Source organism: Lytechinus variegatus, chromosome 19, assembly GCF_018143015.1.
Source record: "Lytechinus variegatus isolate NC3 chromosome 19, Lvar_3.0, whole genome shotgun sequence".
NCBI classification, from domain to species: Eukaryota; Metazoa; Echinodermata; class Echinoidea; order Temnopleuroida; family Toxopneustidae; genus Lytechinus; species Lytechinus variegatus.
The window spans coordinates 10,031,813-10,133,249 of NC_054758.1; the positions used below are offsets into that span (position 1 = coordinate 10,031,813).

General features: G+C 37.2%; 5 protein-coding genes and 1 long non-coding RNA gene across 6 annotated transcripts; 4 read left to right on the top strand and 2 right to left on the bottom strand.

The window, feature by feature from the left end:
- The first annotated feature begins 850 nt into the window (after positions 1 to 850).
- Positions 851 to 22,074, top strand: LOC121405725 (apoptotic chromatin condensation inducer in the nucleus-like). The gene is made up of 18 exons (XM_041596666.1): positions 851 to 1,885; positions 2,620 to 3,198; positions 4,179 to 4,327; positions 5,020 to 5,346; positions 5,748 to 6,255; positions 6,818 to 7,072; positions 7,410 to 7,542; positions 9,187 to 9,243; positions 10,438 to 10,739; positions 11,509 to 11,679; positions 13,752 to 13,821; positions 14,190 to 14,350; positions 15,359 to 15,454; positions 16,671 to 16,859; positions 17,054 to 17,254; positions 18,268 to 18,380; positions 19,106 to 19,208; positions 20,425 to 22,074. The coding sequence occupies exons 1-18, from the start codon at positions 1,802 to 1,804 to the stop codon at positions 20,743 to 20,745; spliced, it is 3,819 nt and encodes a 1,272-aa protein (XP_041452600.1). The 5' UTR covers positions 851 to 1,801; the 3' UTR covers positions 20,746 to 22,074.
- A 4,625-nt stretch (positions 22,075 to 26,699) lies between these two features.
- On the top strand, positions 26,700 to 44,511 carry LOC121405657 (scavenger receptor cysteine-rich domain superfamily protein-like). The gene is made up of 9 exons (XM_041596553.1): positions 26,700 to 27,106; positions 28,468 to 28,839; positions 36,484 to 36,807; positions 37,337 to 37,651; positions 38,086 to 38,439; positions 38,836 to 39,204; positions 41,395 to 41,478; positions 42,360 to 42,441; positions 44,060 to 44,511. Exons 1-9 carry the CDS (start codon positions 27,022 to 27,024, stop codon positions 44,115 to 44,117), a joined length of 2,043 nt encoding a protein of 680 aa, XP_041452487.1. The 5' UTR covers positions 26,700 to 27,021; the 3' UTR covers positions 44,118 to 44,511.
- An 8,532-nt stretch (positions 44,512 to 53,043) lies between these two features.
- Positions 53,044 to 61,718, top strand: LOC121406270 (deleted in malignant brain tumors 1 protein-like). The gene is made up of 8 exons (XM_041597287.1): positions 53,044 to 53,420; positions 54,979 to 55,344; positions 56,546 to 56,869; positions 57,414 to 57,728; positions 58,151 to 58,504; positions 58,902 to 59,270; positions 61,260 to 61,343; positions 61,672 to 61,718. Exons 1-8 carry the CDS (start codon positions 53,204 to 53,206, stop codon positions 61,716 to 61,718), a joined length of 2,076 nt encoding a protein of 691 aa, XP_041453221.1. The 5' UTR covers positions 53,044 to 53,203.
- A 644-nt stretch (positions 61,719 to 62,362) lies between these two features.
- LOC121406095 lies at positions 62,363 to 64,696 on the top strand. The gene is made up of 2 exons (XR_005968753.1): positions 62,363 to 62,445; positions 64,649 to 64,696. It is a non-coding gene; the product is annotated as an uncharacterized LOC121406095 (long non-coding RNA).
- Positions 64,697 to 72,397: 7,701 nt separating this feature from the next.
- On the bottom strand, positions 72,398 to 81,077 carry LOC121406151. Its single transcript, XM_041597166.1, has 5 exons — positions 80,815 to 81,077; positions 78,366 to 78,560; positions 76,972 to 77,070; positions 74,593 to 74,765; positions 72,398 to 72,975 (listed from the first exon to the last, which is right to left on the bottom strand). Exons 3-5 carry the CDS (start codon positions 76,974 to 76,976, stop codon positions 72,686 to 72,688), a joined length of 468 nt encoding a protein of 155 aa, XP_041453100.1. The 5' UTR covers positions 76,977 to 77,070; positions 78,366 to 78,560; positions 80,815 to 81,077; the 3' UTR covers positions 72,398 to 72,685.
- A 4,334-nt stretch (positions 81,078 to 85,411) lies between these two features.
- LOC121406271 (excitatory amino acid transporter 2-like) lies at positions 85,412 to 91,534 on the bottom strand. Its single transcript, XM_041597288.1, has 5 exons — positions 91,455 to 91,534; positions 88,550 to 88,780; positions 87,247 to 87,441; positions 86,209 to 86,343; positions 85,412 to 85,544 (listed from the first exon to the last, which is right to left on the bottom strand). Exons 1-5 carry the CDS (start codon positions 91,532 to 91,534, stop codon positions 85,412 to 85,414), a joined length of 774 nt encoding a protein of 257 aa, XP_041453222.1.
- Positions 91,535 to 101,437: the final 9,903 nt, after the last annotated feature.

Sequence of the window (101,437 nt, forward strand, 5' to 3'; positions counted from 1 at the left end):
TGGATCCGCCCTTGTGACACATACATACACACTGGGAAAATGGCCGGTGCCCCCCCCCCCTGAAAAAGCAAGGACCCCCAGTGACCCCCAGGAAAAAAAATCCTAGCTACGCCACTGAAAAGTGGTATATATATGTGACAACATATATTCATGGATATTTTTTCATATGTACTGCTATAGGTTAAAAAAATGGCATTCGATTGCCCTTTTTAACTTGAATATGAAAAAAGACAATTCAATATGCCTTTAATGGCATCTTTCTGTTTGCCTAGCAGGAGGGGGGAGGGGAGCCATATTTCACAAGTTGCAGGCGGGGGCCAAAATTAGGTTAATGGCGGGGAGTTAAAATTGATTTTTGTTTATATGTTATTCTTGCTTCCGCATCCTTTCTTTTCGCTTTTTCCTTTCCTCCTTTCCCCTTGTTTTCACCAGGATTTGAAAAAATAAGGGAGGAAGGGGGGGGGGGGGGGACCTTCCCAGTTTTAAAAGTAGCCTACGCAGCCTAGCCGTAAGGAACACGAAATAAAGTATAAAAAAAAAATTCCGCTGTTTTCACGACCTTTCTTTAATGGTCGCTACAAACTAGGTGATTGAAGAATGGACTCGTACATTATTAAAAAGGGGCGTTCATTTTTTTTTAAACAAGCGACTTCGCATTTCCCATTTTTCTATATTAAAAATAAATATATGAGACAAAACAAATAAATAAAAAATGTTAAGAGGATTACAAAAGGTAATCATACTACTTTCTACCGTCTTCATACATCTTCAAGTATTTTGCTTCCCCCCTATTTGCAGATCATTCGAAAGTGCTTGATTGAGCAATAAGCAATCGCAATATCTAGATGCTGCTGTACCGGTAGTCATGGAGGGCTGTATACAATTCTGTGGACCGATCGACTTCCTTCATTCAAAGCGTTTCATGCTGAACATCATTGTACCAATATGCAGAACAATGAAGTAATCGATAAATAGGAGAATGTTCCTCTTTATAATCTTTTTTATGACTGAATAGGCATATTCAGCTCAGACTCGGCATCGTCTGGTTTGTGTTGGTGTCGAATCAGATTCGCCTCATTGACGTTAACCGGGTGGAGCTGTGCCATTTTTAAGCCAAGCCTCTCCGCCGCCCCTCCGGCGTTCGCCCGTGCAGGAGGTCGATATGGATGACCAAGGTCCAAGATGACCAAGCATGACCAGAGTCTTTGAAAGAAGTTCTGTTTTCATAATCTTGGACTAATTCTAATGGCATGACACTGCTAGTGAGCATTGGTAGTGTACATGTATGTGATGTTATTCTGGCTTTCCTTCGCTATAAACAAAGGACTCTTTTTATTTTGAAATTCAAGTGAAATAATTTCAAGTCACTCGACATGCGCATGCTCGACTCAAGTCAAGATAAATCATTAAATTCTGCCCTGGCGTGAGTTTTAAGACAATAAATAGCTAGTAGGTCTAGACCTAGGATCTTTGGATTGCCACGTTCATTATTGAACGGAAACAGTTGGATGTGAAAAAGCAACAGCAACTGAGCAAGCAACAACAGCTCAGCAGGACTGGATTCTAAACTAAAACTTTAAAAGAGACAAACAGTCAACAACAAGAACAATATTTTCCAAGATGAAAAGTCTTATTTGGTATGGAGGAAGTCTCCATGTCCTTTACATCAGAAAACTGAAAGCTGAGCCAAGGCCAAGCTGAGTCAAGAGTGAAGTGCCGTGGAACTGGTTGAAAATTAATTTGAGTGCAGTCCTCAATTTATTAAAAGTGCAATAATATTCATCCAGATTTTAACTTCAGGATGGCTAAACAAACGGTCTTTAGTAATTTGGCTCAGGGATGTGGATCGTGGGATGGTGATTTGCAGAAAGAACTTGGAAAAAAGGTGAGCAAGAAAAAGAAATATTTTCCAGCTGGGGGAATCATCCAGATCAAGACAAATGACCTTGGTTTGATTTATGTTAAGATATTTTTTGTTTAAAACACTGGCACTGATATTTCACTTAAGTTACACAGCCAGGGGCTCAGGGCAATTTTGAAATACTCAGACTAATGGGCATTGCAAGAAACTTGCGATCAATTGCAAGTCTATTTTCGGTCCATAAAACAATCATGTCTTGCAGTTAATTGCAAATTAGTGATCGATTGCTAATCTAATCCTTGAATCAAGAAGTTTAATCTGGTTTGCTATAACTAACGTTGATCTATCTGTTGTAAAATTGCAACAGAATTTTTGCAATTGATCGCAAATATTTTCTTGCAACACCCCCTTAGTATTAGTATTAGAGCCCCAGACAACCTCCATTTAATGGAATGTTGCAGATTTAGGCAATATGTTGATTTCGTTATGAAAAGTACATGTGCCTCACAATCTTAAAAATAATACTTTTACTGTAAATATGGATTGTTTTTTTTTTCAAACTGAATCATGTATTAAATTAGATCTAATGCCCTTTGAATTTAGAATTTCTGACCATGAAATTTAAAATATAGTAACAGGAATCATAACCAAACAGTCATGAATGAAAATAATTGATTAGATTTTATTCATATGTTACTCTTTGAATCATACTGTAAAACTGAAAGATATTGAAAACATTTCTTCATTTTTCCCCACAGTCGAAGCTACTTCCACACCGATCTTTGGACGGCGAGTCCTATGACCACCTTGATAAAAGGGTCCACATTCCAATCCGCATCAAATCACAACTCTCTCAGATCAAAAGCATCCTTCGAGAAGCATCGAAGAGGTACCCGCAACACTCAAAGGCGGCAGAGCAAAGCTTGGCCGATGTCATCAAGCAGAAGACGGAAGGCACCGAGTACTCTCGTCCGCTTGGCTCGGTGAAGAACCGTCCTCGGACGGGCGTGATCCGCCCCCACAAGCAGCAGCACCGGCCCAGCTTGGGCAGCGGACGCCCGCATCGCCTTCACCAGCGAGCGAAGAGCGCTCCTCTCTCTCGCCCGACCTCCCAGAGTCAGACCTCGTCAAAGAGGATAGACACAGCCTTGCCAAAAACGCTGACGACAAGGAAGGGCGCCCTCATGATATTCACATCGCCCAAGAATGTGGCGTACTCTGTGCCGGAGCAGAGGTGTTATTACGTTGACCCAGAGGCCGTGAACCTGGATGACTGGGCCTCTGACTTGCAGTCTTTCAAAAGATTAACCCATAGCGTGATGCAATATGGATCAGAGGTAAACACACATGCCTGGGCCCCATTCCATAAAGCTTAGCGATGGATCATGGGGGCTCATTTTGTGTAACTGATGGCATTGATTACTGTGTACAATCAATCTTAAAATGGAACCCCATGGTAAATCGCTAAGCTTATGTTACAGCGCCCAGATCCGCAAAGGTGAAATGACTTTACCCTTTGGTTAAAGCATGCATCACTTACATACGTATGATTGATTCTAACCCGTGATATGATTTAACACCTCGAGTCATAACACATTTTCTGAATTCAATTTTCTTTCTACCAGAATCATTTGTCATATGTTGCATATCTTTCCATTTTGGTGGATTTTGTGTGAATTTAGTTTTTGATCATTGCTACAGCTGTGTTTAACGACCTTTGATACTATTTTTCCTGGGCTAATTAGAAGTACAGCCTAAGGTATGTATTCGGTATCCCTGCTTTTAACCTGCGTTTGAATGATAAGCAACAATAATGAAGCATTTCATTGATTTTGAAGGAGGCCCAAGTGTGTCATGCCAGAACATCAGAATCTGAATGTAAAAAGACGTCATCAGATTCCTTAATATACAAAATTTTGACATGACTCCACATGGTTTTGAAGAGCTAATAATTTACATGTTAGTAGGGCCTACATGTTTCCAGCACTGTCTTTACTTACTTTATACATGTATTAATAGGATTTACTTGATGTTCAGATGTAAAGCAACTAGTTACATTCCCCCTTGTTGATTTTTCTTCTCTTGCGAAGGTCTGTACTTCAGAGGATGGTTGTGCCAAAAATTTTCAAGTCTTGATTCGAGCTGATTCAGACTAGTTGCACTAACTGTTTCAACTGAATCAGGGAGATATTTCCAGTTGTTACAGCTCCCCAATTAAAAAGAATGTTGGTGAACCTTAGCCTTCATCTTTTCTTCCTCGGTTTCTTCCTCACTAAACATATATTGCTCAGACACCTATTTTTATTGTTGTGTTCAGATCGGTGATGACTTTGAGTCTCTGGCATCTGACTACGACACATCTTGCTTCAGATTTCTACGCAAAGAAGATGACACTGGTGTGGATTACAGAATACAGCCTGGTGGTGATTTTGTCTTCTACCTCAAAGATTTAAAGACCAAAGCAGCGTATGTGATATTATTGTTGTTGTCATTGTTATTATTATTGTCATTATTATTTTTATCATTATTATTATAATTAGGATTATTATTATTATTACTATTATTATTGTTATTATTTTGTTATTATTGATATTTTTATTATTATGATTAGGATTATTGTTTTTAATGCTATTATTATTATTATTAGGCATACTATTGTTATCATTATTGTTGTTATTGTTTATTATTATTATTACTACATTTGACATGTTCACAAATAGCAATTTACATGAGAACATACAAATTGGAAGGAACAGATGACCTTTATTATGCTTAATTTACTATCACTTAATATTTGAATCAGCCCAATTCAGTTGTAATAATATTTTGATATTTCCCACTCTATTCTTTATTGCATTTAAATAGTGCATGATAATTTAATTCACTTTGTTTGTGATCTGATTTTTTAAATTTGATTTGACCGGAATATTTAATTTAATTTCATCACTTCCTTATACCTTTGTACCTTCTTTAATGTTCATTTCATCTCTTGACTGCTAGTCGTGTCCATTCTAGGTCAAATTTTTCTTGAACTACATGTATTATAAACCTTGCAAATCAGAATTTACTACATGTAAACTTAGTTCTGAGACATTTGACTTCGGCAAGCATGGATGACTTTGTAATTTACATTATTTACGTTTCCATTATTTTTATAGTGTAAGGAGTGTTGTATCATCGCTCTCTTACGGCTCCACACCAATACTCAATGAGGAGGATGAACCCGATGAAGCACTTCAAAGACTAGATGAAGCTGAAGCTGATAGTGGAGCGCAGGACGAAGATGGCCCCGCCCCTAATGTGGAATCGCTTCGCCAATCAGGGATGGAACACAGGAATGAAGCGTGGGCGAGTCGAGCAGACACGCCCATGAACTCAACCGTTGCCGCTGAGGGAAGCATAAGTGGGGATATGCGTCCTGCACCAAGGAGTCCTACTGCGCAATCGGTTGAATCAAATTTGATGACCAGACCGGACACTGCGAGGTTAGTGCATGTTTTAACGTAAATACTGTAGTTGATATGGTGGTTCAGTTGTATAGTGCAAACCTAGTGAACTGGAGGTTGTTCTGATCCCTAGCTGAGTCATACAAAAGACTATGATAATGGGACCTTCTGCCTTTTTGTCAGTCACTCCAGGTATAAAATGGAGTAGGATTATAATATGTAACATTATGTCATGCAGGGTGCACCGAGGAAACAGTTCTGTACCTGGCTAAAGTAGTATCATTTTTTTACTGTTCTAAACATGCACTGCCACTCTTGCTATCAACATGTTGAACAAATATTTGACAATATAAAGGATTATTAACCTGGGCTATAACTTTGATGTTTCATTCTTTAATCATGTGAAGTGCACTTGTGTCCCTTGTCATTTGTGTCTACAGGTCAACCAGGTCAGTTACAAGTCTCAGATCAGGAACCCCACTGTCTCTCAAGGATCTGACAGCATCTCTGAAGTCCGGTGGCTACCTTGGTCGTCCAGTGAGTGCCCCGTTCCCACCCTACTCCCCGCATCCTCGGACCGCATCACTACCACCAGAAGAAGAGGAGGAGGAGATGGAGGATGAGGGGGAGGTGGAGGAAGGGGCTAGGTCCTTGAGCTCTCATTCCCGGCAGTCCTCCAGGCCACGCTCCAGCCGTCCAAGTTCCAGGAGAACCCAAGGAAGCGTGGCACTTGCAGATGAAGCCATTGATTCAGCTAGTGTTATGAGTGACGGGAGGAGTTCAAGGGGGGCTGCTAGGAGCAGGATGTCGTCAGCAGGGGTGCGCTCCCAGCAAGGGATGGGGGAGGATGGTGTTGTGGAGGAAGGGGAAGATGATGACTGGATGTCTGAAGATCTACCGGAGTTTGGGGTCGAGGACCTAGAACCTGAGGCTGGCTTGCAACCGTTGGTAAGCTAAACTGTAGAACTATTAGACTGATGATCTGTTTTTTAGAATAATTAGCCAGTGTTCTGGTTAACCTTAGAAGGCCCAGGAAGTGAGGGGGGGGGGATGAAAGGAATAATTCCTTCTAAATTTCTTGTATGATATTTCTGCAGTGCTCAAGACAGCCAATCCAGATTCCAGGACTTTTAAGATAACATGTTTGCTCATCTTTTGTGATTCATTTCATCTTGGCAAGCAGCTCCAAAGTTTATTTTGTACATCAGTCCATAAATAAGCAAATTACAAACTGGTAAAAAAAAATACATTGCCACCCCTTTCTATTATGGTATAAATGGAATGTACTTTAATGCTGGAGCATTATCAATTTGTAATTTATTGAAATGATAACTGATTATTTTCCATTGAAATTTGATCATGGATATTGATATGCAGATTAGAAAATTGTTGATGGTCTAATGTGGTGTTGAGGCTTAGAGATTAGTGCCAGATTCTACTGAGTTGAAATTCATAGGAAAAGCACAATGTAATAACATTATTTTTCTTCATACTTCTTTTTATAAACTAGAGTGATGATGGTGGTGGAGAAGTGGTTGAAGGGGGGCAAGCTAACGCCCCTGCTGGTCCTAGAAGCCAGTCAAGGGCATCCTCGGTGCCCCCCAGGATATACACCCCTCAGACCAGGTCCTCTAGAAGATCAACCCCACCCCCTGAGGGTGACGAGTGGCCAGGATTGGGAGACATTGGTGGAGGAGATGCAGAGGTGGCCAGGAGTAGACCGCCCTCGGGGGTGGCACGGACGAGCTCGGCCAAGTCGAGACAGGTGAGTGTTTGCCTGTTCCATTCTCTTGTCTCCATTTCTCCCTTCTCATCCCCATAAGAACAAGGAGTATGCTGCATAGGCACTAGACGGGCTCTATTATGACGTCGTAGTCCCCAAATAGAAACATACATGTCCTCTTCTCTGTCCTCGCTTCCTGAAGTGATAAATCTACAGACTGTCAAGATTCCTGTTTCCCCTTTTTATCTATTCCTTCTGAAACTCAGTATGCAACAAATTCTCCCCAGTCCTTTCTTCTTATACTTTATGACTTTGCATACATAGTTGCTTCTTTTTCCTATTTTGCTACATCCACCTATTCACCTTGTTCTCCTTATAGTCAAGCCGTGGTAGACCTGGAACATCCGGTTCAGCAAGGACTGTTGGCCTAGGTGAAAAAGACATTCAGGAGGAGATGATTCCTTCAGAAGAATCCCAAGAACAGCCTCCTCAAGGGCAAGCTCAAGGACAAGGTATGGAACTGATCATGAAGTCAAAAGATTGATTGTAGCTCACATTTGATCACATGTGACAACCCTGCTCAAAACCCTTAATGAGTCTCCCCAAAATGTAATTGTGAGGTTTTTGTACAGAGTTCTTGAAAAGAAGGCTGTTTCAAATTTAGAATAATTACTCATGAACTACAATCAGATATGTTGGACCCATTCTCTGGAAGAGTTTACCCAATGATCTTAAACCTTGCCCTTCACTCAGCTCCTTTAAACTAGTATATAGAAATTTCCTTATAAACTTGTGAATCGTTTCTTAATTAAGCTGTTCGTTTTTTTTGGCTTTTTTGTGTTTTGCGTAGATTAGTTCTGTTAGTAACACTTTTATCTGTTTACAACCGTTTGGGATTTGCCTTTGATAGGCTGTTAGCCTTTGTTAAATTCCACTCGTTTGTATTTATTTTCTCTGTATTTTGTGGGATTATATGTATTATATGCCTATTTTATCACTGCAATTGCATGTATTGTCTTTTTATGCAAATGTGAAATAAATTGAAGTGAAATTGAATTGAACTGTTGCTTTTAGATTTTATGTTAAGTATATTCCAGGGCCCCGTCTTAGAAAGAGTTATGATTGATCCTATCAACCACAACTATGGAAAGCCAGCAACGTCAGCATCTAATATGCATGTTCAAATATTTTCAAATATTTTCCAGATATGATGTAATCATACATGTATCATATACTGGACAATTCAGTGTGCTTCTCTTTGTCTAGAAAGAACATTGTGCAAATTTCATCCATCAACTATGATATGAATGGATATCCATATAGTTGAGGTTGATTGGATCATTCACAACTCTGTGAGGTGGGACCCTGGTTTCATAATTAAAGGGGAATGAAACCTTTGGAACAGGTAGGCTTGTGTACGAACAGAAAAAATCAAAGAATAAGAATATAGAAAATTTAAGAAAAATCGGACAAATAATGAGAAAGTTATGAGCATTTGAATATTGCAATCACTAATGCTATGGAGATCCTCCCATTGGCAATGCGACAAGGATGTGTGATGTCACTGATGAACAACTTTCCCTGTGGTGGACTATAAAATACCCTCAAAATGTGTCTTTTTGCTTTTTCTTATGATGATACAAACTCTTTATCCATGATGTATTCTTAAAAAATATGTATTACATGCCCTCATGTAGAAAGAACACATGATCTATGGATAGATGTGATAAAAGAGGCAATTCAAGTGAAATATATACTAAAGTAATGGGGAGAGTTGTTCACAAGTGACATCACACATCTTTGTCGCATTGCCAATTTGCTATCTCCATAGCAATAGTGATCGCAATATTCAAATGCTCATAACTTTCTCATTATTTGTCCGATTTTTCTCAAACTTTTGTTGATCTGTTTCTTTGATTTTTCTGTTTTCACACACGCTATCTTGTTCCAATGGTTTCATTCTCCTTTAATTGATTTGATCTTTATGTGGAACCATAATAGAAATCAGTTGTACATTCGCTCCGTTTTGTGTTACCGGGCCCAGATTCCCGCACAGCTGTAGTGGTAGCATTTATTTTTTTTCCAAATGGATAGAGCCAAGGTGTCCTACCAGGTTTCATTCTCTGGAAACTATTTTTCTTTCTTTTCTTTTTAAGGTGACGGAGACACTTTACAACTTTTTGGTGAAGGAGTCGGTATAGCACAAGAATCAGGTGAGATCTTCCTGTATTTGCAGAAAGGCCACCGCACACCTTACGTTTGGTCTGCGAGCCAATTTTTGAATCATAGTATACAAATAATGCATGCAGCCAAGTGCCTTAATGGAAATGCAGAGCACGCGAGGATTCTTTAGATAGATGCCGAACTGTGCACGAGCCGCTTGCGGCGAGTGCCCAGTGTGCATCATCTGAAGAAACTGAGCTTTCTCTGCATTTACTTTAACACACGACAGAGCGAGTGCATTATTTGTTTTATAAAATAGCAAGACAAACAAATTTCTAAAAAGTTACTGTACAGTTTTGTTGGACTTCTCCCAGGACTTATACCGCACTGGTTTGCTCGAGCGTGCAATATCAATTTTCGTTGCGCACCTTTTGCGCTGCCATGCAGTGCACCAAAAAAGTTGGATGTCATGTGACGCGTATTGGCCAATCAGGATGCTTAAAAATACAGAGCTATTTTATAATAGAATAGAAGCGCCGTGGTGTAGCGGTTCTGACTCTCGCCTTGTAATCAGAGGGTCGTGTGTTCGAATCCCACCATGGCCTAGCGCCCTTTGGCAAGGCGTCAATCCGCACTTTGCCACTCTCACCCAGGTGCTAATTGGGTACCGGTAGGAAACAACCGTCATTGTGGTTGGTTTAGCAAGTTTGCGCCTAACAGGCTGCTTGGAATGCTATGAATCCAGTGACCGGGTAATAATAATTGTAAAGCGCTTTGAACAGTCGTAGATTGATAAAGCGCTATATAAATGCCAATTATTATTATTATTATTATTATTAATTTGATGCTAACATTTAGAATGGAATATCTTACTTCATAATTTTCCAAATCATCATACAAATACCTATGTTCAAATCTGTGACTACATGCTATTATATAAAAGCTAATGCATTATCTAGTCAGTATGGCTATGATTTCAAACTAATTTGGCCTTTACTCCCAAATAAAGGCTTGCAATCATCCAAAATTGTCATAGTAGTATTCTTTCAGTTAATTTGAACCTCAAATAAAAAAATACCTTTCATTCACATTTGAAATTTTTTATTTCTACATTATGCTAAACATCACCTGTGATGTAATGTTTTGGTAGTTGGTAATATATAAAAGATTAGTCAGTATTTAAGATAGCCACAATAATGTTAACATTGTATTCAACTTGTGCTTGACTGTTCCATTCCTTACAGAAGAAATCGTCAAGTCCCCTTCCATCCCTTCACGCCCTTCCACCAGCCATAGTAAAACTGCACCTCAGCCGCTCATCGAAGACCCACCCAAGCCCCCTACCCCACAACCCGTGATCATCACCCCCAAAGTTCCCCCACCAGTCGTGCCTCAGATTCCCACCCCGCCGGTGACCAGAGTGAAGTCTGCTGTAGGGAAGGTCAAGGTTGAAGCAAAGGCTGAGGAGAAGAAGACGGCCAAGGTTGATCTGAGTGGTTTGCAGAGCATGGTGTCCAAGAAGCCTACTGGGTCTTCGATTCCCAAGGTAAGGAGGAGATATCGTCATCATAGTACCACAGTAGGAAAAATATGTGAGGAAAAAAAAAATTACGATGGTGATGATTTAATGAAATTAATGATATCGTTGTGTCGATGCAAGGACGGTCTTAACACCACACTTTCGCGCATTGCATGCATGCAAAAAATGCCCTTAGCAGCATGCATAGGTGCATTGCATGTGGGCATTTCTGCACCGATGCATTAGTTTCACATCAATGTACATACACTGTTAGAAAATTTATCCTTAAAATAAAAGAAGTTCCTGCAGCAGAGTCTGGAGAACACCTGTAATCTTACCAGATTGCGTTATCTTACAGGAAATTGGTATTTGGTGTATGGAATCTTACAAATTTCCTAGAATAAAACACCCTTTTCCCCTTTTTAAACAGACCTGTTCTGTTAAATTGCAGAAAAATTCCTATTTTATGAATTTACAGAATGATTTTGTTATAGCTTTCTGCAAAATCTCCTTTTTTCTCCTGTAAAATCATGTTGTTTTTTTACAGTGTAGGAAATGCAAGCTTATGTGAAAAATCCCCTTTTTTCATACCTGATTAGATGCCAAGTGACACCCAAAGGAAAAGAAAGCTCAAATGAAAAAAAAACTGTGTAATTAAGTAATTTTTAATAACAGTTTGAATCTATATGAAAAATTAAGATTTATAATTTACAAATATTTATTGTCAATTTTGATTACATAACATGTTTTTTTTAATTATGATTTAAACCACACCTAATTTCTTCATTTTCTGTAGCCTGAGAAGAGAAGTCCAAGCCCCAAGGCCAAGAAAGGAAGACGAGGGAAGAAGGGCGGGGGTTCAAGCCCCAGTAGGAAGTTTGCCGGTGTAGAATTCATGGATAACCCTAAAGGGAGCGCATATGATGGACCATCAGAAGATGAGATTGCTAAGATGATACAAGAAGAGGTACGAGATTGGGTATTAACCAGGGGCTTGTATCACAAAGATTTAATTACGACTTATGGGGCATTGCAAGAAACTTGCAATCGATTGCAAGTCTATTTTCATTCCCGAAATCAAGCATATGCTTTGCAATCAATTGTAAATTCGCGATTGATTCCTAATCTGCTCCTTGAAACAAGGAGTGTAATTTGATTTGCTATAGGTAAAATTGATCTATGAAGAAACTTGCGATCAATTGCAAGGCTATTTTCGTTCCCGAAATCAAGCATATGCCATGCAACCAATTGTAAATTTACGATTGTTTGCTAATCTGCTCCATGAAACAAGGAGTGTAATCTGATTTGCTATAGTTTAAATTGATCTATCAAGAAACTTGGGATCAATTGCAAGTCTATTTTAGTTCCCGAAATCAAGCATATGCCGTGCAATCGATTATAAATTTACGATTGATTGCTAATCTGCTCCTTGAAATAAGGAGTGTAATCTGATTTGCTATAGGTAAAATTGATCTATGAAGAAACTTGCGATCAATTGCAAGGCTATTTTCGTACCCGAAATCAAGCATATGCCGTGCAATCAATTGTAAATTTGCGATTGATTGCTAATCTGCTCCTTGAAACAAGGAGTGTAATCTGATTTGCTATAGTTTAAATTGATCTATCAAGAAACTTGCGATCAATTGCAAGTCTATTTTAGTTCCCGAAATCAAGCATATGCCGTGCAATCGATTATAAATTTACGATTGATTGCTAATCTGCTCCTTGAAATAAGGAGTGTAATCTGATTTTCTATAGTTGAATGTGATCAATCAATTGTGAAATTGCATCAGAATATTTGCGATTGATTGCAAATATTTTCTTGCAACACCCCTTGAGTCACACTTACATGCTGATCAATACACAGAAGTGTGGTCCTCTGAGCATGACCTGACAAATGCGTTCATTTATAATGCACGCAACTGGGCATTTAAGTGCGACTATAAGTCATCTTAAATCTTTGTGAAACACCTCCAGGGCTTAAATTAATCCAAAGCTATTGAAGGCCACGACTAGATGCTATGTTGATTGGACTTCATGAGAGCTGCCAAGTAGTTGGATTTTCTGTATTTAGTACTAAAAAATGAGAAGAATACTGATGGTTTCATGCAATATACTGATTTCTGAAGTTTCAGTTTTATGTGTTGTCCTTTGGTATTTTTCTTTAAATTACAGATTTCCTCACCAAAAAACTGTTTTTTGGCTTGTAAAATACCTGAAATGTTCTTGTTCAGTTTAGCAGCTCTGCTTCATGTCTCTCTCACGACCATTGGATGTTTATTAGTGTCCATTTTTCTTCAGTGTGCTGTAATGTTCAAATGTGCCCTATGGATAAGTAAAGCAGTGAGGTTAACTCGTCAAAATTGAGCTCTTTGTCAGAATGTCTCATCCTCCATGACACAATCCATTAACGTCCGAGGCCGAGATGAAACACAAGACCACAATCACTGTCTCGAGACATGTATAAAGAAATCCAAAACTGAAATTAACAACACAATATTGTGTTGTTTCAAGCATTACATTTAGATCCTTAGAAAGATAGTGTTAAGATTGTAGTCTATTGTAATATATTTATAATGTATAAAGAAACAGTTTGGCCCAAATTCCTATAGGTGGTTTTGAAAACCATCGGTTGAACCCATGGTTTATGCAGATTTCCCACTTGTTTATCGCGTATGTTAGAAAACTGTCCAATGCTGATATGCAATGTTGTCACAGTGATCCAAAATGAAGCCTGTTGCCATGGTTTAGTATGCTATTTTATTCACGAGTCCACTGTTTTTAATTAATGAGTCTACTCTTCAAAGCAGTGGATACATGAATAAACTAGCGTAATCAACCATGGCAACAGGCATTTGTTTACCACACTGTGACAAAAGCGGGCATCAGTATTAGACATTTTTAAAGTATACACAGTAAATTAAGCATAATTGATACAAGAATTTTGCATTAACCATGGGTTCAATCCATGGTTTTCAAAACTATCTTTTGGAAATCAGGCCTTTATATTCTTGTATGCTTTAAATGCCCTTTTTTTAGCTTGCTGAACAACTTGCCGAAGCTAACATTAACCTCGAAGCTGAAGAAGAGCCCAAGGAAGAAGAAAAAGGTAAAATATAAAACTTTTTTTTTAAGTTTTGATGAAATCGTTTGAAGCAAAGTTCCATTTACTCATTGTATTAACACAAGACTCACATATCCTTAGACCTGGGCCCAGTCTTACAAAGAATTATGATTGATCCGATCGATTGCAAAGAGACTAACCAAACAAAATGAAACAAAGATGTGCACCTCCATATAGACCAACCCCGAACTGATAGAGTGTATATAGCTAGACATTAAAATGATGGGTCTTTAGCAAGTTCTTAAATTGATAGAAGAAGTTGGCATTTGAATAAGGGGTTCAGTTGCTCTAAAAAATATTAAAGGAAATACTAATACACTGTATTAACATTGACACACTTTTCCCTTCATCAGATCCAAATGACACTGATCGCTTGTCTGTTGCAACCGATGACGAGGCTATCGAAAAAGAGATTAAACAACAAAGCAAAGCGGAAAAGGGAAATAAGAAGTCCAAGAAACAGCTGGCCAAGGAAAAGGCTGCCCTCAAAGAAGCCCGAAGACAGGAAAAACAGGTTTGTCAAAACTGTTCAATGCAAATAGAGAAGCTTTACCAGTACAATACCGATAGGCACACCAATACAAGCTCTGCTTTATAATCTCGTCCCTCGTTTCATTTAATTATATGTTAGTTATTTGTGATTTGTCTGATTATCAAAATGAATATTGAAACAATTTATTTATTCACTGATCATTTTGATGCAAATATTATTTGTAATTGGAGTAATTCTAATGACGTTTATTCTCTTTTGTATTTCATGTATCATTTTTTATGCTCCTTATTTGAAAATCGAAGTAGATAAATTGGAACTTGAAATAAATAAATGGAAATAATATGTTGAAATGAAAATTTAGATACTGTGAGAGGGAAATTTATGTTACTTCAGTAAATTTTCTAAATTGCGTGGCCTCATTTAGTATCATGATGTGATTATTGTTTAAAAGAATGTTTGGAAAATTAAGAACAAAGGCTTATCATGGGATGAGATTCTTGTAATTGCATGTGTACTGGTGGGTGTTTCATAAAGTTGCTTGTAAGTTACCAGCGACTTTGTGAACAACTGGTGATCCTTTCTTGTGGTAAATGGTTTTCCATTGATGTTGATTAAGTTCCTAAGAAAGGATCACCAATCATTTCATAATGTCATTCATATCTTATGAACAGCCTTATGAAACACCCACCTGGACTTGTCCTTTATCATAGATGTATATGATACGTCGTGGTCGAGTGGCTATGACTCTTGTCTTTCAATCTGAGGCACATGGGTTAGATTCCCAGCCATGGCCTGTTTTCCTTCAGCAAGAAATTTACCCACATTGTGCTGCACTCAACCCATGTTAGGTGAATGGGTACCCGGCAGGAAGAAATTCCTCGAATGCCAGGATGCCTGTAGATAGCACAGCTATAGCCAGGGTAATAATGATAATAACATTATTGTAATGTGTAGTTGAGTATATACATATAGAAATTGCATTATTATTATTATTATTTTCATATTTTTTCTGAATGTTTTCCTTTTTAGCGAAGAGAAGAAGAGAGGAAAGCACTGGCTGAGAAGAAGAGGGCAGCAGAGGAGGAAAAGAGAAGAAAAGAATATGAAGAACAAAGACAGAAAATGGTATGTACATGAATGTACATTACATATGCCAGCTGTCCCTTTTTCTTTTGGAGTATTTCATAACTTTTTATAGAAAAAGAATACTTCAAGTTTCATGAAAAATATTTTTTTCTCAAAATTATTTTTAATATACACATGCATATTCTAAGGAAATGTTGAAAAATAGTAGTATGGGGGAATAAATAATTGGAATCTTTCATACATTGCTGTTTGGTAATGCCATAAATTGTCAAACTTTTGTATGTCTGATCCTGTTTTTCTCTAGTCTTGCTTCACTTCATGAATTGGCCAGTTCAAGACAGATTGACAGAATTACACATTTTCACATAAACTAGAAAATAGGGACAAATTATTTTAGGAAAGTACCCCATGTAGGGATTGGACGTACATATTTGATGGAAATATCCAGTGTGGAATATTTTGTTTCTTACATCTTTCTTTGTAGATGTTTGCTCACATGGTCTGATTTTCACTTTTTCTACTAATCATTTTGCTCTTTTAAAGCTAAATGAAAGTAGTTGCAGCAAAACACTGAGTTTGTAAGAAGGTCTGTACAACCATGGTTAAGTATTACTGTAGAGTCATGGATCTAGATCTTAAAATCTAAGCTGCAAAACGATCACACTGAAGATTGCCAACACAGATAGGCACACGTGGGACTGTGTATATCATTATTGCTGGAATAAAGATAAAAGGTAGTTTTCCCATCAATCATCACTCACAGTGATGGAACTTTTGTGTTTCACTTATCTGTACAGCCCAGAGGGTCATAACACATTTAGCCTTTTTTATATAAATTAATTTGAGTACGCACAAAATGTCATTGCCACTCAAATATTTTGTTCCATCATTCTCCATCACATGCAGTGACGCACGAGCATTAAAACAGGCATAATCTGGATGGATTTTTTTTAAGGGAACCTTGTTTTTTTTAAACTTCTTTTTGTGAATGGGTATGAATATTGGTTTCTTTGTTGTAGTGGTAAACAATTTGGAATATAGAGCATATAATCAACTCTTGATGTCAAGTGACGAGGCAAGATATCACTTCCTCGGAAAGCTGAATTTACTCATTGGATATTCTTTGCTTAGCTTCGCTTCAGAAAGATGGCTAAATCCAGCTTGCCTCGAAAGCGATTATAGTTTGCCCATCATCTTCACCAACGGTGATTATTTGCTTAATATCTGTTTTTTTGTTATTTTCCGTGATATGTAGGAGGCTGAAGAACAGCTTCGGGAGGCTGAAGAAGAGGCCAGGAGAGCGGAAGAAGAGGAAGAGGAAGCAAGGTTGATGCTCCAAGAATCTCGGAGAGCCGCCAGGGAAGAACGAGAAAGAAAGAGGAAGGAGGAGATGGAAAAGAAGAAATTGGAGAGGGAAAGACAGCGTGAGGAGAGAAGGAAAATGGTCAGTGTTGAATTTTTATGAGATTTCTCTCAGGCAGTGATCTTTTTGTGTTACAGATTTATCTTGAAAAATGTCAGGGAGGGGACTAAAAAGCCTCCCCCCCCTTACCCGGCTAAAAAGGGTCAATATTTCCACAAATGATCATTTTTTACAAATGAATAATGATTTACTCATATTTTTTCCAAATTTAACAGGAGGATGCTGCTCGACAGAGAGAACGTGAGATGGCGGAACGCTTGGCGGACGCTGCAGAGAGGAGGCGCATGAGGGAAGAGGCCGAGTGGGAGGCCGAGGAACGAGAGAGGGAAGAACGAGAAAGACGAGAACAGGAAGAAGAGGAAGAACAGAGGAGGATGGAGCAGGAAGAAGAAAGGATTAGGGAGTTGGAAAGACAGGTCAGAATTTCTTCTAAGTCTGATTTTTCAAATTCAATAGGATTTTTTTTTCCTGTAATGATTAAATTAGGGTTGAGTCGAAGCGGACCAATTATGCCATTCACTTGCCATGGCGGATCTGGGGGGTTTGAGGGGTTAAACCCCCATCTTAGGCTCCCTAAAAATGATTAAAGGCGGAATGTGGGATCAAACTCCAACACCCCTTTCCTGCTAACGAGAGTCACGCAAGCAGAACAGTGGTGGAACTATGGGGGGTGGGAGTTAGGACGCATTACGTCGTAGATCTTTGTTATAAGGTCAACCACCCTGTCAACTCCCCCCCCTCTTGAAAGCTAAATATGCCACTGACCTGTTCCATTTCTTCCAGACAGATGGTTTGAAATATAGTATCATGTGAAAGGTTTGATATCTCGATCTCGATAAGAAATTATAGGTGGTTGATATACATGGTCTTGGTGACAATGAATTTTTTTAAACACATTTCCTTACTTCAGCAGTCTACCAGTCTTACGGTATCAACACAAGAATGACAACCAAAGTTAACTTTTTGAAATGTCTTTATGACTCCAAAAGTATCTTTACCTATTCCATTAAACTTGGAGATAAGAGCAATCACATATCACTGATCAGTTTGAGGTAACATGGTCAAGGTCAAGGTCAAAGGTCCTTTAGGGTTAATGAATTCAGCATTCTATATATAAAGTGTTGTTGTTATGAATTTATACTTAGAGTTATTACAAGGCTTGTTTCTTTCTTTTTCCCTCTCATCCAATGTACATTGTTGTTGTTTTCAATGTTTTATAAATTTTTCATTTAGTATTTATTTATTTTATTCTAAGTATACCTGTATTAGACTTAATTACCTCTTTTGTAAAGTGTGTAGAAATTCTGTTGAATATTATGCGCTATATAATCATCTATTATTATTATTAGTACTCATTAATTGAAGTTGTACTGTATTTTATGGTTTTTATTAGTAAATATAAATCTAAATTGAAATTGAATTTTTGCAGGCTGAGCAAGAGGCTCTGGAGAGATTGTCCCGTGAGCGACGGGAAGCCGAAGAAAGAAGAAGACTTGCAAGAGAAGAGGCAGAGAGACAGAAAGAACTAGAGGAATTAAGGATGTAAGTTAATTCAATTATTCAAAACCACTAGACCATGACGCCCCCACATGCATATTGTGTAACTCTGGAAGATCATCGCTTCTTCAACTTTTTATTAGAGGAAAATGAAAGATTTTATTAAGATTATGCTTATAGACTTAACTGTAAATTGTGCTATATAAAAATTGATTATAATTTACCAATCTTTCTATTTTCCTCTTGGGCCTATAACTCACAAGCTATGCTATCAACTTAAGCCCCTGGTTTAAATTCTTATTGTGTATTAACTCTTTTTTTTCTCTCAAGAACCATTTATTTCATTTCGTGATATGTTTTACCCGTGTCAATGTAAAATGTTTTTATATACATGTATGTGAATTATGGAAATAAACTGAAACTAAAGCTAAAACTGAATTTCAGTGAAAGATACAAGATTGTCTATTTTGTCTCTGTAAACATGTACACAAAATTTTTGTGTATCAATTCGCTCTGAACTCTCATCGCATATGTTGTGAAAAAAGAGATCTAGAAAATGGTTGTGGAAAGAAAATAGGAGGTTCATGTGAAATGTCTAAATCAGTGTAGTTTCTTCTCATTTGAGCATAAGATAACTTCTCATCATAAAAGCAATACAAGTAGCAAAGTACAGTATGTGCTGGTTAAAGTGTTTTGTAGATTAAAACAAAGACAATTTTGTTTCTGTAATGGCTTAATCCTTTCTTTTGGTTGTTTTCTTTTATTTGCAGGAAGGAAGAACTGAAGAGACTAGCAGAGGAGGAGGAGAAAGAGAGACAGCGTCAGATACTCGCTGAGAAGAAGAGACAGGAGGAACTTGAGAAAATAAGAAAAGTAAATTAACTTTTATCTCTAATACTTTGGTCACATTTGCTCTACGGCGACCGTACGGCAATTTATTTATTTTTATTCAAACCACCTATATGTAGCTGGTACAAAAAATGTTAAAACGGCCGTTTTCGACTAGCTGTACGGCCGCCGTAGAGGAAATATGACCAAGGTATTGTATTAGTTTACACGAAAAATCCACCCGAACAAAAAGTATCTTTAAATAAAAGGAGAAAAACCCAACAATCATATCAATGAAAATATCATTCAAAATTGGTTGTGAAATAAGAAAGTTATGACATTTTTAAGTTTCGCCTAATTTCAAATGAGGGGACTGATGACATCACCCACTCACTATTTCTTCATTATACAAAATATGAAGTACTGTAATTCTCTCCTCATCGTCATGTGAAACAATTTTTTTTTGAAGGACTGAACCTTGTAGAGATGGTGTGGATTGAGTTTCTGGCTAAGACCTGACCCCAACAAAAATTATTCCTCAATCAACATGTGGGATGACCATTGTTTTGAGATTTTGGGGTTCAATCAAGTTGTTCATTATTGTCAAATCTGTTAAAATTGTAAAATTGTATAATTCAAACAATATATGAAATATTCTCATTTTCTCATCGTAATATTGACTGATAAGGGACATAATCATATCAAAGAGTTGTGTATATAACCGTTTTGTGCAAAATAAGCCAAAGTTTGAAATGTCATAACTTTATTCTTTACATCTGATTTCACTGAAATTCTCAGCATAACGCTTATTTTTTTTTCTCTATTGATTCAAATCAACATTTTTCCAGGGAGGACTTGACCTTTGATAAAAGGGGTCCAATAATGGAATGATTTGTGTACTTTGCTCTAAAAAAAATTAGTTTCTCTATATGAATATAATTGTAGGCTTATTCTCTTCTGTAATTATTGAATATTATCTCCAAATGTAATGTTTAAAAGACTACATGTAGTTATTGGTTATTTTTGTTATCATCATTACTAATACAATTACTCATGGTATCATCATTATTTCTATAGTTATTGTTGCATTGTTTTATCATTATTCCTTTTATTAGTATTATTATAATCATCATAATTATTAGAATTGGTTTAGTTATTGTTGCATTGTTATATCATTATTCTTCTTCCTTTTATTATTAGTATAATCATCATAATTATTAGAATTGGTTTAGTCATTATATATGTTATTATGTATTTCTAGATTCAAGCGATGGAGGAAGAGGCCCGTGCACGTGTCCAGAAGAAGCTCGAGAGCCGTCGTCTGTGGGCTTTGAGGCGTCGGGAACGCAATAACGAACAGCGGAGCCATCTGAACGGAATGCGCTCCACCCAAGGCATGACCAGACCTTGGGTTTTTAGTTACTATGTACTCTGGCCGCGGGAGACTTACGAAAGGCGACTTCCTTCCAAGGAGAAGAAGAGAGGGTTCCGACCCCGCCCGAAGCCCCCTTCGGCGCCACCGCCGGCCGGGTCAGGAAATGCAGCAGGACCAGTTTCTGGTCAGGTAACGACTGGGTCTTGAAAGGTCTGGAAGTCAAGAGAATTTTGAGAAATCCATCTCTGTATCCCCCGGAGAAGGCTTTCAGACTTACATCAGGGAATAAGTGCACTATATTGTTTTTGATTAGCATTTCTAGATATAAGAGAAAAGCTTTCAACTGTATTCTGTACAGTCCTATGAATCAAAATTGCTTTATAAATGGAAATTTTGTGTAGCAGTGACATAAAAAAAGGTGTGCAGCAAATTGTGATTTTTTTAAAGAAAATGTCCTCTGTTGAAAGAAATGTATAGCTTTGCCAAAATGTATGACAATCATGCATGTCGAGTGAAAATATTTTTGTATTAGGGCATATGCAGGTAGGATACATGAGGAAATTTGTTCATTTTGTTCAATCTTTCTGGTGACAATTGTGTTATTTGGTCTTATGTATATCTATAGTTGTGAAATGAGGTAAAATATTTGGCACTTGTTGGCACATATATAATGGTTAGATTAATCTGTACAATAAGATGTTTATTAAAAACAGTCTAACTTTGTCCAGAATTAAAAAAAATCCTGATTCAGCGGGTAGTCTATCATAATTGCAATCCTTTAGGTCAAACAGGAATGACCAAAGCAGTCGTTTTTATGTGTTATGATGTCGCTACATATGGTGATAAGGAAGAGGTATAGTTTTATACAGTACCCCTTGATCAAAACCAAGTTTTTCGAATTTTGAAAAAATCGATTAATCCCTTTTATAGCATGTGTGTATATATTTATAATGTGTGTATATGGGTCCAAATGTCTTGCTGTGTCTTCACACACTTTGCTCTTGTTAGCTGTATTTTTGTAAAAAGAGATGATTAAGAATTAGACAAAAATCATGCATTCATTTTCTTGAAGGATGTGAAAACTTCTGTCTATGATTACCATGATCAAATATGATTGTTTATTCATTTACAAATGTATAATAAAAGTTGGTCTAAGGACGGTGTATTGTATTTTTCATTTTTAAGACCAATTTTAAGTTGCAATATATTTTTAATAGATATTGTTAAGTATTCCACTGTGTCACACATTTATATATTTTTTAAGATCAAACTTTTAGACGATCAATTTAAAGCCATTTATTCTTCGATATCTAGAATATATTTTTTTTAATTTGGAATGTTTATTTTGTTTACTAAGTTTTGCACCAATAAGATCACAACACCGCACTACTGTTATGTATGTACATGCTATATTACACTACAGCCTGAGTGCCTGAATGCATTGAAGTCACTTTCATAACTTTTCCAAGTTTGAATTCTGGAAATCTAATAGGAAATGGTTGGAGCAATCCTAAAGTGTTGGTCATATGCCAGATTCCATATGTAGAACAACAAAGTTCAATCTAAATAATTCAGGCATGTTTGAAATTATATTCATTTCATTATTACCACATGCTTTTCCTAACTGTTTAGCAAACACATGAAGCAACATATGGGACTACACTATAAATGGACCAGCATTTTTGAGGTAATTTTACTGATCTTCATGTGCTCATTACTCCATAAATATGCATTTTCCTAAAAAAGACAAAAAAAAAACATTTGGCAGATAAGATTTTTAAAATATTCTTTGTAAGTTTTGTTAAATTCTGTGAAAATTTAATTTTCTGTTATCAGTACCACAGTTGTTTCTTTAACCATAGTTGAAATTTGGTAAGTTAGTATTGAGTCTTTTTTGCAGCTGGCTCAGAGTTTTATAACAATCCATTGAGATATATATATATATCTGGTGCTGTCACTTTTATGAACACATCACTTGTGCCTTTTATTGTAAATGGTGCCTGCTGTTAGTAAAGCAGTATTTCTTTTGGAAATTCAATTTATTTTCTGTATATTGAAAACACCCGCACTTGATATACGACATGTAAATCATTACTCCTGCCTCTTTTAAGACGATTTTGTCAACAGGCTAGTTGCTTGTTTCACAAAGGCCTATGATTAACACCAGTGTGTTGGCTCAGTTTGTAGATTGTCCGTCTCACAACCGGGAGTTCAGGGGTTCAAACCCCGGCCGCGTCAGACCAAAAAACGTTAAAAGATGGGAGTTGCTGCTACCCTGTTTGGTGTTCAGTGATTAAAGGGATAGAGCCTCGTCGATCTGGCGCTGCACAGCGGCTGCCGGGCCCATGATCAATTGGGCAAAGCAAATTTTCGGAGTATTTCATTTCATGTCTATTTTGAACAATAAAATATGGATTTTTTTATGGTCACTTTACTATTGTGAAAACTACCATTGAAATCTTGATTTCTACTGGGTCTATGTTTGTACTTTGTATGATCTTTATGTTTTAAATTATGTGCAAATCAGCAGCAGAACATGCATTAGTATTCTGAAGTGCCTTTCATGTATTTTCATGCTTCTTGACTATTAGGGTAAACTATACACAATGTTTCAGGGTTTTTTAAGAAAAGAGCCATTTTGAAAATATGCAATGAATTGGCTCTAAACAATAATTTGATGATTTCAAGTTTGGTGTTGACCTTTAGGTTTTGAACCGTTTGTGGAAACAAGGTTTATGATGCTGACGATGAAGAAGATGAAGAACTTGAAGCTTGAACTTGAAATCAGAAGTTGATTAAAAAATGACTAAATCTCATAAGCAGCATTTAGCATTATTTCTGCATATTTGATGTTTACATGTAAATACATAATTTTGTTGTTGTTTTTCTTGTCTTGAAGCCATATTCGTGTGCAAGTTTGAGCTTTCATAGCCCTTCTGTGTAAATTTCATTCATTGAATCTTAAATGTACAGTAAGTTATTTTGGTGAGTATGTGTGATAGAATAAATACCAAGTGTATTTTTTGAACAGTTAGCTCATTCGAATTAATTGGCCCGGAAGAAATCTCAAAATTTTGAGCTTTTCATAGCCCACCGAATTGTCATTCGGTTAGCAGAAATCTTATCGTGATGCTGATATAATTATAATAGTGTTTTTATTACAGATATCTCATTTTAGCTTCATTGCTAGCAGTTATCAGGATCATTTCAGCATGATACAAGGAACTCGTAAAGAGTGTGCTATCATTCCAATTTCTTATGAAACAAGAAATATCTCATTGGATGAACCTTGTTCACAATGATTTTGTGATCAATAACAAATTTCAAACAATTGTGATTGGTACTAAGAATGTTACGATCATTCCAATCTGGTGGGTGTGTCATAAAGATCTTCGTAAGTTAAGAGCGACTTTAAGGACGACTGATGATCCTTATGGTAAATGATATTCACCATTAATATTCATTAGTGATTATTTAGCACGTAAGAAAGGTTCACTAGTCATTCTTAAAGTCACTCTTAACTTACGAACAGCTCTATGAAACGGCCCCCAGGTATGAAACAAAATAGAAACCTATTTATATGCCTTTGCTTGTAGCTCAACGATTTGTGATCAGTTATGTTCTTCAAACACGAATAGTGTTTGGCATTGTGGTGGGTGCATGAATGTACAACAGTCTGTGTAACCAACATTAATCTTGAGTGTCACGTTGCAATCAAATGCAAAACTTTGTGTTACTCGTCCATATAGTGATTGAGTGCACTTACTTGCATGTATACATTGTATGACTCTATCTACATGAGCGACAGTGTTGAAATGTGCAACATCTCTGCTACGTGTGTGTGATAGTTGGGTATTGATAAATTATTTTCATTTTGTGGTTGTAGTATAGTTTGACAAATGTACAATAGTTCCTTTTGTGTTAATTTGATGTTAATAGTCTTGCCTAATTGCTGTGTTTTGTACTTGGGGAATTGCCAATCCATAAAATATATTGTCTAATTGTATGTTGGTTTCACTAGAAATGCTATGAAAATGTACCACACATTATGATGAAATGTTTAACCCCAAGTATGTTGTGTTCTATTTAAGCCTATTTTTTCATATAGAACAACCAATAAGAAAAAAATTATCACAAAAATCTCACTTAAATATTTTTATTTAAACTTTCTGAATGGATTAATTTTCATATTTAGTTTGCAGGAGTCCCTCTTTTCTTTGTGACAAATAACTGAAAGGATTTTTTTGTACACCTTTGAAAACTACATTCAATTTGTATCACACGTATACATGTAGATAGCTAAAGCAAGTGTAAACATAATAATTGTTGAAGGAAGTACTTTCCATATGTCCGTCCATCACTGTCCATTATTAATGAGGTATATATATATTTCATATGCCTTTTTTGTTTTGTGTAGAGGCCATCAATGAAAAATAAATTTTGCACATTTTCACAAAATAATGCCTTGTTTGTTTATTTTCTGAAGTATTCTTTATTACTGTCCTGCTATGTTTGAAAAGAAAATGTAAGATGGAAGTGTTATCAGTAGTCATTTTGTTTGTTAGTTTAATGTTTACCTCATCTGTAACAAATGAACTATCATAAGCAATAGAGTAATTTTACCCTTCAGAAATGATCCTTCTTGTCACAGAAGAGATTTAAGATTTTTTTTTACAAAAGAAAGGTGTGTAGGTAATTATTTGTGGAAAAAAAGCTCTGGGTTAAATGAGTGTAACTCCTGGCTCAAAATATATATATTTTGTTTATTACATAGATTGAAATTTATTGAGAAAATTTCAAAATTTGATAAGAGAAGATGAAGTTATTGAATTTTCAAATTCAAAGCAATATTTTGTTTAAACAATTATATGCATGTCGTCATGAATATTCATTAGGTAGGCTGATAGTTAAGGACTTGATGTGGTGCTATATAGCACCAATTCCTCGACTACTCAAATCTTATTGAATCTTATTGGGTGTCAATATTTCAAGACCATAGAAAAAGGGGGAGGAGAGTTTGGAAGGAAGAAATAAGAGGGGAAAAATGAATGAAACAAAGGAGGGTAATGATCGAAAAAAAAACTTTCAGGTCTGCATTCATGATTATAAAACGAAAAAATCGCTCGCTCAATTCGCGCTCATATTGCCTTGAATAACCTTGAATCAGATACTGGTATGCTCAAGAGGATAACTTTTGACTTTAGAAATCACTTCTTCTTGTCAATGTACAAATTACCGTATTCTGCTCACTATTCCAGTTTCATTACTTTGTTTCAGCAAAACAAGCTCCCCTTGGTTTAATGGAGATACATGTACGAACGTATCCGGTCCACACGGTAACATAAAACGTTGCTTTAAAGGACAAGTCCACCCCAAAACACAAAGTTGATTTGAATAAAAAGAGTAAAATCCAACAAGCATAACACTGAAAATTTCATCAAAATCGGATGTAAAAAAGAAAGTTATGATATTTTAAAGTTTTGCTTCATTTCACAAAACAGTTATAGGCACATCCTGGTCGGTATGCAAATGAGGAGACTGATGACGTCATTAACTCACTATTTCTTTTCTTCTAATTATTTGAAATATAATATTTTCTTGTTTTCTCCTCATTGTCAAGTGAAAACGATCAATTCCTCCCTGAATATGCTGAGCATGTGGAATTAGCAAATGAAATATTGTATTATTCAAACACTAAAAAACAGAAGAAATGGTGAGTAAAGGACATCATCGTCTGTCTCATTTGCATGTGACTGAGTTGTGCATATCACTGTTTTGTGAAATAAGCAAAATTTCAAAATGTCACTACCTTATTTTACATCCGATTTTGAAGAAATTTTCAGCGTTATGCTAGTTTGATTTTTCCATATTTATTCAAATCAACATCTGGGTGGACTTGTCCTTTAATTTGTCTGGCCAAGTGGAAACATCAAATACGCAGGTCTGCAAGTGATCACATCCTCTCGATGAGGCTACCGGATTTCAAAACAAAAATAAACCATTTCCTCTTTCCATCCACCCATTATTAATGATTTCAAGAAGCTTTCGACACTGAAAGCTGTTTTGGAACTTTTAACCCAAACTGAAAACATGCTTTAAATTGTTTTATGCTAGCTCTATAATTGGAAGTTCGTCTCTCTTTTTTTTTTGGGGGGGCGTCAACTCATGCAAGGGATGTGCTGTGGCTTGTGTCATGCAAATTTCTACTCTATTTTCAGGCTGCTGTGTGCTATAGCTCCACCACTTTGCCGAAATTTAGGATGTAAGGACTATTTTTGATGGTAATGATGGTAAACACACAAAGACATAACGCATAGGTCTATAGAACCAATGGATTATGACGAGATAAATTTCGTTTCGACCAAATTAAGAACCAAATGTTGGTAGCATCGGATGTCGTAGTATTCTTTGATTGGCTGATAGGTAGACCTTTTACGTCACCGGTTCGTCATTTGATTTGCCGTATAGAGATAGGGCTATTTTATGACAGAATTGTCTTGCAATATGGAGCGTTTTGTCGTTGGATGTATAGGCCTTCTGTATCTTCTTCCACTTGCCCATGGCACAGGTAAGAATAGGGTTCATTCCACAAATTGGCGAATCCATACGTGTCGTACGGGACATTTCGACAACAATTTCTAATCTCTTAGCTGATTACTTGAGTGATAAAATTTTCTGTTTTTTGTCGATGATGAAGTTATAGTGGGAAGTCATGTGTAAAATTGATATCCAATAAAACTCAAGACTCAGATATGCCCCCCACGACACGCAACATTTTCACCACTAATTCACCCATGGACATTTTAATGTTGGTTGTCATTTTTTACATGACAACCCAGTAGCACAATATACAAATTAAAGTTTCTTGTTTGTTTGGACAGTAGGTTGATTTTTTTTGGAAAATGGCTGGTTTTCTAGCATGCTGCACCCTCCAAATGGTAGTGAATGTAAATTTGGAACAATACTTCCGGATGGCCACCTTTCAGTTCAAGTGTACTCTTTTTTTTTATTTTTATGATTGACATACTTTGTTATATATTGGGCTTTTTAATGTTATTTTTAATGCAGAAATGATCAGATTACGAGATCCGAAATCTCACCATGCCGACATCCTTTAAAAGAGACAATGAGATCCGGATCTCATCCTTTCCACACTTTTTAGCAGAGATAATTGGATGACGAGATCCTGAATCTCACCATGCTGACATCCTTTAAAAGAGACAATGGGATCCGGATCTCATCCTTTCCACATCTTTTAGCAGAAATGATCAGATGACAAGATCCGAAATCTCACCATGCCGACATCTTTTAAAAGAGACAATGGGATCCGGATCTCATCCTTTCCACATCTTTTGGCAGAGATGATCAGATGACTAGATCTCGGATCTCATCATGTCTACATCCTTTAACAGAGATGATCAGATGACGAGATCTCGGATCTCATCATGTCTACATCCTTTAACAGAGATGATCAGATGACGAGATCTCGGATCTCATCATGCATACATCCTTTAGCAAAAATGATCAGATGACGACCTTTATGTCTACATCCTTCAGCATAGATGATCAGATGACGAAATCTCGGATCTCATCCTTTATACATCTTCTAGCAGAGATGATCAAATGACGAGTTTCTTCGTCATTTGATCATGTTTTTCATCACAATGGTCATAGATTCTTTTGATGAATTATTTATTGAAGTGATGACGTCACACTATCTTTTTCAATTCACTGTTTTGCCCGAGCTGAATAATATATGGTTATATATTACATGTTTATTTTCTATTTTCAAAAGGAACTGCCCAGACCAGTTTCCTCATTTCAATTTTCCTATTCATTAGCATAAACCAAGTAAGTGTACCAATTCGTTGGTGAAGGCTGTAGTTGGCCAATCAATTACTTTCATTATTTGCTTCGATCCTCGTGCAGGAACCGCTCGGAACAACCCCCATGACATTCGACTAGTTGGTGGTGCAACTCCATTCGAGGGGCGGGTTGAGATTTACTACGAGGACGCTTGGACGACGGTATGCGACAAAGGAATCCGCAATGAAGAAGCCAACGTCCTTTGTCGGATGTTGGGACACATCGCGGCGAGCAGCTTCCGCTGCTGCGGGGCATTCGGTCGAGGGACTTCGGAAAAAACGATACGTGATGTGCGATGTGAAGGGAATGAAGCGAATATCACGGATTGCACATTTGACCATGGTGTGGAACAAGAGGGTTTTTCTTCTTCGGATTATCACTATAGAGGGGTTTTCTGTGATCATTCTGATGATCTAGGAATAGCATGTATACCAGGTGAGCCGTTTTTCATGAAGGTCTTCGTATGTTACAAGTGACTTTAAAGGTCAAGAACGACAGGGGATCCTCTCCTGTGGTAAATGATATTAACACCCAATTTTCATTGATGTTGATTAAGAGCTTAAGGAAATTCAAATTCAAATATATTTATTCCACTTCCATCAAACAAAAACAAATTGTATACCATATGTAAACATAAATATTTGCATCCGTTGCAAACAAGATAATGATACATATGTTGTGAAAAACACTTCGACAATTTGGGCAACATATTGTAGGTTTAAAATATGTCTACAGTTTTTCAATAGAAATTAAATTAAGATGGAAATGGAGGGATCCACTAAAAAGCAATGCTTGTACAATGTGGGCCCCTCAAAATATAAATAACACGACAAATAACAAAATAAAAAGTATAAATACAAATGAATCAAATGAGAAACAAATAAATAAGTGAGAGGGAAATACTCACAAAATAAATACAAAATGATCAAAAATATGTAGTTTGATAAAGGACAAAACAACCCGCCCTAAAAATATCCACCCTTCCCCACCCCCCCCCCCCCAGAAAAAGAAAAGAAAAGATGGATGGGTGCTGCTGTACGTAGATAGAACACATACCGTTGTGGACTCAAGCAAACTGGTTTCAATGATGTGTATAAAAGGAGAAAAAATATATAAAATAACCTGGAAAGAATATAATGCACGAAAAATGTGATTGATGCCGTAAACAAATAACCGGTAGGAAGGCGGATAAGCGGACAGGAGAGGAGAAAAAAGATGAGAGGATAGACACAATAATGAGCACATCTGAGGACTTGTGTCAGATTTTTTTTTAATAAAAAAGGATAATTATTTTATGTTTTAATTGTAGTCTTTAAAGTAATAATGATGACTTGACAGAGATGATGAATTAAACTTAATTTGGGAGTATATTATAAGGTTTTAATAGAGATAATTTGAATTTATTCTTAAAAGAGTTCAAATATTTTGCATTTGTTATATCATTATGAAGTGAGTTCCATAACTTCGGTCCATCATATATAAATGTGTTCTGAGCCCGCAAAGTTCTTAAAAGTGGTAAATGAAATTCACCCAATCGCCTTGTTGGATAGTTGTGAATGGATTGATTTTTTGGAAACATTGAATTAAATACATTTGGGAGGTTGTTGTTGTTGTTGTTATAGTTATACATAAACTGACCGAGATTAAACAAATATAAGTCATCAATTTTCAATATTTCATGTTCCAAAAAATAATGGGTCAGTATGAGACAAATATGCCGTGTGACCATGGACCTACCACTCTGACAGAGTGGTAGGTCCATGATGTGACATATAATACGTAGAGACTTCTTTTGTAATAGGAGTGATTTGTCTAAGAGTGTTTGTTGTGTATTACCCCACGCTAAAATTCCATAATTTAAATAGGGCAATATAAGGGATGAATATAATGTAAGCAGGGACGATAATGGTAAACAAAATTTAAGCTTGTTAATTATACCAATGTTGCGTGAAATAGTTTTACATATGTTATTTATGTGAAATTTTCATGAGAGCTTATTATCGACTGTTATTCCAAGAAACTTAATATGGGATACATTTTCCAAGGGAGTTCCATCCAAAACAATATCAACACGAAGTGTATTTATAGAGTTGCTGAACAACATATATTTTGTTTTTTGAAGATTTAGTGACAATTTATTTGCTCTTATCCATTCGGTGACATTTTCTAGTTCAGAGTTGATTATATTAGCAAGGTGAAGAGGATTTTTATGTGAAAAAATAAGTTAGAGTCGTCCGCAAAGAGAATGAAAGAAAGAACATCTGATGATCTACAAAAATCATTAATATAAACTATAAACAAAATCGGGCCTAAAAGACTACCCTGGGGATCTCGACAATTAATTTTTTTTTCATAAGAGAATTGCAACCGTTTAAAAAGACACATTGCTTCCTATTCAAGAGGTAGCTCCTGAAACACTCCAAGGCCTTCCCACGCACTCCATAATGATGTAATTTGTTAAGTAAAATATCATGATTAATGGTGTCGAAGGCCTTGGAGAAGTCCAGGAACAAACCAATTAAATGAGAAGATTTATCGATTGAATGTGCCGCCTTTTCAATGAAACTCAATAAAGCATGTGTGGTGCTATGCTTTTCCCTAAATCCAAATTGGGAATTTGAAAGAATATTATTTGATTTGAAAAAAATTTACAGTTCTTTTATATATAATCTTTTCAAGTATTTTCGACAATGTAGATAACAAAGAAATAGGGCGGTAATTATTAACATCTAATTTATCACCCTTTTTAAACAAGGGAATGACTTTCGCAATTTTCATGCTCTCGGGGACAATGCCATTAAGAAGTGACAGATATTGACGATATTACCCCCTTAAGAAGAAAATTATTGATGTCATCATGTCCTGTACTTTTTTTAGAACTAAAATCAGAAACAATATTAATTATCTCCTGATTATAAGTTGGAGCGAGAAACATTGAACTAGAATTTGGTGGGCCTAAAAATTCAGAAAAGTGTTTTGTTGCGGGAGGAATATTACTTGCAAGATTTTCCCCAATTGAAGAAAAGTGATTATTCAGGATACTACAAATTTGGTGGGAATCTTCAAAAATAACATCGTCAGATCTAATTTTGGTAATATTAGACGGTTATTTGACATATTCATTGCTTGTTTTAAAACTTTCCACGTATTTTGCATATTACGCTTGTAAATTTGTAACTGATTAGTAAAATATCTTTTCTTTTCTAAACGTGTAATTTTTTTCAATATTAGATAGCCAAGACAGATAGCCAAGCGCGATTGGTCAATTGCGCGTCACGTGGTATGATCGAAATACATGTATTTTCCCAGCCGGTCCACCTCCGATGAATATATTGACCAACCGGTCCGTGAATATATTTTTCTACGTGTATGGCGCCCTCTTGTGGATTAGCTGTTACCAACTACACGGAAATAAAATATGTGGGACTAAAGTATCTGGACTGGACTCTAACTTAGATCTATGGCTAGGCCTAAAACAAACTTGATTTGATTAGAAAAGGGCCATTCACTGCATTAGAGTAGTAGTAGACTAAAGTTACATCTAGATCTATACCAGTTCCATCAATCACTGTGACTATCGTAAACAACGGGCTGCACGCATCGTTAGGCCATTTTTATCTACATGTACATCATTAAAGGCTATCTAATATAACAGATATTGACTGATGGGATGTGTAAAAAAAATTCTTTGGACCGCCTAAAGCATTAATATTTTCCCTCGTGATCATAAATCCGGCGGTCCAAAGAATGTTTGTATTACACACCCCATTAGTCAATATCTGTATAATGTATTTTTGTAACAAGTATATTAAGTTTGGATTGCTCAGAGCGCTTCATTTTGTATTTATTATATAAATTATTCTTCCTATTTATCGAATGCAAGAGCGATTTGGAAATCCATGGGAGCTTCGGTGATTTTTTGTAGTTAGATGTCTTATCTCTAAATTTTGGAATATGAGTGTCAAAGTGTAAATTAAAAATGTTCATAAAATTTTCAAACGACAAGTATACGTCATTATCAAATACACAAGACCAATTAACATCGTCTAAACTAGCACCCAGACGAGCTCTATGTTCGTGTATTACTCTTCGTTTAATGGACGGCTATATATGTTACTGAATCTGTCTTTAAAGAGAAATTAGTTTTTATTTAATTAGTAGAAATTAGAAGTGATCAGTAATATCGGAGAGTAATATGAAGGAGTCGGGTGGGGGAAGAACGTTACAGAAAATATTATCAATAAGAGAAGCGGATTCATTGACTTTGCGTGTGGGTTTAGATATTAAAGGTAAGTAAGAAGCGGATAAAAATATTTCCAAAAAATCTTGTGTGACATTATTTGGTTTTAATAAATCAATATTAAAATCGCCCATTTTAAAGAAAATTTTACTATCAAAAATTTGATTTTTAACCAAGTCTGAGAGATGATCTAGAAATGATTTGATATTCGAACTCAGAGGCCTGTATATAACACCTATGATAATGTTTTTGCTGTTAGGGATAGTAATTTCAATAAAAAGAGATTCAATTGTATCAGTCATGCTGTTAAGCTCGTCTCGAACTACATAGGCCTAATCATAAGATTGTGAAACATATAACGCAACGCCCCCACCCACCCTATTTTGCCTGTTGGTAACTAAAAGATCATATCCATCGAGAGCAATTGGAAGGCTTGAATCATGAGAAAGCCATGTTTCGGTTAAAGCTACTACTGAAAATGTTTGCATGGTGGGATTATTCAAAAGTAACCGTAATTCACCAAAGTGTTTGTTAATACTCCTAATATTAAGGTGTATAAGAGAAAAAGAGGACATATCAAATTCTTTAACAACATTATTAAACTGGTTATGGGTGACTTATTCAGAGCATGGACTTTGAAATTGGTTTTCAGTGTCAAAATCATAATTCAACTCTTGTGACGATGTAACATGATTTTCAAAGGAAGTAACATACGGATTTATGTTCGATTCACTTTCTACTAATGGTGGTCTAAACAGGTCAAGAAAGTCATCATCGTTAATTGAATTGAATGGTGTATCTACCGAATTTGCCATATTAAAGAAAAATCAGAAAACGCATTTTTTTTAGATGACATTAAAATGTCTAAAACAGGAACAGTGAAATCTGAAATACAAGTCCTGGTCAGGAACAGAAAAACAACAGTCACGTGCATGAATGAGAAGAGGTACTGAAGCAAAAACGAAAAGAAAGGGAACTTACAACATACAAAGCATGATACACAAAGGCGGTTCAAGGAACCTATGAGCATGATGAGAGAAGAGGCAAAAGGAGTCCGCTTATTGTGTATTGAAGGGTGAACAAGCCGCAGTTTTGAGCATGTGCATTGTCCGTTGCTTGAGCCCACGAAGGCACCTGTAGAGGGCAGTAGAGAACAAAATAATGGTAAACGAAAATGACGTATCATGTAAGGGGGGTTCAAGCGAGAACCCGATTTCACAAAACGAAAATGTATACTTTTTTGAAATTACACCCTGTCAGAAGTATGGAGCAGAAATCGATTAATATAAATCATACGCATTTAATAGCAAAGTGTTTAATCATATCTTAAGAAAATGGAAAAATAAGAACTCTGACTTTGATAACAAAGTTAAGGTCAGATGTAAATGGATAAAGTGGAAAAAAATTTGCATCTAAATAATAAAGATGTATCTCCTTAAAATTAAAGTAACATTTGTGTATATTTTGTTCTAGCATTACTTATACAAAGTATTGAATCATGTGTGAATAGGCTTACCCACACTGAAAAGATGCTGTTTTGATGGGTACTGTGTATACATAAACGGGTGTGAGCGGAGGCCGTAATAGTTCCAACTGGATGAGCGATTTGTATAATTGTTGAAGACTTCATTGAGAAGGAATTAGCAGATTTGATAGAACAATAAACTACATCTTGTAAATTGTAAATCTTGTAAAATTATATATTTGTAATATCCTAAAGATTTTTCCACATTTACATTGTACAGATTCATTTAAGCATATTACGATATAACTGTCGAAAAAAAAATCTGCTTGAGTGAGCACCACTTACTTTTGAAAAGTTAGTGAAAAATGATTTGCGCAGAACTTGGAAATAGTTATGCGAATAAAAGTAGACCTTAATCATGAAGAACATGTGGAATTTAGCTAGTAAATTGATTTGATGATATCTTTTACCTTTTTAACTTGTTTCCTTGCCCAAGACACTTCGAAGGGTGCATTGCGCCCCATCCCACTCTCCCACACACCGAGGCCATCTTGACGATATTTGCTTTACACTGAGCTGTGATTTACATGAAATGCCTAAGGCTTCATTTTCATTTTTTTAATCATTGTAAAGCTTGGGAAAAGTGTGGAGGAAACAAGTATCAAATTAAAAATCAAATGTAAACCCACTTTGATGACACAAACTTAGTGAAAAATGCTGGAGATGTCTGATATAAGCTCTTGTTCAGATTCAGTTATATCCTCAGATCCAGCTGGCACACAAAAGGGTAAAGGTTGTGCTTACTAAGTGTTGAAATTTCAATTTGGGCGGCAAAATTGTTACAAGATGCTGGAATGTATCCGTTTTATTTCAATCGACTAAAAGTGCAAGGGAAATGTATGAGAAATGTTTCGCAGGGTAAGTTTGATTTCGCCCTTTCCCCTTGACACAGCGTGAAAACAAGCATTTCTGCGAGCTTTACAAAAATGGACAGTGCTCACTGGAGTGTAAAATTCTGTCAAAACTTTTACTTTCATTAGATAGATGAGACGCAAACCCAAGATTGTATGTGCAAAAATTACCCACATGTTGTATATTTTTTAATTCCCAGGGCTTTTTCAAATTATAAACTTTTTTTTGATACGCACTGTAAAGGTCACGACCCAACAGGGTCGGCTAGTTCTCAATATCTAAATTATTTTAGAACCAAACGACCATGATGGTTCATGACCCAGAGTGAATGTATGAAGTACTATGCGTAATAACAAGGTTGCAGTGATGAGAGGGATCGTATGGAGGCTACCCTCTATTATTATTAAGGAGGATTAAAAGTTCACCAGTCGCTCGTATGTCTATAACGAACAGCCCTATAAAACACCTACCAGGTGGGCGTTTCATAAAGCTTTTCGAAAACTTACAACTTCACGCAAGACTGGAACATGTTCTTAGATGCTCAGTCAGCTACATAGGGGTATATCCTTTATTAGCATAAGAAAGTGTCACCAGTCGAGCGCAAAAACTTACAGCTTTATGAAACACCCGACTGATGGGTCTTTCATGAAGCCCTTCGTTGGTTGACTTTACTCACGACTGATCGATGGCCCTTTCTTGCACTAAACGATATATACCTTATGTAGCCGACGCAGCACGTAAGAACATGTTCCAGTCGCGCGAATAATTAGTAGCTCTATGAACAGCCTTATGAAACACTCATGAGGCAAAGAAGGCTAGACTGCATGCTCAAGAGTAATATGCTATCGAATCCCAATGAGAGCTCACAACTGAATCCAAATTTGGTATTCAACTGGGAGCACGTGGCAACAGTAGGTAGGCCCACGTGAAGTCGACCCATTGAAAACTGATTGGTCTCAATTTGGGGGCCCAATTGCCAATGGCAGGAAATTTGTTTTTTAATAGGTCAAATTCTATTTCTATAATTGAATTGACTTTTCAATTGGTATTTTAATTGATAATTTGGTTCAATTAAAATATCTGAAACCATTTGAAATTTTCAAAATATTCATTACCTGGGAATCGTATCCCCCAACCGTCGAGTTGACTAGCTCAGGTACAGGTGTTCCATAAAGCTCTTCCAAAATTATTTTTTTCATACGACTGATGACCCTTTTTTGTGGTACTTCATATATCCCTACAAAGTATAAAATTATACAAGAATATGTTCCAGTCGTCGTAACTTTACGAAGAGCTGCATGATGCACCATCCAGGTGTTGTTGCAGAATATTTTCCATCGACGGAACCATCATATACCAATGAAAAGAATCACCTCTTCTAATGATCAATGTTCTATGATTACCGGTGTTATTTCTTTTATTCATTGTATCGGATATCTATTGGTTTTCCATAAACATGCAGCTGATATTCGTATTCACGATGGACCAAAGCGTCCTGGTCACCAAAAGGGCAGAGTGGAACTGGCACAGAACCTCCAATGGAAGGCTTTCTGTGCCGAATCAATGGACTTAAACCTTGCCATCGTCCTTTGCCGGATGCTTGGAGAACATACAGCTAAATCCTTCTATGATATCGAGTTGTTGGACCATGAAGAGGGCGCTGTCCTGAATGTCACTTATTCTTGTCAGGGGACAGAAGACAACGTCGCTGACTGTGAGCAACAGAACAGGACCACTCTTAATTGCAGTCTGGAACGATGGGTGTCAGGGATCACGTGCGTCAGTTGTAAGTATGTTTCCGAAGTCCTCAAAATTTATTTTGACTGCCAGTTTATACATGTAGGTAGATCAGTCATAAGGGTGGTTTGGGGTGAATCACTCATTCGAGGTTCTAATTCAATACCGCAGCCTACGTGGGAGAGGATGTCTCGCACCCCTTTCCAACCCCCTCAAACAACCTCTTAAAAACGCCGTGAATGAGAACAGTTATTTTGATATGGCCTGCTCAGGAAGTCCAGGTTATTCATTTATTGCATTCTGATAAGTGTGTTCAAAACACATTTCCTATTTGATGTGGAGAATCAAAGCACTGGCTGATTCAGGAAAGGGCTCATCCGGCCCGTGACCCCCACCTTTGAGAAACACAAAAACGTTTTATGCCATGCATACGCAAGTGAGGACCGTTTTTTTCTTGTCATCTTTCTCCTGAAAATGATCTCCATGTTGTAGGGAAAACCCTTTTTTTGCCCCCGCCTTTTGTAAAGTCCTGGTTCCGCCCCTGAATCAAACCCATTGAAAAATTCTTATCATTACAGTGCCAGTCCGCCTAGTCTCCAGAAAGGATGATGAGGGAAGAGTTGAGGTCTATCATGGAATATCTTGGTCTGCTATCTCCTATTCCTCCTGGAACTCCCGCGCTGCTGATGTTGTCTGTCGCATGCTCGGCTACGTAGGCGCTTCTGCAGCGTACCGGGATGAAGAACTGTATGAAGCGCCCTCTGTGAATGTCCTGTTGGAGAGAGTCATCTGTAACGGAACAGAAAGAAACATTGCCCACTGCAACATGTCGGAGTTTCACAGGCTGACTTACAGCCCAGACGGATATGCAGCCGCAAGGTGTCAAGGAGAGAGTATGTACATAGATCATTTTGGAATGGCAAGAAAAATGATATATCTCCTACGAAGTAGAGTATTGTGTGCAGTGTGATTCAGATAATTCGACTAAGATATTGTTCTCTCAAGCTGCCAGGTCCCATAAACTCCTACACCCACATTTTTAATAGGGACTATGTTTATGCTTTTCTTAATCTTAAATCTTCTTGTGTTGTTTACCAGAAACGATCAGTCAAACAAAATCATTCACTGCAATTAAATCTTAAATATACTCTTTTGTTTCCTCATAACCGTGCATAAAGTTAATTAGAATTTCATATTTGGCAGAGTGACGATGTATAGACCTCATAGCAATATCGTCCATTTAGGCTTCTAATTAGGCGTTAGTATGTATACGTATATCTCGATACTAAGCCTATGTTACTGTCAACAAATTACCCTTTCACTTCAGTGGATGTCCCAATCAGACTACAAGGAAGCGAAGACACAAATTCGGGAAGGGTCGAAATATTCCACTACGGGTCTTGGGGTACAATCTGCGCAACTGGCGACATAATCAGGACGACCGGAAATGAGCACTACGCCATGAACATCGCAAACGTCCTTTGTAGGATGCTTGGGTTCCCGAGGGCGTTGTCCTACGAGTGCTGCGGTCAGTACGGACATGGGACCGGAGGAATCTACCTAGACACCCTTAAGTGCAGTGGCAAGGAAGCCAACGTTCTGGAATGCCCAAAGAGCGACCAGGGATTGCACAGGAGATGCAACCACTTTATGGACCTCGGAGTCATTTGCCAGCCAAAAGGTTCGTCTTCTTTGATGCATAGATCCAACAAACATAAAACGTGAAACAGGACCGTGTCTGAAGATGAATATTAGGAATGTAACGCTTTTCGTGTGCATGTATTTTAAAGACCTATACAATCTGTAATGATATGTTGAATATATTAAATTCTATATGAATGGAACAATTATAGTTCGTATGAAAATGGGCATAAAACGTTCAATATAATGAACTTATAAAAAATAAATCAAACTAAAAAATTCAAACCCTATTCAAAGGGCAGCCTAATAATGGAAAACTGTTGCTCTGTATTTGTCCCAAGACATTTCTTTTAACCCGTCGGAGACTGTGGCAGCACATATAGTCTCTTGGAAACGCTTGTCAAATTTTTCAGTTTTTAACTCTGCCTGCTTACAGTTGACTATCGCATCCGGCTTCTTGGTGGACCATCCCCACTGGAGGGCAGGGTTGAAGTGAAGTCAGACGCCTCTGGCACTTGGGGGACAGTGTGCGACGACAACTGGGATTTGACAGACTCCAACGTAGTCTGCAGGATGCTCGGCTACGAGCGGGCGGAAAGCTACTCCCGCGGTCTGTATGAGAAGACGTCCAAACGTAGACCTATCCTCCTTGACGAGGTCGAATGCGATGGAACTGAGACGAACATCGGACATTGTCGAGTTCATCATCGGCATGACTGCTCACACGACGAGGATGTGGAAGTGAAATGTGTCGACTGGACTACATCTGCGTCGTCAACCCCAAGTAACACAAAGAAAATAACAGGTAAAGGTATTTTCTCTTACCATTTTCCAAAGAATGGACCCTTCCACAACTGTACCTTTAAAACCACTGAACTAGAAACACATATGCATCAAAGGCAGTATTAAAATGGGATATGCGTCTTTCACAGTTCATCTTTCCTGCATTTCTGATTGATTTGCCTATGATAGACGATGGAAATACTCTTGCAAATTTCCTGTACAGAAAAGACACGGCCCTTACTTTTGGGAACAGCCCTTGTTTTTTGACAGTGGCAACCTACTTTGAGTTCTTATTAATGTTGGACATACATTTCCTACATTATTCTGTAACACGTGCGCTTTAAAAGGGATTTGTCAAAAATCCAATGTTCTGGTGAGTTTGCGTCCGACCAGATGACCTCTCGGTTAGAACCAACAGATATGTAGTGCTTTGACCTATCTTTTTTAAGAGTGTTTCGGTTTCTGTTTATGGTAACTCCCGCAGGAACTCGGCAGGACCGCATTTTTTTTCAGGTAAACGCCAAGCTGGTATATAACCAAGTACCTATAGGTAACACTTTACGTCTGGCTAATCAGTCATACACTGTTAGAAAAAATAAAAGAAGTTCCTGCAGCAGAGTCTCGAGAATATTTGTGATCTTACCGAATTGCGTAATCTTACAGAAAATTGGTACTTGATGTATGGAATCTTACAAATTTCCTTGAATAAAACACCCTTTTCCCCTTTTTAAACAGACCTGTTCTGTTAAGTTGCAGAAAAATTCTTGTTTTATGAATTTACAGAATGATTCTGTTATTGCTTTCTACAAAATCTTCTGTTTATTTTCTGTAAAATCACGGTTTTTTTTAACAGTGTAGCGGCTGACCTTGTTGACGACAGATATTTCTCTCGGGTCTCTTTATCCAAGTGGAAACAATGGGAGAGTGGGGATTCGAACTCATAGCCTTGCGATTATGAGTCCGATGCTCTAACCACTGGACCACACGACCCCTTGTTGTTACATCTCTTCTTGGTAATGTGTTCCTTTCAAACAAGGCGGAACTGAATGATCTACTATGCAACGGCCAGTTGTTGCCAGAGAATAATAATAATAAACAGTTCTTGTATAGCGCATACCACAATTGTCACTATGCACTTCCAAAGGACTTGGATATTATTACCCCAGCTGTAGCTTGGCAGCCGTAATTACAAAGATTACAGCGCACACGCATTTCAAGGAATAAATTCCTGCCAGGTACCCATTCACCTCACCTGGGTTGAGTGCAGCACAATGTGGATAAATTTCTTGCGAAGGAAATTACGCCATGGCTGGGATCCGAACCCACGACCCTCTGTTTCAAAGTCCGGAGACTAATCCACTGGGCCGGCTCCACAGAGAAGCCGTCAATAATTATTGTTATTCTAGGACTTTTCTTCATTGGCACTTCTAAGTGGTTTTAAACAGTAAATGTATGGACGTTTTCATATCTAGGCCACTATTTTCACACATACGTTATGGGATTTTACGATCAATGACGTTGAATGTTTCTGAGCAGACAATGCTTTTGGTATAGGACTCTTCGGGGGGGGGGGGGGAGGGAGGAATCCAACCTCGGTAATAAAATGTTGTGTGAGATAAGTAAAATAAGTAATAAGGAAAGCATAATGATGAAAGTTGAGAGAAATCAGATAAGCAATGAGAAAACTATGGCCGTTTTAATTGAATCTCTAAGACAGTAAATTCCAAATTGGCAACTGGGTAAGTAAATTCTGACCAATGGCAAGGACAACTTTCACATAGGCCTTGTACTTGATTAACAGGGACTGTGGTATTCTAAGTTACTAGTACCCTTGGGCAATGATATATAAGCAAGGTAGCATATTTTATTTTATGTCCTCTTGACAGAAAAGCATTATTTTAAGTAATACTTCTGAATTTGAATTGTCGATGTGTATAGTGATTAACATTTATTTATTTTTATATATATATTTTTTACAAATTTTGTAAATCATAACCTTTTATTTTTTCTCCGATGTCGTTCAAACTTTCATCTATTAGTCTGATCCCCCCTTTTCCTCTAAAAAAGACATGTTATTGGGTAGGATTCCCTTAAACGCAAAATAACATGCTCCAGGACCTCGTCCCCCACCCAAAGCTTTGTTTTGGCTAGAACGTTATTCGCCACTAGAAGTGGTCAATATGACATTGATTATTGATATTGTAATATGCAGATACTGGCGAGAATTTGGCAAGGAACAGTGAAGTCACGAGTAGTGCGATGCCGCCTTGGACCGTGCCAACAAGAAGAACATTCGGTAGGTATTTCTATTTTATGAGAATGATTGACATGTAATTTTTAAAACGACCCACTTTTGAGAATCAGGAGTAGGCCCCTCACACAGAAGAACATGCCATCATTTTTGCAGCTATATTTCGGTAGAGAATGACGAAATACCTCGACAACCCAAATCTTGTGGAATCCAGCAAAAGAGGCAACTATTTGAGTTATCTTATAACTGGAGTCTCTTATTTCTTCTACTTTTAAAAGAAAGACATACCACTAATCCTATAGACTAGCGAAACTGTCCAGGTTGAATAAATGCAAAACAATGTATAATTATCTTGATTTTTGTCATTAATAGGGCGTTTACATTCGTTTCGTATTGGACAGTTTGAGACTCTTCACTGAATGCTTGACCTTTATTTTTTTTTGCCAATGATAAATTTAAAGCGGGTATAGTGATGTCAGAAATTGAACACCGGGTAAATTAAAGGTGAAAATGCTATGTGTCGTTTGGGACGTTTGTTTGGACAGCAGGTTAAATAAAAAGTGTTGTGAGAATGGCCGATATTTTTGTATCTGTAAATCACCCAATATTGATCATTATATTTTCCCATATATCTTCATTTCTCTCCATACAATTTGTTTATGAATTATTCATAAAAGCAAAATAACAATTTATACTTGTACACTCACTACATCAGTGGATAAACAGTGCAACCAAATGCAATTCTAATTTGGTAGCACTATTCTGATTAGTTCTTGGTCAGTTTACTGAGAAGAATACGCATAGGATGATGACCTTAATAAGCCTTTTCATTTACCCATTAATCACTAGCTTCAGCGTTACGGTGCCCTGATTTGCGTTATGCTATCAGCAGATTTATTTATGTCAAACTTATTTTCACTTTTCAGCTTTAATCATTGCACAGGCGGTGTACATTGTCGTTGCCCTGATTGTCATTGTCTTATTGACAATACGAATGCAGCACTATAGGTATTGTATGGTGTTTTTTTCTTTAATTCATTTTAATATTTTGGCCAGTAAACGGGGTAGAAAGAGAGGAAACTGAAGGTTTCTCTCAGAGCAAAATAGGACAGTTTAGCAATCACTTCTCAGATGCTTTACGTAACGCAGCTAATCTCTTGTCAAAAGCTTTTCATAACAAAGCAGACTTTGTCGAAAATCGGTGAATTAAATCCCCAGTGTCGTCCTGGACTCTTGGCAAACGACATGCTTGCAATTGTTTGTCCAGTCCGTATTATAAGACGATGTGCTGGTCCGGTCCAAAAACTCTCGACAATGACTTTTAATTTGTCCATTGGGTTTGGGAGGCAATCTCAATAGATTATCAACGTTGCAGAAAGCATCTGTGATGTGATGCTAAAATACGCTATTGACAAAGAAATCAAACGACGACAACAATAGCTGATGTCTCAATTTTATTTTGAAATAAATGTATGAATATAGGTTTGATCTTTATCACTTTTTAAGCTTCATTATTTGTTAGTAGTTATAATTTTATAAAACAACCTCTTCTAAACGAATACTAATTGTATAAATCAGTGGTCATTAAAGTAAATATTGAATTGTCGCAGTAGTACATTTCAAAATGCGTAATGCAACACCAGAAAACTAAAACAACACCGGTCCCGAACACTTTTACACCAGACATGGCTGAAAAGTGTTGACAAACACCAGTTGAGAATCAACCCAGTTTTCTTTACCAGCCAGTGTTGTTTCAACACACATCTAGCTTAATTCAAACCAAAAGACAATAGTTTTCAGGCCGTTTTTTGGTTAGAATATTACAAAGGAAATGTGATGTTGACCGGCAAAGAGAGGTCCAAACCAGACATTTTACTCTAGTGTTAGGTTTACGGTGATCACGTCATATAGGTGTTAATACAGCACCATTTATGTTCAATCTCTATAGGGTGTAGTCTTAACACCTTAGGATGTGGTACTCTAGTACACCGATAGTATTACCGATTTGTTTCACTTTTAACACGCCAGTTTTAACAGTGAGTCAACATCTACTGTAGATATATGTATGTGTGTGTGTGTGTGTGTCTGGGTGTGTGTGTGTTTACAATGATTAAAACGATACAAGAGGATAACCATCATCTACAACATCATAATAGATTTATACACACACACACATATATATGTGTACATACATATATATATAGAGAGAGAGAGAAAGAGAGGATGCCTGTGTGGGTGGGTGATGGTGTGTGTGTGTAAATCTATTACGATGTTACAAGTGGTAATCCTGATATTTTTTTAATTTTGAGCATCAATAATTAAATATTTTAAAACTATGTTATTTATGATAGAGCACAATTATTTAGACCGTCTTGAAACAAAACATTTCGGGACATCAAATCTCTTTGAATATAAACGGTAGATGACGTATTACATAAAGTTGTTCGTAAGTTCCCATGGTTACGTACGACCGGCATAAGAACACGTCATCAGTCTGTGTAACGTACCAACACCTAGCTCTGTAAAACACCCCCATTGTTTTCGTGCACTGTTCTCGTGGTCAAGTGCATTAATATTTGAGTGGTCTGTTTTTACAATTTTTACCGTTTTTTCCTTTTTATTACAGGCGAAGAGCAAGAGCATCTAATATAACAGAGATTCCTTTAACGGGAGATGTCAAATGAAAATTTTACTCATCGGCCGGGCTAGACCTTCCCAAACATTTCGATGGAACACTGGCGTACAGAGAGAGAGAGAGAGAGGGGGGGGGGGTGGCTTGGTAGCCACATGGACCCCAAACTTTCCGTGACCAAGAAAAGAAGTAGGAAGGGGAAGTAAATGAAGGTAAAAGGGAGAATCTGATATTACTTTCTGAATATTACGTCAAAATCTAACGAAAAAATAACATTTCTATAGTATCATGTAGGATTTTTTTTCGCTTGCAGCTTTTCAAAATATCGTAAATAATTGGTCTCAAATTCGTGAATGGTGTCAAAAATAATACTACTTTACAGTATAATCAGGGATCGCGGAACGTGATAAGGCCTCCAGCCCCGAGCCCCACTTATTTTCAATAAATGTGTACCCCCCCCGTAAACTAAGCATCTCATTTTTACTTTTTTAACATGATCATTCCCCACTCTCTGGCCCGTATTCTGAAGTCGGGTTTAACCTAAACTCAGATCTAAAGTTGTGGTTTTAGTATGGAAAGCCAATAGTGTCAAAATTTTTATCAAGTTGTATGTTTCTTACGTTTACTATGCTCTTTCCTGATTCATCGATGGTGAAGACAATCATCTATTTATACTTCCTAGGCAGTTATGAATGATTTAAGATGAGCTGAAGTATGATATCTCTTCTGTATAGTGATTTATGTGACAATTGGCCATCCGTATTTAAACCACAACTTTAAACCTTGGTTTAAGTTAAACCCGACTCAGAATACGGGCCTCTGGCTCATTCCCCCCCACCCTCCCCACCATTTCATCACCGTTCATCGTAATAATGGTGATTCATAGAGCCTTAAATTAACTTATAACCCGTCCTCGACTCGGTTTGTATAGTGTTTACGATTATTATATTGATGATAATCGTTTCACAAGCATGAGTAGTTGATTTTACGACAGTTGCTCCGTCGATGATTATTGCTCCGATGGAAAACATGCACGTTAGTCCAAACATAACACCTAACCTTCAACACCCAATAAACCCCAATCCTAGTCTTAACCTTTCTTTCAACAAAAACTCTATTACAATTCTAAACCTATGCCCTCTGAGATATCAAAACAACAGCAAATGTCGTGTCACCGAGCAGTTGTATCATGTTTATTTAACAATACGAAATATAAACTTGAAAATCAATAATACGATATATTAAACTTTAAAATCAAACAAAAGCACTTTTGGATACCGAGGAACTTGGGTGAAAGAATATGTATCTGCTGATTTCAATACGAATGCCATAGTTGGAGACATTTCACTTTCGTTTCAGTAATTGGTATACGCTTTCACATTTCAAATAAACTATACAAAATGTTAGTAGTTGTAAACTGATAGAGTAACAGAAATGTATAATGCATTGTGCAATATATTATACATGACGACAACTTGAAATAATTCAAATTGTGAGTATGATGGAAGTTGTTAAATAAAGAAAACTATCGTATTTTGTTGATTAGTAGGTGCATATGATTTTTTATTGTATTTATTGTTGGGACTAAAACATAAGAGGTGAAACGAGATAATCTCCTGAAGGTCGTAAATCCCTGTAGCTGCGCCAAGTTCCTCTGTGCGATTCTTCTGGAGACTGTCTCGTAGTCAGTCATGCATGCAAAGATCCATATGAAAATGGTACCAAAATAAGAAGAGTTGGTTTGAAATAGGAGTTAGAACCACTTTAGACCATTCCGAGAAAATCTAGTTTATTTTATTCTATATTACAATATTTCTATGCTAAACGAAATTGTCATGAACATAAAATTGGGTATAAAAGAAATTTGCCTCTTCATATATTTAAAATAATATTGTTTAATTACCTTTGTGGATCTAGCTCCTTTTGCAAACAAACTTAAATGGATCTCGCCCCTTTTGAATGAAAATGAGTTGCCAAAAGCTGTTGTACATGTATAACTTTGCACATTTGTATTTCTTCTCCCATACATGTACTGTATCGAAGCAATAGCTTTGATCCAGCTGAGGCATGGCGGCTTGTCATTGTTCTAAACCCACCTTCACCCGACAAAGGGAAATCATCATTGGTATAGTGTCGAAAATCTGTCTATCTGACGGTCAATCGGATTGGGTTCGCCCTAGCCATTAACCCGTCTCTGTGGTCTAGTGGTTAAGGCACCGGCGTTCAAAGCTGGGGGCTCGGGTTCGATTCCCGGCAGAGACATTTTTTCGGCATCACCAATTTTTCCAAAGGGTAGATAGCTCTGGGGAACCTTGATTTAAGCTACGCCTACAAGCTACGCCTACAATTGTTCTCTTCATCCATTTCTTTAATATATATATATAAACCTGTGTAGGGCCTTAATGCTTTGTCTCCTTTATATTAAAATAAGTTCCAGCAATGAATATCTAACGTGCATTAAACCAGCTGTCATTTTTCGCAATTTCTCAGAGGACAAAATAAAAGAGAAAGTGTAGAGGACTCACGTCACGACATCAGATTGCCCATTGAATATTCATGAAAACATGCATAGAGCTGTTTACAGAAAAATTACAAATCTTCAAGATGTCATAGCTTCATTATTCCTTGTCCGATTATGATGAAATTTCCAATGTTTATGTTTTCTTTACGACCTTTCACACGGTAAAAAAATCGTCATTTGAATGACGATTCCAGTAAAAAAAAGATAAGGCTTATGACGAACATTTAACACGTGTGAAACCCGAACTAGAACATGATTAGAATCACGAACGCTAATCACGCAATCATTATTACAAGGATTCAAGATTCACGTGTGAAAAGGCCTCAAATCTCTTCATATCATTTTCAACCGGGAGTATTCCTTTAAGAAAGGCAAATGAATATGATAGATCATAACAGGAAGAAAGGGCAGGAGAGAGGGGAGAGAGAAGGGGGGGGGCTGGAGATATAAATAGGGATGAACTGGCCTTTATTGAATGTTATAAGATTTCGGATCGTTGCTGTAGCTAGGCTTTTAACCTATGATTGCTTCCTCCCCCCACCCGAGAATCGTTAAAATCTATATATACATTTCCAAAGGCTGAATTCGTATTTTGATACTTTGTGGTAGTGATATGATTCGAAATATAATGTATGATAATTATGTAATATCAAATTTCCTTCTGGTGATAAAGCAGATCTTCACGTATTCATGATAAACTGGAAAACAATGACCTAACATAATATGTGCCATAGAGAATCAAATTGATTTTAATATTCATTGGAGGAAAACTTTAAATTCATAATAATAATAATAATAATAATAATATAGGATATTTATATTGCGCACATTTCCACCTTGTTAGGTGCTCAAGGCGCTCCTATATTACCCGGCTAAGTTAGGCGTTCATAGCGCACACAGCTTCTTAAGGAATTACTTCCTACCGGTACCCATTTACCTCACCTGGGTCGAGTGCAGCACATCGTGGATCAGTTTCTTGCTGAAGGAAATTACGCCATGGCTGGGATTCGAACCCACGACCCTCTGTTTCAAAGTCCGAAGACTAATCCACTGGGCCACAACGCTCCACATTTCATGCATATGATATTTAGATGATGGGGTGTCTTAAAACACTACGCAGACGCTTTTAGGAACATGGATAATCTATTGTCAATATCCATTCATGACAAAGGTTTCTTTGTCGAAAATCGAATAATCAAAACGTCATTGTCGTCGATGACTCTGGACAAACGACATATTTGCAAGAATCCGACGACGATCAGCTCTCCCGGTTCACGAACTGTCGACAAAACCAAACATAAACTCTCAGCTGTGCATCGTTCACTCGCTCGGCCACTAGTATTACTCTAGTTGGGCCTCGTACTACTAAGCAAATTGGTGATAGGGCCTTTTCTACCGTTACCCCCGAAACATGGAACTCATTGCCTTCCCTAAAGACTTCCCCCAACACCTTCCTCATTTAAGAAATGTCTAAAAAACTTTCCAATTCTAATTTTCTGTACGGTTTCTTTATAAAATGTTCATAATTTTGTAGTTATTACTCTTATATTTTATTCTCCCGCTTTTTGTGTTTCTGTTACTTAATGCGCTTTGTATGTTATAAAATGCGCTGTATAAATGACGTGCATTAATTATTAACGTGATCTGACAGGCATTTTCAATAAATTTACTATATTGCAGAATCCGTCCCCGTTGCAAGACTAAAAAAAACTCGCGAATAATTATTATGATTATTTATTCATATATTATTTATTTTCTGGGAGGGGGGGGGGGGCAAGGGCACTATCATAGAATGCACAATGATTCAATTTTCTTAACCTTTTATTGAATTAAAATCGATTCGAACCCTGCAAATTTCTAGAATGCACAGTTATTCCATTTTCTGAGCCTTTTATTGATTTAAAAACGAATCGAGCCATGTAAGGGACTAATATAGCACCACATCAAGTGGTAAATATCAAGGCGTAAATATTCATATCTGAATTATACGCGCCTGAAAACCCAAGATAACAACAAGTCCTCAACTTCTCAAATTTGGCCACATTTCTAACCCACAATGCAACTTTCCGAGTTGCATAGTCTTTTAATTTCACAAAATAATAAAGGCCCACTGGAATAATGACAGACAAGTATTTCTATTCAGTACATGCATTCACATCGCAATAAATAACGTTACCAAGTATATCTAATTATCATATAGAGATCATTATGTTAAACAAGTACTTTTCCTCTCACGTTTCAGCTTCTCTCTAGAAATAGACAAGTTCGTAGTCATGGAAAAATTTGGTCAAATGACCTTTCATTTCTGTTATTAAAATAGACAGATTTCAAAACATGATATCGCGTAAGCATGCCTTACATAGCATTATGAAGAAATTGAATAGACCAGGTGACTAGAATAGCACACCAATGAACACGTGAAGGTATTTTTTTTGCATTTCTACTTTGAATGCATTCTATAGCATGTTGTACAATGTACTTGGCAAACTGTAAAATACCAGTCGTTCGTGGACACATTGTTGTTTTGTATATACATGAAAAAAAGTGCAAAAGGATATATATGAATAATCGAGACATCAAAGTTGGGGCTTATCTGAATAGATTTTAAACCACTTTGTCACATTCGTACCAATGGCCCTCTGATCATGCGCAGAGTGAAATACGAACCGACTAATTACTGATGGTCAATATTTCAAGACCATAAAAAAGGGGGAGGAGAGGTTGGAAGAAAGAAATAAGAAAAGAGAGGGGGGAAATAGATGAAACAAGGGAGGGCAATGATCGAAAAAAAAACTTTTAAGCATTCAACGAAAAACATCGCTCGCAGTATTCGCGCTCATATTGCCTTGAATCGCCTTGAATAAGATAATAATTTGATAACTTATGACTTAAGAAACCCCGTTGTTTTCATGTCAATATGTACAAATTACCGTATTCTGCTCACTATCCGAGTTTCATCGTTTTGTTTCAGCAAAACAAGCTCCCCTTGGTTTAATGGAGATACATGTACGTACGTATCCGGTCCACACGGTAACAAAGAACGTTGCTTTAAAAGAAAAGTCCATTCAAAACACAAAGTTGATTTGAATAAAAAGAGTAAAACCAACAAGCATAACACTGAAAAATTCATTAAAAGCGGATGTAAAACAAGAAAGTTATGAAGTCTTGCTTACTTTCACAAAACAGTTATCCTGGTCGGCATGCAATTGAGGAGACTAGTGACGTCATCAACTCACTGTCTATTTTTTTTATTTAATTATATGAACTAAGAAATATTCTAGTTTTCTCGTTATTATCAAGTGAAACAACGATTAATTTCCTCCCTGAACCTGTGGAATTGGCATTGTCTAACACTATATGTTTCAGTCAAGCGTGGTCCTTATTGTCAAATCAGTGAAAAGAAATGAAATGTTATATCATTCAATCATTAAAAAACAACAGAAATACTGCGGAAATCATCGTCTGTCTCGTTTGTATGTCACTGAGTTGTGCATATCACTGATTTGTGAAAATTAAGCGAAACATTGAAATGTCACTTTTTAATTTTACATCCGATTTTGAAGGAATTTTCAGCGTTCTCCTTGTTTGATTTTTCTTTATTTATTCAAATAAACATTTTTTTTATTCTGGGATGGATTTGACCTTTAATTTGTCTGGCCAAGTGGAAACATCAATACGCAGGGCTGGAAGTGATCACATCCTTCCGATGTGGCTACCCGATTTTAAAACAAAAATAAACAATTTCCTCTTTCCATCCACCCATTATTAATGATTTCAAGGAGCTTTCGACACTGAATACTGTTTTGGAACTTTGAACACAAACGAAAACATGCTTTAAAATTGCTCTATAATTGGAAGTTCGTCTTTTTGGGCGTCAATTCATGGAAAGGGATGTGTGCTGTGACTTGTGTCATGACAATTTGACGAGCTGCTTTGTGCTATAGTTCCACCACTTTGCCGAAATTTAGGATATAATTGCTATTTTTAATAGTAATGATGGTAAACTTGCAAAGACATAACGCATAGGTCTGTAGGTCCAATGAATTGTGAGGAGATAAATTCAGTTCCGACCACATTAGAAACCAATTGTTGGTAGCATCGGATGCTATAGTCTTCTTTGATTGGCTGATAGTTAGACCTATTACGTCACCGGTTCGTCATTTGATTGGCCGTATAAAAGTAGGGCTATCTCATCACAGAGATGTCTTTCAACATGGAGCGTTTTGTTGTTGGATGTATAGGCTTCTTTATCTTCTTGCACTTGACCATGGCACAGGTAAGGTATATGACTATACAGGGTCCATTCCACAGTTTGGCGATTTCATATTGTCGTACATGACATTTCGAAAACAATTTATAGTCTCTGTAGCTGAATGCTTGAGTGACAAAAATTGTCCTTTTGTGTCCATGATGAAGTTATAGTGGGAGGTCATGTTTAAAATTGATACCCATAATAATGTTTGATTATGGGTGAATTAATGCTGGCAATGTTGTGTGTCGTACGGGACTCAGATATGCCCCTCACGACACGCAACATTTTTACCACTAATTCACCCATGGACATTTTAATGTTGGTTGTCATTTTTTTACATGACAACCCAGTAGCACGTTATTATTGCCGCAATGCAAATTCAAGTTTCTCGTTTGTTTGGAAAGTAGGATGAAAATGTTTTGAAAATGGATGGTTTTCTAGCATGCTTTAATCGCCCAAATGGCAGTTGGTGAATGTAAATTTGAAACCACGCTTCCGGATGGCCACCTTCCAGTCTTTAGAATATTGTGCAGTGTGCACATGCAACACTTTCTAATGGGTCTCTTTGCAAGTTTTGCGATTGGTTTAGGTGTACGTAACCACCAACCGTTTTCCTCTTTCGGTTGTTTTGTATGCTTAAAATAGCGGGTTTTTTTTCTTTTAAAAACTAATCTTATTATTCTAAATTGATACCTAGCTGTACAAGATTTTGTAAATTAAGCATGAATATGTCTTACATTCCAATCGTTAAAAAATGCAACTATATGGACCATTGATAGTTTATCAATTTTGCATGCCGGTTTTCATTTTGAATAATACGCCTATTTTACGTATTCTATTTAGCGAAGTTCAAGTGTACCCTTCCTTTTATTTTCATGATTGACATACTTTGTGATATATTGGGCATTTAATGTTATTTATATTTTGTGAACAGAAAATTAGAATACAATACACACATTTCATAATCCCTTTTGCAAATTCGTAAAAAAAAATCACCTCAAATTGAACATATAGCCACCAAGAATGCATATGGCATTTTAATTTATTTATATGTAAGATGAAAAAAACATTTTTGTCTAAAAATCAAATTGTAATAAAAGGGCCACCCAGATGTTGAGATAATTGTAAAGTCGACATCTTATCAGCTAAAGATTATGTGTCGAGATCTTGGATGTTATTTTCGACATTCTCTAGCAGAAATGATCAGATGACGAGATCCCAAATCTTATCATGCCGACATCCAACAGACAATGAGATGATTGAGATCCGAATCTCATCATTTCGACATCCTTTAGCAGAGATGACTAGATGACGAGATCTCAGATCTCAGCATGTCTACATCCTTTAGCAGAGATGATTAGATGACGAGATCTCGGTTTACATCATGTCTACATCCTTTGGCAGAGATGATCAGATGACGAGATCTCGGATCTCAGCATGTCTACATCCTTTAACAGAGATGATCAGATGACGAGATCTCGGATCTCATCATGTCTACACCCTTTAGCAGAGATGATCAGATGACAAGATCTCGGATCTCATCATGTCTACATCCTTAACAGAGATGATCAGATGACGAGATCTCGGATCTCATCATGTCTACATCCTTTAGCAGAGATGATCAGATGACGAGATCTCGGATCTCATCATGTCTACATCCTTTAGCAGAGATGATCAGATGACGAGATCTCGGATCTCATCATGTCTACATCCTTTAGCAGAGATGATCAGATGACGAAATCTCGGATCTCATTATGTCTACATCCTTTAACAGAGATGATCAGATGACGAGATCTCGGATCTCATCATGTCTACATCCTTTAGCAGAGGTGATCAGATGACGAAATCTCGGATCTCATCATGTCTACATCCTTTAACAGAGATGATCAGATGACTAGATCTCGGATCTCATCATGTCTATATCCTTTAACAGAGATGATCAGATGACGAGATCTCGGATCTCATCATGTCTACATCCTTTAACAGAGATGATCAGATGACGAGATCTCGGATCTCATCATGCCCACATCCTTTAACAGAGATGATCAGATGATGAAATTCTTCGCCATGCATGTTTTCCATGTTTTCATCACAATGGTCATAAATATGTTTAAACGAATTAATCAATGAACGTCACACTATCTTTTTCAATTCACTGTTTTGCCCGAGCTGAATAATATATGGTTATATATTACATGTTTATTTTCTATTTTCAAAAGGAACTGCCCAGACCAATGGTAAAAATATTCGTCTGGTGGGTGGACGCAACCAATATGAAGGGCGAGTCGAGATCTTTCTGGAAGATGTGTGGTCGACTGTGTGTGACGATTACTTTAATGCCGGAACAGCAAATGTACTGTGTAGAATGCTTGGATTCGCCTCGGCCACTACGCATTACTGTTGCGCAAAATTCGGCGAAGGATCGTCAGAACGAAAATTAAAGGTATACTGTGAGGGGAATGAGGCTAATATCACGGACTGTGACCATTACTTTGCATCGGAGCCAGTTGACCCGGTTTATTCTTCCGACTCGAGGTACTATTGTGAGCATAATGAAGACGTTGGTCTGGAGTGCGACCCGGGTGAGTACTTTAGCTGGGGGCTATGTCTAGATCTACGTTAAACTAACTCGAAGGCGCCATGAGGAGCGCTAGCGTCCATGTATGGTAAGATCTAGATATGATGTAAACTCATCAAAGGGCAATAAATAAATGTGCGTTTATTATGATTGATAATCTTTCAATAAATTCGTTTTGATAATAAATATCCTAAAACCTACGAGAAGAACTTGACGTCTGCACACGTCCCCTGAATTTCAAGCGGAGTATTAAGTGGCAAGAAGGTCTGACGTGAAATAACTTAATGAAAATAGTTTTTGTCTCACCTGCGAAGCAAAGTGAGACTATAGGCGCCGCTTTTCCGACGGCGACGGCGACGGCGGCGGCGGCGGCGATGGCGGCGGCGGCGGCGGCGTCAACATCAAATCTTAACCTGAGGTTAAGTTTTTGAAATGACGTCATAACTTAGAAAGTATATGGACCTAGTTAATAAAACTTGGCGATAAGGTTAATCAAGTATTACTGAACATCCTATCAGAGTTTCATGTCACATGACCAAGGTCAAAGGTCATTTAGGGTCAATGAACTTAGACCATGTTGGAGGAATCAACATCGAAATCTTAACCTGAGGTTAAGTTTTTGAAATGTCATCATAACTTAGAAAATATATGGACCTAGTTCATGAAACTTGGACATAAGCTTAATACATCCTGCATGAGTTTCACGTCACATGACCAAGGTCAAAGGTCATTTAGGGTCAATGAACTTTGGCCGAATTGGGATATCTGTTGAATTCCCATTATAACTTTGAAAGTTTATGGATCTGATTCATGAAACTTGGACATAATAGTAATCATGCATCACTGAAAATTTTGTGCAAGTTTCAGGTCTCATGATTAAGGTCAAAGGTCATTTAGGGTCAATGAACTTTGGCCGAATCGGGGTTTCTGTTGAATTACCATCATAACTTTGAAAGTTTATTGGTCTAGTTCATTAAACTTGGACATTAGAGTAATCAAGTATCACTGAACATCCTGTGCGCGTTTCAGGTCACATGACCAAGGTCAAAGGTCAATGAACTTTGGCCGAATAGGGTATATCTGTTGAATTACCATCATAACTTTGAAAGTTTATGGATCTGATTCATGAAACTTGTACATAAGAGTAATCAAGTATCACTGAACATCCTGTTCGAGTTTCAGGTCACATTATCAAGGTCAAAGGTCATGTAAGGTCAATGAACTTTGGCCATGTTGGGTTTTTTTGTTGAATAACCATCATATCTCTGTAAGTTTATTGGTCTAGTTCATAAAAAGTGGACATAAGAGTAACCATGTATCACTGAACATCTTGTGCGAGTTAGAGTAGTGTTCAAAGTCAGTACTGCTGCTATATTGAACCGCGTGATGCAGGTGAGACGGCCAGAGGCATTCCCCTTGTTCAAACTATCTACTTCTAAAGTTATTATAAAATTTATTTATATAATAATTATTATATAAAACAAGTAACTGTACTAATTCGTAGATGAAGACTGTAGTTGGCCAATCAATTACTTTCAATATTTTTTTCGATCCTCGTGCAGGAACCGCTTGGAACAACCCTCATGACATTCGACTAGTTGGTGGTGCAACTCCATTCGAGGGGCGGGTTGAGATTTACTACGAGGACGCTTGGACGACGGTATGCGACGAAGGGATCCGCAATGAAGAGGCCAACGTCCTTTGTCAGATGCTGGGGCACATAGGGGCCAGCAGCTTCCACTGCTGCGGGGCATTTGGTCGAGGGGCTTCGGAAAATATGATACGGGATGTGCGATGTGAAGGGAATGAAGCGAATATCACGGATTGCAAATTTGACCATGGTGTGGAACAACCGGGTTACTCCTCTTCAGATTATAGAGGGGTTTACTGTGATCATTCTGATGATCTGGGACTAGTGTGCATACCAGGTGATCCGTGTTTCATTAATCTCTTCGTATGTTACAAGTGACTTTAAAGGTCAATACCGACAGGTGATCCTTTCCTGTGGAAAGGATATTAACACCGAATTTTCATTGATGTTGATCCAGAGCTTAAAGAAAGGATCACCAGTCGTTCATAACTTACGAACAGCTCTATGAAACACCTACTAGGTGGATGTTTCATAAAGCATTTTGAAAAGTTACTCACAACTTCACGCACGACTGGAACATGTTTGTAAATGCTCAGTCTGCTACATTGGAATGTATCATTTAGCACAACAAAGGCTCATTAGTCGAGCGTAAAAACTTTCAGCTTTATGAAATATCCGCCTGATGGGTCTTTCAGAAAGCCCTTCATTGGTTGACATTACTCACGACTGATGACCCTTTCTTGCACTAAATGATATATACCTTATGTAGCAGACGCAGCACGTAAGAACATGTTCCAGTCGTGCATATAATTTGTAACTTTATGAACAGCCTTATGAAACACTCACGAGGCAAAGAAGGCTAGACTGCATGCTCAAGACGAATCTGCTTTCAAATCCCAATGGGAGCTCAGAACTAAATCCAAATTTGGTATTCGATTGGGAGCACGTGGAACGGGCAACAGTAGGTATAGGCCCACGTGAAGTCAACCCATTGAAAAATGATTGGTCCCAATTAATGTAGGCAATGGGGGACCAATTGCCAATTGCTTTGAATTGGCGATTTAGTTTTTTTAATAGGTAAAATTATATTTCTATTATTGAATAAATGTTTCAATTGGTATTTTTATTGAAAATTTGGTTCAGTTGAAATATCTGAAACCATTTTAAATTTTTAAATTATTCAATATTTTACCTGGGGATTCGTATCCTCTTACCGTCGAGTTGACTAGCTCAGGTATAGGTGTTCCATAAAGCTGTTCCGAAATGATTTCTTGCGTAAGACTGATGGCCCTTGCGATTTTATTTCAGAATATCGCTAGAGAGTATATATAAGAATAATTATGTTCCAGTCGTCGTAACTTTACAAAGAGGTTCATTAAGCATCATCCAGGTACAATTGCGGAATATTTTCCATCGACGGAATCATCATATAGCAATGAAAAGAATCACCTCTTCTAAATGATCAATGTTCTATGATTACCGGTGTTATCTTTTTATTTATTGTATGGGATATTTATTGATTTTCCATAAACATGCAGCTGATATTCGTATTCATGATGGATCAAAGCGTCCTGGTCACCAAAAGGGCAGAGTGGAACTGGCACAGAACCTCCAATGGAAGGCTTTCTGTGCCGAATCCATGGACTTTAACCTTGCCATCGTCCTTTGCCGGATGCTTGGAGAACATACAGCTAAATCCTTCTATGATATCGAGTTGTTGGACCATGAAGAGGCCGCTGTCCTTAACATCACTTATTCGTGCCAGGGAACAGAAAACAACGTCGGTGACTGCGAGCAACAGAACAGGACCATTCTTAATTGCAGTCGGGAACGATGGGTGTCAGGGATCACGTGCGTCAGTTGTAAGTATGTTCCCGCTTTCCTCAAACTTTCTTTTACTGCCAGTTTATATTTGTAGATAGATTAGTGATGGGGGAGGGGGTGGTGTGGGGATGAATCACTCCTTCGAGGTTCTAATTCAATACCGCAGCCTACATGGGAGAGGAATGTCTCGCACCCCCTTCTAACTCCCACAAATCCCTTTTAAATCGCTATGCATGAGCACAGTTATGTTGATATGGAAAACACGGGAAGTAAGGTTATCCATTCGTTGTATTTTCTGAGAAGTGTGTCCGTTCCTATTTTTGAAGAGAATCAAACCACTGGCTGATCCAGAGAGGGGCACATTCGGCCCATGCTCCTCTCTCTCTTGAGAAACACAAACACATTTATAGGAGTATATATTATGCATACGCAAGCGAGGACCTTTTTTCTTGCAATTTTTTCCTGGATGCAAATGATCTCCATTTTTCTAGTGAACACCCTTTTTTGCTTCCCATCCCCTACTTTGTAAAGTCCTGGTCCCTTCCTTGAATCAAACCCAATGAAAAATTCTCATCATTACAGTGCCAGTCCGCCTCGTCTCTAGAAATAATGATGAGGGAAGAGTTGAAGTATACCATGGAATATCTTGGTCTGCTATCTCCTATTCCTCCTGGAACTCCCGCGCTGCCGATGTTGTCTGTCGCATGCTCGGCTACGCCGGCGCTACTGCAGCGTACCGGGATGAAGAACTGTATGAAGCGCCCTCTGTGAATGTTCTGTTGGAGAGAGTCATCTGTAACGGAACAGAAATAAATATTGCCCATTGCAACATGTCGGAGTTTGGGAGGTTGACTTACAGCCCAGACGGATATGCAGCCGCAAGGTGTCAAGGAGAGAGTATGTACATAGATCATGTAGGTCTCACAACAGCCTACTAAAGATCAGCAATTACACACACACCAATGAATAGATATTGATTACCACATTACATGAAACATAATCCATTTTGGAATGGCAAGAAACAAATGATATACATGTATATCCTAAGAGGTAGAGTATTTTGTGCAGTGTGATTCAGATAATTCGACTGAGATATATTGTTCTCTCTAGCTGTCAAAGCCAATAAGCACGTACAACCACATTTTACTATGTTTTATGCTTTTGTTGATTTTAAATCCTGTGTTGCTTCCCATAAACGACCAGTAAACCAAAATCGTTCACTGCAATTACTTCTTAAATGTAGTTCTTTTGTCTCCTCATAACCGTATATCTCGATACTAAGCCTATGCTACTTTCCATATGTTACCCTTTCACTTCAGTGGATGTCCCAATCAGACTACAAGGAAGCGAAGACACAAATTCGGGAAGGGTCGAAATATTCTACTACGGATCTTGGGGTACAATCTGCGCAACTGGCGACCTAATTAGGACGACCGGAAATGAGCACTACGCCATGAACATCGCAAACGTCCTTTGTAGGATGCTTGGGTTCCCGAGGGCGTTGTCCTACGAGTGCTGCGGTCAGTACGGACATGGGACCGGAGGAATCTACCTGGACACCCTTAAATGCAGTGGCAAGGAAGCCAACGTTCTGGAATGCCCAAAGAGCGACCAAGGATTGCACAGGAGATGCAACCACTTTATGGACCTCGGAGTCACTTGCCAGCCAAAAGGTTCGTCTTCTTTGATGTATAGATCCAACAAACGAAAAACGTGAAACCAGAATGTGTCTGAAGATGAATATTAGTACCTCTTTTCGTGTGCATGTATTTTAAAGACCTATACAATCTGTAATGATATGTTGAATATATTGAATTCTATTATGAATGGAACAATTATAGTTCGTGTGAAAATGGGCATAAAACGTTCACTATAATGAACTTATACAAGTAAATCAAACCAAAAATTTCAAACCCCATTCAAAGAGTAGCCTAATAATGGAAAACTGTTGCTCTGTATTTGTCCCAAGACATTTCTTTTAACCCGTCGGAGACTGTGGCAGCACATATAGTCTGTTGGAAAAACATGTCATAGCCAAATTATTCATTTTGTAACTCTGCCCGCTTACAGTTGACTATCGCATCCGGCTTCTTGGTGGACCATCCCCACTGGAGGGCAGGGTTGAAGTGAAGTCAGACGCCTCTGGCACTTGGGGGACAGTGTGCGACGACAACTGGGATTTGACAGACTCCAACGTAGTCTGCAGGATGCTCGGCTATGAGCGGGCGGAAAGCTACTCCTGCGGTCTGTATGAGAAGACGTCCAAACGTAGACCTATCCTCCTTGACGAGGTCGAATGTGATGGGACAGAGACGAACATCGGACATTGCAGAGTTCATTATCGGCATGATTGCTCACATGACGAGGACGTCGAAGTGAAATGTGTCGACTGGACTACATCCGCGTCTTCAACCCAAAGTAACACAAAGAAAATAACAGGTAAAGGTACTTTCTCTTACCACTTTCAAAAGAATGGGCCCCACAACGGTACGGTTAAAAACAAAAGACAGAGTCTTGTCTTTCATCAGGTAAGCGTTTCATGAAAAGACTTGTCGGACGTTTTATCCGACAGTTACCATAATAACAGTGCCTCTTGGCCAATGAAAATCAGGGAAAGATGTTAGATCTGACAACTTGTCGGACATAAATGTTGATAAAACGCTCCTCTGGAAAACTTTTTTTGGTCCGATGAGTTGTGAGATAAAACGCCTTTCCTTGACTTTGATTAGCGGAATAGGGTTGTCGGATAAAACATCCGAACGTCCTTTCATGAAAAATGCCCATAGAATGGTGTAAGCCTCTTTTCGGTAATCCTTATATTCACCATAGACAGGATGACTGAGGATGCATGAAAGTCGCGGTGAAAGCACTGAGCTAGAAACACATATATCCCAAAGGCAGGATTCAAATGGAATATGTGTCGTTCACTTATCGTCTTTCATGCATTTTCGATTTCCCTATATTGTGAATGTGCTATGGATCAACGATAGAAAGGCTATTGCAGGATTTCTACACAAAAGACGGGGCCCTGACATTTGGTAACGGCCCTTGTTTTTTTACAGTGGCAACCTAATTTCAGGTAGCATTAATGTTAGACATACATTTCCTCCATTATTCTGTAATACGTACGCTTTGAAAAGGATTGTCAAAAAGCCAATGTGCTGGTGAGGATGCGTCCGACCAACTGACTTCCCGGTTAGAACCAACATTACATAAAGATCTTTCACCTATCCTCTTTCAGAGTGTTTCTGTTTCTGTTTATCATAACTCCCGTAGGAACTCCACAGGACCGATTTTTTACAGGTAAACGCCAAGCTAAAATATAACCAATTACATATAGGCAACATTTATACGTCTAAGTTATTCAGTCATAGTGACTGACCTTATCGACGACAGATATTACTCTCGGGGATTTTCATCAAAATGAAGACATTGGCAGAGTGGGGATTCGAACTCACAACCTGGCGATTATGAGTCCGATGCTCTAATCACTGGATCACACGACCCCTTGTTGTTACATCGCTTCTTGGTCATGTGTTCCTTTCAAGCAAGGTCGAATTGAATGATCTAGTAAGGAATAGCCAGTTGTTGCCAGAGAAGCCGTCAATGATTATTGTTATTTTGGGACCTTTCTTCATTGGCACTTCTTAGTAGTTTTAAACAGTAAATATATGTACGTTTCCATAACTAGGCCACTATTTTCACACATACGTAATGGCCTATTACGACAAATGACGTTGGATATTTCACAGCGACATTGTTTTTGGCGTTTGACCCTTCTTAGGGGGGAATCCAACCTCGGTCGTAAAATGTGTGAGAGAGGAGAAAATAAGTTAAACAGAATTATAAAAGATTAGAAAAATCGAATAAGCAATGAAAAAAAAAATATGGCTGTTTTAATTGAAATCTCTAAGACTGCAAATTCCAAATTTGGCATCTGGTAAGTAAATTCTGACCAATGGTAGAGACAACTTTCACATAGACCTTGTACTCGATTAACAGGGACTGTGGTATTCTAAGTTACTGCTACCCGGGGGCAATGATATATAAGCAAGGTAGCATATTTTATTTTATGTCCTCTTGACAGAAAAACATAATTTTAAGTAATACTTCTGAATTAGAATTGTCGATGGGTATAGTGATTAACATTTATTTTTTTAAATTTTATTTGATTTTTTACAAATTTTCAAAATCATAACCTTTTTTTTTTTCTCCGACATGTCCGATGTCGTTCAAACTTTCATCTATTAGTCTGATTTTCCCCCTTTTCCTCTAGAAAAGACATGTTATTTGGGTAGGATTCCCCTTAAACGCAAAATAACATGCTCCAGGACCTCCTCCCCCACCCAAAGCTTTGTTTTGGCTAGAACGTTATTCGCCACTAGAAGTGGTCAATATGACATTGATTATTGATATTGTAATATGCAGATACTGGCGAGAATTTGGCAAGGAACAGTGAAGTCACGAGTAGTGCGATGCCGCCTTGGACCGTGCCAACAAAAAGAACATTCGGTAGGTATTTCTATTTTATGAGAATGATTGACATGTAATTATTAAAACAAACAACTTTTGAGAAACAGAAGTAGGCCCCTCACACAGAAGAACATGCCATCCTTTTTTGCAGCTATATTTCGGTAGAGAATGACGAAATACCTCGACAAACCAAATCTTGTGGAATCCAGCAAAAGAGGCAACTATTTGAGTTATCTTATAACTGGAGTCTCTTATTTCTTCTACTTTTAAAAGAAAGACATACCACTAATCCTATAGACTAGCGAAACTGTCCAGGTTGAATAAATGCAAAACAATGTATAATTATCTTGATTTTTGTCATTAATAGGGCGATTCCATACGTTTCGTATGGGACAGTTTGAGAACAATTTATAGTCCCTTACTTGAATGCTTGACCATTATTTTTTGTCAATGATAAAGTTAAAGCGGGTATAGTGATGTCAAAAATTGAAAACCGGGTGAATTACAGGTGAAAATGCTATGTGTCGTCTGGGACTGAGATATGTCCCGTACGACAACATTTTCACCCCTAAGTCATTAATCATGTTAATGGAAAACGTATTTTTGTTGGTTGTCATTTTTTTACATCACTACTCAGTTGTCCTTTAACAAATTAAAGTTCCATGTTTGTTTGGACAGCAGGTTAAATAAAAAGTGTTGTGAGAATGGCCGATATTTTTGTATCTGTAAATCACCCAATATTGATCATTATATTTTCCCATATATCTTCATTTCTCTCCATACAATTTGTTTATGAATTATTCATAAAAGCAAAATAACAATTTATACTTGTACACTCACTACATCAGTGGATAAACAGTGCAACCAAACGCAATTCTAATTTGGTAGCACTATTCTGATTAGTTCCTGGTCAGTATACCTAGAAGAATACGCATAGGATGATGACCTTAATAAGCCTTTTTATTTACCGATTAATCACTAGCTTCAGTGTTACGGTGCCCTGATTTGCGTTATGCTATCAGCAGATTTAATTATGTCAAACGTATTTTCACTTTTCAGCTTTAATCATTGCACAGGCGGTGTACATTGTCGTTGCCCTGATTGTCATTGTCTTATTGACAATACGGATGCAGCACTATAGGTATTGTATGGTGTCTTTTTCTATAATTCATTTTAATATTTTGGCCAGTAAACGGGGTAGAAAGAGAGGAGACTGAAGGTTTCTCTCAGAGCCAAATAGGACAGTTTAGCAATCACTTCTCAGATGCTTTACGTAACGCAGCTAATCTCTTGTCAAAAGCTTTTCATAACAAAGCAGACTTTGTCGAAAATCGGTGAATTAAATCCGCAGTGTCGTCCAGGACTCTTGGCAAACGACATGCTTGCAATTGTTTGTCCAGTCCGTGTTATAAGACGATGTGCTGGTCCGGTCCAAAAACTCTCGACAATGACTTTTAATTTGTCCATTGGGTTTGGGAGGCAATCTCAATAGATTATTAACGTTGCAGAAAGCATCTGTGATGTAGATGCTAAAATACGCTATTGACAAAGAAAACAAAACGACGACAACAATTGCTGATGTCTCGATTTTATTTTGAAATAAATGTATGAATATAGGTTTGATCTTTAACCCTTTTAAAGATTCATTGTTTGTTAGTAGTTATAATTTTATAAAACAACTTCTTCTATACGAATACTAATTGTATAAATCAGTGATCATGAATGTAAATATTGAATTGTCGCAGTAGTACATTGCAAAATGTGTAATGCAACACCAGAAAAATAAAACAACACCGGTCTGGAACACTTTTACACCAGACATGGCTGAAAAGTGTTGACAAACACCAGTTTAAAATCAACCCAGTTTTCTTTACCAGCCGGTGTTGTTTCAACACATATCTGGCTTAATTCAAACCAAAAGACAAGAGTTTTCAGGCCGTTTTTGGTTAGAATATTACACAGGAAATGTGGTGTTGACCGGTAAAGAGAGGTCCACACTAGACATTTTACTCTAGTGTTAAGTTTATGGTGATCACGTCATATAGGTGCTTATATAACACCATTTAACTCTTTGGTGTTATGTTTAATCTGTATGTATATATATATGTAGTTTGAAATAAATGGATGAAGAGAATAATGTTCTCTTCATCCATTTCTTTCACACAATATTTACATAAACAGTTGCCAAAGCTGTTGTACATGTATAACTTCACACATATATACATATATATATACATATGCATATATATATAATTGTAAAGAAATATATAATAATATATATATATATATATATATATTGTAAAGAAATGGATGAAGAGAACAATGGTAGGCGTAGCTTAAATCAAGGTTCCCCAGAGCTATCTACCCTTTGGAAAAATTGGTGATGCCGAAAAAATGTCTCTGCCGGGAATCGAACCCGGGCCCCCAGCTTTGAACGCCGGTGCCTTAACCACTAGACCACAGAGACGGGTTTGTTGTTAGGGCGAGCCAGATCCGATTGACCGTCAGATAGACAGATTTATAAAAAAGAGTTGCCAAAAGCTGTTGTACATGTAAAGCTTTACACACACACACACACACACATAAATATAAATATATATATATATATATATATATATATAATATAATATATATATATATATATATATATATATATATATATATGTATATGTAATATATATATGTGTGTGTGTGGGTGTGTATGTGTGTGTTTACAATGATTAAAACGATACAGAGAATAACCTACATCTACAACATCATAATAGATTCATACACACACACATATACAGATATAATATAATATATATATATATATATATATATATATATATATAAAAATATATATATACCTAAAAAATATATAGAGAGAGAGATAGAGGGGATGCATGTGTGGGTGATGGTGGTAGTGTGTGTGTGTGTATCTATTACGATGTTTCCGGTGGTTAACCTGTTTTTTCTATGATTTTGAGCATCAGTAATTAAATCATACCTTTAAACTATGTTATTTATGAAAGAGCACAATCATCCACTTATAATTACCAAAAAGAAATATCGAAACATTAGCAAACCTACATGTAAATTCTTAGACTGTCTTGAAACAAAACATTTCGGGCCATAAAACCTCTTTGAATAATGATAGATCACGCATTACATAAAGTTTTTCGTAAGTTTCCATGGTGACGTACGACCGGCACCAGAACACGTCATCAATCTGTGTAACGTACCAACACCTAGCTCTGTAAAACACCCTCATTGTTTTCGTCCATGCTCTCGTGGTCACGTGCATTAATATTTTAGTGTTCTGTTTTTACAATTTTTACCGTTTTCCCCCCTTTTTATTACAGGCGAAGAGCAAGATCATCAAATATAACAGAGATTCCTTTAACGGGAGATAGCAAATGAAAATTTTACTCATCGGGCGAGCTAGACCTTCCCAAACATTTCGATGGAACACTGGCGTACAGAGAGAGAGAGGGGCATAGGCGACGGAAGCGGGGGCGGGACAGGTCCCCTCTCAAAATTTGAGGTAGGGGGGGGGGGACGATCCCTCCTAAATATTTAGTTGATAACCTTTTTTTTGCTTGTCAATTTTGTTTCCTGCGTCCCCCTTTAATTCTGGTGGACACCTTTAAAATGTCTGTTGCCCCCCCCCCCCCTAAAATTTAGGTTGATGACCTTTTTTTTTCTTGTCAAATTGTTTTACATGTGTCCATCACAAAATTTCAGGAAGACCCCCTCTAATTTTTTGGCTTCCGCCGCCATTAGAGAGGGGAGATGGTGTGGTAGCCACATGGCCCCCAAAATTTCCATGACCAAGAAAAGAAGTAGAAAGGGGAAGTAAATGAAGGTAAAAGGGACAATCTGATATTACTTTCTGAATATTACGTCAAAATCTATCGAAAAAATAACATTTCTTTAGTATCAAATAGGATTTTTTTTTCGCTTGCAGCTTTTCAAAATATTGGAAATAAATTATTACAGCCTTTGGATAAGAGTGAAAAATCCGATGTCAAAAAAAATCCTTTACAGTATGATCACGGATCGCAGAACGTTGTAAGGCCTCCAGCCCCGAGCCCCACTTATTTTCGATAAATGTGTAACCCCCCCTCCGTAAACTTAGCATCTCATTTTTACTTTTTTGACATGACCATTCCCCACTCTCTGGCTCAGTCCCCCCCCCCCCCCTCCTCACCATTTCAACACCGTTCATCGTGATAATGGTGATTCGTACAGCCTTAAAATTAACTTATAACCCGTCCTCGACTCGGTTTGTATAATGTTTAAGCTTATTACATTGATGATAATCGTTCACGTGCATAAGTAGTTGACTCCGCGACAGTTGCTTCGTCGATGATTATTGCTCCGATGGAAAATATGCACGTTAGTCCAAATATAACACATAACCTTCAACACTTAATAGACCAGTTCGTAGTTACTTCATGGACAATTTTGGTCAAATGACCTTTCATTTTTTCATCATGATAGGCAGATTTCAAAGCAAGATATTACTTAAGCTTGCCTTACATAGCTGGATGAAGAAATTGAATAGACCAGGTGACTAGAATAGCACATAAATGAACACTTAATGAAGGCATTTGTTGCACCCCTTCTTTGAATGCATATCTTAGCATGTTACACAATGTACTTTGCAAACTGTGAAATACCAGTCGTTCGTGGAAGTATTGTTGTTTTTGTGGATGTAAATGAAAACGACAATTCAAAAGAATATATAATAATCAAGACATCAAAGTTGGTGCTTATCTCATTAGATTTTAAAGCGCCATGTCACTTTAGTGCAAATGACCTTCTTCTGATCATGCGTAAAATCTTTTGATCATGCGCAGAAAGGAACTACGAACTGGCTTTACCCCAATCCTTGACTTTACATTGCTTTCAACCAACAACTCTATTACAATTCTAAACCTATGCCCTCTGAGAATTAAAACAGGAGCAAATGTCGTGTCACCGAGCAGTTGTATTTATTTTAAAAATACGAAATATTAACTTGAAAATCAAACAAAAGCACTTTTGAATACCGAGGAACTTGGGTGAAATATTAAGTATCTGCTGATTTAAATACGAATGTCATAGTTGGAGACTTATTTCACTTTCCTTTCAGTTACTGGTATACACGTTTACATTTAGAATAAACTATACAAACGTAAGTAATTGTCAAATGATAGAGTAACAGAAATGTATAATCCATTGTTCTATCTACATGAAATACATGACAACTTTTTAATTAATGCAAATTGTTAGTAGGATTGAAGTTGTTAAATTAAGAAAACTATCATATTTTGTTGATTAATTGGTGCATATGATTTTTTATTGTATTTATTGTTGGGACTATAACATAAGAGGAGGAGAAACGAGACAATCTCCAGAAGGTCGTAAAATCCCAGCTGCGCCAAGTTGCTTTGTCCGATTCTTACTCTTCTGGAGACTGTAGTCAGCTATGCATGCAAAGATCCGTATAAAAATGGTACCAAAATATGAAGAGTTCGTTTGCAAAAGGAGTTAGATCCACTTTAGACCATTCCGAGAATATCATGCTTATTCAATTTTCCTATATACATTGCTATATTTCTATGCGAAACTAAATTGTCATGAACATAAAATTGGGTATAAAAGAAATTTGCCGCTCTTCATATCTTTAATATATATATATATATATATATATATATATATATATATATATATATATATATATATATATATATATATATATATATATACATATATATATATATATTACCTTTGTGGATCTAGCTCCTTTAGCAAACAAACTGAAATGGATCTCACCCCTTCTGAATAAAAAAGTGTCTTCTTAGCCATTTCTGTTTATGTTTTTATGGGAATTTCAATTTTTTCCCTATCATCAGAGCGACGAAAATTTTATACATTGAGAGGGAAAAATATCAAATTTTATGAAAAACTGATCTAACCCCTTATGCCCATGGCCTCTTCGGAAGTTTGTTATAAAAGGGGTTATATCCACTTTAGACCATTCCAAGGAAATCACGTTTTTTATTCTCCCGTACTGAAATACTTTAATGCTAAACTAAATTGTCATAATACCCTACCATGTGAACATAAAATTTTGTATAAAACAAATCTGCCTGTCTTCCTATTTTTAAAATATTTTTTTTTCCCAAAAAATATTTATGTGGATCTAGCACCTTTTGCAAACAAATTGAAATGCATCTAACCCCTCTAAAAAAGGTGATTTTTCTTTGTAATTTTTGCTCACTTGTTAATAGTAATTTCAACTTTTCTTTGGTATCATCTTATAGAGCTACTAAATTTCTACTCATTGAGACAAAAAAAAAATCAAATTTGATGAAAAATGGATATAACCCCTTACAATTGAGCTCTTCATATGCAGGGATGTATAGCTCTACCAGGACATTACAATAAATTATTCATTAAAATGTTCGTACTTCAGAAAAGAAAATTTCAAACCGATGAGACATTTTTCTGGCTCACTTTGCTGATGAAATAAAGATGTACCTTGATTATGATTAAATTAAAGATTGCCTATAATATAATCATCTTCCAATCAGGGTAATTGCGTGCGTCAGACTCCATTATCGTGTTTATGAATAACTGACGTGTCAATGAAATTGATAGTTATAATGGCATAATAGGGAATGAGAGATATATAGAATTCAGTGCTTTAATCCACGTTCGGTTGAGCAATAAAAAGGGCAAGGTGAATGAAATTGGTTGCCTGTTTTTCATTAACAGCCTCGTACTGTAGGAAGTTGCGCAGCACGACAATTAACGTTTCAAAGAACATAGAGAATGTATTGTCGAATGCCCTTCATGATATTAATGAGAAACCAAGAAGTCTTTGTAAAAAATTGGTGGATCGAAACAACAGTTTCTTCCAGGAGTATGAACAAGCGACAAATTTTTTTGTCAGCTCTGAAAATTAGGACGAGCTGCAGCTCCGGTTCACCAAATTTTCGACAAAGCCCTCCCAGCTGTTCATGGTGATTTGTCTTGCATTTTCAATATAATTTGTTACGTTCTTGAATTCGTTCTTAAATACACCCTCAGGGAAGGCGATATGAAATTGTGACCTCACATGTATAAGGTCTATTACAATTTAATTAAATGCAATTCAATTTATTTCCGCTTTCAATCTTTTTATATTTACAATGATAGTTCAATATACATATTTACAAAATATAACATCTAAATGTATAACAATACAAACAAATTCATCAGGAGACGTAATGTATATGCATATCTTTACTTGTGTAGGTAATTAGAAAGGAAATAATTTTATTTGGAAATAAACTGATAACTAAATTAGCGCTACAAACTATCTGTCGTACGTGAAAACAGCTACTAAAGATGCTTTTTTCTATTGTACCCCTTCTACTTTCAACAGCTGATTTTCTCAACATTAGTTCCATATCCCCAATATATGCACCCCCATACCACTTTACTTCCACCTCCCCATGCTCAAACCAGCCTACGCCCTTGTAACCTCGCGGCGCGCCCGGGTCCTGTCGTTGCATATAGGCTATGATAATTAAATTATCTATTTCCAGGAAAGTAAGCTAGTTAATCTCTTCCTGTCATGTCTTTACAATTGCAATAGATTTCAGATATCAATCACATTTGCTGTCACCAATGCAACGATCAAATTGATAATGAATCATGTGAAACATTGATTAGCTTTGGAAGTCTACGTCTTTTGTTCGGTGAACGCATGCATAATTGTCCGGATAGTAAATATTGATCCCTACACTACAGTATACACTGTTAACAAACCCTGATTTTACGGGAAAAAAGATTTTGCAGAAAGCAGTAACGGAATCATTCTGCAAATTCATAAAACAGGAATTTTTTCTGCAATTTAACAGGACAGGTCTGTTTAAAGGAGAAATATATTGATTATGAATGTGGTCTTATTATATATCAATGGAAAGGTAATGATGTGGGGAACATCAGTGGGTCATTCAAAAATACCGAAAATAATACAAAAAGGTGAAAATCGCCGATTAAAAAACGCTAAAATGCCCCTCCGAAATATGCCTCGCATCGGTCTGTGAATTGACCGGAATTTGATGACGTCACTGTCTGTACGAGAGGCGTGATTGGCTCTCCAAAGTGAAGCTCCACTTGCATGCAAAACCTGTTGCGTGGGTACGTTTCCTCCACACTGTCAGTGAATACTTCTATCACGAATTGAAAGAAAACCCAGAATTTTATCTAGATTTGGATTTTCAAATTGATGATTTTAAAGATGAAGAGAATGATGATGAAGTGAACAACACAGTGACGTAGTTGGAGGTAAATTGGGGGAACTATGCCGATGATGATGACGAAAAAATAACGATCACAAGTCATGTACATGCCGATTCGCTACCAACTCATGCAGCTGCTGCTACAAGTGGTAGCTACACCGCACGGGCCAAATTAAATCCATGAAAATGAATAACCACATCCAGACAGAGTCTATCATAAGAAGGAAAATAACTGTACTTACAAACAAGTGAATAATCCGAACCTGAAGGCTAATCCCGGGGGGGCCACTTACATTGACGAGTGGATACCATGCGCGACCAAAAAAACACGTAAAAAGGATGTCCTTTTCACGATAGGGCACGTTACGTACGTAACGTGATAAGGGTGTCAAAAACACAAAAATAATGAAAAAAGGGTATCTATTTCGCTAGGAAAATTACGTGTTTAGGGTCGAATATGCGGGGATGATAAAACAAAATTAAAATATTTTATAAAGGATGTCCTTTTGCCCCTATACTACGTGTTTAGAGTCCTATTTGCGCGAGGTGTAGAAGGTGAGGTCGTACTAAACCAAATAAGGTAAAGCCGACGACCGAAGGACCCGTAACAATAAAACATTCCTGTACTTGTTTAGGGGTTCATTTCAGGGAATATTTGCTAAGAGTATCGTTTTGTTTCCAATACTTTTTAAGGGTAGTGTTTCACACGCCAATACTTGTTAAGGGGTGCATTTTCAGAATATGGAAATTACGTATTTAGGGTGCTTTTCGAGACCCCATGGTCGCGCATGGTATCCACTCGTGAATGGAAGTGGCCCCCCCCCCCGGGAGGCTAATCAACTCAACGAATAGCAGCAGAAGATATGCACTGACGATAAACTTCATGTGGCTGGAATAGATTGTCACTCGTTCTGTTAGATGTAATTTTTAACTCATTAATTTGACAAAATTACGAAACTCGGGGAATTATTTATATATATAAAAATATAGTAACATCTCTTATTATTTTTGTATTACGATAAAACTAGCTGTTTTGAAGGAAAACGTTGAGGTAAACTTAAATTACATCCCCAACATGCGTAGCTTGTATGTCATTGCAAACAAACCATCTCAAACATGCACGTATTCCTTCCTTGCCCGCCTTGCTGATTGAGAGCTGTGCAACACGTGCATAGATCTATTCTCTCAGTCTCAGCCAAGGCGAGCAAACAAAACGGCATCATGTGTTGTTTTGATGGTTTGTTTACGATCACATAATGCTACGCATGATGGGATGATCTTTTACATCTAATTTTAATTTACCTCAACGTTTTCCTTCAAAACAGGTTTTATTGTAATTCAACAAATGATAAGAGATGTTACTATATTTTTATATAGAGAAATAATTCCCCGAGTTTCGTAATTTTGTCAAATTAATGAGATAAAAGTTACATCTAACAGAACGAGTGACAATCTATCCCAGCCCCATGAAGTTTATCGTCAGTGCATATGCCATATCGTCTGCTACTATTCGTTGAGTTGATTTGCCTTCAGGTTCGGATTATTCACTTGTTTGTAAGTACAGTTATATCATTTTCCTTCTTATGATAGACTCTGTCTGGATGTGGTTATTCATGTTCAGCATGAATTCAATTTGGCCCGCGCGGTGTAGCTAGCACTTCCAGCAGCATGAATTGGTAGCGAATCGGCATGTACATGACATCACTTGTGATCGTGTTGCAAGTTAAATTTTCATCATCATCATCATGATCATCGGCGTAATTCCCCCAATTTACCTCCAACTACGTCACTGTGTTGTTCACTTCATCATCATTCTCTTCATCTCAAAATCATCAATTTGAAAATCCAAATCTAGATAAAATTCTGGGTTTTCTTTCATTTCGGGATCGAAGTATTCAGTGACAATGTGGAGAAAATGTACCCTTGCAACAGGTTTTGCATGCAAGTGGAGCTTCACGTGGGAGAGCCAATCACGCCTCTCGTACAGACAGTGACGTCATAAAAAATCCCCAATTTCGCGGACGTAATTCTGCGTGTTTGAAGCATTCAGAGAGAGAACTTTAAACTATCAATTAAGTGACTTTTATCGGTCTCCATAATAAATGATGTACACCATCATGTTCTCCTTATTTTCTCCTTTATTGTGATATATGATTCTCCATTTTTACGATTTTCAATATATTTCTACTTTAAAAGGAGAAAATGGTGTTTTAATAAAGTGAATGTGTAAGGTTCCATACACCAAATACCAATGAATTGAATAGTTTTCTTCGCAATTAAAGCTTTGAAAATAAACACAATAAATAGTGGCAGCTTACAATTTTAATAAACTCTGCACCAGGATCGGTAGACTAGCTTACCCGGGGTAATATAGGAGCGCCTTGTGCACCTAGCATGCTGGTCACGTGCGCTATACAAATCCAATATTATTATTATTATTATTATTATTCATTTTTAAGATTTCTTGCATTTATGACTTTCCATAATTTTAACATAGAGTTAGACTGTTGTCTGGGTTAAACCGTACTACGTAATGGGAAGCGTTTCATGTAGTACGTTTTCGTCTAACAAGATGTCGTATCTGACAACTCTCCTTGATTTTGATTAGAAGCTCTGTTACTATGGTAACTGTCGGATAAAACTTATCGGTCGCTTTATACGACAAGTCATTTCATGAAACGCTCCCCTAGAATACTGGCCAATGTCATGAATGTGTCTTACGGGGCATCATTAGCGTACCTAAGGGCGGGGGGGGCAGACTGCCCCCCTGAAGAGTCACAACTCATGCGCAAGGGACGTATCCCTGCCCCCCCCCCCCCGACGAGTCACAACTGATCCCTGACGAGCTACAAGTGGCCCCTCTCTCTGAACTTGAAGACCCTTTTTTTTGCTTGTCAATTTTTAATCTGGTGCGAAATGTCCTTGATTTTTTTTGCTTGTCAAATTTTTTTCTGGTGACAAATAAATGTCGTTTACTTGTGGTTGAAGACCTTTTTTTATTTTGCTTGTCAAATTGTTTGGCGGACGAATTCCCCCCCCCCCCTTGGAAAATCCTAGGTACGCCACTGCGGGACATTATGGTAATTGTTTATGACGAAAAGTCGCGAGTTGTATATATATTCACACACAAAGTGATGGAAACTTCCAGTAGCCATCTGACCCAAATCCAGTCCATATTCCTACGTAGTTGACCTGCTGAGGGTCGGGATCGATGTACTCCATTAGAGGTATATCGTTTCCATATCGATATAATATGATGTGGCCGTCTGCAAAGGAGATCCGATAGTGATCGTACGAAGGTTTGCCGGTCAGGGCCAGTGTGGCAGGATGGTTCTGGTATAATTCATCCCACTCATAGACCTCTCTAAGTCGACGGATTGCGCCTCCGGTGTTATCCCATCCCCCGATGGCTGAAAATGAATATTGATAACTGCATTACATTATCAATAAAAATAATAACCAACATGAAAATTACACTTTCTTAAATCTCCATTCCACAGAGAGTAAGACATCTGTGAGACCACTGTAAGCAAGGTAAGGCCATGATGAAACTTGCTTGATTTGTCAAAGATCTCCGAGGTTTTTAACGATTTCTGAGTGATCTTTCAGCAGTCTCTCGATGAACTTTAAAAGTTATTATTAGTCTTTCCATGATCTTTCAACAGTCTCCCTTTTTTTTTGGGGGGGGGGGCGGAGATCTATAAAAGTCAGCCGTTCAGATTTCCTATCGGGTGACTACTTCACTCTTGAAGAGTTCTTTCAGATGACTTGCTTAGTCTTTCTGAGAAATTCATTGATCTTTCAAAGATTTCTGGTAGTACGTCGGATAATCTTTTAGTGATCTCTCAATTGTCTTATTGGTCTACTCGGTAATAGGGTCCTACGGTAATCTTGCTGGAAATGTCATTTTTGGTCTTTCGTAGGGTTTTCAGAGCCATTTCACAGAGGGAGCACGTTTCACTGATCTTGAAGACTGCCGAAAGACCTCGTCAATTTTCCGTCTTCTAGTGGTTTTCAATGGTCCCAAACCAATGGCCGAGGGTTCGAATCCCACCCGACGCCAATGTCCTTTGCAAAGCAAAAACTGTGGTGTTAACCGGTGTACATAGAGGACCACACCAGTTATTTTACACCGGTGTTAAATTGGTGGTGTTAGTTTTACACCTATAGGTGTTATTACAACACCTAGGTTGTTACATTTACACTCTTTGGTGTTATGTTCAATCTCTAGGGTGTTATTTTAACACCTCAGGGTGTGGTCCTCTATTAACACCAATTGGTGTCAGTTTTAACACCACAGTTTTACAGTGTGGGAAGGCGCTCACCCACGTTTGTCACTCTCTACCCAGGTGTTAAATGGGTACCCGGTAGGCTGCGAACGCCAATTTGATTACATGATTTATTGACATAAGAATTATTGAAATACATTATATTCATGAAGATTCATTGATACGTATACAAGTGAGTTTGACCATGTATGAATACCTAGCAGATCGAGATAGGCAAACGTCCCCCCCCCCGCTGCTTATTTTGAACACCAGTAGTATGTACTCTAAAATAGGAAGTGTCCCAGATCTTGTGCATCCTTTTCAAAATGGAAGCAAATATTTGTTGACTTTCCCTCATTTTATCTGCGGGGAGGGGCTTTTTATTCATGGGGAAAAATAGTCATATCCGTCAAACTCTAATTACTATACTCTTGGCTTTTCTGCTGGCCATTTTCTTGATTAACCAGTATGCTGTTTCATTTCCAAATCTAACGATGAAATAACAATGATTACAATAAGTTTCTATAATCAACTTAGAAAGGTTAGTGGTTGTAATTGTTACATTACTACAAGATTCTCAAAGTTAATGGAAGGGAATGCAGTTTTTTTTAAATGGAAGAGAGAAAGAGAAAAATAATGTAGACCATAAGGAGATACGAGATAAATACAAAAAAGATGCAAGTAGAATTTATTACACAACGAATGATATTGAAAAGATAATGGCAATGGAAACAGAAGAAGTATGTATGCTTCACGCACCTATTTCGTACATATATCCAACGTCTTCTTCGTTGCTCCTGGAGAGTCCAATATGTGCGTCATTGTTAGCGCTGACCTCGAAGTCAAATGAAGTCATGCCAGGGACGACTGCTAATCCGGAAAGGTATATTGTCTCGTGGTGCCAACGTTCACCGTGTGAAGAACTGGGCATGCTGTCATATTAATAAGATGTATATTGCTTAATGTTTCCATCTGATTAATTCGTTTAATGTTTGTATTTCAATAGGGTACAGCCGTACATACAAACTCCTTTTACGTACGGAATGAATAACTGGCAATGTTCAAGTAATCTATGAAACACAATCCACACATATTGTTTTTGTACATTCCAGGAGCAAATTTATTACAAATAACTAGATGCCAGCGTCAGTTCGGTACAATTATTACTTTAGTTATACTTGAAAATTTTCCAGTAAATTCAGCAGAAAGAATGAGTAGAAATGTATGACTATACGTATAATTTCCACCCAGCTACCTATGGAGTCATATTAACTAGATTTTATTCTAAAGATTGTACACTTAAAACTATTGTCAATCTAATAAAGCTATCAGTCGATCACCAAGTGTCATCTCTTGTGACTTATATTTAAAGAGCAAGTCCACCCCTGGGAAATGCTGACTTGAATGGATAGAGAAAAACTAGCATAGTGTTGAAAACTTCATCAAAATCGGATGTAAAATAGGAAAGTTATGACATTTCAAACTCTCGCTTATTTTTCACGAAACAGTGATAGGTGAGTCAGTGGATGATGTCCATCACTCACTATTTCTTTAGTTTTTTATTGTTTGAATTATAAAATATTTCTTTTTTAATAGATCTGGCAATAAGGACCAGCTTGACTGAACCATGTAGTATTAAACAATGCTAATTCCACATTTTCAGGAAGTAATTAATCATTGTTTCACTTGACAATGAGGAGAAAATTAGGATATTTCATATTTTACATTAAAAGTACAAAAGAAATACTGAGTGGATGACGTCATAGTCTCCTCATTTGCATACCAGCAGCATGTGGATATAACTGTTTTGTGAAATAAAGCAAAACTTTAAAATGTCATAACTTTCTTATTTTACATCCGATTTTGATAGACTTTTCAGTGTTATGCTTGTTGGATTTTTCTCTTTTTATTCAAACCAACTTTTTGTTGGGGTAGACTTGTCCTTTAACTTCATCCATTCTTATTGTAAATATCTTGTACTTCAAAAATAGGGTGTGCATGGTTTTCTTTGTTAATGAAACGAAATGGAAGAATAAGAGCGTCGGTTGGTTCTAGTACCTTTCGACTAATTTGGCTTTGCACAATAATTTAATGTAAATAATGCACTTTGTCGAGACATTAACACAGTAACATGCGCTACAATGCCAACACGAATCCATTTTTACTCATAAATGCTACATGTAAATGAAGAGTTTATTTGCAAAAGGGGTTAGGTCCACTTTGGACCATTCCGAGAAAAACTGTGTTTATAATTCTGACTTGTTACAATAATCTTATGAGAAACTAAGTTTTCATGATGTACTACCCTATCATGTGAACATAAAATTGGGTATAAAAGAAATCTACCTGTCTTCATTTTTTTTAATTATTTAAAAAATATATCATTATGGACCTAACCCCTTTTGCAAGCAACCTGAAATGAATCCAATCTATTTGATAAAAAGTGATCTTGATTTGCCACCTTCATTCACGTTTTCATTTTAACTTCAAATTTTCTTTTGTATCATCAGAGCGACTAAAAATTTAGAGATTTTGACACAGAAAACAATAAAATTTATGAAAAATTGAAATAACCCCTTCTGACAAACGAGTTATTCAGCAGAGTTTGGTTGCAAAAGGGATTAGGTCTACTCAAAGAAAATCATTTTTAATTCTTCCATATTGCAATATCCTTATGCAAAACTGAATTTTCATGATACCCTACCATGAGAACATAAACTTGGGTATAAAAGAAATCTACTGTCTTTTTTAAAGAAATTCTTTCAAAAAAAATTCTGTGTGGACCTAATCCTTTTTGCAACTAAACTGAAATAGACCTAACGCCTTTTGAAAAAAGGAGTTTTCGTAACTACAACAGGGACAGGTTAAAGAACACAGTAAATCTATTGAAAATGTCCGTCAAATGAGAAAGAACAGCTGGGAGGTCTTTGTCGAAAATTAGTAAACTGGAACAGCAGTTTCGTCCTAAGTTTCGAAGCTTGTCGAGAGTCCAGGACGAAACTGCAGTTTTGATCACCAATTTTCGACAAAGGCTTTTTGGTTGATCTTTGCCATGGAATGCATTTTGTAATACACTTTATATGTTCTTGATTCGTTTTGAGTCACAGAAGCGAGATATCTGTAATATATCATACTTACAACATGTGGCACCATAGAAGTTTTCAGGACAGATGCATTCAAATCCAATAAAAGTTTCCTTGCAGGTTCCTTCATTGAGACAAGGGTTTGATACGCAATCTGTGGATGGAAAAGGGTAGGCATATACACAACGAGTTTTCATATGCTTTCCTATATAGAGTTCGTGCTCACATTGCCTGTTCGATGAGATATAGATCTTGCTCAAGAGGCTTTAATGGAGATTAAAATATCATCCAGTTTCTTAAGTCAATGAACAAAAAAGACAATCATTTCGGACATTTTGTTTGATTTACAAAATCAGCTGTAAAGTGTTCAGAAAAAAGTCAAACTTGAGGGACTGAATATCAACTTTTTTAGCTCACGCTGCGTGTTCACATCTATTATTAGTTACATACCTACCCTGTTCATATTACAATGCTTATATCCAGTTTTAGGTTGGAATATAAAAAAAAAATCAGCTTGCGCTTTGCGCTCGCATTATTTACTAATGGATTATGAGATGCCATTATATCTCGCATATAATAAAGCTAAGAAAGCACTGTTATGACTATCCATTCAAAGAAACCAACAAAATTAACCTTTAAGCGGTTGATCAGTGAAAACGTGGATTCCGAGACTCATAACTAGGTGTAGTATAGGTAATCATTTTATAGGTAATAATCGTAAGTTTAAATACTAAGTAATTCTGTAATTCACACGTCTACTTTCTTTATTTGCAGTATGTGTATTTTGTTTCCTTTATTGCAAAGCGCGTAGAGAAACTTTCAGTCTACTATGCGCTATATTAGAGAAGTATTATTATTATTATTATAAACATATCTTTTGCCCCCCCCCGCCCCTGAATTGCACCTTTGGTTGTTACTTTTACACCCTTGGTGTTATATTCAAACTCTAGGGTGTAATTACAACACTTCAGTGTGTGGTCCTCTAAGGAGGCCAACTCGTGTAAATTTAAGCACCCAGTTTTTACAGGGTAATGGCATCCGCCGTGCAAAAAAGCTCCTTGTTATCATCTTTAGGCCGATATGGTAATATGGACATGAATTTGTAATGCGCGAGTATCCATCATAAGAGATGCACATGGCGCAGTAAAGAAAGAAGAAAAAATAATTTAAGAAATTAAAAACGGGAAGAATTATAATTACTTAAAAGCTTGTGCGAATAACCAGGTATTCAGAGAATTTTTGAAGTGGTGAGACAAGAACTGTTACGGATATCTTTTGGAAATATTTTCCATAGGAATGGCACAGCGTATAGGAAGGGTCGATCCCCCATGAATGATGAGATTGTGGTATAGCAACTATAAGGATAAACTAGCCGACCTTAAGCTACGAGAGGGATTGTAAGGAGTTATCAAGTCACAGTTGTAATCAAAGGGGAAAGATATGAATTACCTGGAATTTCACAAATAAATCTTTGCTCCACGTTTGCCAGTTCTGGTATATCTTTCATCCAGGAAAGGTCATTTTGTATCAATTTGGGTACCATGGTAACAATGTGGCCATCTTCGAGTGTTTTGGCGCCGCAGACCATATCTACTACACCCGGGCAAAATTCTGCTTCTCCCGTTGTAGCGGACCGTTGAACAACTGCATTGATGACAATAACGTTATTTAAAAAGGGTGTCACACTATCCCCGTCTTGCAAAGAATTCCAATTGATCTGATTGACCTCAACTACACACTGTTAAAAAATAATTTAAACAACACTTTTTACTATTTTTGCAATGTGAATCACACAGTAGTTGTTTAAACATTTTAAACAAGCGTTTAAAATCTTACACAACCATGCTTAGATTATTCCTAATAAAATATTTGAATCTAAACTTTTTTTTAATAGATTTTAAACACCTGTTTAAAATGTTAAAACAACAATTGTGCGATTCAAGTAATAAACAGCGTCGTTTAAATCATAGTTTAACAGTGTGTAGAAATCCATCAACTTTATATATTTTTAATGCAAGATATATATGCAAAATGTCAATATATAAACAAAGAGAAGCACAATGAATTGTCAAGAAATAATGCATGCCAAGAAGCAATGCATGCATAAATATATATCAAAAGAATTATTTAAGAAAACATTATGAACCGAAAGAGATGTTGGTGCCGCTGGCATTCCATAGTAAGAGTAATGATACATCTGTGTTAGACGGAGACCATAACGTATTAAAGAGATTGTCCAGGCTGGAGGTATTTGTATCTCAATAAATATAGTAAAATTCACAAAGCACAATGCTGAAAATTCGATCAAAATCTGGTAACAAATAACGAAGTTATTGAATATTAAAGATTTGCATTATTCCGGTGAAACAGTTCCAGGCATGTCTTTATGAATATTCATTAGATGGGCTGATGATGTCATATCCCCCACTTGTTTTTTTTTTCATTACATGAAATTAGATTTTTTAATTTTTTTTTCTACCAAGAACTAAAGCAATTGGATTGACACCTGATTAAGTGCATTAGTTATTTATAGCTGAAATTTATTTTATCATAATGAAGACACATTATTTACACATGTATGGAAAAATGAAATATTTATTATTTCATGTAATAACATTAGAAAATGAAAGTGGCGATGTGACATCATCAGCTCACCTAATGATTATTCATGACAATGTGCATATAACTGTTTTCACAAAATATTGATATACTTTAAAATTCGAAAACTTTGTTATTTCTTATCCAATTTTGATTCAATATTCAGCATTTTGCTCTGTGTATTTTACTCTATTTATTTAGATATATTTTCAGCCCGGACCATCGATTTAACCAACGTATATGCCGACATACATATGCCATATTCCGATGAATGACGCAAAATTGTACCGTTTTTTGTAATTTATCTACCCATTTTTATTTTTGGCAACTTAAAATTAATTTGTTTACATGTAAATTAGTCGTTTTTTGTATATATATATCCAACGGAACTGTTGCTCGGTGGCTATACATGTAGAGCACCATGAGCATGATCGGAGGGTCTTTGTTTTTAAGCGACAAGTCCACCCCAAAGAATGTTGATTCGAATCAAAAGAGAAAAATCAATCAAGCATAATGCTGAAAACTTCATCAACATTGGATAAAAATAAAAAGGTTATGGCATTTTCATTTTTTTTTCACAAAACGGTTATATGTTTAACTCAGTGACATGGAAATGAGGGTTGGATGACGTCCGTCACTCGCTATTTCTTTTGTTTTTTATCTATTGATCCGATTATACAATATTTCAATTTTTATAGATCTTTGTTTTGACAATAGGGACCAACTTGACTGAACCATAAAATGTTCAAACGGTGATAATTCCACAGGTTTAGAATGAATAAAACATTGTTTCATATGACAATGAGGAAAAAAGTAGAATATTTCATATTTCATACAATAAAGTATAAAAGAATTAGTGAGTGGGTACTGTCATCAGTCTCCTCATTTGCATACCGACCCTGATGTGCACATACCTTCAAAATGTCATAACTTTACATCCGATTTTTATGAAATTTTCAGATTTATGCTTGTTTGATTTTTCCTTTTTTGTATTAATTTATATCAATATTTTGTTGGGATGGACTTGGCCCTTAATAAGACATCAACGTTATAATATGGATAGGCCGAGCCATATTCTACATCTCATGTCTAAATATGGAGTATTATTTTTTATACCACAAATGACTCTTCATATACATAAATTGAAATTTTGATTTAAAGGCTAAATTCTGGAAATCGTGTTATTTTCAGGCAATATTTTGTAAAAGGATTCAGTAAAAATCTGTATCACTGAAGAAAGAATGAGGTTGTCGGAAAAAAAAAAATAATTGAGTTGTCCTGGGAAAAATGATGCACTCACCTGAGAAAATAAAGCTGAGAAGAAATGAAATATTTGCAGTTGATATGGCTCTCATCGTGATGAAATGTAGTACATCAATTGGTGTCACTTTGCTTTTACAAATCCCCGTTTTGCGGCTCACAAGAGAACAAAAAACCCACGCTGCACGAAACAGAGAGCTGCATGGCACATGCAGGTTCGCATACTGTATTAAAGTCTTTGATGCTCGACGGGCTCTCCATGCTGCCAGCGACATAATGTAGTGTTGTAGCAAATTAATCACATCTCAGTATATCGATATACCCAGTAGAATTGAAAAATAACTATGTTTTACTTTTGAAAATTATGGAGGAATGCGGGGATTATTGTCGCCTCGTTATCTTCTTCGTTTGGAATGTTTATTCAAAAAGCCCGAAGATTTTACATGCATGGTATTATTGCATTAATTATCACTATCAGTGCAATTGTCATAGCTAAATTGATTGTAGACCTCATAATAATAGTCATTATCGTCACAATCCCTCTCACCATCATCAACCATTAGCGTACCTATGGGGAGGGGCAGGGGACAGACCCCCCCCCAGACGAGTCACAACCCATGCAAGGGACGTACTGTATCCTTGGACCCCCCCCCCCCTGTAGAGTCACAAGGGACTCTTTTTGCTTGTCAATTTTTTCTGGTGCGAAAATTCCTTTATATCGTGTTATATCCTATTGAGGCCCCCCTTTTTTTGCTTGTCATTTTTCTACTACGAAAACCTTTATTTTTGGTTGAAGGCCATTTTTTTTGCTTTTCAAAATTTTTGGCGGGCGATTTTGCCCCCCCCTGCGGAAAATCCTAAGTACGCTACTGTCGGCAATGCAATCCCTGCCATATCGTTAACATCAAAATCATAAAAATTACAATCAATGTCACCGCCATTTTTATCATCATGATTATATTTACCATCATCATCACCATTATCATCATCACCATCATCATCACCATTATCATCGTCATCATCATCACCATCATCATCACCATTATTATCATTATCACTATCATCATCACCATCATGATCATCATGACCGTCATCATCATCACAATCACCACCACCATCATCATCACCACCACCATCATCATCATCATCATCAATCACCATTCTCCTCCTCGCCTCAATCGCTTTCCCAAATATCATCACAGGCATCACCATTTCGACTGTAATAAATAAAGCAGTAACACCAAACCATGACAAAATTGATTGGAGCACTGTAAATCCGCATACATTGCTTTATTCGTTTTTATCATCCCAGAGTCACAAATTGCGTTTTGCGGTGAGTTTTTATTGAACGAATAAATTACGTCTTTTGTGCCATGCCATTACCGTACATAATGTATATACATAATATAAGAAAAAAAACAGATTTTCATACTGCGTCTTTTTAATTAATTGGGCCTATACATCATTGTTTGGTAATATAACACACCGTTGCAGGTCTTCTCTTTTTTCTTTACTTCATATTACTTATTTGTAATTGCACTCATGATTTTAACTTTTAATTCCTCCTTTTTTTCCATTTCATGGTCAATATGCTATCTGGGTTAGTGGAGTATGTGTGGCTGATATTTTCTTAACTGGTTAAATATATTCTAATAAAATAAATAAAATAGTGACTGATGAATAGGATACATATTTCACCAATCGCATAATGTGGAGCGCGAGCTGATAATTTGTGATATTCCAACTTGAAAACTTGATATTCTAAGCATTTTTAAACCAAGTACAGAATGAGAACCTTACTAAACATGATGCAAGCGAAAACCGCGAACCCAAAATTTTGTATTTTTTTTAATCTAAAACGTATTATGTTTTACTTCAAAAATGTATATCAATGAGAAAGGGCACATTTCATTTGAAAAGAAGGCACTTTCCATTTTGAAAAACTGAAAACTTTAATAAGACCACTTAGTTCCCTTTTTGTGCTTAGTTTTAAAAATCTCACACGAAAAGGTTGCTACCTGTAGTGTTAAGGGTGCAATTTTGACCGGAATTTGATACCTTTTTATGAAAGTGTGTGACCAAGTTTAACACGTACTTCAAAGGCTACTCTATACAATACTAGTTTCTCTTTGACTAATGGTTAAAGTCTGAATAGGGTTTCATACAGCAAAGTAGGAATAAGCCATTACCTCGACTACAACACTAGATTACGGAACAGATTAGAGAATATCTTGATTATACCTCGGAATATCGAAGTTTATATATTTTATCTTTGCCGTACAAAAGCATACTCGTTCCTTTGAACCAGTGGCGTAAGTACGGGGGGCATGGGGCCCCCCCCAAAAAAAAAAAAAAAAAAAAAAAAAAAACGGGGGAAAGGAAAAAAAGAGGGAGAAAGGAAGAGAAACGTACTTGGAAAGAGGACATTATTGTTCATTATAATGTTATATTATATCATAATTATGTTAAGTTATATTACATAAGAAACATTTTTAAACTAACTTCATGAAACATAATTTGCTCAGGGGTTATGTCTTCATTGCTCCTGGTGCTCGCATTGTCTCTTTACCGAGATATATAATCCTGTTATACCAAAACCTCCCGTTTTCAAGTCAATATACACCAAAATGTCAAATATATTTCCTCGCCCTTCGAGTTATTATTGTTTTATGTACAATAGTATGCTTCTTTTTCAAAACTACTAAAAGTGATTGCCTCATTTTAAGGTCTTAATATAAAACATTTGATGTCCGTGCTTACGTTCGCAGTAGTGGATTGGTGAAATATGTCTGCTCTCCATGAATTCATAGAATCAGTCCTATAAATGTCCCCTTTTCTGTTCTGAATATCAAAAATTTTCAGCTCGCGCTTCGCGCTCGCATCAATTGGTCAGTGAACTACGTATGGTCTTCGTGAATTCCTAAAAACAATCCCTTAAATGCCCCCCTTCAGGTCTGAATTTCCTAAATTTTCTGCTCGCGCTTCGCGCTCGCAAGATTTGATTAGTGAGATGGGTATGTTAATCATTATTACAAGTGCTTTATGTGCATGTTTATAGATGTAATCCTAACAAAATTAGCAAGCGCTTATTGGCACTCGCATTAGATGACTATGGTGAGATGTATATACGCTTAATGGATTCCTAAAATATAGTCCTTAAAATCTTCCTGTTTGGGGTCAATATTTACAAAAATTCCAGCTCGTGCTTCGCGCTCGCATTATTTAGCGAGACAGGTACGTAACATGATTACAAAACAATGATTATGATGTCCCTTTTTAGGTCTTAACATCAAAAATTTTAAGCTCGCGTTTCGCGCTCGAATTATTTGACTAGTGAGATACATATCCCTTTAATGGCACTGTCCTTGAAATGTCTCTTCGCGCGCTCACTAAGTGACTTAAAATTTTTGCTGCTCCCCCCCCATGCCGTGACCCACGGTACGCCACTGCTTTGAACCATGGAGCTATTAACACGGTGTAGAACTGCAATGTGGGAGATTTGAACAGTAACCATGCCCCGTCCAAAATTATACCGTGTGGTCAGCCGTACTGGATAATGCATATGGCAAATAGAAATTTAACCTTGTGCAGTTATGACCAATCGCAGGGTCAAACGTTAGGGTATGTTTTTTTTCCTCAGATTTTTTTCTAAGACTAGCCAACGTGTTTAGGGTATTTTTTCCCCCAAGCATTTCCCCCAGGTTCATATTCCGGTGACAACTTCTTTAGGGGCTAAAATGTGTAAACAAAGTCCGCGAAAAAACTTGTTTAGGTGGTTATTTTGCACACAAAGGAAAACTCGTTTAGGGGGTTTTTAGAAATAATTTGGCCACGCGTATCACAGCAATACATTTTGACTGTCCCCGGGCGACAAGTTGGCATTGTCCATGAATCTGTGGTCAATAAATATGATAGAAAGTGACTGGCTTTTCATGATCACAATCTTAAATCAGTCACATCTTATTACAGCGATTTAACAACATAATCATAAAACCTATTTTGATCATTCATTTTTCCCCCCATTATATTGTTTTATTTTTTTAAAACAAGACAACACATTGGTAATCATAATGCATATAGCATTTTCTTTTATTTGATATACGATTAATTACCAATGTGCATAGAATGCCATGCTCAAGGGCAGAGCTAGGTGCCCCTGATCCCTGGATCTCCAAATCAAGCTCCTTAGACCACTTTTCGTCGGGGTTACACTTCGTAATTCCGAAACACGTAAATTGCCTATACCTCGATGTTCGTTAATCCGAAAACGTAAAAGGGTTCGTTAATCCAAACATTTGTGGCGTTATTCCGAAGGTTCGACAATCCGAAAACGAAATAAGGTTCGATGTTCCGAAGGTTCGTTAATCCGAAAACGAAATAAGGTTCGTTAATCATTTCGTTTTCGGATCAACGAACCTTCGGAATTACGAACCTCATTTCCTTTTCGGATTAACGAAATTTCGGAATTACGAACCTCATTTTGTTTTTAGACTAACGAACCTTTGGAATATCCGAATCTTCGGAATTACAAATGTATGCGGGCGTCGGCACATCCGCAATATCATAATTTTAATATCTGAATATCGTCCAGCGCTAAGAGAGCGGAATCAAAATCGGTTAAAATCACACCACGCAGCTTAGTTTGGAAATATCATTCGAAAAATACCAACCCCTTTGTCGGGTGTGTCTAGCTCCTGTTTAGAGAGATGATAGACTATACCAGCTCCGTAAGAATCTCCAACTACGTTGATGGAGGTACGGCAACGACCCCTGTAATTAAATGAGGGAAAATCATTAATGACGTACCTGGACAATCTCGTCGGGATGGGCAAATAAAAATAGTCTGACCACTATGAGGTCAAAAATCGTTGCAATTTCCTGTAAAATAAAGTTCAAAGGTCGTCGTTTTCTCCGAAGGCATTTTGTCTCCATTTTATTTGTACTACTAGCAAACAAATGTTAAAAGTCACCACCATTTTAGAGTAAACCGTCAAAAAAAGTTATTGACGTGCAAAAAAAATCATGTTCACTGTCATTGTTAAAAAAATGGAAGAAATATAATTATCACAATATAGAAACACACGTAATTAAGGAGTATAAGGATAACTATATGAGCATGATCACAGCAATTTTAATTCTTGAACAGAGAGATTTTAACAGAATGCAAAAAGCGGGAAGATTAAGTAGTTAACGTTGTTAAACGGAGCGTAAGAGAAATGAGAAGAAGAAAAACATAAGAAAGAAGAAGAAGAGGAAGAAGAAGCAGAAGAAAGAGAAGAAGACTAGAAGAAAGAGAAAAAATGATGAGAAAAGGGAGAGGAGGAGGAGGAAGGTAAAAAAGACGAAAAAGAAGAGGAAAAAGAACAACAAAACAACAAGAACACGGAAAAACAAAAAGAACGGAGTATAGAAAAGTCAACATTTGAGCGCCTACAGAAACCAGTCGACAGCCATAAGAAGACTAATGTCTTCTATCGGAAAATTAACGGCAGTCAACACCAGTACCAGGGTGACTATGCCCGCACTTGGTATACTAGCGGCACCAATGCTACCGAGGGTAGCTGTAAGACTGCAAAAACAAAGAACAAAGGTAGAAATATAACTGAGACAAGAATTGTGCTCGACAAACACTTTCACTAACACGACTAATTTCTTTATCATCATCATCATCATTGCACTGTTTGTCTTTTTTTCCTTCCCCCTTCCTTTTGAGGCCTTTATCAATTGAGTTCTCCCACAATTCGAAATGTATCATGTCAATATATGTATATGTATATATATATATATATATATATATATATATATATATATATATATTCCGCTATATGTTTAATTTTAATTTAAAAATGAAGAAATTTATCAGGTATAAATATATTTCAATTACATTGTTAAAATATATATGCATATGTTATTCATTATTTCATTTGCTTATTGTTATGTTATGCTAAGAAAAAAATGATTACTCTTGTATATACTTTTGTTATTGCAATGTGGAAATAAATAAATCAAATCAAATCATCATCATCATCATAGTACGGAAGAATTAAGTAGGTGATCTTGTAGTGCTTCCGATCATTTCTTAGAGACTACTTTTACTGGTCTTTAAAACAACTGACAAACCCGTTATTCTTAAGAATAAAAAGATAGTTTAACCAGATGAGAACATTTCCAGATGAATACTATTATGTATTTAGTGATCGTCGTAAACACCTCAAGACAAATATTTTTTAATGTGAAATATTGAATCGTGAGACAGAAAATCCATCCTTAAGTTGAGAGCAATTTGATTCGATAGGATTTCATTATTTCACGTTCAACAAAAACATACGTCTTAAGTAAATGAGAACACAATGACAACAAAACTAAATATAAACATTTTAACTTGGTCACCAATGTAAGGCAAGAAATACAAACTATAAGTATTATTTGTGACAATGAAGAGAAGAAGAAGAAAAAAAAACTCATATCCTACCTTATAGTGAGGATCTTAGAAAAAGGCATAGCAAAGCCATTCATTTGCCCAATGAAGATGGTGGCAACCGCTTCGTAGAGGGCGGTGCCGTCCATATTGACAGTAGCGCCAATGGGCAGAACGAATCGTGTTACTCGCTTGTCCACTTTCAGGTTATCCTCAAGGCAACGAAAGGTTACAGGAAGTGTCGCATAACTGAGAAAGGACAACAAAAAGTGTGGGTTGAAATTACAGAGGGGTGGTATCAGGGATAAGAATATAGTAGGGACAGTGCCATTTGGAATACGCTCCCAAAAGCTGCTTTAACTTCGACCTCTATAGCTGGCTTCCGGGGAGCAACATTGCCTATCATTCAGCAATAAGATGCTGTAAGAAGGACACACACGCACCACCCGCACACTGCACCTAGCACACTGTACATAGTGCACCAAGAATACCACCACAGGATCAGCACCTCGACTGAAGCACTGTCATGCAGCACCTGACACAGCACAACCCTCTTCAGGACAGCGTGTACGCTTTTGGGGAGAGTACTTCTTCTAGGTTCAAGGGTTGTCAAAATAATGGCGGAGGCAAAATGATACGATCCTAGAAGTGACTTCATCCTCATTTTGTGTGATATGATATTCCTTCCTCAAACCTAGGCAGGTAGGATGTTATAAGTAGTTTTAAGACTCGGTCAACCCCTTTTCAGAATTTCTTCCCGACTTCAAATAATCCCCGGCCTTGATTTAAAAACATGAAATTCGTGCCCTATAATCGTTGAAAATTATAATGAAATCTTGAAATTAAACTGAACCGAACCGTCCGCCAATATTTTTATGTTGACGACTTCGTCGCCGCTTCGAACCGTTAGGCAGCCGTTGCAGCTGAAGCCAAAAAACCCAACAAAATCTGTATACAGTTCTGTAGACCGACCGGTCTGAACGTGGTCAGATGCTTTTACTAAAGATGATCTCTGTCTACATATACAGCGCGCGCAGCGATGATATTGAGGTTAATTTTTCGAATTTCGCAAAATATTACAACGATGCTCTAAACTTTAAGGATTAAAATCAATCCAGATGATATTACGAACATAGTGACCAACCAATATCAGATTTACATTTCAACCTCGCGTATTTGAATCCAAAGCTTATTTTTTAATTGAAATATTTGAGAGTTAAAAGTTAATCCTTATAGGGTCAAAATGTACTGTAAATCCATTGTTCGGCCGGTGAGTTCACTCAATTCTACTAAGCCTACAGGGGGTAGCTCGAGCTATCGAATCGAACTTAAATCATACCAACCAGAGGTAACTCACCTAGACGCAGTAGCGAAAGCTGTGAGCCACGCTTGAAGAATGCCTTCAAAGAATCGGAGAGGGTTCGTCCTGGTAGTGGCGTAGAAGATGGTCATGAGAATAGCAAGATGGACAAGAAGTCCGAGCACAACAGTTAACATGTATAAGCCGAGAGTGGGTAAAACTTCTGAGAGGTCCTTCATCGAAAGAATCTTTGCGCAGATGAGACTCATGATGCCAACCGGTGAGTACCTGGGGGATACAAATTTGAGAATTTACCAATGAATCTAGAGGATGCACACTACTATAGGTTCCGGTCATATCGGGGAGTTCCCCCCTGACCAGTACCTAAAATGACGTCATTCATAGAAATATAAGTTCATATAAAATCAATGAAGCATCTCTGAGAACTTTTTTATCACATGAATATGAATTGGGACTGTTACTGCTTCACATAAGTCCAGTTAGGTGGTATCATTTGATACTTTTAGCATTTTATGGGCACTTTATTAGTTGCCCAAGAATACACATCATCACTGTTGCTGCAGATTTTTGTTGCTGGTATTGTTGTTGTTTGGGTTTTAAGGCGCTTACCATATGCATTCAGATATGAATATTTACCTAGCTAACTTTCAATGGGGTGTTGAGAAAAAATGTATCCACCATATTCTCACAAAACCAAAGATATTTGATGAACTCTTAACATTTATTTTTAGTTATTTTATGAATGATCATTTTTAACACATGAGCCTATGGAGAAAATTGTTTAGTGGTGTGTAGCCTGTACTTATTTGAAAGTGTTGACGCCCTCTACATTCGTTGAATGTCATTGATGGTTCGTGTGGTAGTGGGATCATACTTTGCGTGGCTGTCTTGGATTGTAGTTAAAGGTCAAGTCCACCTCAGAATTTTTTTTATTTGAATCAGTAGAGAAAATCAAACAAGCACAATGCTGAAAATTTCATCAAAATCAGATGTAAAATAAGAAAGTTATGACATTTCAAAATTTCGCTTATTTTTAACAAAATAGTTATATGAACGAGCCAGTTACATCCAAATGAGAGAGTCGATGTTGTCACTCACTCACTATTTCTTTTGTTTTTTATTGTTTGAATTATACAATATTTCAATTTTTACGAATTTGATGATTAGGACCTCCTTGCCTGAAGCACAAAATGTTAAGATAATGGAATTCCATGTGTTCAGGGAGGAATGAAACTTCATTTCACATGACAATGACGAGAAAATCAAAATATTTCATATTTGAAACAATAAAAACAAAAGAAATAGTGAGGTAGTGACATCATCGACTCTCTCATTTGGATGTAACTGGCTCGTTCATATAACTTGTTTTGTGAAATGAAGCGAAACTTTAAAATGTCATAACTTTCTTATTTTACATCCGATTTTGATGAAATTTTCAGTGTTATGCTTGTTGAAATTTTCTCTTTTTACTCAAATCAAGTTTTTCAAACACGTAATTTCCATATTCTGAAAATGCACCACTTAACAAGTATTGGCGTGTGAAACCCTACCCTTAAGTATTGAAAACAAAACGATAGTCTTGGCAAATATTCCCTGAAATTAACCCCTAAACAAGTACAGGAATGTTATTGTTACGGGTCCTTCGGTCGTCGGCTTTACCTTATTTGGTTTAGTACGACCCCACCTTCTACACCTTGCGCAAATCGGACTCTAAACACGAAGTGTTGGGGCAAAAAGGACATCCTTTATAAAACATTTTAATTTTGTTTTATCATCCCCGCAAATTCGACCCTAAACACGTAATTTTCCTAGCGAAATAGATACATTTTTTCCATTATTTTTATGTTTTTGACACCCTTAACACGTTACGTACGTAACGTGCCCTATCGTGAAAAAGACATCTTTTTACGTGTTTTTTTTTTTTTGGTCGCGCATGGTATCCACTCGTCAATGTAAGTGGCCCCCGGGCCTAGCGTCCTTTGGCAAGGCGTCAATCTACAATTTGCCACTCTCTACCCAGGTGTTAAATGGGTACCCGGTAGGATGCGAAAGCCCAGGTAGTATGCCTAGCAATTGAGTCTTCGAGCTCTTGGAATGCTCCCCAGGGAGTTAAGAAGGTGCATTTATTGTATGCGGAAATGCAAAGATCCGATGTCGTTCCGTTGTGTTAAGCGCTATATAAATGCGGAATATCATTATTATTATTTAGAGGAGACACAATATTAACGATTTGTTTTTGTTGATCGTGTCGCGATGACCACTCGTGTTTTAATGACAATCAGGCTCGAATTAACGACCCACTACAACCCCCTGTAATTCAGAAGAAGAGCCGACTGGCCCGGAATTGTGACCGGTCAGTCCCCCCGGGGCCCGGGGGCCAGTTCCATTCACGAGTGGATACCATCCGCGACCATTGGGTCTCGAAAAGCACCCTAAACACGTAATTTCCATATTCTGAAAATGCACCCCTTAACAAGTACTGACGTGTGAAACCCTACTCTTTACAAGTATTGGAAACAAAACGATACTATTGGCAAATATTCCCCGAAATGAACCCCTAAACAAGTATAGGAATGTTTTATTGTTACGGGTCCTTCGGTCGTCGGCTTTACCTTATTTGGTTTAGTTCGACCCCACCTTCTACACCTCGCGCAAATCGGACTCTAAACACGTAGTGTTTGGGCAAAAAGGACATCCTTTATAAAACATTTTATTTTTGTTTCATCATCCCCGCAAAATCGACCCTAAACACGTAATTTTCCTAGTGAAATAGATACCCTTTTTTCATTATTTTTGTGTTTTTGACACCCTTATCACGTTACGTACGTAACGTGCCCTATCGTGAAAAAGACATCCTTTTTACGTGTTTTTTTTGGTCGCGCATGGTATCCACTCGTCAATGTAAGTGGCCCCCCCCCCCCGGGGTCAGTCCATTCATTGCCTGTCCCCGCCGAGGCGGGTAGTTGGATATTGGAAGCCTTGCTGGAGATCCTCCTCCAACTTGCGCCGCCATCGACCCATCCCGACCCCCACCCATTGGACTTGCTTACCGATCTTGACTAAATACTGCCCTCAACTTCGTAGTCGATTTGACATTTTCCGAACCTAGAAATGTTCTTTCCGATGAAGTTTTTTTCTTGATTCGTGTTCCTATGGGGTCCTAGAACAAATTCAGCTTGGTTGCCAAAAGTTGCCGTTTGGGCAATTTTGCTAATTTGCATAAATCCAAAATGGCCGCCAGATGCCATCTTGAAAACCTAACTTTTGAACCCCTGTCCACAAAATGATGAGTAATGACTCGTTTTAGGGGTTTAGAGATGTGTAGAACTGATTTCTGTAATCATTTTTGCAATATAAGGTCATCTTTAGGTCAAATCCAAGATGGCCGCCATATGCAATCTTGAAAAATTGACTTGTGTTCCCCTTGCCCCAGAATGACGAGTAATACCTCTATTTAGGGGTTTTGGGGTGTGCAGAATCCATTTCTGCTTTCTATTTTGCAATATAATGTCATCTTCAGGTCAAATCCAAGATGGCCGCCATATGACGCCATCTTGAAATATCAATTGTTGAACCCTTTGCCCCAGAATCATGAATAATAACTCTATTCATGAGTCATTAGGTATGTTGATTCACTTCATGTAGTTATTTTGCACAAAAGATAATCTTCAGATCAAATCCAAGATGGCCGCCAACCGCCATCTTGAAAAATTACTGTCTGAGGCTTATACGTGTTAGAACTAATATAAAGGGATTTCAGTAAGAATACTCATTTCTTTTATTAATTCTCAAGTTCATTTCAACATTAATTGCTCAACTTAGAATAAATCCTCTTTAGGTTTGGGCTATCCATTTCGAGTGTATTTTTTTAAGGTCCATTCATACCTTTGTACTAAAAGGGGCTTTTAGGGTCTTATTTCAATTTGAAAGAGTTTTATCAATATTATTTTTCTAAATCAATGTGTCCAATGATTGGTAGACATCAGTTCGCCTTAAAAGACGATGGTGTAGCGCTAGGCTTTACATTTTCGAGAGTGACTATAGAGCTCCACTCTAGAGTGGCAGTCTCTAGAGCAAATTTTTACAGATGAAGGAGGATGGCGCTGAGACACGTTTATATAGAGATGCTGCCCTAGCCTTCCTCCTAGGCCTTTGGTCTGCCAATTTAGCATTCCGATTATTTTCTGACGTCTTGACCCCTGTACTTAGTAGCTCTCCATAGAATGGATGGCGACTATCATCTACACCTTCATAAGTGTTAGTGTCTATGCCGGCAAGTTTTATGTCATATTTGCATGTGTCTTTAAAACGGAGGTGTGATCTATCGATGGGGTGAGACCAATCACACAGCTTACCTTACCTTGGCGAATCCAAGAAGGGATTCGCCAAGGTTTCATGGGGCAAACATGCCCCAACCACCTGAGGTGCCTTTGACTAAGGAGCGAGAATAAGCTTTTGGTGCTAGCACGTACGCTGAAGGGCCTCTGTATTTTTCACTTTGTCCTGCCATTTAACGTGCATGATACGTCCGAGGCAGCTGACATGGAAGGTGTTTAGCCACTTTTCTTGGTCGGCGTACGTTTTCCAGGAATTACTTCCGTGCAGGAGCTTGGCCATGACTGTGACAGATTTTACAATCCTGATGCTTATATGCTTGTCCTGTGAAAGGGGACAAGAGACATATAGTCGGTCCAAGGTAGGTGAGGAGTCCACCATAACCAGACGAGTGTGTGCTGTTGATATACATATCTGGAGGACAGTCGGTGTCTTGAGTCTATCAGGATTTCTGACTGTCTCAAAGTCTGATGGATGGTCCAAACCCCTTACATGCACAAGACAGGCAGCTGTTATGTATGACTAGGTCTTGTACTCCCACTTCTTGAGAGGCAGGGGCGACATCGTTTCCGTAAAACATTTCACGAATGAGAACAATCCTGACCGTGGAACAGTCTTGGGGAGCCTATCTTCTGCAGGAGGCTAAAGAGTGCACTCCTGCTGACCAAGTCAATGGCTCTTGTCAGGAGGAAAAGTCCAATAATAATTATAAAGGAAGTTAATAATTAAATCAATTTTTTGAAAAAAAAATACGGAGAAATCACTTTTTAATTCAAATAATACTTTAAAGTCATTTCACTGGAAAAGTATGGTTGCACAGAAATAAAAAAAGGGATCAAAACTCCCGAAATCATAGCCCAAACCTTGAATGGTTTAATTCTAAAGTAAGCGGTTAATGACGAAATCTATCAACCATCTGACCATCTTAGACATGACTTGACCTCGAACTAAAAATGGAGTGATTAAAAGAAATGAATCATTCTCACTGAAATCCCCTTACATGAGCTCCAATACATAACAACAACCTTATTAGGGACAGCACTTCTTCAAGGTTCAATAGTCTCGGAAGTAGTTTTTTTTTATTTCTTAATATGGCGTTTAGTGGTCATGTTGGATTATTTTGACCTGGAGATGATCCTACATTGCAAAATTATGAACAGAAATTGAATAAACATACCAAATAACTCACGAAAAGAGGGATATTATTCATGATTCTGGGACAAAAACTTGAGAATTAATAAAAGAAATGAGTATCTTACTGAAATCCCTTTACATTAGTTCTAACACGTATAAGCCTCAGACAGTAATTTTTCAAGATGGCGGTTGGCGGCCATCTTGGATTTTATCTGAAGATTATCCTTTGTGCAAAATAACTACATGAATTGAATCAACATACCTAATGACTCATGAATAGAGTTGTTATGCATGATTCTGGGGCAAAGGGTTCAAAAATTGATATTTCAAGATGGCGTCATATGGCGGCCATCTTGGATTTGACCTGGAGATGACATTATATTGCAAAATAGAAAGCAGAAATGGATTCTGCACACCCCAAAACCCCTAAATAGAGGTATTACTCGTCATTCTGGGGCAAGGGGAACAAAAGTCAATTTTCAAGATTGCATATGGCGGCCATCTTGGATTTGACCTGAAGATGACCTTATATTGCAAAAATGATTACAGAAATCAGTTCTACACATCTCTAAACCCCTAAAACGAGTCATTACTCATCATTTTGTGGACAGGGGTTCAAAAGTTAGGTTTTCAAGATGGCATCTGGCGGCCATTTTGGATTTATGCAAATTAGCAAAATTCCCCAAACGGCAACTTTTGGCAACCAAGCTGAATTTGTTCTAGGACCCCTTAGGAACACGAATCAAGAAAAAAACTTCATCGGAAAGAACATTTCTAGGTTGGTGTATTGAGCCTATGAGACTTTCAAATCGACTATCGGGCCGAAAACAGTACCAGTAGCGAGGCTGAGCGAGAGAAGTCAATCTTCCGCCTGAACTCGTCCCTTAGTACTTCGGACGAAGTCAGTCCTGCGATCAAGATGGACGCTCCGTATAATTCCTGCTTTCGGGGCCTAGATAAACTACACTCTCGGCTTAAACCGATCAGTAAAGAAGTCTCGAAGGATTATCGGTTTACCGCTCAAGATTTTTTTTTGTGCACACCTTCGGTCGCGGACGTTCCTTTCCGTGTCGGGGATGCGGGAGCGAGGAAGGGTAGATCTGGCCGTAACCCTCTCCGCGGCGCTGGTTACCGCTCAGCCGACTATGAGCTAGCAGCGCTGGACGCGGCCGCCCGGAGCGGTATGAGACTCGCGATGTACCAGGGGTTTCTGTTAACCACTCTTAGTGAGGCTGAGCGGCTTGGAGTCTCTACCAATGACAAGAACTTATTGTTAGAGTCGCTCACAAAAATCGCTAATCTCCAGTATGAGCAAGCAGCAAGATCAACACTATTATGCACGAGGGCAAGGAGGGCTAAAGTTGTAGATGCTCTCAAGATCGAGAAAGGGGCAGCCAGACTTCTCATTAAGCTTCCGTTGCGAAGGTAAGGACTTGTTTCATGGACACTTTCAAGAAGTATTGGACGAGTCTATTTCAGCCAGCACAGCTGACAAGACATTGTATAAGCTCTCCACGATTAGACCTAGTAGTAGCCCGCAGGGCCCTGGACCGGCCCAGGGCCAGGCCCAAAGACCCCCTTATGCTAGCTCTAGCTCCAGACCCCAGCCCCAGACCTTCAATGAACATTAGGGGTCATCCCTCTCCTTCCCTCGCTCTGGTGGAGACGCCAGGAATGAAAGGGGCCGAGGGGAAAGTCATACGAAACCTCGGGGTGGGGGACGGGGCTGCCAGGCCCACTTTCAGCGCACCGAATTCAGGGCCCCCACTCATAACCGGGACTTTTGACAATCAAACACTAGTCCTTCCCCACCTTCAGCAAGTCCCAGTAGGGGGAAGACTTTTTCTTTGCTATTGCATTTTATTATTTGAAATCTGTTCAAAGTCCACAGCAATATGTAATGTTTTTTTGTGTGTGTGTGCGTGTGGTGTTCCTGAAAGTCTGTCATCATAAGAGGTGTTCAAGTTGATGTGCAGTAAAAATCTTTTTCATATCAGAAGAAAAGGAGAAAATAGTGGTGATGGATGAGGTTATCAAAATCATACAGGCATAATGGTAAAATTTGCCAAACATGGGTTACATGCAAAGTTGAGGTCACTCGTGTAGAATGTAGACCTAGTACTATTCATGACGTTTATGTGGCATCTGAGGTATATTTCTACTCTGACTAATATTGGCTTTTAAAGGAATGACAGAAGGAACATTTAGGTGTGGATTATGGAGTGGTCTGTGGAAGCTCAGATAGTCTTGGGATCTCAAACCAAAGCCTGAGACCTGAGGGTGGTGAACCCTGATTGATTGGTTGATTTTATTTGTCAGGTAACTGTGAACAAGTACATGACAATATGAACAGTAGTGTATACCTTGACAGGATTGCCCATGAAAGCCGAGATGGCTTATTTCCAATGGGGTCCTTACATCAGTAATTGACAACAATGTACATCTATGAAAAAACACCTATAGAAATCTACAAACTACATCAATTAAGTCTAGACCACTAAATTTACACGAAGAATTGTAAAACTTAATATATAAAAAGACAAAAACAAATAAGTTTGCCATGAAAACCATTTACGCAAAATATGATTAAAATAATTGTAAAACAGGTTGAGTAATCGATCATTACTTCTAGGTTACATATGAAAATTATACTATAATCAGTTATTAAATAGCGCTAAATGCATCGTAACTAATACAAGATTCATGAATCGTAAAACCTAAGATATGAAAAAGTACAAATAAGTTTGACATCAAACTTTCACGCAAACAACAAAAGATGATGAAACAATGTAAAACAAGTTGATTAAATAAATCATAACTAAATAGTTATATATAAGACTACATGATACACATGAAATTAGAAAGAATATTTAACATTACAGAGTGGGGACATTTTTTAAGTGTTGTTTCAATACTCTTTTAAATTGTGTAAAAGTCTTAACCGATTTAACATGATTAGGGAGGGAATTCCAAAAAAGTATGCCATTATAATAAAATGTGTTGCCAATTTGACCTTTTCTTATAGTTACAACAAAGTTAAACAGACTATTTCTTGTTTCATGCCCGTGAATATTAGATGACCGTGTAAAGTTTTTTTGAGATGTAATGATATTCGTTTGAATAGAAAATTTTATGAACATGGTGAAGTATAAGTTGTTGCGACCTCAAGTCTATGCGAAGAAGGCCAGCTTTTTCGATTTCATTCTTCCCAACATGTGTTCTTGGGTGTAAGCAAGTAATAAATCTAACAATCTTATTTTGAATAATTCTAAACTTTTTTTGATCAACCTTTCCAAGACTGCAGTACCATGCTGCATTAGCATAATCAAATAAACACTGTATTAATGAAAAGCTTAAGATGCGTCTGGATTTCGTATTCATGCAATTTTGATACCGGTATAGAAATTTCAAGCGAGCATTAGCTTTTTTGACAATAGAGTCAACCATAGATGTACATGAGAGATCACTATTTAATATCAGGCCTAGATACTTCACGGAATTCTGTCTCTTAATTAATTGATTGTTATAGTATATATTGAAATCATCTGTATGCTTAGACCTAGCCCGCGAACAGAACAAAATACTTTCGGTCTTACCAACATGTAAGCTAAGCTTATTATCTGTCATCCATTTAATACAATTTGATAATTCTAAGCTAAGTTTTTCACCGATCAGCTTAGGACTTGTATCAGAATAGAGTAAAACACTGTCGTCTGCATATAAAAGTAATTTACTTTCATTAACACAAATACACATATCATTGATATAGCACATAAAAAGAATGGGACCTAATATGCTCCCCTGAGGAACTCCACACTTTATAGGCATAGAATATGAGAGTACATTTTGCATGGATACCACTTGGCGGCGATTTGTCAAGTAAGACCTAAACTAATTTAAACATGCTAAATTCAAACCCATCACTTCTAATTTCTTTAAGAGTATTTCATGAATAACCGTATCGAATGCTTTTTGTAAGTCAAGAAGAACCATTCCAACATAACGGCCTTCGGAAATTTCATTCCTAAAAAAATCCAACAAGTGTATTAAACATGTTTCAGTAGAATAACCATTCCTAAAACCAGACTGAAATTCATAAATGATTTTGTATTCTTTAAAGTATTTCTCAATTTGAGAATACACGCATTTCTCCAAAATTTTCGACACTATGCTTAACACACTAATAGGTCTATAATTCCCAACATGAGTTTTGTCTTTCTTTTTGTCTAATGGTGTGACTTTAACGATTTTCATTTCGTCAGGGAAGGTACAAGTTGAAATAGATAGGTTAATAATGTAAGTTAAAGGAATAAAGACGTTTTTTGCACCATCCTTTAAAAATCTAGCAGGAACCAAGTCAAGTCCGGTACTTTTTGATATTTTCAACTTGGATAATTCATTTAATACAAACTTTTCTGTGACAGGAGAAAAATTAAAACAGCCTTTTTGTATACCTTTATTGTCGTAAAGTTTTTTTAAATTAGGACTGTCGGCCCCAAACTCACTTCTGTCCGTAATGGGGAGCTCACAAGCTAATTTATCGGCCACTGTTGTGAAATAATTGTTAAATTCGTTGGCTATCTTTAGATTATCATGACATAGTTCCCCTTTAATATTAATAACACTTTTCTGAATATTTTTTTGTTTGTTTTTTAAACCTAACTCTTTGAGATTTTTCCATAATTTCCTAGAATCATGTTTATTGTCTTCAATTTGATTTTGGAAAAATTCGTCTTTAGCTTTCCTCACTTTCCTTTGTACCACATTTCGCAATAGTTTAAATTTCCTTTCGAGTTTTTAATTACCAAAATCCTTTTTCATTTTCCTGAAAGCTATATTTCGTTGTCTTATCAAACCAATAATTTCACTGGTCATCCATCTTTCTGTTCTTTGCTTAATTCTTACTTGTTTTAAAGGTGCACACTTATCAACTACTGACATGAAAATACTTTTGAAGTGTGACCAAGCAATATTCACTTCATTACATTCAAATATAATAAATATAATAATAAAACGGAATTAAAATCATTTTCACAAATGATTTTTTCATACATCGAATGCTTATAGTTCTATGCTGCCCAAATACAGGCCTGATAAGTTTCCTTGAACAATACGTGAAAAAGTGATCACTTAAGCCAATTTCAAAGACACCACTTTGACAAATATTTTCTTCTTTACTACAAATTACATGGTCTATCAATGAAGAAGTGGTAGGTGTAGTTCGGGTGGGTTTTGTTATAAGTTTGCTCAAACCATATAGATTCAAAATATTCTTGAATCTTTTGGTCAGTGCTGATTGTTGTAATAGACAAATATTCATGTCCCCTAAAAGAATAACCTCATCATCTTTTGTTAATATGTCCAATATATCATGGAGAGAATCAATAAAGTGATTGTCCCTGGGGGGTCTGTAGACTACACCTAAAGTAATAGGCTTTGTATGTGGTAATAGAATGTCGATCCACAATGATTCAATACCATCAGGTGTAAGATCTTCTCTTAGATTAAATGCGATATCATTTTTAATATAAAGGCAGACCCCACCACCATGGTCGCCTGCACGATCTCGTCTTAATATAGAATAACCATCGATATAAATTTCTTCATTATTTATGGACGAATTCAACCATGTTTCTGTAATTGCAATTACTGAAATTCTACTTTCATAGAGAAGGACGCGTAGTTCAGGAATTTTATGTAAAATGGATCTGATATTTAAATGAACGAAATGCAACCCTTTTGCTTTAAATATATCATTAAATGATTTGTATAAAACAGCCTTATCAATTCCAGTAGGTGTGTTAAATTCAGGGATAGGAGGTGCATTAACTGTTGAGATGGGTTGAACATCAATCGAGGATTGTGTAAAAATTGATTCACAAAATGGCGGCAATGAACAGGTTAAACATATCCTATTCTCATTTGGGTTTTGATACAGCCTAGTATATTCATTTAAAGAGATCTCGAGACATTTAGTGTGATACCACTTTTGACAATTGGTACACAACAGTCCATTTTGGTTATTTTTGACGGGTTTCTCGCAATGACCACAAGGGAATTTATAGTTCGGACCGGGATTTGTTTCAACGTCGCCAGACAATAAAATACGAAAAAAGACTTGATTATGTTCCTGATATATTGCTGTTTGAAAGGTGGCCACGGAATTATGATAATATAAAATCCGAGAGCGAAAGTATTTTACGCGCTTAAACGATTTGATAGTAACATATTCAAAACCAGATGAGACATGGAAAGAACATAAAAATGAAATTAACAAATAATAGAAAACAAAATTCATGACATAAATATGAGCCACGCACACACACACACACACACACACACACACACCCTTACAACCCTCCCCACTCACACAAACGAGTTTTACATAGTCTAGGCCTACATCTTATTCATTGACTCAGCAAAAGTAAATAATGTCCTGGAGGGTCCATGAAGCACTTGTATAGTATACGCCTGCATCTTCCATGTCCAAAAGTGAGAATTGTAGCTGGTATAAATGCATTTTTTTTGTGTTAGCAAGAAATTGATCCACAGTGTGCTGCACTCAACCCAGGTGAGGTAAATGGGTAACCAAGCTGGCAGGAATTTATTCCTTGGAACGCTGAACACGTAACAGCTGCTCTGCTAAAGCCAGGGTAGTTCTGCTGCATTACTGAAGAGTTTAGAGACTTCTGATATAAAGCGCTATATAAGCAAGTGTAATTATTACAATTCAATCTGATGCTGTTCAAAAACACAAGAAATACGCCTGATGCGGAAGACTACAGCTTCTAGGACACACCATGGACTAGAGTAGTAGGTCCATGAACACACATGTGTAGAGAGACAGAGCGAGAGAAAATAAAACAATATCGGATAGGTCATCAGGATAAAGGAATGTTAATAGTCCTAGTGTAAGCAGGGAAGTGAGAGGAATAATGTGCATAGACAAATGTGTGCAGAAAAGTGTAGACAAAAATAGGAGAGAACATCCAAACGGCAAAAGTAGATGATTGAGTATATGTGGTGTAGAAGTGAAAGTATTTTATATAACTGTAATTGTTAGTGCTAAACACTCCCTTTGTGTAGCAAAAAATAGTTATTAATTACTCAATATCATGACTAAGTGGGCATCAAAGTTCTGCGCCAGGTAGCAAGATGAAAGTCATGAAACACAAAATATCCTCATACGAAAACGGTCACATAATCCATGAAAAAGCACGTTCAAAACACAAAAGTATCTCCAAAAGACTCCCTGAGGGTTATATAAAAAGGTGTAACAGTATTGTCATGACATCTAAGGTGTTAATCAAGTCCACGGAGGTAAACTTGGAGAGCACTGCTACACAGCAGCAGCAGCAGTACGGTGCACCCTCCTTTCGCCCGTCCAAAAAGAATTGCTGCTATTGTCCATCAGATTCTACCACACTAGCCACAATGATAACAGCTTCTCCTTGG

Bases quoted from the DNA above. Each gene is read 5' to 3' on its own strand.
- LOC121405725 (XM_041596666.1), top strand. From the start codon at position 1,802: ATGGCTAAACAAACGGTCTTTAGTAATTTGGCTCAGGGATGTGGATCG. The intron at 4,328-5,019 runs GTATGTGATATT...TTATTTTTATAG, and splicing joins GATTTAAAGACCAAAGCAGC to TGTAAGGAGTGTTGTATCAT. The intron at 16,860-17,053 runs GTCAGTGTTGAA...CAAATTTAACAG, and splicing joins GTGAGGAGAGAAGGAAAATG to GAGGATGCTGCTCGACAGAG.
- LOC121406271 (XM_041597288.1), bottom strand. From the start codon at position 91,534: ATGGGTCGATGGCGGCGCAAGTTGGAGGAGGATCTCCAGCAAGGCTTC. The intron at 87,442-88,549 runs GTGAGTTACCTC...GTCCTTTCTCAG, and splicing joins GCTTTCGCTACTGCGTCTAG to TTATGCGACACTTCCTGTAA. The intron at 85,545-86,208 runs GTAGGCGCTCAA...ATTTAATTACAG, and splicing joins ATGGCTGTCGACTGGTTTCT to GGGTCGTTGCCGTACCTCCA.
- LOC121405657 (XM_041596553.1), top strand. From the start codon at position 27,022: ATGACAGAATTGTCTTGCAATATGGAGCGTTTTGTCGTTGGATGTATA. The intron at 41,479-42,359 runs GTAGGTATTTCT...TTCACTTTTCAG, and splicing joins GCCAACAAGAAGAACATTCG to CTTTAATCATTGCACAGGCG. The intron at 42,442-44,059 runs GTATTGTATGGT...TTTTTATTACAG, and splicing joins ATACGAATGCAGCACTATAG to GCGAAGAGCAAGAGCATCTA.
- LOC121406151 (XM_041597166.1), bottom strand. The intron at 72,976-74,592 runs GTGCGTGAAGCA...ATTCATTTTCAG, and splicing joins TGGATATATGTACGAAATAG to CCATCGGGGGATGGGATAAC.
- LOC121406270 (XM_041597287.1), top strand. From the start codon at position 53,204: ATGCTTGGATTCGCCTCGGCCACTACGCATTACTGTTGCGCAAAATTC. The intron at 55,345-56,545 runs GTGATCCGTGTT...ATAAACATGCAG, and splicing joins GGGACTAGTGTGCATACCAG to CTGATATTCGTATTCATGAT. The intron at 61,344-61,671 runs GTAGGTATTTCT...TGTCATTAATAG, and splicing joins GCCAACAAAAAGAACATTCG to GGCGATTCCATACGTTTCGT.